This window comes from Enhydra lutris, unplaced genomic scaffold, assembly GCF_002288905.1.
Source record: "Enhydra lutris kenyoni isolate GAN:26980312 unplaced genomic scaffold, ASM228890v2 scaffoldscaffold144, whole genome shotgun sequence".
Lineage (NCBI taxonomy): Eukaryota > Metazoa > Chordata > Mammalia > Carnivora > Mustelidae > Enhydra > Enhydra lutris.
The window spans coordinates 31,725-171,496 of NW_019154228.1; the positions used below are offsets into that span (position 1 = coordinate 31,725).

Sequence of the window (139,772 nt, forward strand, 5' to 3'; positions counted from 1 at the left end):
CGGGGTCCTTCTCGGCTCCCCTCCCACCAAGCTCTGTTGTGCGGAAGAGAAGAAACGTGCTGCCCAGACCTCGCCACAAGCCGCGAGTCGCAGATGGGGGCTGTTGGCAGTGCAGGGTGTATGGAACGCGTTGTGCGGCCCTAGAGACTGAGCCGCCTCTGGGGAGAAAAGAGGGGCCCCTGGGAACAGTCCCTCCATAGCTCACAACCCATTGGCCAGAGCGGGTCACGTGGCACTGCCACCTGCTGGACCGCGAAGTCCATGGTCCTGGCCTAAGGACTGGCGCCTCGGGCGGACCCAGCAGTTTGCTGTGGTCAATGCTCAGCCACGCCCTGCCTCCCGACCCTCCTGTAGAGGGTCCAGTTCAGAACAGGACACCAGCCTGCATCCCCCAAATGGTCAGGACCGGGCCCTTCCTGCCCTACTGCCCCCCACTGCTGCAGCCTGGTTCTGGGTCCTGCATCCCTGCCCATCATGGCTTTCCATCCCAGCACAGTTAGAACCCTGGGGCCATGACGTTCTGCTTTCCCCTAAGTGGCAGATGAAATCTCACGATGACCCTAGGAGTGCTCCCTGCAGTCTACCTGCGCTCTCCGAGGGAGTTCCAGACTGTGCTCAGCTGGGCCGCCATCGGTGTCGCAGCTCCAGCCGGGCTCCGAACACCTGGGAGATTACCAGAGCGCAGGGAGGGATAGGCTCTGCTGGCGCCCAGGAGCAGGAGACCGGAAGGGAGTGGGGAGAGCCCTGGGAGACCTCAGAGATTCTCTGGGATGGATGCAGGGAGCCCCTGGGAGGCCACCTGGTGGGGAACAATCCCCCACTCTCCTCAGGAGATGTGAGTTCATGCCCCAGCATCCACAGCCCTCATTCTGCAAGTAAGGACACTGAGGCACAGAGGGTAAGTATCCCTCCTGCCCCCAGCAGATGGGCAGAGTCAGGACGTGAGCACTGGACATCGGCTTCAGGGCTCCCACCCTCCCACTCACCGCGTGCAGAGCTCACAGACTAAGTGGGGGGCTGCTCAGAATGGAGGGGGCAGGGTGCAATCCAGAGGACCGGGGTGGGGGGGTGGGAAGGGGGAGCAACAGAGCTGTCACCTTGCAGATTGTCTGTCCTCTTCCAGGGGGCTGCACAACTCCCTTCCTCATTCTTCAGACATTCCTCCTGAGGGTGTGGGAGGGTCACATGGAGTTGCTGAGGCCCAGAGGGGCGGTGATGTGTTTGGTGCTTGGGATGGGCAGAAAGATGGACAGGGCCTAGATCTCCACTCTGCAACACTATGTACGATGAAATTACGCACACAGAACGGTCCTCAGTAGCACACGCACCTGTGCCTACATTTTGGACAGCATGTTACACAGCGCAGGTGGAGGCTCCTGGGGTCTGAGCGGGGAGGGCTCAGGGTGACAGATGCTGGGAAGGGACCCCAGGCTGCTGCGTGGGGAGCTGTGGGCATCTGTGTGAACGCAGGAGCCTGTGGACCTCATGCAGGATCCAAGATAGGGCGTGAGAGAACTCCAAGGTAAGATTATTATTATCTTAATTGGGTGAGTGATCAAATTTAATTTCTTATTTTAATGATGGATTAATTGATGAATCATCTAGGACAGTAAATAGATCTCCCTGATGGAGACTTCCGTAATGATCCGTAACCACCTGTGACGGAGCAGCCAGCAGCAGGGATGGGAGGGACATCGGAAGGCATCATGTAATCCCATCTCCGTGTAAGTAATTCAGGGACTGGGGCAGAGTTACCTTTGCCCGGTGGGGTGCCTATTTGCTGTCTCTGCAGGAGACAGAGATGAAGCAGAAAAGCAGGAGGCAGAAGGAGAGGTGCAGGAAATTTATCATCCTGCTGTCTGAGCTCTGTCTACACAGGCTGAACCACAGCCCTCTTACCATCCAGGGAGGACTGGGTGATCTATTTTTTTTTTTTTTTAATTTATATGCCAGAGAGGGAGAGAGCACACAAGTAGGGGGACTGCAGGCAGAGGGAGAAATAGGCTCCCCACTGAGCAAGGAGCCTGACATGGGACTCAACTGCAGGACCCTAGGATCACAACCCGAGCCGAAGGCAGCAGCCTAACCCACTGAGCCACTCAGGTGTCCCTATCCTCTATTTCTTAATCCTTTTTCAGAATTTTTCTTTTTTTCTTTTTTAAAAGATTTTATTTATTATTTATTTATTTATTTATTTATTTATTTATTTATTTATTTATTTGACAGAGAGAGCACACGTAGGCAGAGAGGCAGGCAGAGACAGAGGGAGAAGCAGGCTCCCTGCTCAGGGAGCCCCTGGGAGGCCACCTGGGGGGGAGCGATCCCAAGACCCTGGAATCATGAGCCTGCAGGGCTCTATCCCAAAACCCTGGAATCATGACCTAAGCCGAAGGCAGATGCTTCACCGACTGAGCCACCCAGGCGCCCCAGGGGTGATCTTTTTAGGCAGTTGGGCTCACACAGAGCTGGGAATGCATTCACTGCGCGTCCCCCGTGCTGATCTGGGTGGATACAATCAAGGCGTCTCACTCTTCTTGCTATTACACAAATCTTGGCCGATTAATTAGCTATGGGGGATTCTAGGTGGTTTTGTTTTCAAAAGTAGTCAAACAAAATAAGTATATATTATGCTTGGCCCATGGTGAACTTCCTAATTAAAGTAGACTGCAGTGATATCATCAAACGAAAGCAAATAAACCGATCAATAAATACGCATGTGCACATGTGTTCGTAGAGGGAAAGCAGGAGCTGAGACGGGACCCAGCAGAGTGATTGCCAGCCAGGAAATGAGCCCAGGGCCGAGGGTGCAGGCCCCAGCAGCCAGGAGGACGCAGGAAGTGGGGCTACACTAATACTCCTGCCATGGCCCCCAGAAGGGCAGTGAACAGGGAAAGACGCCTTGAGTCTTATAAAGAGGCAAGTGTATGTTTGTCTTGGGAATTCTCCACCCTACGTTGAGAGGTAATGTTTCCTTCTCCTCTGTCCTTTTCAGGTCCAGCGCTCAGTGCATAGTTACATGCCTGTGCTGGGCCCGATAGAGCCTGTCTAGGAGACGGCCAGCCGGGGAGGGGCAGCGACGCTGGAGTAGTCTGCCCACACGACCTCAGCGAGGGTGTGCCCTGGGTAATCGGGCATGAGCCACCCAGAGGTTCCCCAGGTGGTGGCCTTCAGCCGCTCCTCCCCCAGAAGCCTCTCTGTCCTCACAGCTTTTTCAAAAGTTCCTGTCAGTCGCCTGCAGACATCATTCCTGGGTTAGGGTCTCCCGATGGAATCTTCCTCAGCACCTCCCTCCAAGACGGAGTAGCTTCTGGGTCCAACCTGGGCATTTGGTCTTGTCCAGGGTGCTGACAGCCGGCTGACCAGGATGGGGGTGGGGCTGCCGACCCACGGGGAACACACGTGGGGGTACCCTGGCAGAAGCAGGTGTCATTTTAGGGATTCCTCCATGGCCTAAATCCAACAGGAAGGAGCTTGAAAGTACACGATGGAGGGGCGTCTTGGTGGCTCAGGTCACAATCCCGGGGTCCTGGATTGAGTCCCGCACCCAGGCTCCCTGCCCAGTGAGGAGTCTGCTTCTCCCTCTGCCTGCTGCTCCTCCTGCTTGTGCTCTCTCTCTTTCTTTGTCAAATACATAAAATCCTTTTTTATCTTAAAAAAAAAAAGTATGCGATGCAAGAGATTTTCTGACTAAAAAGATGCTTCTGAGCTGAAGCCCGGGGAGATGATGCCTTTCTCCTGAATGTCCTCCGAGACAGTGCATACACTGAGACGCAGAGCATTTCCAGATTCGTTCACTCGTCTGCAGATTCTAAGATCGATGGGGGTGGAAATAATGTTAATGCGATTATCCACCAGCTCAGCAAATGTTTATCAGGCCCTCCCCTTCATAACACTGTGCTGGGCCTTCAGGGGCTGGTAAAGACACGTGAGGTGAGGTGTTTGGGTCTGGGGGGTTATAGGTAATAAGGCATCAACATTCAATACAGAGTGTGAAAGATGAGGGAACATGTATTTCAGTGCTGTTACCATCTAGCTGGTAAATTTAGGAAGTCACAGGTCTTGTCAGGAGCTGGCTTCCTGAGAGCTCACTGCCGTCCCTTGTCTAGGCAGAATTTGAGGCTGACAAGTGTGTTAGGCATCGTTTCCTATCACAATCCCACATCTCCGTGCAGTTGACTCTAAGACTTACTTTTGCTGCTGGAGCTTTGGAAGAGGGTCCTCTGTGAGCGGTGTAAACCTCAAGGAAATGAGGAAATTGTGTCAGTACTCAGTAGCAACCATGATTCTCTGTGTGTGTGTCTCTGACTCTGACTGTCTCTGTCTCTCTGTCTCTGTCCCTCTCTCTCACCGTTTCTGTCATATGCATGCAATCTTCTCTTTCTTTCTGTGTGCAAATTTTATTTTTATTTTTTTTAAGATTTTATTTATTTATTTGACAGACAGAGATCACAAGTAGGCAGAGAGGCAGGCAGAGAGAGAGAGAGAGGAAGGGAAGCAGGCTCCCTGCCGAGCAGAGAGCCCAACGCGGGGCTCGATCCCAAGACCCTGAGATCATGACCTGAGCTGAAGGCAGAGGCTCAACCCACTGAGCCACCCAGGCGCCCCTCTGTGTGCAAATTTTAATATCCTCTACCTCACACTGGCTCTTTCCCATGGACCCCAGCCACTGACTTCCGTAGAGACTCATTCTTCTAACATAACGCATAAACATCTAACAGGTAACATCCTTCCCTCTGGATTCGAGTTCGGAGCTCCGCGTGTAGTCTAGTGGTGCCGGCAGCCCTGTTCTAGCCAATTACCATGGTGAGGAAAAGGGCTCTACTGAGAAGGCTGAAATTACGTGGGAAGGAGAAGCATCTTCCAGAATGAAATGATGTGGTGTCTTACGGCTCCAGGGACACAGGATGATGAGCAGCAGCTGCATGAGTGAGACATTTCAGAGCGCCTACACGAGGCTCTGTCCCAGCAGTTCTGCGTGAGATGCTGCTTTGTTCTTAAAACATCACTGCAAAGTGCTTCAGTTTTACAAGCGATTCATACTCAGAGAGGAAGAGCTAATTTGCCACGCTGACTCACCTGCTAGGCGGTGGGACAAAGACTCTCATCCAGATCCTAGTCTTCGAGCCACCTGCCTGCTATGCCACCAGTGACAACAGGCCGGTTATTAAACTTCTGCTTTTAATGGTCTTCCTAGGACACTTGCAAGTTGTTCCTCTCCATAATGGCACTTCCTAATCGCACTCAAAGGTCTCCCTTCACATTTGTCTTCTGCTCTCGCATGCGCATTGATGGCTTGCTTGAAATCCTGTCCCGTGTTTTCATGGGCTCCACCGCCTCTAATGAACAGTGTGTGTTTCTGTCGGTGTGTGACTCCTGACTGTCAGGAGGAAAGACGAACAAACACACACACGCAAAAACACACACGTACACACACAGAATCACACACACTTACACACAAACACACACGAACACTCACGCCGGTGTGTGAGCACACGCATACACCCCCATGCACACACCCCCATGCACACTCAGACACGCACGCCCATACACATATGCGTGCACATGTGCACACATACGCAGCCACATGCACGCACACCCACACACTCATGCACGAGCACCCATACTAGACGTGCATTCACATGCACCCTCACGGATACACACCCACACTCATGCCTGCCTGCTTATATACATGTGTGCACTCACATGCACACTCACACATACACCGTCAGCTTTGAGGAGTCACCTCAGAATCTAGTTCCCCTTCTTTCTGAACATACGCCTTCCTCTCCCCATGTCCCGTGCAGCCTGAGCTCAGGCACTGTGTCACATTTCTTCCTGGAGGAGAGGAGCCAGTACACTCCCGCACACGGAGCTGCACATGCTGCATGCTTCCTTACGGAGCTGGAACAAGTCAATGTTTAGCTCAAAGCAATATGCTCTGATAGCCGAAGGCTACTAGATATGTGAAAACTAGATAATACTGGTCAGGAACCAGGTCTTCCTCTGGCCAGCACCACCTACAAGGGTGCTGCCTGTGTGTCCTGTCGAGGGTTGGTCCTGTGTAAGGTGACACCTGCAAAGCAGCATGACCTCATGGGCATAATGCGAGTGAGGAGGGACTCCAAGTCCTGCTAGCCCCCAGCTTTCCAGGACCAAGCGGTGGCCACTGCTGGGCTGAGGGCTACGGCACCGTCACACCATCCATCCGTCCATCCTGCCATCCTTATTGACCAAGCTCCCACTACGCGCAAGGAAATGCTCCACACTGGTGTGCAAACGGGGAAAAGAACTGGAGGTGTGGTGGTCAGAAGAGGCCGGGCTGCTACCGGAACAACGGATGTTTGAGGTCTCCTCTGGTCCTGTGACATGTCATCCAGGTCACGCACGGGGAGCAGCCACCATGGCGAATGCCACCAGCCGGTGTGGCAGAAGGAAAGAGGGTCCCTGGGAGTCCCGCGCTGGCAATTAAATGCTTTCATTAGCTATGACATGTGTCATGTCTATTCAAAACTCAGTGACCAGGACCAGTCACTGTCCCCACCCGACCCCAGGAGACCTGAAAGTGCAGTCCTTCCATGCCTACAGAAGGTAAGAACCAGGCACAGCTGGCGAATATCACTACGCTGCCATGGGGGGACGTGGGCTCCTTTACCATGGTGTCTCCCCCGTGCTTTCCAAGACTTGCACATCACCGAGACCTGGAGCATGGAAGATCTTTCTTAGCCAATCACTTGGTCCCAGAGCCCTCTCCATGGAGAACGGGACCTGAATCGCTACTTCCTTGTACACACAGTCCTCTAAGGACCAGACATGAGTCCTTATTGATGATCTACACCGACAGGCACTCACTGTGCTGAAGGCTTTGGCCACGCCCCGCCCCGCAGTCCTGCGCTGTGCAACTTGCCATGTCACCCATGAGTGACGTTCTTCCTGGGGGACGTAGGTGGTATCAGATGAGTCGGATGAACCTACGAGAAGGTCTTCTATGACTGCAGACTTGCCTGAGGCAGGCAGCTCATCTGCAGCGAGAGATTCGAATGTGTAAACCTGAAGACTTTGCAGGATTTACCTTTAATTCAAGTGCTTGCTTTCTTGTTTCTCTGGAACGCTAGGTTGAAATGCGTCACTCGCGGCTCCACAAAAGAGGAGGCAGCTTGTGACTGAATATCACAGGACCACCTTCTGTCCTAATTCTCTTCACTGGTTTGGTGGAGGTCTTTGGTCCTCAGGTTCAGTGTGGAGTCTCCTCCTGGGGGGGGACAGCAAAGGGGCTGCTAAGCCCATTCCCTCTAGAAGATGTCCTTCTCCTCTTGGCTGCACAGTGGCCTCAGTCAATCTTGTCCAGGTTTGGGTATGTGAAAAGCACGAACCACCTCAGTGAACTCTGTTTAGGGTTAATTATTTCATTTTACTCATAATATCTGGTACTTCTATCAATGCTATCCGTGGTTCACACTCCTCACCTCCTTCTGCACTGTGGTGGGAAGAAGCATGGTCCTGACAGGTGTGTGCCCCATCTCCAAATCTCACGGACCACAAGCCTTGGCCAAACTGTCTCACACGTCTTGAGACTCAGGGACCTCCTCTGCTCAGTGACATCATAACACCGGCTCTCGGGGCTGAGATGAGGGTCAGAGAGGGTGTCAGCTGATCAGTGGTGGGCGGATTTGCCTTGCATTGATCTTCCCTGTGGCTCTGGCCTGAGCACTGTGAGGGCTGTGGAAGCTCAGCGGTCACCCAGGGCTTCTCCCCTCTTAGCTTCCCCCAGAGGTGAGCTGTTCTTCACTTGCCCAGAGTTAGGAACATAGGTGGGATGCTTGGGTAGTGGCTCTGGTTGACTTTAACAACATCCTTTCAATCTGCTCAGGAATTGGATATATCATTTTTCAAACCTTTCGAGACCTTGACCAGGAACCAAGGTCTTAATAAACCTGAAACATTTGGACAACTTATAGAAGCTCATTTTTTGTCATAGTCATGAGAAGGATCAGAAGTGTCCCACTGGGGGTACCTGGGTGACTCATTCAGTTAAGTGTCTGGCTCAGATCATGACCGCAGGGTCATAAGATCGAGTCCTACATGGGGCTCCAAGTTCAGCACATAATCTGCTTGAGATTCTCTCCCTTACCTCCCTCTCCCTTCTCCTCTGCCCCTTCCCTACCTGATGCGCTCTCTCTCTCTGTCTCTGTCTCTCTCTCTCTCTCCCTCTGAAATAAATAGGTAAATAAATAAATAAATAAATAAATAAAATACTTCTTTAAAAAAAAGAAGCATGGGGCACCTGGGTGGCTCAGTTGTTAAGCCTCTGCCTTCGGCTCAGGTCATCATCCCGGGGTCCTGGGATCGAGCTCCCCATTGGGTTCCCTGCTCGGCGGGAAGCCTGCTTCTCCCTCTCCCACTCCTCCTGCTTGTGTTCCCTCTCTCGCTGTGTCTCTCTGTCAAATAAATAAATATAATCTTAAAAAATAAAAAATAAATAAAATAAATTTTTAAAAAAGAAGCTGTTCCACTGAAGTCAAGCAGCTAGTAAACAGGTCTGATATCCCTATTACAAAGGATATTGGATGGAGATTGTGGAGAACACATGAGACAAGGAAAAATGTGTAGTTGTTGAAAAAAGAGACATAATCATCCATATTTACAGAATGTGATTATGTACACAGAAAAGGCAATTACTCAACATCACAAATCATTAGGACTTAGAGGAAAATTCAAAATACAAAAATAAAAGCTGTCTTCATGATGAGCAATAACTAGAAGATTCCACAGAAAAAGTAAGTTTCCCCAAACTGAGGGTTGCTGGAGGGGAGGAGAGTGGGAGTGATGGGGTGGCTGGTGATGGACATGGGGGAGGGTATGTGCTATGGTGAGTGCTGTGAATTGTATAAGACTGATGATTCACAGACCTGTACCCCTGAAGCAGATAATACATGATATGTTAATATAAAAAAAATTAAAATTAAGGGGCGCCTGGGTGGCTCAGTGGGTTAAAGCCTCTGCCTTCGGCTCAGGTCATGATCCCAGGGTCGTGGGATCGAGCCCCGCATCGGGCTCTCTGCTCAGCAGGGAGCCTGCTTCCTCCTCTCTCTCTCTCTGCCTGCCTCTCCACTTACTTGTGATCTCTGTCTGTCGAATAAATAAATAAATAAAAATACTAAAAAAAAATAAAAACTAAAAAAGTAAATTTCCCTTTACTATAGCAGCAAGACCTTTAACATAAGTGAGCAAGTCTGGTGAAAATGGGAGATTTTTACAAAGGTGCCTATAAAACAGCCCTGACAAAAGGAAGCAGACATTTGCTGTGTTTGTAAACAGAAAGCCTCAAAATCGTATCGCTGACATTCTTCCCGTTTTAATGCGTGTCTCCACTGCTACACCAATCAAAGCCTCAATGCAAAATTTCAGGGACATTGACAAATCAATTCTAAATTCATCTCGAAAACATGCAAGAACTGTAAAGACAAGAAAGAAAGGCAAGAAGGAAAGAGGCAATTCTCTCCCAACATTATATATATAACAAATGCATTGTGTATAAAGCAGGCGCAGACATATCAATAGACAGACAGATCAATAGAATATCAAGAAAAGTCCGGAAACAGAGACATTAACCTACATGAGTTTAACAGACCAGAAAGGAAGTACTTTGAATCCATAGGGGAGTGATGGCAATAAACAATATGGTCATAGTTGTCTATTATTGTGGGAAAATAAAATTAATCTTCAACCTCACCTCATTTCCCAAAGTAATTTAAAATGGATTTAAGGCCTAAATATAAAACAAAACTATAAAAACAATTGGACAAAAGTATAAGAAAATGTAACCTGGAGTGACAAAAGACCTTGAACAACAACAACAACAAAAATGTAGAAAGAGACTCTTAACTCTAGGAAACAAACTGAGGGTTGCTGGAGGGGTGTGGGGTGGGGGGCTGGGGTAGCTGGTGATGGACATTAAGGGGAGCATGTGATGGAGTGAGCGCTGGGTGTGATATGCAACGGAAGAACCACTGAACTCTACCTCCGAAACTAATAATACACTAAATGTCAATTACATTGAAATTAAATTTTAAAAACATTTTAAATGCAGCAAGGTAAAATAAAGAACACATAAGCTTGACTACACCAACATTTCTTACTTCTACATGACTGAAGATACAGCTGGGAGATTACCCACAAACTGGGAGAAAACATTCACACAACTTGTAAAGAGGGGCTCGCATGTACAACGTGTAATCGCCTTCACACGATAATCCGAGAAAGATAAGCAGCGCGCAGAAACTCAGAGGGTAGAAGCACACAATTTACAGGACGGAGATTACAGACAGCCAGCAAACATTCAAAATGGTTGTCTGGCTGTGAATGTGGAACCAGGGTTCTTGTATCGTGGTGGTGAGAACTTCAAGGTTGAATAACCTTTTGTGGAGAGCCCTCCGGGCGCGCCTATTAGAACAGAAACCACAGACGCCCTGTCGCTCACCAATTCCTCTTCTCAGAATTGACCCTGGGGGAATGTTCACATGGGGTAGGGGGGTGTGCAGAGACAGTGAGATGTAGGGAACCCGCAACACTGTTGACAGAACTAACGATAGCCTGGAGGGAAAAAATGGAATTAAATATCTCCAGGGGTTAACTGCAAGATTTGGTTAAATGATGACCTGTCTGGGTAGTTCTGGTTCACCCTATGGGACTGGATGGTCCTGACGGCTGTGGGTTGACCCCACCACGCGTGGAACAGTGTGATCATAGGAGGAGGGGCACGGCAGGAGCTGCCCCACCGCACTGGGATGCCCGGAAGCTGGATCCGGGTCAGTGAGTCCTTCCAAGTGGTTACTGCCATGTGTGGACGGCTGACGCCCAGGAAAGTATCCCACTTCCTCCCCTGGCTGGGCCCGAGCAGCGCGGAGGACAGCAACCTGACATCATTGTGTTTGCAGAGCCCTGAGTCCTGTGGAATTAACATTTAGGGTGCTCTGTCACACTCCACTGGGGAGTGACCAACATCTGGGCATGCACGGAGAAAGGCAGGGCATCCCGTTCAATGAGGTCCCATCCTTCCCGGTACCGTCTGCACCCTGAAGGCATACGAGTCTCTGCCCACAGTGCCACAGGGGTCCTCTGCCCTCCTGCAAAGGCTCAGCATTTTCACGTGCCCCTGCTGGAACCCAGATTCTTGCCCCTCTGAAGTTTGAGGCAGAGATTGGGGAGGATTATAGGTTCCTCTCTCTGAGCACATTCGAAATTATAATGAGCAGGCTTGGTGATGCATGGAGTGTGTTTGATACCAACAGGAAAAATTACCCCTTTCTAAGCCAGCTCTCTGCTTTCATAACACACATCAAATCAATGTCTGGAAAACAAACAGCCACCAGGTGACTCAGCAACCATCCAGGGGTGGAGGGCACCACGGGAAGCGCTACAGTAATTAGCTGAAGGAACTGTGCAGCTCTGTCCTCAGGGGTCAACCGAAAGCTCTTCAGCATGGCCCCTGGATGCTGATGAGTCACAGGGTCAAACAGAAACCTCCCACGCGAGCCTCAGCAGGTGCCCCCTGCAGGGAAAGAACACAGGAATGTCTGAGCCCCTAAAGTTTTGCACGTGAGCCTGGGGTCTGTGGACCAGCAGCATGAGCTCACCAGGAACTTAGAAATGCAGGCTCCAGGCTCTTCCCTCGACATCTTCCCCTTCTGGGTATTAGAAGCCCACTAGGATCAGGGCACCTGGTTGACCAGAAGAAAGACTTCATTTCCCAGCTGAACTTCATTGCTAGTGACCATGTGACCAGTCCTGGCCAACGCACTGTGAGCAGAGGTGGGAGGAACTTCCAGGTCATGGCCTGAAAAGATGGAGGTGAACCCTCACTCCCATTCCTCCCTTCTGCTGGGCACGTGAGGCTGGGTCAGTCTAGGGTCACCACGGCTCATGTTGGTCCAGGAAAACCAAAGGGAAAGGGGGATTTTGTGAGCTTTGGAGCAATTTAATTGCTTTATCATGTGGTGATCACTGAGCTCCCTGTGGCTGGGCTTCTTCAGCTGTGAAGTAGGAATGATGATGGTGATGATGGTGGTGATGGTGGTGATGATGGTGGTGATGATGGTGACGATGGTGGTGATGGTGATGGTGGTGACGGTGATGATGGTGACGATGGTGGTGATGATGGTCGTGATGGTGGTGATGGTGGTGATGATGGTGACGATGATGGTGGTGATGGTGGTGATGATGGTGGTGATGATGGTGACGATGATGGTGGTGGCAATGATGGTGCTGGTGATCATGATGGGGATGATGGGATCTCTTGACAGGGAGAGGAGGAGATGTGATGGTGACATGGGAGGGCATGGAGCATAAGGTGTGCCTACTATTACTACCATCATTGTTATTATCTCACACTCTTGGTGGTGTGGAGCTTTCCCTCACCCAGCAGCTGTCCCTCTTGTCCTGGACACCTCTATATAAGACAGGAGCTGAGCCCCACCTCTTCTCCCAGTGTCTCCTTAACAGAAGTCCACCACAGGGAGCATGAACATCCCTGGGACAAGGTGGGGACACTGGTGTGTCCCTTGACCCAGAACTGAGATCCCAACTGGCCCAGCATCCTGAGAAGACTCACTGATCTACAATCTCTGTTTCCTGGAATAGATGATGATTAGTGTATTCACATCATGCTTGAATAAGGGCAGTCAGGAATCGACATCAGAAGAGAGGTGTTGGATCACTTTGAAATAAGCCACTGATGTGCTCACCTCCTAGGACATTTCTGTGGGGGTCACAGGAGTTGCCACTGCCCAGGGAGGCAAAAGGACCTGAGGATGGGGTCATTGGGGACTCTTGGGACATGGGTTAGGGACATCTGGACCCTTCCAGGACCCACTCTTTGTGTCAAGGCCTTTCTGGGGCCCCAGGACTACAGGCCACAAACAGGGTTCCTGCAGGAGGCTGAGGAAGCTCCAGGGGTCCCCTGACCAGGCTGTCCCGCCCTCTGCCAGCTACTCCTCCTCCCCGACAGCCCTTTAAGTCAAGGGTAATGCTGAGCCCAGGTCTGTGGACGCAGGTGAGCAGAGCAGCTGGGAGGCTCTCTGTCCAGGATGGCCCCTTCCTGCCCCATGCTCCATCCTGGCTCTCCTGTCCCCACGATGGCCCCTCAAGGACAAATCGGAATCATCCCCAAGGTTATTCTCAGGAAAGGGCATCCTCCTCTGTATTCGTGCTAATCACATACTTTTTTGAAAACATCCATGAGTTAAAACATTTTGAAAAGCTGGAGTAATGCACATGGTGCCTAGCGAATTAAAAGAGAAACAAGAAAAATGGATGCCTTATTTCATTCTGTGTCACAAAAATGAATGTGCTGTTCAGGCTCATAAATTTGGGGAAGGAATTTTTCTGGAAATATTGCGAGCTTCAGAAACATTCTCTGCCCACACAGCTGGACACAAAATCCCAGCCCTCCTCAGACCCGGACATGCCCACTCAGTCCCCAGACGCAGGGACCTGCACCCTATGCACTGAGTGTCCCAATGGTCCCGGTGCTGGGACACATGGAATCTGAGGTTTCCTGGAATCCCATGATGCCGGGAAGAGCTCGCCCCTTCTGGGAGAAGCCAGAGCAGAAACGGCAGGAAGGGTTATTGATGGATGGCAGAGAAGTATCACGTTCCAGAGGAGCCGTCCAGAGAGGGACGGAGGTGGGGGCCGTGCCAGTCTTCCTTGTGAGTCCTTCCCACCCACACACACATTCCAGGCCATCCCCTGATTGGGTGAGGCCCACCCACCATGGAAGCAACCTGCTTTACTGATTCTCACTGATGTCACAACCAACCTCATCCAGAAACGCCCTCACGGAAACATTGACCACATACCTGCGACCCACAGCCCAGCTGGGCTGACATGTGAATTACTCACCAAGACCCACACTGGGGGTTGCATGGAGCACCATGTCCCATCTCTCTGATGGGGAGCCCACTCCTGATGTGAAGCACAGGACCGGGAGTCCGGAGGGTACAGGGGGCAGAGCTGTTGCTGGCTCAGGGTGTGGGCAAAGCAAGGTCCTGGCAGAGTCCTGTTCGTGGGCATCCAGGGGAGGGGCAGAGGTGAAACCACACCCTTGGGACCTCCACCCAGTGTAGACACAGGCTGGAGCTCTTGGTGGGGAGCCATGTGGACGTCTGCTCCTCCAACACCCCAGCAAGGGGTCCCTGTTCCAGTGCTGTTCTCTGGGCCCTGTTCTCAGCTCAGGGTGGGCTTGGGTCCTTCGTGTCCACGCAAGCCCACGGGGCTCAGGTGTGAGCCGTGGGGGAGCTCATCCTCCTGCCACCAGGGTGGCTTCTGGCATGGCCAGGTGGCCCATCAGAGCCCATCGGACTCAGGCACCCTCCACGTGGACCTGGGGTCCCCGGCCAGGTCTTGTCCCCGCCCAGGTACCTGGGAGGCTGTGGGCATCGCTGCCGGCCACCGCCTCCTCACCTCCAGGATTTCCCAAACTCACAACTTTAGGACAAGCCAATCCTGTTTTCTTTTATGATGAGAATAAATATGAACTCAATAAAGCCCATTACTAGGGTGTAGACACAATGCCCTGTTGTGGGGGGAAAGATGACAGCTGAGCATTTTCTAGAATAAGCAAGCTTGTGTACAAGCAAACATCACCGTGATTTACGCACCACAACACACAGAGACCATTTCCCGCTCTTGCTGTTCACAGAACAGGGAAAACACCCCAGAAACCGGCTGTGGACGGGACCCCTACAGACTCTGCCTGAGAATTTACAATGTCATTATCACAACGGCTACCCCACACCGTGGTGCACACCGCGTGAGAACGGCAGCTTTGATGCCGCCCTCATTCCCGTGCGATGTGCCCACGAAATATAATCAGCTAGCTTGGCATTGCTCGCCTCGGAGAAAGTTTAATCATGTTTAAGTAGGTGTAATTAGGAAGAAATGAGAAATCCCTTCTACCCAATCCCCCTTGCCCTGGTTCAGCCCCACAGCAGCACTGAGCCTAACAATTAAGTCAGTAGCTCCCAGATACACTGAGAATAAAATCCAAACTCCTCCCCGTGACCTGTGGGTCAGGACACGCCTCCTCTCCCAGCTGCGGACATCCTCCTCCTCCATCCCTCCCACCACAATGGCCACTGGTGTCCCTGAGACACCTGTCTCCCTGCCTCGGGGCCTTCACACAAGCTGTTCCCTCCCTCTGGAGTGCTCTTCCTATGTGGGGACTGAGGACATTGAGTTGATGGCTCATCCTGAGCCTGCTGGGGGCTGGGACAGGCAGTGACTCGACAGAAGCTGCCTGAGGGCAGCAGAGCTGCCTGGAAGTGACATTCCCAACTCTGTGTCATCCTGACAGGACCCCCACTCCTCCCACCTCTGTGAGCCCAGGACATAGCTCTGGGCAAACTACAAGTAGGCCTTCCTCACACATGTTACTGCCATCTGCCGGGAAACTGCCCTGTGAGGGCATAACTCCAGGATGACTGATGGGAACTATACTGGCAGACTTGGGCAGTGCACAACCTGGCCAACAGCACCTGGCAGCCCTGCCTCCTCCTCCTTTGCACTCCCTGACTCTTCCTTCTGACCCAGACCTCTAGTCGCCAGCTGACACTGTGTGTTCTGTGAAATAAATGTCGGTCTCACCTCCTGACTAGAAAGTCTAGGAGGGCTGGGGTTTGGTTGTTTTATTCAAGGCTGTGCTTCCAGGGCAGGAAACGGTGCCTGGTACAAGGTAGGGACTCAACCAACACATGTTGAAGAAACAAATGAATGACTGAAGGAATGAGTTCTCCTTCCTCCCTTCCCCTGTGCCCGCCCGAGGGTGGGGTCCCTGGATTGTGAGCTGTCCCCACCAGACCCAGGGCCCTTGGGCGCCAACCAGGGGAGCCGCCGGGCAGGCTCTTGAGTTGGCTGCTCTGTGCACTGGGAGCCCCGTCTGGGCTGGGCTGGGCCGCCAGGTGCCCAGGGACCTCAAGCGCAGCCCGGAGGAAAGGAGCCAGATTCTCTCATCACGGAAGCGTTTGAACAACCGCTCAGGCACGGAGCAGCCGCCAGTGAAAACGCAAGCTCAGAAAACAGCGGCGGCTTCGGCAAATTAGAGGTTTGCGTTGTGCCCTGGACTTCCAAGCAGGCGTGGCCAGCAAGGACGGCGGGGTCGCAGGCGGGTTCTCCAGGAGCTGCAAGGGCACGGGTCCCACGTGCCGGGAGCAGGTCCTGAGCTGGATCCACAGCGGCCCCCCTGGTGACTCAGAGCCTCTGGGAGCCGCACGAGCGCGTCCTCGTAAAGTTTGTGCCACTGCCAGTCAGGCCGGAGCCCCAGAAGAGCAAAGGAAGGGACTGAGGCCCCAGGACTTCGGGGCCATGGGACTGGCAGGTGCAGGGGGGAGGGGTGCCGCCTCCAGTTTGCGGGCCCACGGGGAGCACCGGGCACCTCTGCTGGTCTGTCTCCGTGTCCCATTCTCTCTGCCCTCCTGTGCTGTCCTTCCCCTCCCGGTGCCAATGTCCCTTCCTGTCCAGGACGCACCTGCCCTCCTCGCCCACCTTCCCAAGTCCCAGATCCTGGAATCTCATCTGCCAGGCCTACTTGGGTGGGTGCCCATCCCGAGCCCATCCTGTGACCAGGACATGGAGCTCAGGGACTCCCCGGGTCTGGGGTCCCCTCGGATCCTGGCTGCAGGCCTGGGGGTGCAGAGTCTGCCTCCTGCCCACAAGTCTGAAATTAGGGGGGTTCTCCCAGGGATAGCGGTGGGGGTTGCATGAGGTGGGTGGAGGATGGAGGGGGTCAGCACATCAGGGGACGCCCCCTGCCCCAGCTCCCAAGACAACAAACAGGGCTCTGCATGAGGACTGAGCTGCTCCCGGCCCCACGGCTGGCAGAAAGCCCAGCAAGTGTTCACCAGGGCTGTCTGTCTGCCTGTCTGTCTGCCAGTCTGTCTGCAGGGCTCCTGTCCTCACCCCCTGGCTGTGTGGGCAGCAGGCGCTTCCCGCGGGGGCATCGAGGTCCTGCTTACTGACGTGGAGGTGAGAGTCACGTACCACTGTGTGTGCCCATGATGGTGAGAACATCACAGTCAGGAGGAGCCGCGGTCTGCTGCTCAGAGATGGCGACTCCACCTCTGGCGCCAGGGGAGTGGACGCCTGGTGCCTGGGATGGTGTAGGGACAGCGGGGGCCCATCCCTCTGTCCCAGCTGGGCCCCCACCCCGTCCTCTGGGGAGCATGTCTCTGAGGGTGAAGGGTAATGGTCATTCATTCGCACCAACCAGATGCAGGAAACTGGGCGGGCGCTTAGCCTCCCGCACTTTCTAGAGCAGCATCACCTGCCCTTCCCCGTGGCGGCGGCTGGGGAAAAGCCAAACTATGCTTCCAGTCCAGGAAGGACCAGGAGAAAGCAGGGGCAGGGGCAGGGGCAAGGGCAGTGCCTCGGGGCACAGAAGCTCAGGAAGGCGGGTGCAGGAAGAGGATAAGGTCGCTCTACTTTCTGTGACCACCCTAGACTCCCTCTGTGGGGTGACGAGGGGAGGGAGCAGGTCCCCGTGGGGACAGACACAGAAGTGAGCTCCCATGTCCCAGGGAGAAGGAGCGAGTAGGGTGTGGCCCTGCCGTGGGCACCTGGCCCTGAGCCCTGGGTGCAGGCAGAGAGGAGGTTAGGAGCCTGGATGCCCCAGGACGGGGATCAGGGACAAACGTAGCCTGAGTCCAGCTCTGCTGACGCCCCTCAGGGGCACCTCACGTTCAGTTGCTGGGCGCCGGCTCCATGGCAACAGAGCCTTAGCAACGCCCACACATGTCCCCGTGGCACAGGCGGCATTCAGGAATTCAGCTTAGTTTAGGAAAGGAGTCTCCTGCAGAGTCAGAGTCTAAAGCCACATTGGACGCTGGGGCCTGAGGGTCCAGAATGGGTCACGACAAAGCAAAGTGAGTGAAATCGTGCGTGGGACGGGCCAGGAGCACAGGCCCTGAGCTCCGGCCTCCCCTGTGTGGTCACGGCGGCCTCTGTGGCAGTGGGCAGCAGCCGGGACAGAGGCGCCCTGAGCCACAATGCGGGTTACACTCACACAGTCCCAGACCGTGGCTACATGGGGCCCTGGGGTTCAACCGCAGGGGCCCCTCCCGCCTACGGGTCAGGGTCCTCAGTGCGTGCCTCTCTCCCCCTGGCTTATTTGTGCTGTAGCCCCGGCCTTCCTCTCAGACACATGGTCTGTCATGGACGGTGTGTTGCCCACTTCCATGATGACCCCGGGGCCTGAGGCCTTCTGGGATGGACTCACCATGTGTAAGTTGTGCTTCTGAGTGTTCGCTGCTATACGCGAGTCACATGCACTACACTATCATCTCTCCTATGAGGTTGTTGGCTTATCTGGCTGAGAACAGTGCTTCTACAAACACGTGGGTTCTAGAGATCATTAAGTGGACGTGTTGTCTCTCTGTCCATCTGTCCTCAGTCCGGGGTCCAGCAAGATCAACGGCAGTGCTCAAACAGGGTTGTTCTCGCTCAGCTGTGGGTGCACGTGTGCGTGCACGCACACACACACACACTCACACTCACGCGCACATATGCACACTGTCCATGGCTGGATTCCACCCAAAGGCAAGACAGAATGACACGAGAGTGAGGCCTCACCTGTGCCATGGCTCTGACCCGTTTCAGGCCCCTCCAGGACGCGGGTCCCAGACCTGTGCAGCCCGGCCCTCTGGGCCAAAGCAGGTGTAGGCTCTGGGGTCCACCGGGGGGATGCCAGGGAGGAGGGGCCATGGAGGGGCGTCTAGCCTGGACCAGAGTGCTCAGGCCCACAGGTGTGACAATGTCACGGACCTGAGCTGTCCCCTTTGGGTGGACCTGAGGGTTCCAGGGAGACATATTGGCACCTGTCACTCCACAGGGACTCAGGGTGAGCTGTGAACCTCAGAGCATGGCCACAGACACATTCCCACCAGGCTGGAGAGCCCAGCTGGATGATCCCACACCCTCTAAGAACCCTCTTGCTCTGTGAGGCAAACCCACAGATCCAAACGCACGGCTCCAGAAAGAAGCTGGCCCCCAGCTGTATCTTCTGACACTCTTATTCCAGCTCTAGGAGGCTGGTCTTTCCCCCGCGCCCCAGTAGGTGCAGAGGAGAGATGGGGCTGGTGGATATGCTCTCTGCCCCCAGGATTCACAACGCTGCAGGGGCAGTCTGGGTGTGACCCGATGCTGGGCATATTGCTGGGTGGGGCTGTCCTGTGTCCTCACTGGCGTGTGCCCTCCACTTCAGCCGTCTTGGCACATAGCGCACACTCAGTAAACATGTGTCAGGGACAAGCCAAGTGTGGCTCCCTCCACTTAGGGTGTGCAAAGCCCAGCAGGGGTGGGGCCTACAGGCCTGATCCAGGTTGACCAGATGACTGGAGTAGGAACCTCCAGAGTTCTGGAATGAGCTCAGGACCTCAGGAGTTCTGAAATGAGCTCAGGATTTGGACTGGAGAAGCCAATGCTGAACCACCACAAAGCGGGAAGGAGAGGCCCCGAGGAGGGGCAAGATTCTGGAGGTGAGGTCAGATGAACACCCACCACCTAGGGAGCTCAGAGCGCCCATGTGTCCGTGCCGTCCCCACCCACTCTACCCATGTCATCAGCACTGCCAGGCTGAGACACAGGGCAGGTAAACTGAGAGCCCGGTGGTGGCCTCATTGCCCCAGTGGTGGACTCCAGGTCCCAGGGCCGCTGAATTCTGAGCCTCGCCCTTCCCCTCCTCCTGCCCCAGAGCCAGGGTCCAGCCACCTCTCCTGGAGCCCCGGCCTTTGGGGAGCTCCGGTTCCAGCAGGGATCCTGGCTTTTCCTCTGCCTGCCCCCAGCGCACAGGCACAGACTCTGGGCCACAACTGGTGATGTGGGCACGAGGCTGCCCGGGGGTGTCAGCGGAGCCCCCGTCCGCTTGCCGTCTGCAGGCTCAGGGTCACGTGGGAACCAGCTGCAGCCTCATCCCAGGGCAGGAAATGGCAGCAGGCCCAGGGCAGGAAAAGGAGGGCCTGCCTCGTCTGCCGCCCCAGGGGTTTGGGCCCGAGTGATGGGACAGACAGAACCTCTATCAGGAATCCCCCCACCCCGGAGTCTCCCTGCACGGAAAGCCTTCCTGTGTCACTTGGGTCCCACGTAGACCAGGGCTCTCTGCCTTCTTCCAGCGCCTGCCCTTGATGGATGCAGTGCCGGGGCTCGCTAGACAGACTCTCCTGAGGAAACAGAGAGCTGGTGCAGGGAGGGGGCGCAGCTGTGGGCACTAAGCGCCGGGCGGCCTTCAGTAAAGGTCACTCTCCACAGTTGGCACCTGCGGTTTTCCTTTCCCTATCCCTTCTAGTGTTGGGGGCTGACACTCTCTGCCGCCAGCGGCTCTGGTGTATATAGGGCCCTTGCCTTTTCCTACACGTGAATGCTGTGACCTGGGTCACCCAACAATGCCCAGCATCCCCGGCCACTGTGTTATTTGGGGTTTGGGCATGCAACCTGATGTGGACCAATCAGAGTCCTATTCGGGCAGTTGCAGGAGCTATTGGACAAGTCAGGGGTCTTTCTGGAGAGCATTCGAGGTTGGAGGGCCTGCAGGGCTGGTGAGGTCACGGCGGGAGGGGACCTTGGGCTGTCGGGGGACCCGTGCAGGGCCTGAGGTTGAGGCCCACAGGTGACAAGAGGGAGGGAGGGGAAGCTTCCTGATGGCGCACGGCGGGCCGGCCGCAACACGTAGATTCCTTCCTTCTGCGCCGCAAATGCCCCGCAAATGCCCCTCACACGCCCACGGGGAGCCAGCTGGGCTGTTCCCCAAGCACAGACCGTCAGCCTCCGGATGGCCGCGCTCCGCACTCCGGCCGTGCTTCCTGCCCCCACGAGGCGCCGCGGGAGTGGGGTCACCGAGCTCAACTCCCCCGGCATGCGTCGTGTGTCAAAAACCCAAAACCTTGGCGATTGATAAGTAATGGTTGGGGAGACCCCACTTGGGTTGGAGCAGCGGGCGGAGGCCGGTCCGTGTGGGCGCGGCTCCGCAGACGCCCCGCCCCTTCCCGGCCCCGCCCACCCGTCGGAGGCGGCCGTGCCCCTCCCCCACCCCCCACGCCCCTGGGAAAGAGCTGGCCAAGCTCTGGGTGGGGCTGTAAGTGACAAGTTTCTGTCCTGAAGGGGGTGGGGAGGGTCTTCCCTGGGACGGTCCGGTGCCGCCCCCCCCCCCCCCCCCCCCCCCCCCCCCCCGCCCGGGGGGGGGGGCGCCCCCCCCCCCCCCCCCCCCCCGGTCCTGCTCGTGCTGATGAGAACGGAACCCTCCGCCGCGCGCTCCTCGGGGGGAAGGGCGGTGACGACCTAGCGACACGCAGCCGGGACTGGGGTCCCGCGCCCTCCCTGCAGGTGGATGCTCGCCTGCTGGAGTGGGCCGTGCCGGGTTCTGGGGCTCCCCCGCGAGGAGCCGGGACCCGCGCACCCGGGCTTCGCCACCGGGCGCCGAGCCGCGTGGACCGCCGGAGGGTCGCTCGTGAGAACATCAGCAGCAGCCGGAGTCCTCTGGTTTAACCAAACCCGGCGAGCCCCAGCCCTTGAAGACGGGCATCCGGAAGGGGGTCTCCTCGCTCCTGGAAGGGAGCACTGGAACGGGGGCGCCCTCCAGGTCCTTGCTGCCTGGTGAGCACGGAAGCCACGTCCACCTCCAGCACACTTCAAATAGAGCTTGAAATGTCCCCAATTGGGGAAATATTTATTTGCACATGATCAAGGAAATGTCACAGAAAAATCTGTTCAGTTGCAGAAAATGGCCCGGTCCTTGGCGCTGACCCCAGACGGCAGGAGGAGGGCCAGCCCTGAGCAACGAAGCTGCTGGAGTCTCCATCCTGCTCGCTGGACGGGCAGCGCTTCCTCCCCTGCCTCTCAAGTCCTGTCCTCCGGGGGGCTTCCTCCGGGCTTCCAGGAGTCCCTGCCAAGTGATGGCAGAGAGACGTGGTTTTGGAAGATGGGCCGCCACGCTGCTGTGCCCTGTCCTGCCTCAGGAGAGACAGACCACAGACTAGGTGGTGTTCTCAGAGTGACCTGCCAGGTTAGGCTGAAGGGGGGATCTGGGGACAGGCAAGGGATTTGGGGATGGGGAAGAGACACACTTCTAGCTGTCTTGCTCTGCCTGTGCCCAGAGAAGGACCCAGTGAGGAAAAGGGCCTAGGTCCTTCCCAAGACAGCTCCTCTCTGGACATGCTGGTGACACCCAGGGCCTGCTTTTTGCCCGTGGAATCGTCCACCCTCATGGTGAGCTAGCCCATCCCAGGCCCTGTGTCTAGGGACCGTGAGGCAGCTCTCATTAGGAGCCCACAGTTAGAGGAGGCCCCTGCGGGAGGAGTGGGTACTGTGGATTTCCCAGGACCCCAGGGTGCCCCGGAGGGCTGACAGGACCGGAGGGCATAAAGGAAAGGTGGGAGGTGGAGCCGGGACCCAGGAGGGGACCGGCAGGGAAGACAAACCAGCCGTGCAGGGAACTCCCGGGAGGGAGAGGTCCCAGCCCCAAATTCAGAGTGTGAGACCTAAGCCACATTGCATTTTCCATAAACTGATCTAACTTCTACTTCAGCCCATGCAGCACGCGGTATCCATGGGCCAGAGTCCTCTGTGACCCTCCTCCCCCCGCATTGTCGTGGGGCCTCACCCCCACAAACGGCTCTCTGATCCTAACAGCACTGACGTGCCAATTCCCTCGAAGGACAGGAAGGAGGGACTCCTGGGCATGTGTGTCCATCATTCCAGGAGGAAGAGCTAATTCCAGGGCTGGGGCAGGAAAAGGGTGAGTGGGGAGGATCCCGTGGGGCCAGAGAAGGAGCCCCAGTCCTGGCAGGGCTGGACGCATCCCCAAGCTGACAAGATGCCCTCGCCCGGTTATTTTTGCATATTAGGGTATGTTTTGTTTACTTCCTCCCCAAATTAAATCCCATGGTTAAATAGAGTGCGGGGGGACCCAGGGCAGGGATGTGAGCCAGAGTGAGCTGCTGGCCTCAGCAGAGAGAGTCTGAGCACCAACGCGCTTACACACCTACATCTATAACCGCACGTCTTTTTCTACTGATGGTAGCATGCCTCTGGACATTTCGTAAACATCTCGATGATCCTTCCGCGTCCTGAGGCTACAGCGCCCTCGCCACGGGGAGACGGCAGAGCCCCGCTGCGCAGACGCCCCACAGTTCAGGTGGGTCCCTAACAGCAGACGTTTACTTCAGCCTTTTGTTCCGACAAATAAGCCCACAATGCATGTCCTTGCACAGACGTCCTTGCGCACATTAGCGCATTATTTGTAATGCATGCTTGGAATGCTCGGAGAATATTGCACAATAATTTACTTAATGGAGCCCTATTTTTAAACATTTAGATTGTCTCCAATTTTTCCACCATTATAAACAACACTGCTATGATCATAAGTCTTGGCACACACTCCTGATTACTTCCCTGGGATGAATTTCTAGAAGGAAGGCCTGGAGTGCTTTCAGCCTTCAAGCTGCTTCAAGCTCATTTTGCAAGGGCTGAGTCAGGGCCGCCCAGGCTGGTGGAGCAGGCTGTGCACTGCTCAGAATGACCAGGAGGGGGCACGAGGGGGCTGAGGAGGAGCCCATGGTGCACGGGCCAGGTAGCTAGGTGTCCCCTGGAGCAGGGGCCTTTTCCTGGTCTGCACAAGGGTGCTGTGGTGCCAGCAGGGCCCTGGCCGAGTTGTCAGAGGCAGAGTCTGGGTCACAGAAGCCCTGACTGAGACCACCCACCTCGGGCACCAGACAGGGTGTGGAGTCAACTCCAAGGACTGTCCAGTCTCATTCAGGTGACTCTGCATCGTCCCTGGTGAGAGGCTGTGTCATTGCTCCTGTCATGGTCCCCTGGGACTGTTCACCACCCGCAGAAATGGAGTTGCCCACCTGTCACCAGCTGACTGATGCCTGTCTGGTCCTCAGTGGACGCTGTCCCCTAGATGCTCTGGTTCCTGGGCTCGGGAGCAGCCCTGTCCCTCAGGAGCCAGGCCCAGGCTTGTGCAGAGAGGCCCCCCAACCCCGGCTGACCCCATGGCTCTGGTGCCTCTGCCCCGGAGGTGAGTGAGCCAGCCACATGGTCTGGGGTCCCCGCACTTCATCATTTCACGGCAAAGCTGGGCCCTCAGTAATGACTGTGGTCATCGCAGAGCAAGGCCTGGCAGATGGAGACGGGCTTTGGGCAGGGTATCTTCGCAGACGATGCTCCACACCCAGGGGCCGCCCAGTCAGTAGAGACAGAGAGACAGAGACAGACAGAGAGACATAGACTGAGGGATAGAGAGAGAAATACACACAGGGACAGAGAGAGAGGAAAGGAGGAACAGAGACAGAGAGAGACACTTTGAGAGAGAGAGAGAGAGAGACTTTGACCAATCCCCAACTGAACACAAAATTCAAGGAGAGAATTTACAGGTAGACATCTCTACTCCAAAACCCACCTGTGTCCGGGCCCACAAAATCCTGCAGACCCACCTCAGGCTTGTCAGATCCCTGAGTCCACTAATTCTCACTTCCGTATGCGTGGGGCACGGGGCGGGGGGGGGGTGGTCTTGGTTGGCCGGGTGGAGCCCGGGCATTCAGGGACATTGACCAGGGAGTGCTGGGGTGGGTTTTGTCCCAGTAAAACCCCACTCGCCCAGCCGACCCTAAGGACCCTATGGCAGGGCCCTCAGAGAGATGGACAGAGCCCCACCAGCCAGCATTTCTATGCTAATCAGCCTCAGGCCTTGCGCCTGGACTGCCCCCTGCTCTTCTGCGTCTGGGTCTCGTACTGGAACCCCGCGGGCCCTCACCAGCTGAATTTTCCCGACGCAGCCCACCCCACACCGCCCCCACAGGCGCCCTGGCTGAGTGCCATCACACCGCCTCTCCATCCCTTCAGCGGGAGGACAATGGTCCTCAGTCACATCGGCCTGTGGGTGGGCCACCCCTCTTCCGGGGGAGTGCATCCTGGCGAGGGTGCCCTTCTCAGTGCATGCCCAGAGACAGGGAGAAGGGCCAGTGGCACTCGGGCTCTCCTTGGGGTCTCTCCACTGGAGCCTCCGCTTTGAAACGCTATTCTGCAGGTTCAACCCCCTTCAAAAGCATTCAGAACAGAGACTGCAAAGTGCTGGCCTGAGGGAAAGTGCTTTATTGGGTCTGCTTTTTCCGACTTAAAAAAGGGGGGGGGCACATAAAGACCAGACTTTCAGCTTCTCCCTGAGCCCCCGGGCATGGGGGCAAGGGTCCTCAATTCTAGAGAGAGGTGCTCCCAACCCCCCATTCTAGCACTGAGTGACCTCATGAGCATCACCTGTAAGCACCTGAGTTTAATACCCATGGTTGAGAGGAAAAGATCATTTTCAGGACTCAAAACACTCAGGTTGGGGCACCTGGGTGGCTCAGCGGGTTAAGCCGCTGCCTTCGGCTCGGGTCATGATCTCAGGGTCCTGGGATCGAATCTCGCATCGGGCGCTCTGCTCAGCAGGGAGCCTGCTTCCCTCTCTCTCTCTCTCTCTGCCTGCCTCTCTGCCTACTTGTGATCTGTCCCTGTCAAATAAATAAATAAAATCTTTAAAAAAAAAACAAACAAACAACAACAACAAAAAAAAAACACTCAGGTTGTTTCAGGAAGATGGAAGGACAAGGAACTGGTCCACAGCCGGGTTGCCAAAACCGTATCTGCCCCTGGTGGAAGCAAATCATGAAGTGTTGGGCTCAGGGTTTCAGGGAAAGACAGCATGTCACTGCTTTGCTTCCGTCCCTGATCTGGAGAAGAGGTTTGGCTGTGGTGTGGGCTTGGCTGAGGATGTCCCTGAAAGAGCCCTTTGAGGCCACCATTGCCACCTGGTCCTTTGCAGGTTCACCTGACAGACAGCAAAGGTAACCTGGCAATAGCAGGAACGCCTCGGTGCTGTCACACCTGTCTACCAGTTACAGGTGGAGTCCCCCCCGCCCCCCCAACCCCCCAGAGAAATGGTCGTGGCTCTAAATAAATTCCCCGGCCACAGCTGAGGCCACATGCTTTCTGCAGTGGTGCAGAGCAGAGCCGCCCCGAGCAGACGTTCGCCGAGTCATCTGCACGCCGGCGGACCCTCGGTCTCACCCCATCCCCGGTCCAGGTTTCCAACCTCGACACTCGCCTGTGCCACGACGACTAGAGGATGACCGTGGCGGCTGCCCTGATCGGAAACAGGGTCACCTGGGAAATGCCCGATGACAGAACCATCTGGTCCAATCCCCGCCATGGGCAAATGCCAGGGTAAGTGCTCCCCGAAAGGCAGGCGTGAGCAGGCTCACAGCAGCGCTGTCTTTAAGACCGCCCAAATGCAAACCGGTCCGATGCCCCGAAACAGCACAGCGGATAAATGAATGATGCTGTTACCACAACCGGATGCTATTCAGCCCAGAGAAGAGCCCGAGAGGAATGACTCACAGACATTATCAGGACCAAGACGCCAGACGCTACAGCATTCCGTTTATCTACAGAGTAAAGACAGGCAAAACTCAGCTACTGTGATATAAAACGGGACTAGTTCATTTCAAGAAGGAAGCCAATCAGTATATCCTGATATATGGAAAAATACCATAATTTTTAAGAGATTTGAGGGGATACTTCACCAGAGAATATACCTGCATGGCTGATAAGTACATGGGAAGATGCTCAGGGGGTGCGGTTGGTGAAGCGTCTGCCTTCGGCTCAGGTCATGATCCCAGGGTCCCAGCTCAAGCCCCGTGTCCTCTGCTCAGCGGGGAGTCTGCTTCTCTGTCTGCCCCTCCCTCTACTCGCTCTCTCTCCTGCTCTCAAGTAAGTAAATAAAATTTTTAAAAAATAGATGCTCAACCTCATTAGTCACTAGGGAAGTACAAATCCAAACCACAGCGGGGTTCACACCCGCTAAAATGGCTCAGACGGACGGGACGGACCACACCGCGGGCTGTAGGCATGCACGTGGCACAGCGTTTGTGCAAGACTTCGGCGGTTCCTCGAACAGTTACATATGGGGCTACCACCATATGCATTGATTTCCTGAGGCTGCCGTAACGAACAACCACATATTCAGTGGCTTTAATGCAACACAAATTTATCGTCTTGTAGTTCTGGAGACTGGAAGTCCAGAATGAGCCTTCAAGGGGCTCCAATCCGGGTGTGGGCGGGGCTGGTTCTGTGGGAGCCTTGGAGGGGGGCAGAATGCTTTCTGCCGCTCCCTTCTCGAGGTCGCCACAGCGCCCAGCCTGCCTGCATGCTCCCGTGGTCTGCTCCCCCGATGTGCCCATGGCCACCTCCTGGTTATAAAGACCCCGGCAATCACACTGCGCACCCCCCCCAATAATCCAGGCTCCCCATCTCTAGACCTTCAACTTCATCACGCCTGCAAAGCCCCTCGGCCGTCTGAGGCCTCTTCACAGTGCACGTGCGTGGGTTGCTGCCCTCCATGTCTAACGGAACGACTTGGTCGGGGTTCAAGGCAACGGAAGACACGGGACAGCCGCGATCAGGGGACCATAGTCCACACAAAGGTAACCACACTCCTGTTTCTGAAGTCCCCCAGGGGACCCCAGGCCCGGGTAATGTCTGACCCAAATTTAGCCTGATGGCTCAACTGAAATGCCGGTTCAGGAATGGTGCCCGGAGTCCAGCCCGAATACCACACCAACCAGTGAATGAAAGTATGACTGGGAAGAATTTGGTGAGGAGTAAAACAGTCTCCTATCTAGTCAGCGAATCGGTGCCATCGGTAAATGAAGGTGACCAAAGCCTGAGGCATGACACGGCAGAGCTACATGAGGCTGGCACGCCTCGGAGCTGAGCGCACGCCCCAGCGGGAACAAAGATGCTTCCCAAAGGGCTGCCCCACGGCGGCCCGGAGACTCTCACGCAGAAGGGACAGACTGGGGATGACGTGGGCCAGAGCAGGGGGGGTCAGACTGGGCTGCTTATTTGGGGGGGTTGTCTTGTGGTGGTTTCTGAGCCTAGCAAACAGCACGGGCTGGGAGGGGGTATAGATCTGTGCATTTGGAGTTCGGTGTGTTGCTACTGCCCTCATTTTGTAAGAGTGCTTTTTTCTCCCGGAGCTTTCGAAGCCTCTGGAAATGACACGGTGGGAAGACAGAGAACTGGTCACTAAGGGCAGAGCATGTGCTCTTTACCATAAAACCTCCCCAGCCATGCACAGGCTACTGTCTTCAGCACAACCCAGCTTCCTCTTCAGACTCGGCGGTTACAACGCCGGCTTGAGGGGTGCCTGGGGGCTCAGTCAGTTAAGCACCTGCCTTCGGCTCAGGTCATGACTCCAGGGTTCTGGGATCGAGCTCCACATTGGGCTCCCTACTTGTTGGGAAGTCTGCTTCTCCCTCTCCCACTCCCCCTGCTTGTGTTCCCTCTCTCGCTGTTTCTGTCAAATAAAAAAAAAAAAAATCTTAAAAACAAAACCAAAACCACACTGGCTTGAAGGAGGTGAGTCTGGGTTACACGGCAACCGAGTCACCTGCTATCACGGACAGGACGGCAGAGTTGGGCGGACAGAGACTGAATGAGAAAACGTCCTAAGAACCCTCCCTCCGCTGTGTCCCAGCTGCCCAGGCGTTTCAGATGTGCACTCCCAGCTCTGAGCCTCTCAGTGACGGGCTGTGCGCGCCTCGCAGCCAGCGCAGAGCGCCACCTCCACCTCGGGCAGGAGCACCGGCTCTAGGAGGCCCCTGCCCGTCCGCGGCCTTGGACGGGCCCACGAGCTCAGCACGGCACCTTCTTCAGGAAGAGGCTGTGAGTAAACAAAATTCAACTCGCCAAACCGTAAAGGTCTTTCTGACTTGATTCAAGGGTTTGAGACTCAGGCGGCATCCAGCCAGCAGAGAGACAGGAGCTCCGAGGAGCTGAGTGGACTTTCATAGGCAGAGGGAGCAGGAACGAGGCCATCACTACACAGATCAGTGGGTTTCTTGGGGCACCCAGGAGTCTCAGCCAGTAAAGCGTCCAACTCTCGGTTTCCGCTTAGGTCACGACCTCAGGGTCGCAGGGTCGAGCCCCACGTAGGGCTCTGTGCTCCAGGCTGAGTCAGCTTGGGATTCTCTGCCTCTTTCCTTCCCGCTCATCCTCTCACTCTCTCCAAAATAAATTTTTAAAAGTAAAAATAAAAATAAAAGCGGTCTGGTTACGGCGACGTTACTCCCTTCGGGGGAAGGCAGGGGTCTAAGAGGACCCAACCAGCGCTGACCAGGCGGTCCTGACAGACCAGCTGAAGAGTTCGTTTCTGGGAGGTCTGAAACTGTCATTGTCCTGGTTTGGGGACGTGAAGCTCAGCACACACGACTCCCCCAAGGCCCACTGCCTTCTTTGTAGCACAGCCTTGTGGGGACTGAGTGGGTGACACAGTGCTCCGGGGTGAGGCAGCCTTCAGTCCTCTCATCAACCACTGCCTTGGGCCCAGTGTCCCAGAGGGCTCAGCCCTGGCTTCCGCCTGGCTCCAGCCAATGGTGGCACTGCGTGGCTGTCGGAGGGCAAGAGGAGGGGGGCAGGCCGTGGGCTTTCTCCATCGTCAGGTGCGGTTTCTTCCTCAGTTCCTGCCTCCAGCTCCCGCAGGGGCCCCGTCTGGGCTCCAGTGGGGGTCACTGCTGACCTATCCTCCCTCGGAGCGTGGCGGGGGTCTTGGGGCTGCCTGGCCCAGCTGTTTGCACCTCTCCTTGGGACTTTACTATGTGCTCACTAACTTCCCTCCATCGAACCGCCTGTTTTCCAGACTGAAACCTGACTGACGAAGCGCTCGGGAACACGCGCTCCTGTTTTCCAGCCAAGCACTTGCAGATTCACAGGCCGGACACCCCTTTGCAGTAATTATGTGTTTACGTGGCTTCCCCCTCACACTTGATTACACTTTGAGTGGGAATAATGTAAAACGCAGCTGCTGGGGCTGGCTGGGCCTCCCAGCACCCATTCTTTGTTAGCAAGAGAATCTTCCTTTTATTCAAGGAGACAAAGCACCTCGCTGGAAACACAGCTCTCCGCTCCGTCCGGCTCCTGGAGGCCGCCGTGTCATCTGTCACGGAACAAAATTCCCAACCGAGGCGGAGTCATGGATTTTTGTTGCCGTTGGGATACAAATCCGTGTTTTCTGACACACAGTGGGTATGCGGGCAAGATGGCACGACTGGTTCACTTTTCATCACCCCGAACCCAAACTGGGACCCAGGGCCCATCCCTCTGACTTACCGCCTTCCTCACAGGAGCCCTTCCACGTGTATAAAGATCAGATCCCATTCAGCTGAACAGAACATAAATGCAAGACAATGGACTGTCACGAAAATCTAGACATACGGACCCATTTCCTGTGACTGTTGACTTCCGGCCTCTGCCTGTCACCGTGGGTGATCCTAGGACAGGCATTCCCTCTGCCTCCCCCAGACCAGCCATGACTAGTTAGCATGCAGGGGGGACCCCGCCCCGATAGGTTCTTAGTCCCACAGATGAGGAACCTCTGCAGGGAGGGAAGGGGCTGCCATCCTGCCCAAAACCCACCCTCCCCGTGAGACGCCGGCTGCGTCCCCCGACAACGCACTCCCCTGTGGGAACGAAGCTCACGTAAGCTGGCGACAACGCCCCATCACAGAACAGGAAGGCGCCTTCCAGAGAGCACAAGCAGCTTCCAAATGTGTACAGCAAGCCCCCGTAAGAAGTACGGTCGTGTGTGCGTGGGTGCAGCTGAGATTAAAATATAGAAAGTAGTAACAACTTACAGCTGGGATGTCCTTTTTCCTTTTTAAAGGCATTGGAGAAAACGGCACTTGAGTTTTGGTCACCCACACAGTGACCCCCCAGCTCGGCAACGCAAACGGGCATCCTAGGGTGACCGTCTGCCTCCCCTCCCCCGCTGTAACACCTGTAACACCACTTTGCTTCTTTTTAACCTCACCAGCCACATATGCGCCCCTAAACACTACGGGGGGATTCCGCCTGTTTGCCTTTTATGCGTGGAATCGTGCGTGTACTGCAACACTGTCTGCACTTCTCTATCTTGCCTCCTTTGCTCAAAATCATTTGCAGGGCCCATCAATGCTCTTGCCGACCCCGGCGGCCCGTCTCCCTGCGTTATATCCCATCACGTATCTCCACACCCCGCAATTTACTCATCCCTTCTACTCCTGACGGACACGTGCTCTTCCCAGTGTGTGGCCACTCAACGAACAGCACCAGAAACATCTGTCTCCAGGTCTCCTGCTGTGGCTGTAGCAATAAACAAACTAAGGAAACAAATAAACAGAATAAAAATTGAATAAACCAAACAGAGGTTTTACCCACTTATACCCACGAGGGGCTGATGAAGGTGCGCGTTGCCGTCCGTCCCTACCCCTCTTACTCACGTTGGGGCTTACATTTCTGGGGTCCAAATGGTATCCCATTTGCATTTCCCTGAGAGATTAAGCTCCTTTCCATGTGTTTATTGTCATTTACATGTCCTTTTTAAAAAAGCCTCTGTTAATCTTTCACCATTATTATTATTATTATTTAGAGAAACACTGCACGCACCAGTGCGCGGGAGGCAGAGGGAGAGAGGGCATCTCAAGGAGATGCCCCGCCAACCGTGGAGCCCAGTGCAGGGCTCGATCTCATGGCCCTGAAATCATGACCTGAGCTGAAACAAAGACTCGGATGCTTAACAGACTGAGCCACCCAGGTGTCCTCACCCATTTTTTATTTTATTTTTTTTTAAAGATTTTATTTAATTATTTGTCAGAGAGAGAGAGGGAGAGAGAGCAAGCACAGGCAGACAGAATGGCAGGCAGAGGCAGAGGGAGAAGCAGGCTCCCTGATGAGCAAGGAGCCCGATGTGGGACTTGATCCCAGGGCGCTGGGATCATGACCTAAGCCGAAGGCAGCTGCTTAACCAACTGAGCCACACAGGCGTCCCCTCACCCATTTTTTAATTAATTTTCTTACTGATTCATACAAGCTCCTTACATATTCTGCACTTCTGTCAACTTAGGTCTTCTCCCCTCTCAACAACAAAAAGTCCTAAACAAAACATTGGCAAATCAAACCCAGCAATGTATATATATAGAATAAAATATCATGACCAAGTTGAGATGATCTGAAAAACTCAGGGTTACTTTAACATTAGAAAATCAATGCGGGGTGCCTGGGTGGTTCAGTGGGTTGGGCCTCTGCCTTCGGCTCAGGTCATGGTCTCGGGGTCCTGGGATGGGGCCCTGCATTGGGCTCTCTGCTCTACAAGGAGCTTCCTTCCTCCTCTCTCTGCCTGCCTCTCTGCCTACTTGTGATCTCTGTCTGTCAAATAAATAAGTAAATAAAATCTTTAAAAAAAAAAAAAAGAAAGAAAATCAGTGTAATTCACTTATTAGATTAAAAGAGAAAAATCAAATAATCATCTCACTGCAAAAAGGGCATTTGATAAAATTCTACCATCTTTCATTAAAATACACACACATGCAACCTAATGAACTAGGAATACAAGGGAATGTTCTGATAAAGGGTGGTCTCCAAGAACCCCCACCCTGAGCCACACTCAACAGTGGAGCTGGTAAAACCTTCGCACTGAGATCAGGAACAGTGAGCATGTGCACGACGTCCGCGTGTCCTCCGTCAGAGCAGAGGCGCTCTTGCTACGAGGGGGGGACAGAGAGAATGGAGGAATGACTGGACGGCAAAGAGAGGGTGGGACCGGGAAGAAGCAAAGTGGGCATCAGTCACAGACCATATGATTGCAGGTCAGGAATCCAAACCAAGCTACAGATAAAGAACAAGAAATAATGGAGCTGGATGAGGCAGCCACACACACACTCAGTGTTTTAAGACCATCTTCTCTGCGACAAGCTATTTGCAAGTGGGACTTAAAAGGCATCACGAGTTTGGGAGTAAACACTGACGGAATTTTCAACAGATGCATGCCTAGTAGATTGCAGGAGCAAACATCAAGGTGTCAGCCCTCCCTGGGCAATCTCAGCAGCAACATGTGGAGGCTTCTGGGAAGAACTGGGCAACCTAATTCTAAGATTCACTTGGAAATGCAGAGAACCAATGTAGGGACTTTTTCTTTGTGTTTTCATGCTGGTTACGAGCCTCTAAATGGATTCCACAGGCAGCAACGGAGCAGCCCACAGTTCAAACACCACTGAACCGGTTCAACAGCTAACCTCCCATGTCCCCAACACACACATGCTTCAGCACTTTTGTCTGCAAACACACGTGGGGCAGAATGGACATCCTCGACTATCAGCGCTAAGACCTCCAGCAGCTTTCCGAAGGACAGAGTCCTGTCCTGTCCCCTCTTTAGAGAGAAGAGAGGCTCAGAAAGAACGGAACTCAAAATTCCAGTGGAACTGAAATCAGGGTTAGGAGTGCAACCCAGGTCTTCAAAATCCCATGCCAGGCTGAAAAGGCCATCTGGACAGGGTCTGAAGGCTTCCAGAATCCCTACAGGTCAAAGGACCAGAGGAATTTTGGCTGGGAGCGTTGGGCCTCACCCAGCTCCCTGAACTCCAGGAAAAGCTCGAAGCAGAGCCAGCATCCCACCAGACCTGCAGGCGCCTAGAGCATCCAGTGGGACTTACCGAGCAACTGAGAAAGCTACGGTATGCTCCCTCAGTGGTAGCAAGGCAGCCTTGTGGAGCCAGACAGGACCGTGGCTCTGTCATGTTCATTCTATAGATAGAAATCCATGCTTGGCCAACTGTGTGCCAGGCCCTAGCCCAGGAACTGGGATGCTCAGCAGAACCCACAAGACTCCTGCTCTCCTGGAGCGAATATGGAGGGGAGCTATATGTAGGATGTAATGTAAGACAGTGGTTGGTGCTCCGAGGGCAGATCAACCCCAAGAAGGGAGGACCAGTGCAGGAAATTCTACTTAGTGTGCACACCTACAGCCAGGCTGAAAAGGGGACAGAGTTGGGACCTGGATGGGAAGCCTGGCCCAGAAAAAGCCAGAAGAGTGACACAGCCAAAGAAATCACAAAAGCAAAGGCCCTGAGGTAGAAACTGCTCGTGGCTCAATTTTTAAAACCCTATTACCGTTTATATGCATTACCTTATCTCAACCTTATTAGCGAAAAGAGCTGTATTTCACGGACAAGAGATGTGGGCTGGCGGAAAGAACATCTACTTCACTGCCAGTTGAGGCGCAGCTTGGAGAGTGCTCGGGGCCCCAAGAAGTGCTTCTGCACTCCAGCCGCTGGGCAGTCTGCCCTGAAGGTCTAGGCTGGACTGGAAGGTGCCACTCTCCTTCAGAACACACAGGTGGGAAAACCGAGGCCCAGGAGGAACGCACTCGAGTAGCAGTCACTCCACATCCAGGTGGCTGGTCTCCCAGAACCAGGCCCTCTGTACCAACCTCGACTACTTTTTTCCCCACATGAGTCCCCAGACCCTGAAGCCGGGTTACCGGGAGGGCCTTCACGGCTTGCTAAGCCCTTCGGTTTCTGCTACGGAAATATTCCCAGATGGACGGGATAAGGGTCCCGATCCCCAGGACCCAGAAGTTACCAGGGCCTCAGAAACCTGGAGTGACTGCCCTGGACAGGGCAGGGCCTGGCCCCCCACCCCCCAACTCCCCCCCCCCCCCCCCCCCAGCCCCCCGGCTCAGAGCTCCCTGGCCCCCATGCCCTTGGCCTCAGGGCTCCCCGGTCCCCCGCAGCCTCTAGCCTCAGAGCTCCCCGGGATCCCCCAGCCCCCAGCCTCTACCTTCAGAGCTCCACGGCCCCCCAGCCCCAGCGCTCCCCGAGTTTCCTGCCCCTCGGACCCTGGGCTCCCAGCCCTCCAGCCCAAGAGCTCCCCAGCCCCAGAATCTCTCGGTCCCCCAGGGCCCAGCCCCTGAACCCCAGCCCTCAGCCCGAACCCATGCCCCAGTAGCGGGTACCAGGTGACCTCGCCCCGGCACAGGGAGGGGCCGCCACAGAGAGCCGCGCACTCTGCCTGCGCAGCCCCCGCCCTCCTTCCGCCCAGCGCCCGGCAGGCCCGATGAAGGTAGCGCGTAATCCGGCGCCGCGCTTTCGCCACTGCTCTGGACAACGGTCTGAGAAAACGAACACCACACATGCGCTATCCTTTGATCACATCAGCTCCTACCGTGGCGACGCCTCCGAATGCAAAAGGCTAGAACCAAAACACTTTCTGGCGCCTCAAACGGCTCCAAGGAGTAGCGAATCTGCGGAATCCGCTCGCCGGAAGTAGGGCTGCCCCTCGCCGGAAGTTGCGCTTCCTCCATTTTGTTGCCCGCTATGGCGGCGGTGTCGAGTTTGGGGCCGGGATGCGGCGCTTTTGACTGAGGGGGTAGGCCAGGCGGAGGCATTGGGGACATCTGCGCGGCGCAGAAGAGGACCAGCCTGGACGCCGGGGACGCTGTCATGTACGGCGCGAGCGGAGGCCGTGCCAAAACCGAGAGGAAAAGCGGCGCGAAGGAGGAGGCCGGACCCGGCGGTGCCGGCGGTGGGGGGAACCGAGTGGAGCTGCTGGTCTTCGGCTATGCCTGCAAGCTGTTCCGGGATGACGAGCGGGCGCTGGCCCAGGAGCAGGGACAGCACCTCATCCCCTGGATGGGGGACCACAAGATCCTCATCGACAGGTCGGTTCCTCCCCCCACCCGCCGGTCCTCCCCTTCCCTCGCCCGCTTGATTTCGTCTGATGTTGACTTGATGGCCAGGACTAAAAAGGGGTTTTGTGGAGCCAGCGGGGATCTGGGGGACCCCTCCTCTGTCCTTACATCCCCCAGGTTTTGGAGGGAGGGGGACGGTGAAACCTGCCCTAAGACACTGGCTGGAGTTGAGCGCCGCGTGTGTCGCCGGAGGGATCGTCTGTGCTCCTGCAGCCCCTCGCGACCCCTCACCCCAGTCGCTGGTTCCGGTTGGCCACTCCACGCGGTGGAAGCGGCCGGTGCCCTGGCCTCTCCCGATCGGCGTTCTCGTGGGGGTAGTGCGCTGCCTCCCTACTCGCGGCGCTCCCACAGCTCCGTGTGGTGACAGGGCAACCCCGAAATGCGCACACGGAGGCCGCGCGGTTAGAAAACCTTTTGGATCCCGAGAGTTAGCCTTGAAGCTCGTGTGCCGCCTCCGCCCTCCTTGTGGAGCGCCGGCATTTTGCCGGCATGGCATTTGACTCCGCCAGCCCCCTCCTCCCCACTGGGACAATCTGGCGGAGCTGACTTGGTTCAGACCGAGGGTGAAGGTGCCAGTCAGTTGGAAGCCGGTTGACTTGGGGCAGACACTGGCTTTGTTGTTAGAGATAGTGTTCTTAGGGCTGGTTTCATGGTCTCTTAAAACCGAGGGGTGGAACTGGGACGCAGATGTGTTTCTTTTCAAATCAAACCTGCTTTAGGTAATCGCCCTGGAGGATGTTTAGCCACTTTGGGCAGAGGGGTCCCGGGACTGGGGATTTCTAAAGATGTTTGGTTTGAAAAGGATGGCATTACATGGTGTAGGTTGTTTGCTCCCCGCCCCCCCTCCCATATTTTCAGTCCCACTTTCCTTCTCCTCCTTGGAGTTTTGGCTTGTTGGTTTGGTTTTTTGCCGGTTTGGCAACTCTACGTCTGGGGCCCGGACTGAAAAGCTAACGATGACCAGCCATTTAACTGTGGAATAGTGTCTCCGAGTGAAGGAAGCCCGTCGTTTGATTAAAGCTGGATTCTGCAAAGCCCTGGGACATGACTGTAGGGATGACCTGTGAGCTGGCCAGAATGGACACATTCATGACCAAATAGGCCTTTTTCCATCCCTGACATTGCCGTTTGGAGTTAGATCTAGACAACAGTGACTCTGGAAGGGAGGGTTGCCGGAGCAGGTCTGGACCTGATGCTCCATACTCTGCTCAAACATGCTGTGCCTTTAAACCTTAGTTTCTGTGATCAGTGTTGCCTGAGTTGTCGGGCAGCTTGCTTTTCCAAAGTGTTACAAAGTGTTACTTGTGATATTTATTATTAAAGCTTGGTAAGCAACAAGTCTGAGCTCCTTATGCAGTTTTCGGTATCATTCTGTACACGATTGGAGTAAGGTCTTCCAAAACTAATGGGGAGCAAACGCTACACATGTACATGTATAATATTTTCAAATAATGATCTACATTTGTAAGTTAAGGAGGTTTACAGCAAAGTAAAAATAATTTTGAAATTTAATAAAGTGCAATAACTTGGCTACTCTGGAATTTTGGCCTTTTTTCTTGTAAATGTCTTTTTTTTTTTTTTAATACTTTTTGGTCCGCATTACAAAAGTCAGCATTAAAAAATCAGGCAGACTTTTGTTTGTCTCTCTCTGTTTGTTTTTGCAAGCCTAAATCTGAGTGTTTCTAACTCACTCGTTTATTATCTGATTCTGCACATCAACAGCAGCTTCCCTGAATCTTTATGTTAAAAGCGTAACAAAAAGTGCCCTTCTTATTCCTAATTTGGCTACAGTGCCTGTTGGTCCATGCACATAAACATGGATGCGTCTTAACGTCTGTGATTCCCTGGGGGTGTAAAGTTTAGAAGAAGATATTTATACTGCATCTGCTAATAGTTTTGCTCTGTTTCCAGTGAACCTCCTTAAACTGCACGTATATGTCACTGTTCCTATGTATGTGTGTCTCTCTATCACGTAACCCAGCACTTATTTCCTCAGCCAAGTGGCTAGGGGGCGAGCCTAGCCAAGATTTTACCTCCAATGGACGCAAGTTTCTTTGGTGAAGATCTCTCCTGAGAGTTCGGGACTAGCAGAAAGAAGCGAGGAAATTTCGACCGTTGGGTTCTTACGGATAGGTATTTATGTATTCGGTTTGTGTGAATGTAAGCTATGATATTTCACTTCTCAGAAAAAAAAAATTTCTAGTTTTTATTTTTTTGCCAATGGCATTGAATGGTTGACCAAACCATAAACGGTAAGCACTGCCAGTGAAATGGGCACCATTTATGCTGTTAAAGGATTGTTTACCTTTAATTATAAGCCTTATCATATTATGCAAAGGAAATTAGACTTTGTTAAGATAACTTGAGTTTTAAAAGTAGGCGAGATGTGACTAGCCAAATTAAATATAAATCAGAGAAGATTTTTTTATGTTTGTTTTAATATTCTTATTTCTTTGTTTTAATCGGTAAGTATATATGTGAAACAGCCCACACGAACCAACCTAGACGTTAACTTCTTCCCAGTGACCAGCGTGTTCATATTACAGATATGATGGGCGCGGTCACCTGCATGACCTTTCTGAGTACGATGCTGAGTATTCCACGTGGAACCGCGATTACCAGCTCTCTGAAGAGGAGGCACGAATAGATGCCCTGTGTGATGAGGAGAGGTATTTAGCCTTGCATACGGACTTGCTTGAGGAGGAGGCAAGGCAAGGTACTGCTCAAGAAAAACTTACTTAAGCAACAAACTTTTTAAAATTTTTTAAGTATTTAAAATTTACTCCCATTCATTTTTTTATACTCACTCTTTCTGATATTATCTTGACAGTACCCAGTGGATTGGAAAAACAGGAGTCTTTGCGTTCTGAGAGGACCTCAGGATAGTTTATATATAGAGAGCCACAAAGAATTTTCCCAGCTTTTGAGGGCAGACTGGGATTTGAAAAAACAAAAACCAAACTCTTTAACTGTTCTTCTTTAACAGTATCGTATAAACTAAAATTGATGTTCTTGTCTTTGCCTTAACAATCTTTAATACAGTTCTTAATCCCCAAATTTCTCAGCAGGAAGAAATTTTCCACAAAAGACGTGTATTCTGCTATCTGTGGTAAACGTGTACTGGCAAAAGTACATATTAATAGATGTGAGGTGTGAATTTGTAAAAACGTTTTTGCCTCCAAAAGAGGCTGAAAAAAGTGTGTTGTATGCTTTACTGATAGCCACAACTTTAGAAATATGTAAAATTTTTCTCAGTAAGTTTCCATTTTTGTTAATAAAATTCTCATTTTTATTCAAGAGGAAGAATACAAGCGATTGAGTGAAGCCCTGGCAGAGGATGGGAGCTATAACGCGGTGGGCTTCACCTACGGTAGTGACTACTATGACCCGTCAGAGCCCACAGAAGAGGAGGAACCTTCTAAACAGAGAGGTGAGGGGAGAACACTGCACCGGGTGACGTAGTGTTGGCGGCTACGGCATACGCAGTGGGCAAGTCTTCAAGGTATGGGTGCGGCTGCTGAGTACTTGTCACCTCATGGCGACGCAGGCACCATTAGCAGACTCCTTCTCAGGGTAGAACAGAGCTTAGAAGCCAGAAAATTAAGTGTTCTTGGAGGTGGAAACTGATTGCAGACTCGGGTCTGCATTAGACCTCATTGCCTTTCGCAGATTTCGCTTGGACTCCAGTAACTGGAAATGACTTACTCTGGAGTCTTTGTTCCTTAACTGATGAGACCCGGTGATTTGCCCTCGGGGTGTTGAGAAAGTAGAGTAGGCGTTAACTGCCCTCGAGTGAACCCCGTTCCCTGTGCCCTCCACACCTGAAGTGACAGCAGGGCTCAGCAGAAGGCTGGCTGTGGAGTTGCTTGCTGCTCAGCAGGGAAGAGCCGGAGGACCCTGCCCCCTGCCCCCCGCCAGTTGGACTCAGTAGGACCCGCAGCACGCGCGCCCATGTGGTGGCGCACAGTCATAGTGATGTGAAATGGGACACTTTAAAATCCTACTCTGCTGCTTTAACTCTAGGAACTTTGGATATAAAAAAAGAGTGCCCCAAAGTAGCTGGACTGTGAGCGCAGGAACAGATACCCTGCCACTTTGGTAGACTCTGAGAGCACCATTGTCATAGCCTTGTGCAACGATCAGACACTAACGTCGATAATGACAACGTGAGCCGAAAACTGTAAGGCTGGGTCACTGTGTGCAGGACACTCTGTTTAAGGGGAAGAAGAACCGTGTGGGGCACCGGCTGGCTCTGTCCATAGAGCACGTGACTCTTGATCTCAGGGCCAAGAGTTCCAGCTCCACGTTGGGTGTGGAGCTTAAAATAAACAGATAAAAACGTTAAAGGGAAGGAGAACTTTAACTTTTCGAATGTTTAACTTTATTTGAATGTTTAAAATAATGAACTAGAATCACATCAACCAGGGCATTCGTTTTAGGGCTAACACTCGGTTATTTGGGACTTAATTGGTTTCTCCTTCAGTTGCAAACCTCCTCACAGGCCTAAAGTGGTTACAACCGCTCCGTGATGCACCGTGGTCTGCCCGGCCTGGTGCGGCCACCTGGGGGTTCCTGGGGCCTTCACTGGATGGGCCGGAGGGCGGTCTTGCACAGGTGCTTCCTTGTTGCCCTTCCCCTCCTCCTGCTCTCTGTGTCGTGGGCAGCGGTCACGGCTGTGTGGCTGTGTCCTAGGAGCTTGTGATAAGACTTTCCAGCTGTCTTTGGGACTGTGATCAGTTAAGCCTCGTTAAGGCATTTCACGCCTTCAGGAGTGAGGACACAGTGGGAATGTTCTTACAGGTTTGGAAGTAAGCGCTCGCTTCTCTGTCCACACTTACCTCTGCTAGAGTTCCGGATAGTAGATTGCATTGTTTTGTTCCCGAATCATGTGCGTTACGTATGCTTTAAACACATAGTGTTTTTGATCAGAAGGAAGGAATACGCACTATATAACTTTGTACCTGAAGAACGGAAATTTATAAAAGCCAAATGTCATTTGCAAGGTCAAGTGACAATCTTTGGAAAAATCCATAATACTCATTTCTTAACGTTCTCTATTAGAGCTGTGCACACTGCCACCATCACCCCAGCCGGCAGGTTTTGTCAGAGAAATGTCGTGAGGTCACAGCCACACTGGTTTGTGCGCGCAGCGTCTGGGCAGCCTCTGTGTCTCAACCGCAGAGTCGAGTAGCTGGCCCACAGGGCGCGTGTGGCCGGAAGTGAGCTTACCATCTAGCATTGTCCCGAAAGTTGCCAACCCCTGTTACACATGTCGGATATTGTCTTGGTATAATTAAACTTCTCTATAATTACTGAAATTTAAGAATTTCAGTGTGATTTAGTTTGCCCTCGAAGTTACAGTATGCTTTCTCTTAAACATAAAGTTCTCTTTAGTATTTGATAATTTGTTTTCTTTTCTGTAGTCGTCCTCAGGACTTTGCGTTATATGCTGATTAAATTTTTTTTTTAAGATTTTATTTATTTATTTGACAGACAGAGATCACAAGTAGGCAGAGAGGCAGGTAGAGAGAGAGAGGAGAAAGCAGGCTCCCTGCAGAGTCCAATGTGGGGCTCAATCCCAGGACCCTGGGATCATGACCTGAGCTGAAGGCAGAGGCCTCAACCCACTGAGCCACCCAGGCGCCCCTGATTAAATTTTTTTGAAGATAGATTTGAGAGAGAGCACTACAGAGCATGTGCCTGAGCAGGGCAGGGTGGGCGGGGGGCACAGGGAGAAGGAGAATCTGGAGCAGACTCTGCCGAGTGCAGAGCCCAACGCGGGGCCAGATCCCAGGAGCCGAGATCTGGCCTAAGCCAAAATGAAGAGCCAGTGCTCAGCGGACAGAGCCACCCAGGCACCCTGCTGATCAGTTATTCCAGTGAGAGTCGCCTATGTGAAACTCACCTCTCGGCCTTTTGTGCTTCACTTATGCTAATGCAGGGAAACGCCGCACATACCTGCACACAGTAGAATTCAGGTTGGTGCCCAGTACCACTGACAAGGAAGTTCTACTTCAGTGCTGCATTATTAAAAAAATATATATATATATAGTTGGTTTTGGTTTTGGTTTTGGTTTTGGGTTTTGGGTTTTTCGGTGCCATCAGCAGGTCTAAATATTCCTTGATTTTCAGAGTTACTCTGTCATCCTGGCATTCTGGGGACAGTTGGAGCTTCCTGCTGCCAGCCAGCGGCGGTCAGCTGTGTGTCTGTGCACCATCCCCTCTTCCTCCTGCATGGCAGATTCTCTTTTGCCTGTTTTTTCCTATCATTATCAAAGATCTTTTTTGTGAAAAAAGGGGATTTGAATTTATTTGAATCTGAGTGTTGTAACGGCTATGTTTTGTTCTGTGCTACTAAAGCCATTTTTCTGTAAAGTAAGGTATGTGTAAGGACAGAGCAGCCCCGTGTAACCTCGTGTCCCACACAGCTCTTGATTGGGGCTCCGCTACTCGGGAGCAGCAACCCCAGGCTCAGGGAGACTGTGAGATTTGGAGTTGCTCCATGATGCGTTGCAAATCAGGGTGTCCGGTGTCCTACAGCCACACCGGGCCATTTGGGCCCTGCTGCCGGGCTGCGGGGCTGCCGATCGCACGAAACGATCAGGTCTGAGTGTGTCTCTAGTTGTTAGGGGAGAAAAAGGCTGCCTAAGCAGAAACAGACGGGACGGACGGTGTTCATCTGCCCGTATCTCATCCGACTAGAATTCCCAGGTGTTTAGGTACAGTGAAACCTGCTTATAAGCCCTCCTTGGCTTCGTAGAAGAATTAGATTTGATAGAAAACCTTCAAAATTGTTCATCTCATCAAGAAACCACATGTGGTGGAAACGTTGTTTTTTTTTTTTTTTTTTAAGATTATTTATTTATTTATTTATCTGAGAGAGAGACACAGTGAGAGAGAGCGTGAGAGGCGAGAGAAGGTCAGAGGGAGAAGCAGACTCCCCATGGAGCTGGGAGCCTGATGCGAGACTCGATCCCGGGACTCCGGGACTGTGACCTGAGCTGAAGGCAGTTGCTTAACTAACTGAGCCACCCACGCACCCCGGAAACGTTGATTTTGATGAAGATTTCGTGTTTAATGTTTTTGGGGGGGGTGCAGGAAAACCTAAGTGTGTCTTGAAATCCTTTATAATGTTAGCTTTGATAAGTTTTCTCTTCGGTTTTTGTACATTTCACTATGTCTTTTCAGTAGGTGATCCCCTGAGAGATTGCGAGATATGCACGTCCCCTCTGATTCGGGAGGCTCTGACAAGCAGTGTCCTCTGTGAGCCACAGCGGACAGAGCTGTTTGTAGATGGAAATGGGAAAGAGGCGTCTGGTTATTGATGGTAGGGAGGTGGTTTGCGTGTGTCGAGAAGTCTTGCCCGTTGCTCTTAAGGGCTTTACAGCTCGATGGTGAAATCAGCCTGCCATCTGGAGGTTGGGCACCCGTGCTGTGCTGTCTCCCTGGGGATCCTGCAGAAACAACTCAGAGGAGGTCTTAGTGCCAGTTAAACACACACACAGATCACAGAGCTAGGAGCGGGGAGAACTGACCGCAGGCTGAGCCCCCGCTAAGCAGGGCATGTTGTGGGGAGATGCCTGGAGCTGGGTCTCTGGGAGAGCTCCGTGCCTCAGCGGCCTCATCCAGAGGGGGTTGGTAATGCCCGACGGGCACGTGCTGGGCCGGGAGAGGCGACGGGCAAGTGTCTCTAGAGGTGATGATGTGAAGGTGAAGATCCAGGGAGCGCCACTCGCTCTGGTCCCTCTGTTGTTGCTTACTGTTGGTGGCCGCCTTCCTTTCTGGTCATTGTTCTAAAGTTTTATATTTTCTTTTTATACAGAAAAAAATGAGGCTGAAAACATAGAGGAAAACGAGGAGCCTTTCGTTGCCCCCGTGGGGCTGAACGTGCCGCCTGACGTGGAGCTGGTACGTGTGCCTCCTGTCCCGGTGTTGCCCATCATTCCTGCTGTGGGTCAGGAGCGCCGGGCGCATGGAGCCCGGCCGCAGCCCTGACGGCTCTGTAAGGTCGTGGTGCTGTCAGATGATCTGTGAGTCATGGACACCAGACCACACCCTGCCTGTCCTCGAAAGGGAGGAATTCTAGCCCAGAGCATCAGGGACTCAAGGAGCTGCCCTCGGGGGCGTAGGGCTAAGCCCGCACATTTACCAACATGGAGGAAGCGTCAGGGTGAGCGGCGAGGAAGCCGTCAGCCACATTCAGGCCCAAGAACAGTCTCGATCACGGCAGTGTGGCTTGTGGGGAAGTGGCTTTGTCCCGGCTTTTCCCAGGGTGGCTTTGGCGGGGTCTTAAGGGAAATGCCTTTACCTTACCTTGCTGCTCTCGCGCCCAGGCTTCCCGTCCCTGGGGACGAAGGCCCGGTGGCATCTCCAGGCCACCTGGCACTCCGGAGGAAGCTTGGGCGGAACTCGTCTTGGCCTGAGTGCTCTGCAGGTTGAGCCCGGCCGAGCGGCGCGGTTCACGCTCCCCTCACGACACTCTTCCAGCTGCATCCTGAGGGGTTCAGACTGGGTTACGGTGGGCGTCCCTGGGGGTCTCCTACACTCCCAGCCCTGCGCTGGCTGCTATGTATCTTCTGTGTCATGTAATGCTAACGGCCTGTATGCTAGCTGCCGTGCCTGGCCCCCTTCCGCAGGAGAGGACTGTGGCCATGCGGGTGGGGGGCCAGGAGTGTTGCCTGGGCGTACTCAGCAGAGGCCGGGGTGGGGGATGATGTAGGTGTTTGGGGTGGTTTTTCCCGTGACATTTTTGTGACTGAATTTCTAGTGGCATGGACGCAGGCCTGCCCTGGTTCTGAGCCTCTGGGTGCATGGGGGCGCCAAACTCTTGGTGGAAGGTTCTAGCCCCTGTTTTCACGTGACCATGGCAAGTGGCAGAGCCTCCACCCCGTCCCTTCCTGCATTTACACACTCACACCCTCTCCCTCCTTCTCTCAGTCTTTGTGCAAGTAGGAGTGAAAATGTCTGTGGATTTTTTTTTTTTTAAGATTTTATTTATTGGGGCGCCTGGGTGGCTCAGTGGGTTAAGCCTCTGCCTTCGGCTCAGGTCATGATCTCAGGGTCCTGGGATCGAGTCCCACATTGGTCTCTGCTCTGCGGGGAGCCTCCTTCCCCCTCTCTCTGCCTGTCTTTCTGCCTCTTTGTGATCTCTCTCTCTCTCTGTGTCAAATAAATAAAATCTTTAAAAAAAAATAAAAGATTTTATTAATTTATTTGACAGACAGATCACAAGTAGGCAGAGAGGCAGGCAGAGAGAGAAGGGGAAGCAGGCTTCCCGCAGAGCAGAGAGCCCGATGCGGGGCTCAATCCCAGGACCCTGGGATCATGACCTGAGCCGAAGGCAGAGGCTTTAACCCACTGAGCCACCCAGGCGCCCCATGTCTGTGGATTTTGCTGGGTGGAATTATCGTATTTGTTTCCCCATTTCCAGCGTTCAGTTAAAGCTGAACGTGCCAGTTGAACGAATGTCGGTTATCCTGAGACTTGTGTTACTGGGCTTCATGTATGTGGTTCTGGGTTATATTCCTTCTTGTTCTGGAATGTGCTATTTATTTTACATGAGAGACCCATTAAAAACAAGTTGCTCCCTTACCTATATTTAATGTTGAGAGCTTTTATTTAAGGTTGACTATATGGAATTTTATTTATTTTTATGTGAAAGTTTATTTTTAAACTTTTATGCAGATGTAAACGTGGAAGTATAATGGATTTTATTGCATTGTTTACTTTCTATTAAAGTATTTAATGGCTCTGCATTCTTAGCCAGAGTAAGCGTCACTAAGCTCTTTAATGGTCTCCTGGAGCTAAAAATAGTCGCTACCCTTTGGAAACCAGAATAGTAATTTGCCTTCTTGATGTTAAAGAGTTTCTTGTGATAGTATCGCAGAGCGGCCTCTCAAGTGGGACATTGTTTGATTCTGTGGAAACCATGTCTGAGCACTGTCGGGGCACTGCTGGAGGGTCATTCCCTTTGTGCCGGTTTCAGGGCTTGGGGGCAGTGGTTGGTGGCCTGTGACTCACACTGTGATGTTCGGGGGCGGGGGGTCGCGGCGTGGAACACGGGTGCTTGCAGTGGGAGCTTCTGGCCTGTGGGGGGGGGGGGGGCGGTGCTGCCTCTGTGCGCGGGGGCCCCTCTCTCAGTAAAGAAAGCAGGTACTTGAGTGTTCTTGATGTTGAAATTGGGCTTTTGGAGGAGAGCCTAGTGACGGGATCCGTGGGGCTGTGTGAAGATGAGTAGTTAGAAATCGTGGCACTCGGGAGACAGATGTCGGTGGGTGTTCGAGACAGGCCGTGGCTGGTGGTGTCCTCCATGAAACCCCAGCAGCCCTCCCAGCTCCACATCCTACCGGGCCTCTAAAGTGACCTCACAGCTTTGTTTTAGCTTTTCCTAGTGAGTCTGTGTGTTTTCTTGTGTTTCTCCCTTGGTATATAGGCTGGCATCGTTTGTCCCAGGGTTGTGTTTTCAGCCCTTTGTCCCCTTCTCAGGGACCCGGATGCCCATCTTGGTCACCTCCTGAGCTCTCCGTGTGCCTGGTCCTGATTCAGGTTGTACTCTGCCCCCACCTGCTCGTGTTCAGTTGTGTGCCCCACACCTGGCGCACACCTAGAGCTCTGCTGGGAGTGGGGAGGGAGGGTTGTTCTGATCAGCCGTGGGGGCTGGAAGTGCTGCTGCCCCACAGATCTGGTTAGAAGTTCTTTCTGGGGGAAACACGCTCATCTGAACACACTTTATGAACTAGAGGAAGAACAGGGCAGGACTCAATGTGTAATTGCCATCATGCTCAACATTTCCCCCTCTGGGGTTAAGGCCGTGCGGTGACAGTAGCCAGCCGCGTGCTCTGTGCTTTGCTCCTGTCCTCAGTCCTCGCAGCACGGGCGCCTGGGGAGTAGATGTGCTTGGCCGCCGCGCGCTGGAGACACGTTGAGGTCTAGATGGCTCAGAGCTCTGGCTGGTGGGTGTTGAGATTAGAGTGTTGTTGTCATCATGATTCAGCCGTTCTGTCACCCCAGGATAGGGGCGGGAAGCATCCTGTGGAGTTCTTGCCTTTTCTTTGGGATCCGTAAGGACTGTTCACGTATGATGAGCGTGCCCCGTGTGCCCCGTGCATGCGTGTTCTCCGAGCACCTTGTCTTCCAACATCTATCTCCTCGCAGAATGTAGATGTGTTTATGGAGTCACACACGTCACTAGGTCCCATTGTAGCCCCAGGATTCTGAATTTTGTTCTGAAAGTCCCTTCCCAGTCCTCAAAGATTTTAAAAATATTTTCCTGTTTCCTGCTGTTGCATTTATAGTTCTGTGTTTGTTTGTTTTTTAACAATTGAATTGTGACTTGATGTAATACTTATTTTGGGCTGTGAATGAAGTGGGCATTTGATTCTTCCTTCCCTGATCACAGCAGAGGAGAGGGCCAGCCCAACCGCTCCAGGGGCCCGTCACTGTTCACCCTGCCTTCCGTTCCTGTGCCACCCCATCCTGGTCCCTCTGCTTTTCCAGAGCTATTAGGAGACCTGACACTGGCGTGGGCTTTCTCACCTTCTTCCATTTCCCACCGCCTAACCCACAGTTTTTAGAGCTCTGTTTGTAATCTGGGAAGAGTGAGGAGGCATGAGCCTATCTTCTTGGGCTCGGGCACCTTCTTACACCAAAGGCCTCCCTATATAAGACAAGCATTTCCCCTTTTTTTTTTTTTTTTTTTTTTTTTTTTTTTTAAGATTTTATTTATTTATTTGTCAGAGAGAGAGGGAGAGAGAGCAAGCACAGGCAGACAGAATGGCAGGCAGAGGCAGAGGGAGAAACAGGCTCCCTGATGAGCAAGGAGCCCGATGTGGGACTCGATCCCAGGACGCTGGGATCATGACCTGAGCCAAAGGCAGCTGCTTAACCAACTGAGCCACCCAGGTGTCCCCCCATTTCCCCTTTTATCATTAGTTTTTGTAACATAACGTATACGCGTGTATGTCCTTGAAATCCCACTCTGTGGTAGGGATACTCGTGGTATAAATAGGAAAAGACCTGCATAAGGATAGTGTGATGAGGAGAGCAAAGACTTTTCCCACCAGGTGCGGGCATGTTACCCACTTGGTCTGGGAGCAGGCCCAGAAGTGCGCTCAGCACGCCTCTCTCTATAGTCACCAGTGCTGTGGCCGCGTCTTTTCACCACACTGTTGTGTCATGAATAGGCCTCCTTTTAGGGATTTTAAACCAGCAGCTTAGTGTGGTTGGTGGAGAGCGCCTCTCCACAGAGGCCATTGTGGTTTCCTTTCAAGGTCACTGTTCTGAATTCACTGTTAGTGATCGACGTGTGCGTGGAACACAGATCCAAAGATTAATCCTGCTGTTAGCACAAGCCGTTGAAAGTCTGCCTCAGGATCCGTACTCCAGGCACAGTGGGCCTGTGACGTGGAATCTAGTTTATTTTGGGAACAGTAAATAACTTTAATTGTAGGTACTTATCTTATTTAAGTGTGAAGGACTGTTATCACTTCAAGCATTAAATTTGAGAATTAAGGCGTTTAAATTTTATGAAGGATGTGGTTCTGGAATTATGGAAAGCATCTTGAATACTTAACTGCCCATTTTTAATGAATAATTTCCCACTTTATTTGCATGTAATTTCTAAGTGTTAATCTCTTCCTTATTATTAAAAGTATTTTTGGAGTATGGCTTTCAGCGTCTGGTCTGACGAGCTCCGTTGGTGGATGGGAAATGCCAAGCGTGTTATGTGGTAGAAGGAACTTCGCAGCTTGGTCAGGAAACTGGTTGGCGGGGTCTGATTCCTGGTAGTGACCTCACTTATAGGCAGCAAGGTGGTGCCCTCTGTTCCCGCAGGTGATACAGACCCTCCCTGTTGTGGCCAGACAGTGCCCACGTGGTGTGGGGGTGAGTTAGGTGTAGGAGCAGGTGAGCGCATGGGGCTTTCCTCAGGTGCCCAAAAAGGCTGCTTCCCAAGCTAGGAAATCTAGTCCCAGCTCAGAAGGCAAGAGGAGTGCTGTGTAGACCCTTGAGAAACTGGGGGAATGTGTACACCCTCCCTAGAAACATGCACATGCACATAATTTGCATACAGCTTCTGAGAGTTCACAGCCTCCAACCCCATCGCGGAACCTGTTGAATGTGGAGGTACAGTGAGTTGGTATAAAAAAGGTTGCCTTGGGGCACCTGGGTGGCTCAGTGGGTTAAAGCCTCTGCCTTCGGCTCAGGTCATGATCTCAGGGTCCTGGGATCGAGCCCCGCATCGGGCTCTCTGCTCAGCAGGGAGCCTGCTTCCCTTCCTCTCTCTCTGCCTGCCTCTCTGCCTATTTGGGATCTCTGTCTGTCAAATAAATAAATAAAATCTTTAAAAAAAAAAAAAAAAAGGTTGCCTCGAGTCAGTTCTGCTCAAAGCTGGAGTGGCCTGCCTTGGCCTGTGAGTTTTCTCCCTGTGAGATACTGCAGAATCCAGAAACAGACCAAAGTGGAACCAACCAGGGGCTGTTCAAATGGGGCTCTTCTGACCGAAATGGGTCTCTCTCTCTTTTTTTTAATTTAAAGATTTTATTTATCTGAGAGAGAAAATGCAAGTTGGGGGAGGAACTGAGGGGGAGGGACGAGCAAACTCCCCGCTGAGTGCAGAGCCTTACATGGGGCTCAATCCCAGGACCCTGAGATCATAACCTGAGCCAAAGTCAAGAGTCGGCCGCTTAGCTGAGCCATCCAGGCGCCCCTTGAAATGTCTCTTACTTCATGTATTTGACAGTAAAACGAGGTTTTTCTTCTGTTTTAAGTCATGTGGCCAGTGAAAAAGAGGAAAAATTGATCATGTGAATATGTATGTTTTTCCATAGCCACCAACAGCCAAGATGCACGCTATCATTGAGCGCACAGCGAATTTCGTGTGTAAACAGGGAGCACAGTTTGAAATAATGCTGAAAGCCAAGCAGGCCCGAAACTCTCAATTCGACTTTCTACGCTTTGATCACTACCTCAACCCCTACTACAAATTCATTCAGAAAGCCATGAAAGAAGGACGCTATACGGTGCTGGCAGAAAACAGAAGCGAAGAGAAAAAGAGTATGTGAGACTGCGTGTCCTGTGTGGACATGGGGCCTGTGCTGGGGATAAGCCCGCGCTGCAGGGCTTCCAGAATGTTCGTGTGGCCCACCACTGTGGCGTTCATCAGACCCACTGCTGGGGCTTAGGGTGGGGTGAAGCTCTCCTTGAGGAAATCTTGACAACACACTAGATTCTTAATTATTTCCAGAGACAGTGAAATATAATTAAATATTGGTGCTATCAGAACACAGTCATCTGGGTTGGAAATTTTTCCTCTCATTTTGGCTGTTTCACGTTTCCCGGAGAAAAGAGTAAATCTGCCTCCTGGGATGGTTCCCGCCATCCACGCACACGCGGCTTCAGGGCCTGAGGTTAAGTTACGTGTGCACAAAAATGGAAGTTAGTTCTACTCTCCCTTTTTTATTCGTGTCTACCTTAAGCTGTTGTTTTTATCAAATATCTAAATTGGGAATTCTTACCACAAAGGCCAAGTAACTTTTGCATAACGTTCAGGGACAGCAGTCTATCTGTACGTGTCTGCCATGGAAACAGGATTTTCAGATTCATTTGTACAGACCTTGGTTACAGATCTCATTTTCTCACATCTGTTAGTTTTCTGAAGTGTCTGTTGCCTTGTTCTACCTTTCATCCATCAGCACGTTTTGCCATTTCTCTAAAAAGTTAAAACACAAAGGCCCCAGACTAGGGGACGCTGGATGGCTATGCTGGGTGGGCCCACAGTGCACGCCTGTCTTCGTCCCGCGCTTTCCATGAGTGCGTCGGGCGTAGTGCTGTGGGGGCTGCTCCCCAGGGGTGCTTTCTGGGTGGAGAACGGCCGCACGGTTGCCTGCAGCCCCGCCTCTGTCTGCTTCTGAGTGTTCCTGTCGCGTATCTGTGCCCTGTCTCTCCCCACACACCAGAATCTTGAAACACGCTTTTGCTTTCCAGAATCGGGGGTCAGCTCTGATGATGACGATGATGAAGGAGATGGGAGTTACCTGCACCCGTCTCTCTTCGCTTCCAAGAAGTGTAACCGCCTGGAGGAGCTGATGAAGGTTTCTATCTTCTGTGTTTTTTATGCCATAACAGAACTGGTGTTAGTCTAGTTTTGGGAAATCACGAAGCGGCCATTTTTTTTGTATCTTACTTTATCATCATCAAAGTCTGTTTTGCATTTTTGTTGTTTGCTTGGTGGCTCGCACTTTTATGGGTGGCAGTACAGTCCTGGCCATCCCGCCTTTCTTTCCCGAGTGGTTACTAGAAGGTGGAAGCCATGTGTTCCCTCGCTTCCCCTGGGACTCACGAGCAGCCACATAGAGCATGGCCACGGTCATTCGGGCTCTCTCCGTGTCCTGAAGCGCGTCCACCATGCTCCGAAACACAGTGTTCTGTGGTTGAGTTGAGCCTTCTTGGCCACAAAAGGGTTCCCCTTGACTCCAGGTATGGGAATGATCTGACCACACATCCTCTCTGTCTGCAGCCTTTGAAGGTGGTGGACCCGGATCACCCCCTTGCCGCGCTGGTCCGTAAAGCCCAGGCCGACAGCCCCGCTCCCACCCCCCCCTCGGCAGACGGCAGTGCGCAGCCCTCCCAGGCGGAGTACACCGCTGACTGTGAGTACCTCGCTGTGCGCCTCCCGGCCCGCGGCCTGCTGCACAGCCAACCCAGCCGGGCCGCACGACAGCCGTGCATGCAGCACGGGGCCGGTGGAGATGCTGGGAGGACTTGGTCCCTTGGGTCTTCGTGGGTAGCTGTCCTCGGTATGTGGCCTCATCCTGTCGTGCGTCCCCTAATGGTGACAGATGGCTGCTCTGTATCCAGTGTCAGCCCTGCCTTCCAGGAAGGGTAAAGAAGAAGGGTGAGGACAGAAAGCAGGTGTTTGGGGGCTTTGCCCTTCTTTGAAGGGCGCCCCGCCCCTCCCACCCAAGAAGCCATGCCTCGTGCCTCCCTTTGACCCTCGCAGACAGGACGGTGTCGTGTGGTCTCCTGGCCTGCAGTGGGGGCTGGAGTCCAACATGCCATGGCCCTAACTGAAGTTGAAGCTCTATTACAAAGCCCAAGGAGCGTGGACACTGGCGGGCTGTGGCGCTGTCCGCATGGTTGCTTTCCTGCAAAAGACACAGCTCGAGCTAGCGTGCGATGTGCGCCTCAGCATTCTGGCTCGTACGTTCCCTCCTGTCCAGCCTGCTTGTTGGCCTTTTATCTTCTTAATTACCGGAAGATTATTAATAGAAGGCAAATCTTGAGGTTCTGTTCAAGTAATCATTTGAAAGTATTGGAGCTCGGTCTCTTTATCCGATCTTTTTAAAGTTACTCAGAAGTTAACGACGAACGCGGGGAGAGGCTTCAGGATGGCTGTGGGGGTTCGTGGTCTTGCACCGACAGATCCGATTGGGTGATCTATCCGTAAAGCTCGTCACAGTCAGAGGGCGAGAGGTCATCCAGAGAGTAATTCTCTTTTAAGACATAGGCCGCTCATTCTCTGAGTGTCTGTCCAAAAGAGTAGCCAGAGACCCCTGTGCTGGCGCAGCCCATGGCCGTGTGTGACTGATGGGCTGAAGTGACATCTGCAGGCTTTATAGGCAGTGACTTGAGGGAACTTAATGTGCGTATCCTGAAAGAGCCTTGTGAAGGACTGGGGGTTTGCAGTGCTCACGGCGGGGAGTGCTGTGTGGACGACAGGGCCCCACAGGTGAGTGGGAGCCAGGAGTGACCGTAGAAGTTGGCTGAGTGGAACATCCCTCGGCTTCCTCGTTCTCCTGTTTCACACCCGTTATTGAACTTCTGCAAGTCAAACACTTTGTCCGTGTGCATCCACTAGGTCTGTGGGGCTGTTGAACTGTCTGGCACAGAAGAGAAGAAATTCGGGGGCAGGGTGACCATCACCAGCTCGTCACTCTGTGTCATGGAGCACGTGCTGTTCAGTAGCGAGGGTGGTGGCGGGCAGCATGTTGTGCTGCCCCCATGGCACTGGGTTGGGAGACCCCGCCACACAGCTGGTCCGGTGGCTGCTCTGTGACTTAGGCTCCCTGTGGGCTCACAGAGCCCCACTGATGCCAGTCCCTCCTCAGACAAATGGCAGGTGCACCAGGTGCAACTCCCTGCCGGGACCCCAGCCCCCCTCTCCCAGGAAGTGCTCCAGCAGGGGCGCCCGTTAGCGCCCGCCTCCACTGACAGGCGGGTGCAGGCGGGGTGTCTGGGACTTGTGCCTGGTGCTCAGCCTCACAGCTCAGCTGTCTAGCCCAAGAGCTGAAAGAACAGCGCTGACAGGACCCAGGGCAGCTCACACGTGGATCGCGGCTGTGCCAGAGTCAGGGACCGGGTGCCAGAGTTTGCAGAGAGGCAAGAAATCTAAAACGTCAGGTGAACTTCCTCGATTTGCAGGTGTTGGCAGTGAGATCATATTTTGTAAAAATGCAAGGCAGGTCAAGAAAACACGTGGCCCAGTGGGTGCTGCTTGTAGACATCCCGTTATGGGCCGCAGGCGTGAGGGCAACAGGCTGTCCCAGAGCTGCTCTAGAGCCTGTGCTCAGCAGAGGTCAGGGCTGCCTAGAGGCTAGGGAGGCAGACTGTGAGGTGTCCACACTTCAGCCAGACACCTTGTTACCGAAGCGAGAGCCGTCCCATCGACGTGGGGAGGCCAGAAACTGGACAGCAGACAGTGTAGAACTGCACGCCTGAGCACGGGCCCTCTGAAGCTGGGCTGTGCAGAGGGAAAGGGGCCGTGCCTAGTGGGGACTACGAGAGCATCAGCCCCAGGGTGGCCGCAGTGGCCACGGTCCAGGGTCCAGTGCTCGTGGGGTGAGGCAGGAGGCCTGGATGGTTGGACATACTGATCCAGTTTCCAGGAGGAGCCCTGGCACAAGTACGTGTGAGCACCTGTATTCAGGTTTTCAAAGATGTTTGTTTTCGTCTGTAGATTCTATGATTATTTAAAAAAAAAAAAACAAAACAAGAATATGAAAGGTTTGAGAAGGAGGCGCGGTGAAGGGAAAGGAGTCCCATCTGGTAGTCCGTGAAATGTTACAGGGAAGACCTCTTGGGGCCTGACGAGGTGCTGGTTCAAACCAGCTCTGTGCTAAGAACCGGTCTAGAAGTGGTGCCTGCAGACCTGAACCATCTCGTGACGAGGACACGAGCTGGGCTGTTGGCCAGTCGCCTGGGACGGTGTGCCAAGCTCTCCTCTCTGCGCTGGACGCCGTGTGGTGAGGGGTGCCGGCACCCAGAGCAGAGTTTGGGTGGCATCTGTGATGTGACGGCTCTCACGCCCCGTTCTCTTCCTGGTTCTGCGCAGTCTTGTAAGCAGTTGTCCTTTCATCCATTTGCATAAATTTTAATTAAATATGTCATCACGGTAGCTTCTGTGGAAGAAATCACTTCACAGGAGAGCTCTGTTGGGAAAACAGGCCCGGGCTGCTGGAGAGGAGCCTCCTGGCCCTAGGGTGCAGCATGTCCCGTTGCCGGCTCGCCCCACACGCAAACCAGGGGCGCCTTCCGAGTGTTCGTGAGCCAGAGCCCTGAGACCCACGCTCGGAAGTGGGTGGGGAAGGAGACTCAGGCAGCCTGGAAGGAAGGGGGTCCCCGGGGAAGAGCCCCGCCTTTTACCCAGCAGCCTGGCGGCTTCCAGACAGAGGTGCTGCGTGGACAGCTCCCTGCAAAGTCAGGAGACTTTAACCAGTGAAGGATTCTGTTCTTTAAGCCAACGGATGACTAGATTCTGCTAAGAGAAAAACACTGATTGAGGAAACAGAAGGGTCTAACACACCAACAGCTTTTGTAGTCAAATGGGAGAGAAAAATGTGCAGCAGAAACGCAGACTGCCGTGTGAGTAATTCAGAGAGGTAACATGGCCATGCAGTTTTTTCCAAGGTTTCCCCTCGCAGCTCCCCCGAATGGCATCGTTCCTGCGGGCTCTAGAGCTCGGCCCGCGGGGAGTGCGAGCCAGGGTCGCCGTCGCACCAGACCGCAGCGCACGTGTGCAGGATGCAAGACGGTCGTGGGCCCTGGGCGGCGTACGCGAACACGCGAAGTGTAAGCCTTGGGGTGCAGTTTCTGTGCCGTTGAACGTGTTATTTGACATTAGTGAGCTTGAAGTCCTTCGTGATGGGAGAAGTTACAGAGAAGCCATGCTGGTGGGACCTGCGCCGCGGCGGGCGCGAGTGCTGGTGGGCTGACGGCCTCTGTCCGCCTGGGACCTGCACGGGAGGAAGGGGTCACGGGAGTGTCCTCGCAAGCCAGATTTCTAGTGCTGGTGGGAGACTGACATGCCCTGTGTGCCCTCGGGAGAGGATGCCCTCTTGAGAGGACGAAGGGGACCCAGTCCGTGCACAGGGACGGGGCCAGGGGTGGAGCAGGTGTAGAAGAGAAGCTCCTCCAGCAGGTCAGCTGACCTGTAGGAGTGGGGCTCCATGGGGACCCGCTGCATCACCCGCCGGGCTGTGCCTCTTGGACTGTGTTGGTGACTGTCCCCTTCCCAGAAAAAGCACAAGGATGGGTGGGATGATTCTGTGAGACTACCCCAGCACCCCGAGGGGCTCTTGCAGGCCTGTGTTGTTAACACACAGTCTGAGCACTGTCAGCTCTTCCCGCAGGAGCCTGGGGCCCACGGGGCCCATCAGAGCCGGAGTCACCAAGCTTTTCCCATTCTTTCTATTAGCCCAGGACTAAGAATCCCCTCAGGCCATTACTTGGGATTGACTTCTTTCCAGTGAGAGATTTTCCTGGTTAGAGGCATCCTCAGAAGAAAATCGTCTGTTTTTATTTGGAAAGAATTTTTTTAAAAGAACCTTAAATAGAGACGTGTAAAACTAACAATTTGCTTGTGTTAGCTTGACAGTCATTTTCTGTTATTTGGTTCTCCTGCTGTTTAGCTGTAAATCTTTGCTGAAGAGGGTCGTAAGTACAGTTAATTATGCAGGAAACAGGGATACTGAAATACTGCCCACTGATGTGGCATGCAGTTTTTAAATAAAAAATAAAATGCCAACCCATTTTTTTTTCACGTTTCATTCTATAAATAACTGAAGTGAAATTAAACTGTATAGACTAGATATTTTCTTGTTTCTGCTGTTTTTTTAAAGTGTGATTTTGCTGGAGCTGTTCATAGCATTTCTTTTTTCCTGCAAAATCATGACCTTGAAGTGCTTTGTTTACCTTCGAAACCCTTTTTTTAAAAAACACCTTTATTGTAAGTGAAGGGAAATGGAAGGAAGAAAGTAAAGATATTACCCAGGATTCCACCACCCAGAAATAGACATTTTCACCATGAGGGAGCATCCCTGACACAGCGGGAAACACTGACGTGAGTGTGGTGAGGCGAGGGAGAGTGGGAAGCTCCCAACCGGGAGCACAAAGATGAGCTTTGTGCCAAGCAGGGATGAGAAGGTTGGGCGTACAGAGAGAAATATTTGTGTTAAAGTAGAAGTAAGCTTTTTTAATTTTACTCGAATTTAGCAGAAGACTCTATAATCAAAAATCAAAGGGAAGTGGTTGCTGATTTTCAGATAAAAGTTTCTTCCGTAGGGACGCCTGGGTGGCTCAGTCAGTTAAGCGGCTGACTTTGGCTCGGGTCATGATCCCAGCATCCTGGGATCGAGTCCCACATCGGGCTGCTTGCTCGGCAGGGAACCTGCTTCTCCCTCTGCCTCTGCTTGTGCTCTCTCTCTCTGACAAATAAATAAATGAAATCTTAAAAAAAAAAAAAGTTTCTTCCGTACATCAAGAATTAAAGAGATTGAGATTGTAGATTTTTTTAAAAGCTCTGTTCTTATCTTAGATGTCCTTAATCAATTGTGAAACTGGAGGGAATTAAAATACTCCTAAATCCCTTCCCTTTCCATCCCCCAGCTCCGGATTTGGATTTTCAGGAAGCTGTGTTTGTGTTGTGTTGTGAGAGTGTGAGCCCGCTGCTCGCTCTGCGGCCCGCCCCACCCCGGCCGGCTGGCCTCCCTCCTGAGGGTTGGGCTTCCGCCGGGGCGCCTCTGTGCATTCAGGCCTCGGGGACCTGTGTCATGAGGGTCTTGTCCATGCGTTCTCATGTGCCCAAGAAGTGCCTCCTGCCCTGGTGCAGACAGGAAAGCTGGTTTGGGTGTACAGTTCTCGGGGAGCGCCTCCCTTCCCCAACTTTGTTAGCTAGCATCCAGCCTGGTCTTTCCTGGCCCAGCCGGCTGCCGCCACCGACCAGTCGTGCGGAGTTGTTAGCTGCTTGGCTGTCACTCGTTGCCCCCAGCCGCCATTCTCGGAGCTTGGTCACGTCGCTGAGCGCCGTGGCGGAGAGAACCGAACGCAGTCCCATTGCCTGGAGCCCAGGAGCGCTGCCAAGAGGGCTCTGGACATGGACGTTGCTGGGGAGAGGAAGGAGCCGGCCGCTCCCCCACCTCGCCACCGGGGGCCTGGCGCGCTCTGGCTGGATGCCTGGTGACCTGGCGCACACTTCCCCGTTGTCCTGGAGACAGATTCGGAGATTCGGTTCTGGGTCCTGGAGGCTGTTTTCCGTTGAGTCTCTCTCGTGGGTCCGTCCATCTCTGTCCGTCTTCTTCCGTGCTGGTGACCAGTTTTCTCGCTCACACCTCTTCTTTCTGTTGCAGTTTAAAATGTGTTGGTTCCAGAAAGGTGTGGTTTGGGGCCTCCATTCTCGCAGTGCGACAGTGCGGTCTGCAGACTTGCTGGGAAGGTCCCCATGTCACGTTTTGGGTCCTGCAGGTCCCCAGTCTCTGTGGGCCGAGCACCGGAGGAGGGCGAAGGGACGTGGCTGGGCCGCAGCAGACCGGGGCCACGGGTGCCCGGACTTAAATTCCAGAGGACATTTGTGTCTTGAAACGTTCCGTTTTGTTTTCAGCGGCTGAAATGCAGAGCCGTCGTGAGTTCTCCCGGGCTGCGCGGAAGCAGGCCGCAAGCCCAGTTACCCAGCCCCACTCAGGCCCTGTCCGGCTCGGGCGGCTCACTTTCCTTTCCTTTGTGCTCTGTGGAATGCTCTCTCACCAGACTCGTCTGCGGCTCCGAAAACTCCGAGCGTGCTTGCGTTCTGTCTTCGTCCAGACTGTGGTGGTCGCTGCCAGGCTGTGGGGGCCACACAGCTCTGCGCCCATTCCTGGTCGTGTCCTGCCCACGCCGGCAGCTCTGTCTGAGCCTTTTTCCCGACGCTGCGGCGCTTCCTTGACACCGTTCCCGTCGCCTCCGAGACCCTTTGTCTTCCTTTCCAAGTGCGGCCTTGTCCGGAAAGCCTGTCTTGGGCTCTCCTGTGAGAGCCCAGAAATGACCCCAAGTGGGTGTGGAGCGGCTGCGCCCGAGTCGGCAGGCGGTCCCCGCGCGTCTGCAGGCGCCTCCGCCCGCGGTTCAGGTCCCGCACTTGGGCTGCTCTTCTCTTCGCCCACAACACTGTAGAGCCTGTTTCGATGTAACAGGCTGCAAACCCAATACAGTATTGAAAACTCAAAACTTGCTGTGTGAGGGTCCCTGATGAAGGCTTTACGTAGTGGGTGGAGACAAGAAGCTTTCTAGAAGAAGGTGTTATTTGCCAAAAAGAGAGCGATTGCTTTCAAGCACTGGCGGAACATCCCTGAGTCCTGTATTCATAGGGCGAAACTGACGGGTTTGGGTGGTTTCCCAGCTGAACGGATGACATTCGTCACTGCAGCAGCCCTGCAGATTCTCATAGTCTAAGGCTTTGGTGACTGAGACAAGTCTCCTTTTGTTTGGGGAATTTTTTTTAAACATTTTATTTATTTGACAGAACACAAGCAGGCAGAGCAGCAGGCAGAGAGAGTGAGGGAAAAGCAGGCTCCCCACTGAGCCAGGAGCCTCATGCAGGACTCGATCCCAGGACCCCGGGATCATGACCTGAGCCAAAGGCAGACACTTAACCCACTGAGCCACCCAGGCACCTGTTAAAGACTTTTTTCTTTAGATTTTATTTATTTATTTGACAGAGATCCCAAGTAGGCAGAGAGGCAGGCAGAGAGAGAGAAGGAAGCAGGCTCCTGCTGAGCAGAGAGCCCGATGTGGGGCTCGATCCCAGGACCCTGGGATCATGACCTGAGCCGAAGGCAGAGGCTTTAACCCACTGAGCCACCCAGGCGCCCGAAGAAGAGGTAGTGTTGTAGAGTTTTATGTTACATGGTGAGATCACCATGAAAATTACTTATTCTGACTCTGGTCTGTCAGCTCTTAACTACCAGGGAGGGCCAGGGAGGGCTGTGATCCTGCTGTGCCTGCCCCCAGGGCCTGTGCAGTCACTTCTTTTACCCAGTGGCTCCCCCCTCACCTCCCTGCCCTGCGCCCTGCAGTCTAGCTTTAGCTTGAATGTGAAGGTAGGGTAAAGGCACCTCATTTGTGATCTGGAAATTGTCTGCAGTGTTGGACGTTTGTGTGTTTACCAGATGACTGTGAACCCAGCTTGGATATCAGACCCCAAGTGTTTGGGAATATGCCTCCCATCCTCTCCCCAGAATCCACCCATGTCTCAGGAACCCCTGAACATGTGGTCACAGAAGGGAAGGGAATACAGGGAAACCCAGATAATGGTGGGCCTGAGGACAGTCGTTACTCCTGTGTCTTTGCCATATGTCTGAATATACTTTTGAAGTTATTAACCGCTGAGATTAGAAGAGTCCGAAAGTGTGACTTTTGGAAAACAGAAACAAATATTCCAGTTTGTGGAGGGGTGGGAGGTGTAGCTAGCGTGAACGAAGCTGCCAGGTGGGAGGCCTGTAGGCCGGGTCCGGCACTGCCTGGGCATGTGTGACCCACCTTTACAGCCTGCTTTGAACCCCAGTTAAGTGAAATGTCATTCTTTGCAAAAAGACTGTCATTCTTCCCATTTGTACACCTGTATCCCCCAAAAAACCACTCAGGTATTTTTATTATATTTGGAATTTCATCAGTTAAAAGATGTGTGGGACTTTTTCTTATTCTCTGAGTATATCATGCCCCCAGTTTTGCCTCTTGGTCCACGAGGAGTAATATATTTACTGTCTGGCTCTTTGTAGGAAACATTTGCCAACTCCTGCTCTATCCCAGAATTAGTGAGAGACCTTACTTGAATATAAATGTCTTCATTTTATTGACTTCTTTTTATATGAAAATCCTACACAGCAAAGACCAGTTTTGGTAAAATTCAGCTCTCAAGTATGTTGTTTGTGTTCTTGGGAAACGTTCTCACATCCTGTTGATACAGATCTGTGTTTGTAGCCCCTACTTCCCTGCCTTTTTGCCATCGCCCCTGGGCTGGGCAGCAGACGTCTGGAATCCACAGCTTCTGTAGCAGGACCCCCAACTTGCCCTCACACCCCCAGTTTAGGCCAGAGCAGCGGGCGCCTGCGAGTCTTCTAGTCCCTCACACCCACGTGTAATCACATTATACACCCTTGGGGACCTCCTTCAGGATCTTCCCGCCAAGTCTGGCACTCCTCACCAGGTCCACTCGTGGTCTCAGCCACTGACCGTCAGCAGCCTCATCTGCCGCAGCCCCCGGTCCTCGTGCTGCCTTCCTGGAGACCATGCAGCCAGTGTGATCCTGAAGGTGAACCCCGTGTCATTATCTCTCTACTGAGATCCTCCTTGTGGTTTCCCATCCCAATTAGATTCCAGAAGCTCACCTCCACTGCCCCCCAGTCTGCTCTTCCTGTTCCTGAGATGTGCTAAGTGGGATCTGACCACAGGGCCTTTGCATGGGCTCCTCCTTGGCCTGAAACACTGTCCCCTCAGGTCAGACCTCCCTGGCTGTGCTGATGGTCTTCCTCAATTCATGTCCTTCTCACAGGGTTTCATGTTGTCTTGGCCATTCTCAGAGTCTGAGCTTACTTTGTTTCTCATCTGGTTTCCTTTATAGCCTCACTTGAAGCAGCAGGAGGGCAGGACTGGTCTGTCATGGATACTGCGGGGCCTCCAGCCCCTAGACTCCTCTGTCCTGTGAGGACGTATTTAGTAATGGTGGCTGGATGGACACATGCAGTAATTCCTTGAAGAGGAGCGGGAATAAGGCTGTTTCTGGGCCTCCTCCCTGGCGTTGAGAGGGCTGCGGAAAGTCAGACGCTCGTTATTTCTCTGATTGTAATTAAGATTTTTTTTTTTTTTTTCAAATTATTTGAGTCAAAGTAATACACTTTGAAGTCATGTAACAAATGCTTTTTATGAGAAGTATTTGTCGAACCCCGCCCCCGACTTGTTTCACAGTATTTACTTTCAACCATTTGTCTTTGCGTTCTTAGTGGTTACCCTGCGCCTCTAAGTCACGGGTCCGTACTGCTATTTCAGGGTTTATCCTCCCTGGGTTAGATTTTCTCTGTTATCTTCCTGTTGTTATGGGTGGTAATTGAGTTCATTTGTGCTCCTCTCACACCCCAAATTTTACTTACCTTAAGTGTTTCGTTTCTGGTTACTTGTGACTTGAACTGATAGATTAAATCTCTACTTTATAACTGAAATTCACAGAAGGATCCCGAAATGGCTTACTCATCAGTCTCCTCCCCTGACTCCTCTGTAAGTTTGGGGCCTGTCTTTACGGCCTGCATTCGCAGAGCCCCAGCTGTCAGGTGCTGGAGGCCGTCGCCCAGACAGAGCCACTGTGACTGCCCAGCCCGGCATCCGCGGGGCTGCTGGGTGGTGGGCTGCCTCTCCCGGCACATCGTCATTTCGGACGCGGCGGGTGACCTGTGGGCGCTCTTGGAGCGGTGCGCACTCCGGTCTGTTGCGGGTCGTGCTTGGCGTTCCAGCGACACGCACGGCTGTTTGCTGAGCCCCTTCACCCCAGCGCCCATGTGAAGGGGCTGTGCTCGCAGCCTGCAGCCCACTGTTCTCTGGCTTCTCGCCGATGGCCCGGGTCACTGCCTGCATTTCCTGGGGCATGGGAATGCCTTACTCCTGCACTCTTGGAGCTCGTGCTCCAGTGGCGTACACGGGAAGGGGTACGCGGGAGCACAGATATTTTAGTCCTCAAGTGTCTGAAGGTGCCCTCATTCTGCTCTCGCATGTGGTAGTTTGGACAGGCCTAGAACCGTGGTTGGATACCGTCCCTCCGGCTTTGGAAGATTTGGGCCTCCGTGTCCTAGGGGCCCTTGCTGCTGCCAGGAAGCCTCCTGCCGCCCCACGTCTCATCCTTGTGCACATAACTCATGGTCACTGAGCAGATGGGCATTGTGCTCGCGCCCTGCTGGAGTTGGCAGTGAGTAAGGTTCCTTCCACCATGGAAAATCGTGGAGATGGAGTGCCCGAGAGCAGGTCACCGTGCCGGTGGATGTCGTTGGGGAGGCCCTCCAAGCCAGAGGCCTGAGGAGAGTGGAATGGGAGAGCAGTGGGACAGGAGGCAGGGAATGTGGCTTAGGCCCGGGTGGGAGAGAGGGGAGGGTTTCGGGGTTGGGGGGGCCGCTCTGTCTGGTGCAGGCAGTGCTCCTGGAGCTTTAGAGCAGGGGTCTGGTGGGGCAGGGAGCGAGTGGTGCAGCTGACCCTCCAGCAGGACGCACTGCCTGAGAGAGTGGCTGTGCCGGGAGGAGGCAGGGATCCAGATCTGGACCCGAGCGAATTGTTTATCAGACGTCCCAGTGCGGGTGTGGAGTGGGCGGTTAATGTGCAAGGCAGCCCAGAGCTGGAGGTAGGGATTCTGGAATCCTCAAGCACACAGAGGGTTTAAAGCCATCAAACTCACTAGGAACGTCCCCGGGGGGCATGGGGAGGACCGTCTGTAGGACCTGGATTTGGACGGTGAGACGGTTCAGTCCAGGCCCCAGGGCCGCCGGGCATGCTCCAGCCTCCCGGCTTCTTGTGTGAGTCAGGTGGGTTGGTTCCACGGCTCTCGGTGAAGCCGTTTCCGTGCTCAGGGCACACGCACGCTGTTGGTCTTCCCCGGACTGGCTCTCAGACTGGCTCATGTGGAAGGGCTTGCTCACCAGCCCTGTCCCCCAAACCCTTTCAACGCCAGGGTTCTCTCCTGGGAGTCAAATGTATATGAGATGAAGAGCATGTAAAGTATCAGTAAATTGACTCTGATTTTTGCGGGAAACCCGTTGAATGGAAGGGCTTTGGGAGGGAATTAGGTGTGTTGCTCTGCCCCCCTGCCCCCCGTTAGGATGCCCCGTCCCATCTCTGAGCAGCTGCGGTCTGGGAAGGAGGGGCTCCCGCATGTGCCTTATGCGCTGAAGCAGCTGGATTTCTTTTCTGCCAGCTGTGTCTGCCCTTAGGAGATGTAGGTGCCCGTGGAAACTTCTCTCTTGGATTCATGGAGTGGGCATTTGTGGCACCCCGGATGCTGACCAGGCCGTCCACATCCAACTTCCTGTAACGCCCACCTGCCTCCCAGAAATTCAGCCTAGAGTGTGGAGAGCAGCGAGCCTGGTGAGGTGTGTGATGTCCCTGAAGCCCGGTGCAGGAGAGCGGCTGCGGCGGTTTGGGACTCCACGCCCCGCCATGACGACACGACCGGGAGCCTAAGGGAGCGTGGTCTTGGAGCGCTAGGCCTCTGGCTGCCCTGCCTGTGGTGTGGTCCAGCGATTCTCAAAACTGGGTGTTGGTGACTGTCTCTGAGTTGTGGGGGAAGGCACGTGTACAAAAAAACCACGTGCTCTGACGGCCGTTTTCAGGGGTCTGTAGCGTCGTCAAGCCCTGGTCTTCCAAAAGCCTCTGTATCATCTAGTGAGGCCGCGTGTGCCGTAAACAGAGCATCTGGGAAGGCTCCCGGCCCGGCTGTCAGTTGGCCGCGCTCATGAAATGCCGGGCGAGTGCCTGCCATGCGCCGGGGCTGTGCCTGCTGCCTGCTGCTAAGCTTCAGATGTGGAGCCCTTGCATCTCTCAGTGCCCCCTGGAGTTGGCCTGGGGGCGTGGGAGGGGGCCGTGTCCCGTGGAGGACACTGTGGGATGTCCCAGTGTCCGAGGGGAGGGAGCGAGGCACTCTTCTCGGGAGTGGGATCCAGCGGTGGTAGGACAGGTGAGGCTCGTGTGTCAGGCTGCGGGTCACCATCACCGTCACACCCCAGCCCCCGGAGCTGGGGGAAAAGGACAGAAAGGACCCTCTCCCTGAGGTGTTTCATCCCTTATAATCCTCAAAGTGAGGATCCAGCTGAAAGGGGACCTGTTACACCCGTGTGGTACCTGCATCCCGCGCCGGAAGGCCTGCTGACCAGCGAGCCACCCCGCGTCTCACTAGGCGGTGGTGTGGGCTGGCTGGCAGCATTACTTTTAGGTAAACAGAGATCGTCAAGCTCCTGTCTGCCTTTGCCATGATGAAGACTCTGCTGGAAGGCTCACTGCACAGCTCTTGAGAGGGTAGAGACTGGCTGCGTGGGTGGCTGGGGACACCAGCTCAGCGGGACCCCCGGTTCTGGTCCCCTGCGGACCAGGCCAGGGCACGGCAGGTTTGGGCGTGCTCTCATCTTCCCACCTCTTTGTGAGCTCAGAGGTGCTCTTAGAGCTTCCGCTCTATCTCAGCCAGCATCTTCCCGGGTTCTGAGCATGGGTCCCTGAGCGAGTCTGCCGGCTTGCCAGGCGCAGTTTTTAACCCTGGTTAAATTTAATGTGATGGATGGTTCAGGAAAGTCCTATGGACTGATGGCTAGCCTGCGTGTAAGTACCTCCAAAGGCCTGATGCTCAGTTCTGAAAACCATTTGCTGATTTCTATTAACACGAAGAATGCCTAACCTACACCGGTTGTCAGAACTGGTAAACTCTTCTGTTTTTATGCGTTCACATGGCTCACTGGTTGTGGCTGTGACTTAAAACGTACTTTGGCTTGCTTTCGGGCCGGAGGCTGACTGTCCCAGACAAGAACAGAGTGTCTGTCCTTCCACTGAGATGTGACACTCTGGACTCATTGGTAACAGGGGTCCCGTCCCCTCTCCCGGAGACCTTGGGCTGCATACGGGTGTTCTCCGAGGCAGGTCAGGGTTATGCTCTGTTCTCGCCGATGCCATGTTGTCTCCTCTGTGGGGTGGCTCTGTCTGGGGGCTGAGAAGAAGGACCCCGGTAGCATGACTGCCTGAAGGCGAGTGGGTAGGAGCTCTAATTGCATTCTTGTAAGGACAGCGTATCTGACAGAGGCGTAAGCTTGTGTGCAAACGCCTGGCTTGGTTAGGAAAAGCTTCCACTGGAACCGCTGTGTCCGTCTGTCCATCTGACGAACACCACGTGCTCCGTGCTGGGTTACAGAGTGACGGTGCCTTTCCAGCCATCCCTGTTGCCCCTGCCTCCAGCTGGCAGTCTTGGATGGGCCCCACCCTCCCGCAGGGATCACGCCCACTGGATCCGGGGCCACATGTCTGACTGTGAAAGCTCAGGGTTTCGTTGTAAATGTGTAACCATGGTTGGTGTGTGACATCGAGAGAGGACAGCAAGCCCAGAACTCACGCACAGCTAACAGAGTGCATCGCTGTGGGTGGCCCTGCAGCCCGATCACCTGTGCATCGTTCCGGCCTTGGGGGGGTGGGGAGGCAGGGGCCGAGCTGTCCAAGGTGCGGTCTGCTGCTGTTTCCCTGCAGAGTACCCGTCACTGGGAACGGGGGTCGAAGCATCTGCTGTTGATAAATGCTCTTATTAAAAGTGAATTCATTGAAAATCAAAATAAAATTACTTTTAAGGGGTTTTTTTGTTTGTTTTTTTGTTTTTTTGGAGAGGGATTGGGAGTATGAGAGAACACAAGCAGGGGTAGCGGCAGGCAGAGGGAGAAGCAGACTTGCCACTGAGCAGGGAGCCCGATGTGGGACTTGATCTCAGGACCCTGGGATCATGACTTGAATCGACGGCAGATGTTAAACAACTGAGCCACCCGGGCGCCCTCAAAAGGAAATCTCTAATTGGAAAGATCTTTTCACCGTTGTGCAATGAAAAGGAAATTAAATCTTGGTGTAGTTGGAACCATTTGCATGTCTGTAACAGGATTAGAAATAAAATTATTAATTAGATCATTGAATCTTCTGTGATTTAGTTCGATTTTGAAAAAAAATTTTCCAAAAAAAAGATGAATAAGCTGATAGGACTTTTAATTATTGAAACAATAGGCTGCTTTCCTACAGATATTTGCACATGTGCCCGGAATACATAGGAAACTGTTATGCATCACTGTCTGTGATGGCAGGTGCCCAGCGACCTGTGTCCATGGGCTGTGGTAGGCCCACTGCTGTGCATCGGGGGCGGGGGGCATGTATGGTCACGAGCACAGACGGCGTCACAGACATGGGAGGGAAGCACGGCTCCCCCGGAATAACCAAGAAAGGAGCCCAGCGCTTAGCCGCATGAGCTCATTGGCCTGGTCGGCACCTGCTGCTGGAGGGGTGCTTCTCGTCGGCACGTTCCCTGCCCCTTCGCTGTCTCGTGTCCCCGGGCATGTGTCCCAGCGTTGCCTGCTTCCTCCAAATCGCGTGTTCCCTGGGCTGCCTGCCTTGTATTAGAATAAACTCTAGAAAACCGTGCGGTTGCTGACGGCTGGAGTGACGCGGCACCTGTCTTCCCGCAGCGACCGTGGCTGCCATGTACTACAGCTACTACATGCTGCCCGACGGTACCTACTGCCTGGCGCCACCCCCGCCGGGGGTCGACGTGGCCACTTACTACAGCACCCTGCCTGCCGGGGTGGCCGTGCCCAGCTCCACCGGGGTGACGACCGCCGCCCCGCCGCCCCCCGGGACCACGCCCCCGCCCCCCCCAACCACAGCAGAGACGAGTAGCGGGGTGACCTCCACCATCACCACAAGGTAGGCCCACTTCTGCCCGTCGCCTAGCACTTCTGGGCTCTCGGTTTGGGGTCTTCAATCTGGGTCTCTTGTAGGGTCTCTGTTGCCTGAGGGTTTAAGTGTCCAAATACCAGAGTTACGGAGTTGATAGTGCAGCGGAAATCATCGTGACGTAAACACTTAGAAAATTGACTCCCAGTGACCCCACATCACCCCCAACTCTCACATCCTCAGCACCCCACCGCCCCCCATAACTTCTGGGTCCTTACCACCCATGCCGCCCTGACCCCCCGCAGCTGGCCTTTTTGATGTTACCATCTCAACTGGGCAGAACTTCATAAAGTCAGGCGGAAGGGACACTGCGGTTATGTGCGAAAAATACAGGATTTTATAAAGTTGACGGAAGTGACTCCCACATGCCATAGGCAGGTGGGTGCTGGCGGCCGGGCCAGCTGGGCATTGAACAGAAGCAGAGTGGACCAGGGACTGGGCCCCCGCACCTGTCTTACGCCAGCGTCCAGGGTCTGCAGAATGGGGGAGCGCGCTGTGGGCGCTGTGTCAGGGGCCCGGGTGCCTGTGGTTGAAATTGGACCAAACACTCGGGTGTTTCTGCAAGGACTTCCCTTCTGACCGTGCTGAGAAAGGGGGCACCAACGGGCGTGTTGAAGTGCGTGTCCTCTTTTTTAACGTGAAAAAGACTCCATGCGTCGCTTATTCTTGGTTGCTTCTAAGAGTTGGCTTCTCACTGCCCGGAAATGTTAGGGGCAAAAAGGAACCTGTTTTCGTGATTTTAAGTCTTATTTTCCACAAAACCCCATTTTATCATTGGCAAATGATGCTTCGGTCTCTTTTCAAGGAACTGACTTGGTGGTTGAAGTTGTGCTCAGATCCTCCATGTGTGTGTGTGTGTGTGTGCGTGCATGTGTCCCCGGACGCTGAGAGCCCCCCACACCGCACTGGTTGGCCAGCTGGTGGTCTCGGGGGGGGTCCCTGCATATGAGTGTGACGAAGCTCTTCTTTGCAGTGCACTTGCCCCCGTGGCGGCCATCATCCCCCCGCCCCCCGACATTCAGCCTGTGATCGACAAGCTGGCAGAGTATGTGGCTCGCAACGGCCTCAAGTTCGAGACCAGCGTTCGTGCCAAGAACGACCAGAGGTGAGGGGCGGAGCGTGGGGGCGGATGCGGGCGCACGGCATCTCACGTAGCTTGTTTTTAGTCTAGCTACGTGAATCCTTTCTTTAATGTTTTAATCCTCACGTGTTTACATAAATACGTCTTTTTTTTTTTTTAAAGATTTTATTTATTTATGTGACAGAGATCACAAGCAGGCAGAGAGGCAGGCAGAGAGAGAGGAAGGGAAGCAGGCTCCCTACTGAGCAGAGAGCCCGACACGGGGCTCGATCCCAGGACCCTGAGATCATGACCTGAGCCGAAGGCAGAGGCTTTAACCCACTGAGCCACCCAGGTGCCCACATAAATACGTCTTAAAATTACCCTGCTGAATTACTTATAGCTGTGTGGTGGGGTTTTGTTTTGTTTTGTTTAAGTTTTTTAAGTTAAGATTGTTGAAGCTACCTAAAACAGGCTGGAGTTCCTGCTTTTCGAGAATCTGCCATTTAGGGGGTGGGGACTGGTGAAGTAGGTGTTGGGGAGGAAGGAGGGCACCTGTCGTGATGAGTGCCGGGTGGGTATGGAAGTGTTCGGTCACTACTCCATGCACCTGAAACGAACGTCACAGTGTACGGTAACCAAGTGAAGGAAAATGAAGACTGGAAAAGTACATACACAAGGTAGAAAAATACCAGTTTAAAAAAGACGTGTATTTATAAAGAAACACAGAACAAAGAACCAGGGAAAAGAGTCTGCCATTTAATCAAATAACGTTCCATGCCTCGGGTAGAAGCCATCAGCACAGGGTTGCACTTACATGTGATCCCGTGACCACAGATAAGTGTTGGACCTCCTGTGCGTCTGTCTCCCATGTCCAAGAAGTGAGTAGGATCCGGCCATCCTACTGCGCACGGCTGTTGCCGTAACTGGCTTGAGTTAGTCGTTGGAGAGTATGTGGGACCGCGTCTGCTCACAGCGAGCCATTGGTAGGTGCCCTGCATGTCCGCGTAGCTGACCTGTCCTTGTCTCTGCTCCTAGGTTCGAGTTCCTGCAGCCATGGCACCAGTATAACGCCTACTACGAGTTCAAGAAGCAATTCTTCCTCCAGAAGGAAGGGGGCGACAGCGCACAGGTACCCATCTGTGGGGGTGGGGGGGTGGTGCAGGTTCCCATCTGCGGGGACCGAGAAGGCCAGGGGCGCGCAGGTTCCCGTCCGCAGGGGCCGGGGAGACCGGAAGCCGCTGTGTCGCTGCCGCACAGATGCGGGAATAGTTGTACTTGTTCTCAGGAGGTAGCGAAGGGCTCTCTGGCCGCACTCTGTCTGGGAGGGTCGTGCTCAGCATGCGCAGTCTGACTTTTCCTGCCTCTCAGATGGGAGCCTGTGTTGGGCATCCCCAGAAAACTTTGACCCCGGCAGCCCGTGGGTGATCAGCATGTTCTGCACAAAGAATCCTGCCTCTTGAAGCACGTAGTGTTCTGGCCGGCCATTACTTTTAACAGCTCTTGGTGGAGGCCATGTTCCCTATTTCTTCTGTGTTAAGCAACCTGTCCATAGGTAAACTATAAGCATGTGGGCTCCTGGCCGAGTGCTATGGCGCTGTCCATGGTGGGGCCTTTATCCTGGGGGTAGCTGGCTATGCCGCTGCGTCCCCCCGTGGGACCCTGAGGCCCGCTGGGTGCCGTTCCCCCATCCTTGTGTGCTCTCTCCTGCTCTGCTCCCCCAGTTCCATGGGTGCCCTCACGTTTTGCTCAGACCTGTTTGGGTAGCTGATGTAGGCCTTGCTTCTTATCAGTGGCTTTCTTCGGGCTTTTTTTTTATAATTGCTCCGACTGAGCAAAAACGACTTGTGTGCAGCCGACGCGCACCGCCTGGGGTCTGAAAGCCTTCTCGGACACCTGTCTCCAAGGAAGAGGCCGTGCACCTTGGCCCCCCAGCACGGCATTAGAGCTTTGAGAGGAAGTCTGTCCTTCCACAGGGAAAACCTCCTCGCGCTCCCCTCTGTTGTGTTGTAGCAGAAGGTGGCAAGTCTGAGTTTCAGAATAGAGTCTGTCTGTCTGTCTGTCTGTGACCAACCCCGGGCGTCTCTGACGGCGCCGTTGATCGCCACGTTTCATCTCTAGGCTGCGACCGTACCGGAAGAGGCTCCTGCGGAATCTGCTCCTGAGAAGCCGAGCGACGGTGGGGAGGAGGGTGTGTGTGAGGACTCGGCCGATGCAGGAAGAGGCGGCCCCCCAGGGAAGAAGGAGGTGTCGTCCAGTAAGACGGTGGCGGATGGGAAGCTGGTCAAAGGTAGGCCGCTGCCAGTCCCGCCCTCGCAGACGAGAGGTCGCGGCAGGGGCCAGGAGAGGGGGTGAGGGGGTCGCCACTCCTGGGAGGTCGCTGTCGTAGATACCCCGCCTCGCGGCGCCTTCCCCGGCTGGGGCGTGGGCCATGCGGATGGGGCTCAGCCGAGGCGCAGCTGTCCTCGGTCTGTTCTGGCGAGTTTAATGGAAAGGTTCAGCACAGTTCCCGGATGTTTGGCTCCTGCTCGGACTCCCGCAGCCACACGCACGTGCAGACTCTGGTACCAGTGCGATTAGTTGACTCTGCGTCCTGAGGCCGCTCCCAGGCACCCTCCACAACGGCTCTTAAGTTCTCAGCAGGAGTTTTCCACCTGCTCAGACAGACGAGCACAGAAGGAGCCAGTGCACTAGGACGGGGTTGGGGAAGCCACGCACGTGCACCAGCAGGAGGCTCAGTTTGGGTCAAACGTAGGACACTGCAGTGAGTCCCGCCTGGCGGGGACGAGAGAGGCTGCAGAGTACCAGACACCCCAGGGCAGGGCCAAGGTCCCCAGCAGAGGCTGCGCGGCCGGAGCTGCGGGCAGGCGCGCACAGGAGGCGAGGTCGGAGTGGCAGGTGGGTCCTGGGGGAGCGGCTTCCATAGCAGCCACAGCCAGCTCGTGGGGACCCGGGACTTGGGTCGTCTCAAATGCCACGTCAGAGGAGTGAGTGCAAGTGGGTGGCTGAGGGTACCCTGGGGAGGGGATCACCTGGAGTGCCAATGGGGCTGGGGCCGGCTACAGAGTGTAGGAGAAGGTGGGGTGGGGGAAGGGGCGAGCTGCAGGGGCAGAGAGTCGCAGGACTGCAGGAAGGCCGGTGCTTTGCCTCCGGCTGCCGTGTTGGGTGGGGGCCGGGGGTGATCTGGAGTAGCCAGCCCGGCCCGCACGGACGACTGACTGGGGAAACTCAGTATATCTGAGCCTCTCCTCGCACAAGTTAGCTAAGCACACGTGTTGAGTTGCTCACCCTTCCCGGCCACCTGCAGAATCCCGCTGAAATAACAAAGGAACGTAATAGAGAAGAAAATCAGTTCTTGCCTCAGAAGTGGGGAGAGGTATTCACTGGCCAGCGTACCTGGAATTTACTTCACAGAGAAGAACACCTTGGTACTCTGTGGTGGTGACCCCCAGGCTGTCGCAGCCTCTGCCAGCCAGAGAGGCGGTGGGTGGGAGGCCAGAGCAGCAGGGAACACAGTGGCAGGTGGCTTGCCCCTCAGCCACGGCTGCCCCCACACCACCACGACCACACGGCCCACGCGTGGGACAGTGTGGCTTGGAGCCGCAGAGCCCATGGGTGCCAGGGAGGCAGCGGGACTGAGCGCCAGGGCTGGCGCTGCCGGTAGCCTCACACCTGTGGGAATGGCCTGGAAACAGCCTCCGGATGGTACAATGTGGTGAAAGCCTCAGGAGCACGGTGGATGCAAAGACAGGCTGAAGATGTTCTCAGATTCACAGGGGAGGAGACCGAGGTGGCAGAGAAGAATCCAGAGGGAGAAAGGGGCAGGTTGTCCCCAGACAGAGAAAAGGATGAGAAGAATCCAGAGGGAGAAAGGGGCAGGCTGTCCCCAGGCAGAGAAAAGGACGATTGGCCCATCACACCCACGTCTGCGGCAAGAAGAGCCGATAAGGGGGTGTCTGGAATTCTGAACGGAAAGTCTTCCGGGTGCTCCCGAGCTCAGAGACTCTTAACAGATGCGTCAGCATTTCCAGAATAGTGAGTCAGAGTCAGTGCTGCTGCTGAGAATGATGAGAATGTTTCTTTTTCTTTTTCTCTTTTTTTTTTTTTTTAAGATACTTTTAAGTCCTCTGTACACCCAATGTGAGGCTTGAATTCAGGAACCAGGGATCGAGTCGCACGCTCCACTAACTGAGCTGGCCGGGCACCCCCGATGAGAATGTTTATCAAAAAAATATCAAATGCAGCAAAAATGTCAAACAAAAATTTACATAGCTTTGTATGCTTATGTTGGTAAAGAAAACCTGTGACAGCCCTTCAGCTCAAACCTAGAAAAACTGGGTGACTCAGTCAGCTAACCGTCTGCCTTCAGCTCGGGTCATGATCTCAGGGTCCTGGGATCGAGCCCCACTTTGGGCTCCCTGCTCATGGGGGAGCCTGCCTCTCCTTCTGCCTCTGCCCTTCCCCCTGTTTGTGTGCTTGCTTTGACAAATAAATGAAGTCTTAAAAAAACAACCCAGAAGGAAAGCATTAAATGCATCTGAGGAACGCGGGGGTGGGGGTGGGGGGCAATGCATGTCAGCAGGGACCGGCGAGGATGTAGGGAAAGGCCGGTGAAGCATGCCATTTTGCCGGCGGATACACAGCAGACAACGGGTGAAGAAAAGCACATTTTCGAAGTGCACGCGAATCATACACGTAACCCTAAATTTGAATGAATTTGAAAATAGCTGAAAAAATGGTCTAGGGAAGTGTTAATCGCTGCTGTCGTGTCAAGAAGAGGCAGGTGTGATGGACGCACGGTCTGGAAGAATTTCGGGGACAGCACCGGTCCGTGACGTCCCGGAACACAGGCCGCTGGCAGGACCGCATCAGGTCAAGTTTGCTCCCGCAAGAAAGAGGAGCCTGGCCTCCCAAGGAGTGGGAATGCAGGGTGGCCTGGGGCCAGGTGGGGCCTGGGAGCAGTCCATGGGCGTCGCCCTGGGTGGGAGCCCACAAGCCTGGCCACGGCAGCAGATCCCGGGTCGGCGTAGGTGTGTCCTGGGGTGTGGCTGGCGCGCTTCCGTGCGACTGACTGATGGCTGGAAGTCCGGCCTCCCGTTACAGAAAACAAGTAAATACAACTGCTTCTCCATATCTCACAACAATAGTTCCAGATAGATTAGGTTGTTTTTTTTTTTTAAAGATTTTTTATTTATTTATTTGAGAGAGAGTGAGAGAGAACATGAGCTAGGAGAGGGTCAGAGAGAGAAGCAGACTCCCTGTGGAGCTGGGAGCCCGATGCAGGACTCGATCCTGGGACTCCGGGATCATGACCTGAGCCAAAGGCAGTCGTCCAACCAACTGAGCCACCCAGATTATGTATTTAAATGTAAAAAACAAATCATGAAGGGGCTCCTGGTTGGCATAGTTGCCAACTTGGTTTTGGCTCAGGCCATGATCTCACGGGTCAGGGTCTGTGCTGCGGGCACAGTCTGCTTGTCCCTCTGCCTCTGTTTCTCCCACTGCTCCTGCACACACTGTCTCTCTCTAATATAAAATATTTTTAAAAATAGAAACACGAAGATAGAAGAAAATAAAGGCAGTTTCTTTTTCATAATCTAAGAGTTGGAATAGACTTTCTAGAAATTGAAGCCATAAATCCTAAGGAAGGTAAGGAGGTCTGATGGGGGCAGGACCTGGAAGAAATTAAATGACAAATGTCAAAATGTTGGTGACGGTTCACATGGCCGGAGAAGGGGCATTGTGCACACTGTTGGAAGAGCTCAGTGACCAGTGAGGAAAGACAGCGTGGCAAAGAAGTAGTAGACCAAGGACATGGCAGATCGCTCACCAAAGAAGAAAAAACGATGGTCAGAAGATAAATTTTTTAATTTTTAAAGTGTATCTGTATTAACAAAATGCTCTCAAATCAATCAAGTTATGCATAATGCTCCGATGGGGAGAGGCTCAGGGCAACAGGAGCCCGCACCGTCTGTAAGCGCTCATGGGCGCAGCTCCTAGGACCGCCACGTGCTCATGCCTGACGACGCCCCAACCGAGTGCTCCCTGCGGGGCTCGTGGGCTCTTAGAGGTAAACCCTCGGACATAGTCCTGGGAAACTGTGAAATACATTGCAACGTCCAGACCAAGAAATGAAACTCCAGTTTTTAAAGATGATCTCTGCTGACACGGGAACATGGCACAGTGTGGCTCCCCGAGTGGAGCGGGCTGGAACGCTCGAGTGTGGCCCCATGCACGCCTGCGTGTCTGTGCCACAGCTGATCTTTCGTTTTGTCCACCTGTGGTGTCAGTTCCGTAGAGAACGCAGTCCATTCGAAGGCTGACATTCGTAACCAGGCTTGGTTCCTCACCTGCGGGGGCACACGTGTGCAGGATGGAGGCCTGGGGACTGTGTGCGCCGCACACGCACTGACCAAGCTCCCCGGCCCGGCTCCCAGCCACCCTGGCCCCACGCCCTGCAGCCCAGGCTGAGCAGGCTGTGGATACATGATGCGAAACCCGAAGAGTTGTGGAGGAGAGAGGCCCGGCGGGCATCTGTGAGCTGAGGCTGGAGGAGGAAGCAGCAGCCCCGTGCAGGCGGGGGAAGGGAGGCTATGCTAGCGGAGGCGGGGCCAGAGCTGCCGCATCCTTGCAGCAGGGGGAACCGGGCTAGGTTCCTTACGTGAAGGAAGGGTTTCCAGTCCCCTGCTCCCTGGCTCAGCTCCTTGGGAAAGTTACTTGGCCTTTGTAGCCTTGGTTCCCCGTCTATAAGCAGGAAGCCCAGCAGCATCCCGGACGGGGCTGCACGTTCGTTAGGTGAGGCCCAGGGTTGGCCCCTTGCCCCATGCTGTTGCCGACTTGTTTCAGCGTCTCTGCGTCAGTAACAGGGCTCTTTGGCCTTGCGTTTCACACGCATACGTGCCAGGGTCCGTACACGTGTTGTTAGCATAGGAAGTGTAAAATGCGGCGTTTGTTGAGGGCTGGTTTATTCAGTCTGGAGGAAGAGATGTTTTGAGAATCGTTAAAGTTATCCTGGGATGTGCTGCTGTAGCCCCAAGTCCGTGAGCAATTTTGATTGACATTTAAGTGACTATTTTTTGCCTTTTAAGGTCTCTAGTCCGTATGTTGTTAAGGAGATCGTGTTACTATAGGTGGTAAAGGGTAATACTAAACTTGTTTTCTCACAGAAAATGTCAGGGTGTAGAAGCGCAGCATGCCGTGACGAGCACGGCGCCCCACTCCGCCCGCTGCCCTCCCGGGTCCCCGACATCGTGGCCCTCACCCATAGACGATTTAGCATGTCTGTGGAAGAGGGGACTGTGTAAGAGTCCTGCACTTAATGTGGGCTCCCCTAACGAACCTTCGTCTTCATGGCCCCTGTGTGGGTTGTGTTTGTTGTGCATGGGGACAGGCAGTGCGCCGCGGATTTTCCGGGGGACTCACCAGCTGTGCCTTTCGCAGCACGTGGCATGTGACTGTGCTCTAGCCCGAGGTAGTTGTGGACAAAAGGTGGTTATGTGGCAGACGTAGCGTGCTTATGTGCTGCAAGGCTTCCGCGGTGTGGAGCCGCAGAGTGCAGATGGTGGGGCCTTCGGGGGCCAGCTGGGCCCCGTCCCTGCCGACCCACAGACACAGCCCTTCTGGAGCCTGCCGGGTTTCATAATGGAGAGTTTCAGGCGCATCCAGAAGACGAGCATACCTTCCCGGATCCGCTTCCTGCGTTCTCCGAGTCAGCGGTGTGTGCTGCACTTTAAAGTTTGCCTTTGCAGGGGTTCCTGGGTGGCTCAGTGGGTTAAGCCTCTGCCTTCAGCAAAGGTCATGATCTCGGGGTCCTGGGATCGAGCCCGCATCGGGCTCTCTGCTCAGCAGGGAGTCTGCTTCCCCCCCCTCTCTCTGCCTGCCTGTCTGCCTACTTGTGATCTCTGTCGAATGAATAAATAAAATCTTTTTTTTTTTTTTTTATTTTCCTTTGCTGTGGTTTACTTGAATTAGGTAATGATTCATGGTTTTTAAGAGTGAAGTAGCGCAGTAGTCAGGCAGGTGTCGTTCAGAATCACCTTCACCGTATTGTCCGAAGGAGCCAGGGACTCTCGAGGGAGTGTTGCGTGGATGGGGACAGGGAAGATTATTTCCTTTCGGGCCTTTGTATTTCTCTTAGTAAAATTCGTAGATATTCTTGGGGAGAACATGGCACCACCTGACATTTTGTGGCGGCCGTAGAGTAATCAGCACGTCTTCCACGAAGCAGGGGTGTGTTGAAGTGTTTGCTGAATGAGGCACCGGGCCCAGTAACTTTTGCTTTGTAACAAGAGGCTACGTTATAGAGTGGTGTTTTTTAGAAATACCTTTCCATAGTCGAGTCGCATCATGTGCCTGTTTGTCCTGTACAGATTCAGCCATATGCTGAGTCTGGGACAGGAAGGAAAACCCCGAGAGCAACTGACCCTTTATAGATGCAGTGACTCTGACTCACCCTCGGTGCCCGCATCCCAGCAAGGCGTGCATGGGGCCCCCCACGGGCCAGCCCAGCCCCCCTGCATGCAGCGTGCATCTAAGCGGCCCTCTCTGACCACGCAGGCGCTGCCCGCAGCCCTAGAACCTCCCTCCGTGTGAGAAGTGGCTCCACTCGCGACGCTACCCCGCCGGCCGATGTGCTTGTGGACGGTGGGGCCCCTGCGGGTTTCTGCTCTGTGCTTCCAGATACCTAAAAGTCTATCACCGTTTTCGCTTTTCTCAATAGCTTCATTTGCTCCGATAAGCTTTGCAATCAAGGCCAAAGAAAATGATCTACTTCCCCTGGAAAAAAATCGTGTTAAGCTAGATGATGACAGTGATGAAGATGAAGAAGGCAAAGAAGGCCCGGAAAGTTCTAGTAGTGCTACGAACACTAACCCGGCAGTTACCCCGCCCTGTGTAGTGGTTGAGGAGAAGCGGCCTCAGCTGACCCAGGAGGAGCTAGAAGCGAAGCAAGGTTTGTCCATATGTTTTCAACTTCTTGAAGGAAAAAGTACGTAAACACAAGCTTAACCCGCTCAGCCCGCAGGACGGAGACTGCCAGCCGGGACCTCCAGCCTTCAGACCCCAGAACCGCGGGGGTCCAGTGGGGGTGTTGTACACGAGGAAAGTTCTTGGTTAGAGCAGTGAGCACTGCTCTTCACTAAGCGGCAGACACAGCGCCCTGGCAGCGTGTTTCCAGAGTCTGCCCAGAGTGCCGTCGTCGGGGCAGGGGCCTGTGCGCTCTGACCACAGCCCTGGGCCGAACGCTCGGCCTGTGCTCCCGGCTCGGACCCCACACCAGACAAGGAGATGCCCTGCCGTGAGCCCATCCGACCCTTCAAGGTGACTCGGGCCCCGGCCAGGCTACCAGCTGTTCCGGCACCACCAGTGGCGTCAGCTTCTGCCTCTGCTCCCCGGGGCGTACGCTGTGCTTTCTGTACACACGCGCACAGGTGAAGCCACATTCGTAGGAGGATGCCTCACTCAGACCTGGCCAGGTGCAAGTCACCGTCCCTTGGCAGGCTCGGCTCTGTGCGCGTGTGTCTGCATTCGCACCAACTGCCGTAAACCGAGCCGTGCGTGTTGGGAGTAAACCTTGTAACGCGGCATCCCTGGCCGGGGTGAGTGGCATTCTGAGGTTTCCCCGATCCCCGCTGGCCCTGCTGTGCAGTCCCATCAACTTTGTGGCTTTGATTCTGAAGGTGAAATGTTAGAAATACTAATAATAAGCGTTTTGAACTAAGTCTCTCAGAATTCAATTTGCCTGATACGTCTGTCCCAAAATTTGGGTCGTGTTAATCTTGTAGAAAACCGCATTGTATTTCGTGGCCCTTTCACTGCCTGCAAAAATCAAAATAGCGAGGTGTTCGTAGAAGACCACGTGTTGTAAACGTTTGCTTTCTTCTGTGTTTATTCCTTAAGCAAAGCAAAAGCTGGAGGACCGACTCGCGGCTGCGGCCAGAGAGAAGCTGGCCCAGGCGTCTAAGGAGTCAAAGGAGAAGCAGCTTCAAGCAGAACGTAAAAGGAAAGCAGCTTTATTTTTACAGACCTTAAAAAATCCTCTGCCAGAAGCAGAAGTCGGAAAAGTTGAGGAAAATCCTTTTAGTGTGGAGGTGAGTTGAAGTCCACATCAGCATTCTGGGTAGAAGTGGGTGAGTGTGGGCCTCCTGCCCCGGGGGGCCCGGAGCTCGTGGCCAAAGCTCCCACCAGAGCCCCCACAGCAGGTGCCCAGCGCGGTCACAGAGACTCGGGCCTCTCTCCCCAGCTGGGAACCTTTGCTCCCACGAGCACATGAGGCCGCAGGGGGCTTCCCTGGGAGGGACGCACGTCCGCCTGGGGACACTCTTGGCCAGAACAGTGACTGCTCGGGTCCGTGTCAACATCAGCACTTGAATTCGAAAGCAAACTCAGACGTGGTCATGGCCATGACCGGCCCTCCACGCTTCCTCCCCCCGACCCCGGGCTCGGGCCAGCGCTTCCCATGGTCCGCAGCCTGTCTTGGAGCGGCCTTTCCCGGTGACGGAGAAGGTGCCCTGTGCTCTTGATCACCCGGATGTCTCTGAGAGTCTAGGGCCATGACTCCAGATGGATTTGGGCTGCATGTAGCCGCTGGGTGTGTTTGTTTTCCGAGGAGAGCCTCACGGTGAGTTCCCGGCTCCTGCCTCCTGCTGCCAGCCAAGCCCGTTGTCTCTGTCAGGAGTTGGTCTGGGGCTCGGTCAGGGAGGGACAGAGGCCGACATGCCTCCGCTGGGACAGTTGCGGCTCGCGGGGGCCGGGGAGGTGGAACTCTCCCGGCGGGGGGCTCGGAGCGGGCCGTGCGCACGTCCTGCGGTCCGCTGCCGTGTGTGTGCGGAGTGGATGGCGGAGTTCGTGGACATCTGCGTGTGGGGCTGTTGGAGCCGACTCTGTCACGTGGCCGCGGCTGTGCTTCCTGACAGCGCTGTGCTTGAGCGAAAACTCGGTCACGGCCAGAATTGCTCCGCGTCCGTGCGCCGCGTTCCCCAGTCTGCCTTGTGGCCTCCTCCCGGCAGCAGAATTCCTCCCTGTAAACGCGAGATAGGCTTCAGCTCGGGGTTTTTCCTGGTTATCCACGCACGGCGAGTCCCACCTCTCTTGTTTTCGAGCGTGTGTTCTGGATCGTAATACGTGGAAATGAGTGTTGATGGTTTTTGTTTAAATCACTGGGTCATTCCCCTTGCAGACCTAGTGGGAGAGATTGTAGCTCCTACGCTGTTTTCGACAGAAGTGTAACAGTAGTAGCAGATGGTAGTAAACGCCTTTAATTGCTTTGAAACAAAAATAATTATGTTGGCAATTGTCACAAGTGAGAGTCAACGTGAGCGTGTAGCCGGAAGCAGCTTCTGGAGACGGGTCAGCCTGCCTTCGTGGGCTGCGATGTGCACACGTCACTCGCCGCTGCTGGCACAACGGTCCCCTGCCGGCCCGGGTACGGCCCTCTGGAGTGCGGCCCCCAGGTCGGTGTGAGCCGCCACGTGCAGGGCAGCTGGGGATGTCCTCCGGGGGGTTGGCTCGAGACCCCGCAGGGCTTTACGGCAGCTCGTCTGCTTCGACTTCCACTACAGCACCGCGTGCACGTGACACAGACCGTTCACGTGCAAGGGCAAGGCGCCAAGGGGAACACACGCTTCCCTTCCCAGGTGTTCCTGTTTCATAATTCCTAGGGAAGTACCAAGTTCTTATTCATTGTAGTTTTTATCGTGTAAAATTACCATACCTACAACTGGTCATCTTAACCTTTGCCGAGCACACCATTCAGCGGCACTGAGTATACTTCTGTCGCATGCCGCCGTCCCTAACCTCCACTCTCAGGACCCTGGTACCTTCCCGAATGAGACTGCCACTGGCGCCCATGCCGTCCGTCTCCGTCAGCCTGAATGCCCTCGGGGCCTCGTGGAGGCAGGGTGTTGGTGCTTCCCGGACCAGCTTGGGTCACCTGCCACGATGTTGGTTTTTAAGCCGAATCGTAACCCATTTTATGTGAATGCTGTGTTTTAGTGCTTGTGTATTCTCAAGGGAGAACGATCTGTTTCTACATGTAGATTTAAATGTCACAGTCCGGGGTGCCCTGGTGGCTCAGTCGTTAAGCATCAGCCTTAGGCTTAGGTCATGATCCCAGGGTCCTAGGATCAAGCCCTGCATCAGGCTCCCTGCCTAGTGGGAAGTCTGCTGCTCTCTCTGCCACTCCCCATGCTGTTCTTCCCTCCCTTGCTGTGTTTCTCTTTCTGTCTCTGTTAAATAAATTAATAACGATTTTTTAAAATTTAAATAAATCAGTGTCACAGTCCTAGAACCGCACCCTGTGCGTTACTGTGCGTGCCGGGCTTTTCACCCCACAGAGCTCTTCCATGTGTCCGTCGGGCTCGTGCTTGTGGTGTTTATCGAGTGAGCACCTGCTGCCAGCCCATAAGCTGCCCCAGCCTTGGGCGGATGTGCAGCTGGCCCGGTCTTAGGGCTGTGACCATGCTCCCGTGTCCCACGCACTCACTCCAGTGAGTGGAGCCATAGCACGGGCCCCTGACCATGGAAATGGCCCCTGAATCTCAGGCACTACTACGTGAGCCCCTGACACGATTGTGGCGGGTTTTGTCTCTCTCTGGGGCTGTGAAAACCCGCGTGGGAGCCGGCTGTCAGCAGGCTCTGGTGGCTGTTGGTCTCGGCCGGTGGAAAGACGGCACCTGTTCCGTTAGCTCGTGTACGTTAGCTGTCGTGACACGAGTGACTTCCTAGGGGCTCCTGGTGTCCTGGCCCTTGCCGCCCGAGGGCCGCCTCCATAGCCTCTCCACATGTTCTCCTGGCTGCCAGCCTCTCGCTGGGCATGGCTTTTTGTGACAGTTTCCCTGGTGGTTTTCCTCTTTGTCCGCCGTGGCCTGGCTGCCTTGGAATTTAGCTTGAAGAGCATATAGCTAGACACGGTGCATGTCGCCGGGTCCCTCACCTTCCCGCTCGCTGTAGAGGCCTCCTGGAGTACACGCCCGCTCCGCCCCCGCTGACCTGCGCGTCAAGAGGGGGGTCTTCCGTGACCGGGTACAACCTCACGTCGTAGAGCGGGATTACCGCCGCGGACAGATGGGGCAGTGCGTTGTGGAGCAGTCTGTAAGGCACAGAAAAGCACGTATATGAGTCCTCGGAAATTCATGTACGTGGCTCGTTTTGGGGTTTGCACTTGGTTCAGAATGAAGAGAAACCAGTGATCCTAAATCTGAGCCCCTTTGCATTGTCCCGTGATCATTTGCGCGATAACAGCCCATTTCAGGACACCTTCAGATGCTAGCACTTTGCTCAAGGTAATGGTCCGGCCGAGTTTATGGGGCCAGCAAGCGATTGCAGGGACGCGAGGACAAAAATCAGCCTCTGTTGGTTGAGCCTCTGTTGTAGTCAAGGCGCCAGCGCACCTCGGAAGATGAACGGGGAGCCTGCTTCTAACCCGGTGACGGCACAGTCGCATCTGTCCCCCAGGGTCGTCCTGCAGGGCAGCCGAGCAGATGAGCGTGTGGATGTGCCTGGGCCTCCGGGAGGCGGAGATGGCGTCTCGGCCGGGCTTGAGGAGCCTTGGTCCTTTGAGAGGTGACCCCGTAGGGAGGGCCGTCCGGGGCCAGGGACGCGCACGGGCGGGAGGTGGGTGCCGCCGCCTCAGGCAGCAGCGATCAGCACCGCCCCGGGTCTGCAGGAGCAGGTGCGGGCGGGGTGGCCGCGCGGCTGCTGTCTGCCGGAGTCAGAGGGACGCGGACGAGGGAGAGCGCTTCCACGGGAGGAGTGTGCGCTGGCCGCTGTGTCGGCGGGAGGGCCGGCGGGAGCCTCGTGCAGGCCCGTGAGTGACTGGGTGACCAGCGGCGCCCACGCAGAGAACAGCGTGGGCGCTCAGCTCCGGCTGTCGGATTGCGTGGGCGGGGGCCGCGCGGGACATGTGACAGGCGGGAAGGAAATGGAGATTCAAACGTGCAGGTTTATTTATTTATTTATTTATTTATTAGGATTTTATTTATCTGGCAGAGAGTGCGTGCACGAGCTGGGGGAGCAGCAGGCAGAGAGGGCAGAGGGAGAAGTAGACTCCCCCTGAGCAAGGGGCCTGAAGCGGGGCTCGATGCCAGGACCCGGGGATCATGACCTGAGCTGAAGGCAGGGGCTTCGCCGAAAGCCCCCAGGCATCCCCAGACGGGCAGCTGCAGAGGACATGTTTCAGTCTGCAGCGTCAGACTCACCGTCGCGCCTTGCGACGTGTGCGGGGTTCCCCCACTCTGACAGCTGACGCGGCCTCCCTTCCCAGGGGAGGTCATGTCTTCAAGTACCTGCTCGTCTGCTTCTGGGCAGTTCGTTTCCCCGCGGCAGGACGTGATGGTTGTTGGGTTCGTGCCAGCCTGTTGGCGAGTTCTTCTTTGTGATCAAAGGACGGGCTAGTGTCATTTCCCAGTGTCCTAAACTGGGGGCACTAAGATTTCCCAGAGTCCCTCCTTGAATTCTCCCAGTGCCACTCAGACCTGCCTGTGCGCTCCCCTCCCCCCTTCCGGTTTGTGCTTCGCTCGTTGTTGCCAGAATAGGACATTCCAGCCCAGGAAGGCAGCTCTGCTCGTTCGCTGCCTTCCCATCGGCCTGTCCTTGATTGTGGCCGCAGAGGGCTCGGCCAGACGCCGTCGGAACCCAGAGTGGGGCGTGGGGAGCTGCGGGAGTCTGTCTTCCAGGCTGCTGGTACATGACATTCAAGCGGGTGAGGTGGTGGAGACTCTGGTTAAGGCAGAAACAGCATTTGTGTGCAGGGGTGTTTTCAAGGCATGCACTGTCCTGCATGGTAGCCACTAGCTGCCCAGAGTCATTGAAGTTTAACTTGATAAAGATTAAATGGGGGTGCCTGGATGGCCCAGTCACTGAAGCACCCACCTTCGGCTCAGGTCACTATTTGGGCCCTGTACCGGACTCCCCGCTCCAGAGGGGCTGGTGCTCCCTCTGCCCCTGCCGTTCTCCCCCACTCGCACTTGTCTCTGCCTCTCTTTCTCTCGGTCTCTTTCAAATAAATGGATAAAACCTTTTTAAAAAATTAAGTCAAATTCTGGAGCGCCTGGGTGGCTCAGTGGGTTAAAGCCTCTGCCTTCGGCTCAGGTCATGATCCCAGGGTCCTGGGATCGAGCCCCACATCGGGCTCTCTGCTCAGCAGAGAGCCTGCTTCCTCCTCTCTCTCTGCCTGCCTTTCTGCTACTTGTGATCTCTGTTTGTCAAATAAATAAATAAAATCTTAAAAAAAAAAGAAGAAGTAAAATTAAAAAAAAAAAAAAAACTAAATGAAATTCAAAATCCAGGTCCCTAGCCGCACTGGCCGCACGTGGCCAATAGCTGACCACCGTGCACGGGCCATGGCTTCCGTTGTTGCGGCCAAGCGCAGAGGATACGGCTGGCTGGCTGTTGAGTCTATCTTCTAGTGGTTTGAAAGTCCGGCTTGCTGCGCAGTTAGGCTCTGATGGCACGGGGTCAGGAACCGACCCCACTGCCCCCACGTGGCTCAACAAAACCAGTAGAGAGTGGCGCTCGTGTTCTGAGGTGGGAGCATGGTGCAGCCCCCTTGGAGATCAAGGATTCACCTCCAGGCACAGCGTCCCCTGGCCAGCTGCGTTCTCGGCCCTGACTCACCTCATCGCCCACTCAGACCTGAATCCTGGACAGCTTGACGAGGCTCTTGTGCTTCTCCCTCCGCATGGCACAGCGACCAGGGAGTTGGAATGTTCTGGTCTGTCCCCTGCTCAGGTAGAGTGTGTGTCCTCTGGAATTCATGGATCGAGGGGGCAGGAAGGGCCATTGCCCACACAGGCAGGATTTGCTCATGTAGGGGAGCAGGTGTCTACTGCACTTGTCCAAACATTTTGCTTACATTTTCTGAAAGAGTTTTATGGCCCAAGTCGTTACTGTGTGTCCTCGAAAAACTTCCCTCGGTGTCCCTTGAATTTCCCTGGCCTGTCTCGCTGTGTAGCAGGAATCCCTCCAGGGTAGCTGAGAGGCCAGTGATGCACACCTGTCCCTTAGCGAGTGATGGGACACCCCTGAGAGGCCTTCGGGTATCCCACCCTTGTGTTTGTGCAGCCAGAGCCTCGGGCCTGTGCCTGGGGCGCCAGAAACACGTCCCCCCACCCCCGCCATCCTGTTGGTGCAGAACTGGCTCGGCCTGAAAACCTCCAGGTGGCGTGTCTCTGAGCTTGGTGCCGGCACCTGCTCGCGGGTGGGGGTGGGGTGGGGGGGTACAGCCTGCATGAGACTATGACCGAGCCTGCCCATCTCCTGCCCTGGTGTGTCCACCGGGCTGTGGGCGGGTCTGGGCATCTCCGCCTCCCGAGTGTGCGGGCGGCTCGGCTTCAGAAGCGACAGCTCAGGCCCCAGCAGCAGGTGGGGATGTGGCTGGGGTGGGGGGGGTGTGGCTTTAGCAGGAAGCGTTGTCCCCTTATCCAGTGGGCCTTGTCCACGTGGACCACAAGGACCCAAGGAGAGGACAGGAGCAGTTGCGGGATTCTGCGGGCCCTGCCCCGCAGGCGCACCCCTCCCTCAGGCTCAGCACCCACCTCGCGCTGTCCCCGGAGCGTCCCAGCTGGGTCCTCAGATGCCCCCGGTGTTCAGATGCAGAGCCGCAGGGCGTCCCCCAGTCTGCGCGGTGTTCAGTTAGAGCGCATCGAGGACCTTTCTTGGGGATGGGGGCAGGCGGCACGCGAGCTGGGGTTCAGGTTCGGGTTTGGGTGGGTTTGGGGTTTGTTCTGTTTTGTGCCTGTGAACTTGGATATTTTACACTATGATGCGGACCGTCAGTGGACGTAGGATTACCACCTTATTTTTAAAGGCTGAGCACTATTTCCTGTCCGGCTGCACCACATGCGACCAGTGCCCTCGAGGGTCGTTTGCATGGTTTGCACATCGTGGTCGTGCCAGAGTGCTGTGGCATGGGACCTTGGGCGTGCAGCGTGCACACTTGGCTCTTCAGAAGGAATTGCTAGAACTGGCATTGCCCTGATGACGGTCGCAGCTGACGGGCTCCCCCGTCTTCGTCCACCTGTGGGCCTTCCCGCCGTGGGGCCTCGGGGTGCATCACCTCTGTGTGTTTCGCGTGGATGCAGGGGTTCATGGTGAACAGTGTGTTGAGTGCAGGACCGCACTGGATCAGCACATGCCGACCGGCTTGTGCCCGTGGGGCTGCCTGGGTGAGGACTGCCGTGAGAACCGTGTTTTCCCGCTGGTCCTGAGGCATGACTGGTGCACGCACCGTGCGTGTGAGGTCCGCGGCGGGATCACCAAGGTGTGTGTGACATGACGGCCACGAGGGTTCAGTTAACATCCTCCAACTCAGGCACAGGAAGGAAAGAAGGAAGGTTCTTAAAATCAAAGAGGAACCTCTTAGTTCAGGTCTTCTTTCAAAAGTTACTTTCAGATTGATGTAGAGATTCATAAAAGCCCGATGCAGGAGGTCTGAGAATCTCTCGGTCAGTGGAAGGTCGTGGTGATTTATGAAAGCACAAGCACGGCTCTTTTTTCCGGCCTCGGTGTCCTTGCTGCCACGTTCCCTTGATGAGGTCGAGTGCCGCTGGCTGGGGCTGGTGAACGAGCACAGGCTGGGGAAACTGTCGCGTATACTCCTGGCGTCTGCCACTTCCCCGGAGACCAGGGCGATGTTTTAGAGCCGTAGAAAAAGATGTGCTCCTTTCCGAGAGGTGTTGATGCGTTAAATGGTATGAGGCCCCCAACGTTGAAATTTTATGTGTGCGTGTTTTGAAATGCCCTACTTTTCCTCTTAACATCCCGATGTTTGCTTCTGTCCCCAGGAAGCCAGTTCTGTGTCCTGTCAGCTACTGGCTGGAGGCAGAGCTCTGCCCACTTCAGACGTTAAGCCCCCGGAAGGGCCCTCCAGCAAAAGTAAGGACCCGCCGAGGGAAGAGGAGAAGGAGAGGAAGAAGAAAAAGCACAAAAAGCGGTCTCGCACAAGGTCGCGCTCCCCCAAGTACCACTCGTCCTCCAAATCCAGGCCCAGGTCCCACTCGAAAGCAAAGCACTGTCTCCCCAGTGCCTATCGGACGGCGCGCCGTTCCAGGTGGGTGTGCAGGGCGCCCATGGTGCGGGACTGCCGTGGGTGCTGGGTCCTCCTTCCCCAGAGCGGCAGGGCCAGCAGGGGCGAGCACAGACCTCCTGACAGCTCACCTGCGGGTCCAGCTTGCAAACCCCCGTGACATCTTTCCAGGTTGTCTCAGAGTTTGATTTCTAAAGCTACAGCCAGGTTTTTTAAGAACAGATCTATGTAAGTTTTAGCGGGTTTGTTCAGTATGTAAAACTCACGGGTGGGGTGTCTTGTTTTGTCCGTGTGGCCTTTCCCATGCTAATTGCCCGCGTGCGTGCTGTGACAGGGGCTCGGCGCAGCTCCTGCCCGACGTCCACGCGGGCGGCACCCGTCTTTTCCCTCCGTCCATTTGCCCTTCTGCCCGCCTACAAGAGGCGCCCTTAACCGCCGGGTGTGAGAGTAGGTGAAGACTTGAGGCCACAGGAACAACCGCGGCCCTTAAAGGGTCACAGAGTTCACTGCCCAGTGAAGCAGTTTTGTCTGAAACAACTGCAGCAGGTTTAAAACCTCTGCCTTTAAACCCTGCCTCCCGGCCTGCAGCCTGTTGCTCGGCGTTGAGTGGGGTCCGCCGGCTTCCTCTCCGGCGCGGCGCGCGGCCTGCAGGGACCGCGTCTGTCCTCGGCAGCTGATGCGCGCCCGCCTCCTTTCCTGGGAAAGCGCGCACCCGGCGCGCCCTGTCTCAGACGCACCCGCCTCTCTGAGTACGTCCCTGTTTCTAGCCACACCAGACCTCAAAGCCCGACAAGTGTGGCAGCAGTGAAATTGGATTTTCTCCACGTAAACACGTTTGCTCCTCGGCTGTGTGCAATTCTGGTCGTTCTTCAGAAGTTCTGTCTTGACACACACACCCCCCGCACAGACACACACGTGCACACCCAGACACACACCAACACACCTTGTTGTTCTTTCATTAAATGAACAACTTTGCTGATAGCATTTAAATTTTTGGAAGCTCCCTGAAATTTGTAGGTAAATATCAAAATGTTTTAAAGTTTCTTTTTGACAGAGTTTCTTAAATGGTACTGTGTAGTGGACATAAGTCCCGTCGGCCCACACCAGCCCTCTGAGCAGTAGCGTGCCCGGTAAATTCTGGCCCATTGTCCTTCACCGCACGGCTTTAACAAGGGCGACCGTGAGGCGCCCCTGAGCTCTCGTCTGGGGGACTGGCAACGATGAAACTCGTCCCATCCACAGTGCGAGCCACGAGCTGTGCTGGAGCTGTGCTCTGATCCCGAGTGTTCTGCACATAAAGCACCAAGTGTAGCCCATCCCCAGCTGTGGTGGCGGGGAGGGGGTGGCCACCAGCGTCTCCCCAGCTTGTTCTCATCACAGCTGCAGTGCTCATCTGACTCTGAGTTGTGAGTTCTAGGTTTTATGTGCTTTTTAATTGACTATAATAGAGTAAGGCATTTTATATGTCATTTAATACTTTTTTTAAGGTTTTATTTATTTGAGAGAGAAAGAGCACACGAGAGGGAGCATGAGGAGGGGAGGGGCAGAGGGAGAGGGAGAAGCAGGCTCCCCACTGAGCAGGGAGCCAGATGCGGGACTCAATCCCAGGACCTTGGAATCATGACCTGAGCCGAAGGTAGACACTTAACTGACTGAGCCACCCAGGTGCCCCTATTTTAATACTTTTTAAATAATTGTCTTTGGTTTTTATTTTTTGAGAGAGGGAAAGGAGGAGCAGAAGGAGAGGGAAAGAGAATCCCATGCAGGCTCCACACCCAGCGCAGAGCCCAACACGGGGCTCCGTCTCGCAGCCCCCAGACCGTGAGCTGAGCTGACGGAGCCACACAGGCGCCCCTAAATCATTGTTTTAGAAAAGATTCAGAGTTACATACTTTGTATCTGAATATATTTTATATTTTTCTGTATGTTCAATGCTGAGAAGTGCAAAAAGCAAAATCCTAATTCTTAGTGTGTAACCTTGAGTTATAAGAAAAAAGTTAAAAATTTTCTGCTTTTGAGTTCTGTGATGGCAGACTGCCAGCTTCACCTTAATTTGACCTACAGTTAAAATTACCTGTCCCCAGAGCTGATTTTTTCATGACTCAGGCTGTTCTAGTTGTGGAGGCTGAGTGTCTCCATGCTCCTTCCGGTGGACTGTGTGTACGTGGGCTGACTTCTCCGTCCACTGAGGCAGCCAGACCCTCTGGCCTCTCACTGGCAGTTCATAGGATATCAGGGCAAAGTGCACTTCGTTATAAAATCATAAAAATTATATCGTGACACAATTGGTAATCGTGATGTTTTGCCTTGAAAAATCACGTGTGACAACGATGCTTTTTGAAGCCGGACCCCGCCAGGCTCGGGGCTACGGGGCTGAGAGGAGAGACCAGCTGTCCCTCAGCCCCGGGGCCGCTCAGAGGAGATGGCGGCTCACGCCAGTCTCCAGGGGTGTCCTGCCTGGGCTCGCAGCTGATAGCCGCGCGTCTGCTTCGTTTGGGAACGCGGCATGTGTCCCTGGGCGGTCGCCCCTGCTCTCTCAGTCCAGGCTCTGCCAGCTTGGATGACCCCAGTGGGTTTACACTGCAGCAGATTTAAACCAGGAGACACTGGTGTTCTCAGTAATTGAATCTGGATGTGTGAAAAATACTTCAGTTTTTAAGCAAATCTTGAAGTTGCTAAAGACAATGTCATCATCGTCAACTATGTTTTCAGGTGGCGCTACCTTTACAGCAGGGCCTGGCAGACTGTTCCGGGCCTGACGCATGACTTGATGATTATTTTCTTAATAAACTTTTTTTTTTTAATTTATCTGACAGAGAGAGATCACAAGTAGGCAGAGAGGCAGGCAGAGGGGGAGGGGAAGCAGGCTCCCCGCTGAGCAGAGAGCCCGATGCGGGGCTCGATCTCTGGACCCCAAGACCACAACCCGAGCCGAAGGCAGAGGCTCAACCCACTGAGCCACCCAGGCGCCCCACGACTTATTTCAGAAAGACTCCTGCCACCAAGTAAAAGGCACATTCATTTGTCAGTATTTGTACTTGCAGAGTTCTGTGGTTGAAATGTATTTTCTTTTACATACTGAATTACTGAAGTGCTTTGTAAGGCGTAGAAGGCTAGGGTTAGACAGGCCCTTTCCTAGCAGCCGTGATCTCCGTGTGAAGGTAAGTGGCGTTCGCATGCCTGCGGTCCGAGTGCTCAGCTCGTCGAAGCTGTAGGGCCCTGGGTCTCCAGAGGCAGCCGGGCCATTTCCGAAATCAGTACGTTGCTTCTTAGAAAGTGCAGTGATTACCGCATAGTGCTTCGTGTGTTTTAAATCAGCATTAATTGAAATGTAAGACTTTTTTCCTCCTCTTTTTTTTGTGAGGATTTATTTATTAGAGAGAAAGCACATGCAGGTGGGGAGGAGCAGAGGGGAGGGAGCGACACCAGCAAGCTGCATGCTCGGCCAGAGCCCAACGCGGGGCTCAATCCCACGACCCTGAGACCAGGACCTGAGCCAAAATCAAGAGTCAGAGGCTCCACCGACCGAGGCACCCAGATGCCCCTCTCTGTGCTTTCCGCTTCTGTCTCACCAGGTTCTCTGCTGTAAATGGAACAAAGGAGTAGTACTCAGGCCATTAGTGTATCGCCTAAAAATTGAGCTTTAATCGTTAGATGTTGTCAAAATCTTGTAAGACTCTAAAGCTTAAAGTGAAGCTACTTGAAGAGCGCTAGAGAAGATCACCTTCGGCCTCTGTTCCATCGGCTCATCAGTATTTAAGTGGCGGCCGAATGGGGGCAGGTTCCGGGTAGAACTCTGTGTCCCCAGTATTGGGGGCAGCGTCCACACAGTCCCCAGCTCCTTCCAGACTTATGCTTGGGGACGAGCTAGGGATTAGAATGACGTTTTCTTTTCTTTTCTTTTTAAGATTTTTTTTAAAATTTATTTGACACAGAGAGAGATCATAATTAGGCAGAGGCAGGCAGGGAGAGAGGGGGAGGCAGGCTTCCCGCTGAGCAGAGAGCCCGATGCGGGGCTCGATCCCAGGACACTGGGATCATGACCTGAGCCGAAGGCAGAAGCTTAACCATCTGAGCCACCCAAGTGTCCCTAGAAACACGTATTCTAAGTCAGAGTTAATATTTGGAAACAGCTTACGCCAGCAAAATTGGGGTAATGATGGTCATTCATACAATCTCCTCATTCTGCACAGGGTTCCCAAGAGGTGACGCTCAGTGCTTAGCGTGCGGGTGAGGGCCAGGGGTTCCCCATTCTGTGGAGCGGACCCTAACCCAGCAGATGCCTGCGGGCTCTCTGCATCCACAGTGATGCAGGGACAGCTGGCCCCTTGGGAGCTGCCTGGGCGGAGGGTGGAGTGTGGTCAGCTGTGGGAGCTCTTGGCTGCTCAGGCCGGTGAGCACTGGACCCTGCTACCCCATGCCCGCCAGGAGCTGCTCCAGAGCGGTGGAGGGACGGGGCGGGGGTGCTTTCAGTGGTAAACGCAGGAGGAAGAAGCTTTTTGCACACAGCGCTGTCATTCAGGTGAAGAGGTGCGCTCTGCTGCTACCTGAAAGCAGACCGCTGTTTATGAGCCGCAAGAAAAAGTGTCTGAGCCCCGTCGTGCGGGTTATTTACTTATAAAACAGAGCTCCTGTTTCTGGCTTTGTTGCGATACCAGTATTAACGGCCTCATTAACAGAATTAAAACATCAGTGCTTCTTTCATTAACATAAAACCTAAGGGGGGCCTAGGGGGCTCCGTGGGTTAAAGCCTCTGCCTTCCGCTCACGTCGTGGTCCCGGAGTCCTGGGATCGAGCCCTTCATCGGGCTCTGCTCAGTGGGGAGCCTGCTCCCCCCTCCCCTCTGTCTGCCTCTCTGCCTACTTGTGATCGCTGTCAAATAAATAAATAAAACCTAAAAATAAAGAAAACGTAAGTATCATGTGACGAAGCTTACTGCCCTTGGTACTGAGTGGGCTACTTTCCCAGAGGACTCCACATCTACTGGGGACAGCCACATCCCCTCAGAGACCTGCAACAGTCACTGCAGAGTGGTATTGTGTGATAGTTAGGAATCCGCAGGCACTAAAAACTAATGCACGTTTCCTGATTATCGAGTGTATCGTTCTCTGTGTGAGCATTCCACGGGTGTAGAGGTCTGATTACGCAGAGCTTTCTCTGGGGCTCTGGTCCCACCCCAGCCGGCACCCTGAATTCTCAGCGCAAAGTGTGCACCTTCATGTCGCAGGCCCCAGCCTCCTCGGGGCCCCCGAGCCCAGAGCGCGGCAGGGCCCCTCGCCCAGCGGGAGCACCGACCGGAGCAGCTGTCAGCAGCTCCTCTCCCCGACTCCCGGAGTTCTTTGGAGGGGAAACCCGGTAAAACATCGAGGTGTCTGATGGACCTCACCCTCGTAGTTGGTAAATATTGGGAAAGGTCTGGAAGAAAAACCGTCAACACCATTTTGTAAGCCAGAACATGGTGCTGGAGAAGACGAAGCCAATGATGGTTTACCTGGGGCCGTTCACGGCCGATCTTTCTCAGGAGTGACGCAGGGTTCTCTGTGACACAGGAGCCGGGACCGTGATGATAAGCTGATGTTCGGAACAACGGTGTGTGTTATTTGGGGGGGGGTTGTAATTAAAATGATTCCGTGTGGAATCCTTTATGGCAAAATCAAACTGCTCTTTTTACTATTTTTGAATGGGTTGTCATAGAAACAGAATGAAAAGAAATTGGTTTTTTGTCCAGATTTCTGCTTACTCTTTGTCTTCTTAAAACAGTAATTTCACTGAATGAACAAAAAAGGAGAATCCTAAACATTTCATTACAGGACCCTCCTCGGAGGGCCTTGACCCCTGGTGGGTGAGGGTCTGGAGTCGGTGCTCTGAGCACCGGTTGCCATGAGTGGACAAGGTCACTACCCAGATAGAGTGAGTGTCTCTCCAGGAACCTGAGAAGGAAAAAGGAGATATTTTAAAGGATGGTTTTAATCCGGGGCATCTCCCAAACGTAAATTATCTTGAGAGGCGCATGCTGGGAGTTGAACTGCTGTGGCCGGCTCAGCATCCACACCGCGAGGCTGTGCGGAGGGTGTGAACGAGAGAGGGTTCGAAGTAGTGGCTCTGGTTCGTCTGCTCTCTTCTGCTGCCAGTGTTCAGAACGAATAGAAACAGCTCGCCTGAATATCAGCGCTTTTCCTTGTGTCATTTGGATCGAGGGGTCTGTGAGCTGAAAATGGTTGAGGGCAGTAAAACGCAGAGGCGGAAGGAGGACGCGAAACCGCAGGCCTGAGTTGGCTGTCAGTCACCCGGTCAGCCCTGGAATCGGGCAGCATTGGTGCCGCGGGCCGTTCGGACCAGCCTCGTGCATGCTGTGCCCTGATTATGTTGGGCAGCAGTGTGCTGAGTGTCCTGGACTGGGAGCAGAGTCACTGTCTGCCTCTGTGCCTGGACTCAGTTCCATGTCAGTGGAGTAGTGAGGCCGGGGAGGGGGCCACTACTGTGCCCCCCCCAGCCGCACAGAGGCGGCATCTGTCAGGCACCTGCAGACCCAGATGAGGCCCATCACTGCCTCGGCATGGACATTATCGCCTGCCGGCCGCACGGACTAAAACTCCTCTGTTCCTCTGCCCAGGTCACGATCCCGGTCCCCTCGGAGAAGAGCACACTCTCCCGAGAGACGGAGGGAAGAAAGGAGTGTCCCCACTGCCTACCGGATGAGTAACAGCCCAGGCGTCAGCAGGAAGCGGACCCGGTCCAGGTAGGCGACTGAGTCCATAGACACGGTCTGTGGTGCTGGGCATGTGAACGTGTGTCCGCAGGGCTGGCACGAGCCGGGGAGGCGGCCCTCGGCAGACACTCAGCCCCTGGCAGCTCCTCTGTTCCTTCTGGAGCTGACTGCAGAGGGACCTCTGTGTCCCTGGGGTTGGGGTGGCATCGGGCAGTGCCCAGCACCAGCCCCCGGGGTCTAGCTACCCCGCCGGACCCGCACACACAGATGGAAGGAGAGAAGTTTGAGTCCCAAGTGAGTCCCTGCCACTCCCGGGCTAGCGGGTGCTGTGGGCAGGACCACAGAGTCGTCCCGGGCTGAGAGCAGAGGGAGCTCCTCCCATTGACAGCTGTCATGGTCTCGGGATGCTAGAGAGACCGGCTGCCGCGTCCTCTACGGTAGGCCTCTCAGCCAGGATGCCTGGCCCCCAGCCTCCGACTCCCGGCCCACCGGCGTCCCCAGCCCCTCCAGTGAGAGAGCAGCACCAAGTCACAGCACAGGAGGTCCTGGCACCCCGCCCCCGTGACGGGACACGTCTGGGCCGTGTGGGCCTGTCTGGGGCCTGCTGGCGCTCCTGCCAAGCATGGTGGTGGATGGGGCCGCCCTCAGGGGTTTCCATCTCAGCAATAGGGTACTGCGAGGGCATCATCTCGCATGGGGGCTGCCACCCCACGGCCTCCCATCACTCGCTGTTCCTTTCTCCACGAAGGGAGGAGCTCTCGTTTCTCGTGTCATTGCATGGGAGCGTTGCCCGAGCCCCGGCTCAGGTAGCTGGGCGAGGAGCATCGTCCCTGTGACATACTGGCCCAGAGAAGGCGGGGGCAGGGGGTTGTGTGTGTCTTTGCTCCAGTTTCGTGACTGCTTCCGCATGTATGTGAGTTGGGACACTTGGGGTTCCCGAGCCTCCCAGACGACATACCTGAATGACAGGTGTCAGGGGCCCTGCCCTCCCCAGGTCCTGCCTGTCTGCAGAGGACACAGGTCGAGCAGCCTCAGGGGCCCCTTTGCAGCGGGGCTTATCGTGGCCGCAGCTCTAGAAAGACATTCCTAACGGGGAAGCGGGCCTGCAGTCTGCTTGCTGGCGAAATGTGATCTTTCTCTGGAAGCCGCGAGGTCCACGCGGGGGTGCAGGCGGCAGAGCCGGCAGATGGGCTCGCCGCGCAGGCTGAGTGCGCTCCGCCCGGGGCCCTGCTCCCACGGGAGGCGCCCGCCCTGGCCCGGACCCCGTGATGGGCTCCAGGTCCACCTCCCGTTGTACTCCTTGCCCTTGTCACTGTTGAACATTTCAAATTCATGGTCACCCCCAGTGTATGTAAAGGGCATGGTCTAAAATTAATTCTTGCAACAGAAGATCTCTCCCCACAGAAGCATTCTGGCTTTGGCCTCAAATTAACCTTTGCGTTCAAGGAGCCGCCTCAGGAGAAGGCGGCGGTTCTGTCAGGAATGTGAGAACGTGTGTGATCGCTGGAGCTTTAACGAGTTGTGCGAAGCGAGTGAAGGCTCCCGCCGACCGCAGAGCCGCGCTCCCTGCCCGATCGGGTGGGATTCCCCCAAGCGCCTGACTCTGGGCAGTGGGAGGATGCGCCGGGTCCAGTGGGGCCAGGAGAGGGCACATGTGCTGCCGCGGGTCCAAACCCGTGAACCCAGCAGTCACCACTCCCCTGCAGCCTTCCACGCAGAGCAGGGGTGAGGCCGCTCCTTTCCCGTGGCAGCGGGGGGCCCGTTCAGCCCCCGAGTTGAAGGATCATCTCTACAAGCTGATCTCTGAGTGCCCCTTTCACTGACTTCCTGTTTCAAAATTTTTTTGGTTTACTAGATAATTTTACACTCACCGTTGAAAACAGTGCAGGGAGCGTGCACGTGCGCGCGTCAGCCTGACTGAGCAGGGTCAGAGTGCTTCCGTCGGCTGCCTCTCCTTCCCTCCCGACCTCTCCTGCCCCTGCCTTTGTGTCCCATGACCTGGACTTGTCTTACTGCGTGACCGTGGCTGGGTTCGTGGGAAACATTTTGGCAGGAGCACCACGAAAGTGACATGTCACTTCCTTTGTGTCACACCAGCTGCCTGTCCCATTGTCAGTGACGCTGCACGCCCCACACAGGTCGTCAGGCGATGGCACCGAGATGCCACGCGAACACCCCACTGGCCTTAGCGTTCACTGACGCAAAACTGGTTCACGCAGTGGTCACGGCCAAGTGGTGCCTTTCAGATTCTGTCTTCTTCTCTATAGAAGACACACACCCCTCGCTTTTGTGTCACCGTGGACTTCGGGTTTGGGGTTTTGTGTTTTTGTTGGTGCCGCACGAATCCATCGCCAGTGTAGCTCTGACGGCAACATCCACCCCACATGTGGCCCCGTGGTTCTTGAAGCACTTTGTTGCTTTTTGGCCCCAAATATTCCAGGCCTTGCCAGTGCTTTCCCTGCCCCAGCACGGGGGTCTGCTCTTTGTCCAAGGATCCTTGGTTCCTTGTACTGAGCTTTTGAAGATCAAGATGTGGTTATAGTGAACTTTTTTAAAGAGTAGAATCCGTGCGAATGGCCACATCGTACCACGGCACACTTCACAGGGCCCCTGTCCTCTTATTAGAGTGAGTAGTATGTGGTTGCTCGGGCTGGCTGGCCACAGACCGCTTTCGCTTAGCGCCGCACCGGGCACGTCCGTGAGCATCGAGTGACACCCGCCGCGGCAGGCTCTTACACGCTACGTGTTGCGCATCCACAGTAGACCTCGTCAGTGAAGCCCACGCGTCTTCGTTCCCTGGGGCAGCCGCTGCAAAGGAAAAGGAGTTAAAAGCCAGGAGAGGACATAAGGCAGAACCTTAAAATTGCTTGAAGAGGGACGCCTGGGTGGCTCAGTGGGTTGAGCCTCTGCCTTCGGCTCAGGTCATGATCTCAGGATCTTGGGGTCGAACCCCGCATTGGGCTCCCTGCTCCACGGGGGTTCTGCTTCCTCCTCTCCCTCTGCCCCTCCCCCTGCTCATCCTCTCTCTCTCTCTGTCTCTCTCTCTCAGGTAAATAAATGAAATCTTTATAAAAAAAAAAAAAAAGTGGGGAAGGAGAGGGAAAAGTGAATGGACAACAGAAAACAAGAGGAACGTAGGCTCAGCACAGCCCTTGCAAACCCGTGTGTTGAGTGCCGGCAGACGAAGAATAATGACAGGGCAGAGGGTTTAGACTGCGCTACAACAAAACGAATGCTAAGCTGCTTGCAGAGAGGTTTTCAGCGTGCGAGTAGGTTAAAATGAAAAGACGGGGAGAGAGAAGCATGGCGTGCTCTGAGCAGAAGGGCAGGGTGGCCGCGCCAACGGGAGGTGCTGCAGAGGGGGCCAGCCTCATGCCTACGGGCTCCTCGGGGCGGGCTCCCCGCAGAAGCACTTTCAGATGCTTGCAGCAGGGTGCCTGGATGGTCCAGTCCGCCGAGCTTCCGACTCTTGATTTCAGCTCAGGTCCTCATCTCTCAGGGTTGTGAGATGGAGCCCCACGGCGGTCTCCGTGCCGGGCGTGGAGTCTGCTTAAGATTCTCTCTCTCGGGGCGCCTGGGTGGCTCAGAGGGTTAAGCCTCTGCCTTTGGCTCAGGTCATGATCCCAGGGTCCTGGGATGGAGCCCCACATCGGGCTCTCTGCTCAGCGGGGAGCCTGCTTCCCTCTCTCTGCCTGTCTCTCCACCTACTTGTGATCTCTGTCTGTCAAATAAGTAAATAAATAAATAAAATCTTTAAAAAAAAAAAGATTCTCTCTTTCCCTCTGCCCTGCCCCGACTCGTATGTGCGCACTCTCTCGCGCTCTCTTTCTCTTTCTCTCAAAAAAACTAAGTAGAAGGGGCGCCTGGGTGGCTCAGTTAAGCCTCTGCCTTCAACTCAGGTCATGATCTCAGGGTCCTGGGGTCCAGTCTCTAATCGGGCTCCTTGCTCCACGGGGAGCCTGCTTCTCCCCCTGCCTGCTCTGCCCGCCGCTCCCCCACCTTGTGCTCGCTCGCTCGCTCGCTCTGACACACGAATAAGACAAAATAGTAAGAAGAAGAAATAAAATACTTGAAGCAACACTGAGAGAATTGGGGACAGGCAGACAACCGGACCGTGCGGATATGGAAACCGTACACAGCCGCACACTAGCTCGTCCACCGTGCTGTTGCAGAAGGCTCTGTAAGTCCCTGGAGACTTGGGATGTGCAGACTGTGTTCCCTTACCATGTGGCAGCAAGTCTAAAAATCTATAAAAAGATACCTGGAAAATCCCCAAATATTGGGAAGTTAGTACATTTTTAAATTACCCGTAGGTCAAAGACAAAATCACGAGGAAAAGAGAAAATATTTTTAAATGATAGTGAAAATGTTACAGCCAAATCTGTGGGCTCATTTGGCTAGAAGGAAGTTAGTAGCTTTACATGTTTGTATCAGGGAAGAAAAAAGGTCTAAGAATAGGGGCGCCTGGGTGGCTCAGTGGTTAAAGCCTCTGCCTTCGGCTCAGGTCATGATCCCAGGGTCCTGGGATTGAGCCCTACATCGGGCTCTCTGCTCAGCGGGGCGCCTGCTTCCTCCTCTCTCTCTGCCTGCCTCTCTGCGTGCTTGTGATCTCTGCCTGCCAAATACATAAATAAAAACTTAAAAAAAAAAAAAAGAAAGAAATCAGGAAAATAGAAAAATACATATCTTAAAATTTGTGTGGAACAAAAGATCCCGATTGTCAAAGCAATCAGAAAAAAACAGAAAACAAAGTTGGGGGCATCACAATTCCAGACTTCAAGCTCTATTACAAAGCTGTCATCATCAAGACAGTATGGTACTGGCCCAAAAACAGACACATAGATCCACGGAACAGAACAGAGAGCCCAGAAGTGGACCCTCAACTCTGTGGTCAACTAATCTCCGACAAAGCAGGAAAGAACGTCCCATGGAAGAGGGACAGTCTCTTCAATAAATGGTGCTGAACACGGGACAGCTACGTGCAGAAGAATGAAACTGGACCATTTGCTTACACCACACACAAGAACAGACTCAAAATGGATGAAAGACCTCAGTGTGAGACAGGAAGCCTTCCAAATCCCAGAGGAGAACACAGGCAGCAACCTCTGTGACCTCAGCCTTAGCAACATCTTCCTAGAAACATCACCAAAAGCAAGGGAAACAAAGGCAAAAATGAGCTATTGGGACTTCATCAAGATCAAAAGCTTTTGCACAGCAAAGGAAAAAGTCAACAAAACCAAAAGACAAACGACAGAATGGGAGAAGATATTTGCAAATGACGTATCAGATAAAGGGCTAGTATCCAAAATCTGTCAAGAACTGATACAATTCAACACCTCCCCCCCCAAAAAATAATCCAATTTAAAACTGGGCAGAAGGGTACCATGGTGGCTTGGTTAAGCATCTGTCTCTCTCTCCTTTTTTTTTTTTTTTTTAAAGCATCTGACTCTTGATCTCAGTTCAGGTCTTGATGTCTTGACCTCAAGGTCATGAGTTCAAGCCAGATCAGAAGCACAGTGAGATCGCACCTCACACCTGTCACAATGGCCAAAACTAACAAGACAGGAAACGAATGGCGAGGATGCAGAGAAAGGGGAACCGTCCTGCACTGCTGGTGGGAACGCGTGCTGGTGCAGCCACTCTGGAAACCAGCATGGAGGGTCCTCAAGATGTTAAAAATAGAAAAAATTACAATCGGGCCATCTCATTATTGGGTATTTACCCAGAGAAAATGCAAATCCTGACTGGAGACGACGTGTGCGCCTGTATTTATCGTATCAGTATTTGCAACAGCTGAACTAGAAGAAGCTGCTCCCGCTGGCCGATGAGCGGATGGAGGAGGCGCGGTCTGTACCGGGGAATGTTGCACGGCCGCCGAAGAGGAATGAACTCTTGCCATTTGCAGTGACATGGATGGGGCTAGAGGGTGTTGTGCTGAGCGACGTAAGTCAGAGCAAGACGACTGCCGCAGGATTTTACTCGTCTGTGGAATTGCAGAAGCGAGCAGACCCACAGTGCAGAGAACAAGCGGGATGCCGCCGCCGGGGCCCAGGAGGTCGTGGGCTGAAGGCCCAGCACAGGGAGTCTGGTCAGAGTTGTTGGTGACAGAGGGTGGCAGCACTTGTGAGCACAGTGTCACGCACTCGCGTGGGGGCTGGAAACTAGCGTAACACTGTGTGTCGTCTGTACGTGACCTCTTTTAAAGAGAGGAGGGGAGAGAGTAGGAAACAGACTAATGGTAAAACTGAATAATGGTTCTTTGAAAATGGTCAAGGGGCGCCTGGGTGGCTCAGTGGGTTAAGCCTCTGCCTTCAGCTCAGGTCATGATCCCAGGGTTCCTGGATCGAGTCCCGTGTCGGGCTCTCTGCTCAGCAGGGAGCCTGCTTCCCCCTCTCTCTGCCTGCCTCTCTGCCTACTTGTGATCTGTCAAATAAATAAATAAATAAATCTTTTAAAAAGAAAATGGTCAAAAACCAGTGTCTTCCTTTAGGCTGATCAAGAGTGAAGGAGCCTACAGACATTAAAAGGAGAATATGGAAATTTGTTTCTAGTTAGTTTGGCAACGTGGGTGAAGTGGACGAGTTCCTGAAAGATACAAGTGACCACGCTGTCACCAGAAGAAATAAAAAATCTGAATAACCGTGTCTGCCAAAGAATGTATGTACCGTTTAAAACCACCGGACTCCAGGCCCAGATGGCTTCCGTCACTAAATTCTGACAAGTGTTCAAGGGCGAGGAGAGACTAGTTTACAGACCATCTTGAAAGAACACGGGGAGCACTTGGCAGCTCACGGTGTGAGGCTCCGTGGCGGGGGCTCCTGCAGACCTAGGCCGGCGGGCGTGGCGGGGGCATGCACTGTGCAGACGGGCGTGTGTGTTCACAGACCAAAATGCTCAGGGACAGAGGTGGAGAGACCTCCGGGCTCTTTGCAGTCCGCGCCCGGCAGCGTAGCGCAAGGAGACGCGTCCCAGCCAAGTGGGTCTGTCTGAGGACTGCGAGGTCCGTTACCATCCACCGGCGACCCTGGTAAGTCACTGTTCAGAGTCAGGGAGGAAAGTCCCAGGACGTCCCAGCAGAGGCAGGAGAGCTGTCGGACACACGCTTCACCGTTCACTAAAAAGAAAACAAGGAGGGGCGCCTGGGTGGCTCAGATGGTTAAGCATCTGCCTTCAGCTCAGGTCATGATCCCGGAGGCCTGAGATCTAGCCCTGCTTCGGGCTCCCTGCTCAGTGGGAGCCTGCTTCTCCCTCCCTGCTTGTGCTCTCTCCTGCTATCTATGTCACTGTTTTTCTCTCAAATAAATAAATAAAATCTATTTTAAAAAAAAGAAAGAAAGAAAACAAGGAGACACAGCCCTGAGCAAAGGGAGTCGGAGGAAGCGTCCGGCGGGGATGGGGGCGCACTGGCCGCCGAGACAGCGGGGCAAGAACAGGGCGGAAAGGCAGGAGGACTGGAAAGGAAGTGTTTCCTTCCACGATCCAGCCTGGAATAGGGGGGCAGGTGACCATAGCCATACCCACGTCGACTTCTCTATACTGAAAGCCGCCAACATTTTCGAGAAATCTAAGAACCGGAAGTACACGGAGAGCCCGTGTTTGTGGATGGAAGGTCGGCGTCCCTCAGGTTTCTTCTCCCTGAACTGACCTGTCCATGCCGTGCCGCCCCGGCAGGACTGCGCGGGCGGACGGGACGCTCATGTGTGCGCAGGGGGCCTGGAGTGGGCGCCACGGTCTCACAGAAGGGCAGGCTTGGGGGGCACTCCCTGCCCGCTCCCCACTCAAGCCTCCTGGGGAGGCCACGAGCTGACGCCCTGAAGCAGCAGGGACGCCAGCAGGTCGGGACGAGCTCTGTGCCCTGGACCTCGCTCCCGCGGCCGGCTGTCCCAGCTGTCCCGGCTGTCCCGGCTGTCCGAAGGGAGGACGGCGCGGTCCGCAGGCACACAGCTGAGCTCGGGGAGGGTCCCGCACTCCTGGAAGTCCCCGCCAGCCGAGAAGCCCACCCGGAGGGAGGAGAGCGCTGGCGGTCTGTGTCTCTGCCAAGGGCCCGTGTCCGTTAGAAGCAACCCATCCGAGGAGCCGGTGGTGACCAGAGTTGACGAAACAATCCACGGACGCGGCCTCCGGACTTGGCCTCTGAAGAGCGGCCGAGCGCGCTGGCCTCTTTCAGGTTCGGCGCAGGGTGGCCGCAGCGGGGACCGGCGATGGGGTCATGGGGCTCCGGGAGCAGCGGGACGCTTCCTGGGACACCAAGCACTGGCCGCACTGCCCCGCGGTCCTTCCCGCTGCTCACCCGCCGGGAACATTCGTCCTCGGGAGGACCTGATCTGTCATTGCCACAGCGGGCCGCAGAGCACACGTCTGCGCCCGGGAGAGAGCACGGTCGTGGTAGCAGGTCACGCGCTCCTCGGCGCGCCCGAGTGTCCGACAGCTTCCTCGGTGTGCACGCATGCCTCTGTGCGAGAGCACCGTGGGGAACCTGGGGGCAGCGCGGACGGGCATGTGGACAGGCCGTGGGGTCGCCAGGTGGGGAAGGGTCCGGGAGCCGCTCTGCCTTTCAGAGGCGCCGAGCAGAGTGGGCCATATGGGCTGGCCCTGGACGTCGAGCTCGTGAAGACACACAGGTGCCTGCCGTCGTGAGTCCCATCACCCACAGGACCCACGTGGGCACATGGGAGGGTCTCACGACGGCACTGACCGCACATAGACTCTCCAGCAAGTACTCAGTCGCCTCTCGGTCACTTGTCTGTCACGTGTGATGGGGCACAGTTTCCAAACAGCAGTGACCATCGTTTCCGGAGGAAGCAGGGAGGCCCGGTACCCATCTGGACCTCCCATATATGTTCTTTCTCCTCCTGAAATGTTCTCTGGGGAGTCACAGGAGGGTCACAGGGCAGTGTGTGCACTGGAGCTTTGCCGGCCGGAGTGTGGGGAGCAGGCTGTGTCTGCAAGGGGACAAGGGATGGAGGGCCCTGGAGGGGGCACGTGGGCTGAGTCAGCTGCTGGGCGAGCAGGGACGGGCCCTGCAGTCCCGGGGAGCACAGGTCAGGGAGCAAGAGCGGCTATACGCACGGCCCCGGCTGTGATCCTCCCCATGTCGCACGAGGAGTCATCCTCGTGTGTGTAGACAGCCAGCGTGAACGGCACTTGGTGACTCTTCTTCAGTTTTTTATTTATTTTTTTAAAAGATTTTTATTTATTTATTTGACAGAGAGATCACAAGTAGGCAGAGAGGCAGGGAGAGAGAGAGAGGAGGAAGCAGGCTCGCCGCCAAGCAGAGAGCCCAATGCGGGGCTCAATCCCAGGACCCTGAGATCATGACCTGAGCCGAAGGCAGAGGCTTAACCCACTGAGCCACCCAGGCGCCCCTCTTCTTCAGTTTTTTAAATGCAGATAAAGTGCTGACCGTGTTTCAAACCCCATGGGCCTCTTGACATGGGGGCAGACCTCCTGCTGGGGAGGGAGGGGGGCTTCCTTCCGTGCGCGTGACTCGCTGCGTCTCTCAGTTGCGAGCTCAGGAAAGCGTGCGCAGCTTTCAAAAGGAGTTAGCCGGCCCCACCAGCTGGCCCTGGGAAGACGCTCGAAACCGCTCGAAACCGCTCCTCCGGAGTCTGCTGTGTCTTAGTCTGAAGCCACTTTCCTTGCAGAAGCCCCCACGAGAAGAAGAAGAAGAGGCGCTCGCGGTCCCGGACCGAGTCCAAGGCTGGGTCCCAGTCGGCATCCCCGAGTAAGCAGGCCACACGCCGGCACACGGCCCACTCGGCCAGCATCTCTCCCGTGGAGAGTCGGGGCTCCAGCCAGGAGCGCTCCAGGTAAGCCCGTCCTGAGCCCGGCCTGGGCTCTCCGCATGCGGCTGCTCGGAACTGGGCTCAGGCCTCGGGAGCACCGGTCTGGAAGCTGCCCCCGTGCCCTGGCTCTAGCAGAGGGAGTCCCCGCCCAGCGGCCCTCTCAGTGGCGGTCCCCGGGGTGGGCCGGCCACCCCCCCAGGTGCTGGCTAGAGGACTCCCCACTGTCTGATCCACTGGGACATGGTGCCTGGTGTGACCACAGCTGTTCTGAAACCACCAACAATGGTGCCTTTGTCCTCAGCAAGGGCCGCCTGGGGCGGGCGTGGCCCCAGCTGCAGAGCCCGGCCTGATCCCGGAGACGGCCGGCGTGGGGGTCGGTGGTGAGTGGGACCCAGCCCAGTCACCCCACTGCCCCAGGCCACAGGAGTCGGGGGTTGAACACCAGAGTTCACAGCTGACATCACGTGAGCAGCCTGCCAGTGGCACGGGTGTACGTGTCCTTGATGCCTGTGGCCGTCAGGAAGCATTTGCTAGATGCCCCTGCCATCCGCCCACCCAGAGCTGGGCAGGGGCTCCGGAGCCGGTGGTTCGGGAGCGAGGCTCCGTCATTGTTGGTTACGGACCCGCTGCCTTCATCCATGTGGGTCGCGGGCCCCGAAACTAGAGGACGGGTTCATAGGTAGCAGGCGTACAGCCAGCTCCCAGGGTGGGTCGCGGCCTGAGACGCAGCTCTGCAGGTGCAGGTCGAGGAGTGTGTGTGGCGGCCGCCGAGGCCAGAGTCGGGCGCGCGACCTGGAGTGCCCGTAGCCACGGGGTTGCCAGTCCGAGCATCTGCAGCTTCCGCCACTTCTGTCCTCTTCTCGTCGTCACCACCTGTGGCTCACAGGCTGTTCGCGGGAAATGCTCTCGGAATTAGGCTGCAGTTTACAAAAAGTTTCAAACGTCTGTAACGAGAAACGTGAACGCAAAATGCGTATTCGTAACACTGGCGTCTTGAAACGCGCCAGTAACAGTTAACCACAGCACGTCTAAGTGTTTCTCAAGTCTGTGACCTCTCTCTGTTCACATTAGGGGAGTTTCTCAGGAAAAAGATGGCCAGATCTCCTCGGCAATTGTCTCCTCCGTGCAGAGCAAAATAACTCAGGTAAAGTGGCATCCCCTTCTGCGGGAGGCTGGCTTTCCCTCGGCGTCCCCAACCAGGCCGTCCCACCGACGTGTTTGTACCCGCCGTCCGCATGTCGGGTCTGAGCGGGAAGCCACAGGGACCCCGTGCATTTCTCCGTGCAGGATCTCATGGCCAAAGTGAGGGCAATGCTCGCTGCTTCCAAGAACATGCAGACCAGTGCCTCCTGAGACGCGGGCATCGCGCCGGCCCAGCGCCGGGCTGCGGGGCTGGAGAGCCAGGACGCTTCCGCACGCACAGACCCGTCCCACGCCGTCCGCATTCTCCCCCAGGACTCCCCTGGGCAGTTGGTGGTTTTTGTAAATTAATTTTTGATGACATTTTCAGTTTAAGATTTTTGACCAGCAGTCTCTTACCTGTATATTTGTAAATAATATCATGTTTCTGTGAAAATGTATTATCAAATAAAATGGGAGGAAAACACCTTTTCTAGCTAGCGACTGTGGGGCAGTTTCTTCCTTGTTTGGCTGTGAGTGCGTTTTCACCATTTGTCATCTGTCCTGGGTCTCCCATCGCGTCCTGACAGAGGCGGCGGCCTGGCGGCGAAGGGCAGACACGTCCCAGCCCGGGCAGCAGGAGGAGCAGGCGCCCGCGGTCCCTCCTGAGCCGCCCCCACATCCTCTGCGGAGACCACGCGTCTCCACCTGAGCCCTGCGCAGCTCAGCCCCCCAGTTCCTGGCGCTGGGCAGGCATCCCCCTCGGGCAGGAAAGTGCGGACTCGCTGCCTCGACCAGGGTCTCGGGCACTGTGGGTGCCAGCAGGCCGGGTCGCGCGGGAGACACTGTTCCTGGTCCGATTTTAGTTAAAACACCAAACACGAGGGCTTACCGGCAGTGGCCCGAGGTTCGGAACGGCGTTGCAGTGGTCTGCTGCCCGTGCGCACGCCCCACCTGTCCATGGCCCAGTCCCCAGGGTTCTGCCTGCTTCCCCGAAGCTCCTTCTGCCCCAGATGGGAGGGGCCGGCAGCGGGTCTTTGGGGGCCCCCAGCCCGGGGGACGGGTGCAGAGCAGAGGAGGAAGCCCCCGTCCACTGCCAGGTGTCCGTCCAGATGTGTGTGCCCACTGGCCAGCGTCTGGACACGCACCACCCAGCCTCACGTACTGCTCTGGGCTCCGTCCTCTGAGCCTTCCAGACCCACTGCGGTGGCTCGCAGGGACTGGCCCTGCCCCATCTCGGTTCACCAGTCCTGCTGCTGTCCCCCACTGGAGTGCGCCAGGAGTCAGCCCGTGGCCTGCTGGCGGCTTTACCTGCAGAGCGGGTCCCTGGCTGTGCGAGGACGGTCGCAGCTTTGAGTTTGTGGGAACACGTGTTGTCCTGAAGGCTCTTCCCCAACCTGTCTGCGTGCCCTTGTGCTCCCTCCCCAGGGCGGTGTGACCTCAGACGCTGTCTCTGATGCGTCATTTCTTCATCGGGTGACGTGGAGCAGCTTCTCTCAGAAACATCCACTTGTGTTTTCTTCTGCCAAGCAGACCCTGTGGCTGGGCCGCCCGTCACTCAGCATCTGCCTGCGTCCCAGCGCTCCAAGTGTCCCGCTGAGTCCTTCCTGCACCGTTTGTTTTCAAATAATTTTTTTCTAATTTGTCCCTTGTTTTCGGTTGCAGGTCCCGTGTTTCTGTGCGGACATTGCTTATATGGTACCTGTTCTTCTCGGGGCCTCGGGCAGGCCCTCGCTTTGTCCCTCGTTCCTTGTCCACAGGCGCCGTTCCGCGGTGTCGTTTCCCCTTGAAGGAGCGGGAAGCGAGTGTGGGTGGGGAGGGAGTTGCTGGGGCTGACTCAGCAGGACAGCCGCGGCGCTCAGCGTGGGCCCTGTGTCCCCACGGCGCCCGCGGTCGGACCCCGTCTGACTCGGCTTCTGGGAGCACGCCGGGGATACCCCAGCTTTGCATAGACGCTAGCAGCATGCCCCGGAGAGCCCACCAGACAGGCACCAGCCATGGGGATTGTGCTTGGGGGCCACCACACAAGGGGACATGCGGAGGGCCCCACACACAGGCTTCCTGGCCCCTCCCAGGTCCCCTGCTGAGCCTCCGCGGTGTGCTGGCTGCGCAGGGGGGTGCCGGGACACGGGTCGTGTGGTGGGACGCATCTGTCATTCTGCCCCACCGTCGCTGAGCCCACGTGCCAGCCCCAGGCTGTCGTGCTCTGTGGGACGGGAGAGGTAGCCACAAGCACCCCTGCCCTCCCGGTCTGTGCCCCCCGCCCGACACGCTGCCCTCCTGCTCCACATGGGACGGCTTCCACGCAGTCCGCCACAGAGGACAGTGCCATCGGCGTTGGGTCAAGAGTTTTCCCTGTTTAGAAAGATTCTCTCATGATGAATTTGCCATATTTTTACTGGATTTTTTTTTTTAATATTTTATTTATTTATTTGATAGAGAGGCAGGCAGAAGAGAGGAGGAAGCAGAGAGCCCGCTGAGCAGAGAGCCTGATGCGGGGCTCCATCCCAGGACCCCGAGATCGTGACCCGAGCCGAAGGCAGAGGCTTAACCCACTGAGCCCCCCAGGCGCCCTTTACTGGGTTTATTTTTAAGGCTCTTAAAAATGGGCCAGTAAAATGGTTCTCCAAAACCTCTTGCTGCCTGTTTGCGGCGCAGCCCGATGTTCCGGCAGATTCCCGGAACATTCCGGAGCTGCTGGGAGGGCCCCTGACAGAGCCGCGCCGAGCCGGCGGGCGGTGGGAAGGACCCAGAACACGGGCGCTCCAGCAGGCGCTTTCCAGCAACACTGGGGGGTTGGCGTGAGCGACCCGTTCACCCTGGTGCACCCTCCCCGCGCCCCTGCACAGACACAGGCAGACCTGCGCTTGGCTGTCCGGCCTCTCCTGCGGCCGTCCTCACACCCGAGGGGGCACGTCACCGGCCAGCGTCCTCTCCGGCTGGGGTGACCGTTGCCTTGGAACAATTTTGTATCTGACCGTGAACCTCTCCCGTGGTGTCTTCTTAATGAACGTTGCGGCACAGCTGTCAACGCGCGTGAGAGTGAGGGCCACCCAACACAGTGCTCTGCGGTGGGGCCTGACCCAGCGTGGCCCATGCGTCGCGATGTGGGGGCTGGAGTGGGCCGCAGCCTGCAGATCACCTTCCCTTCTGCTCGCCCCCACCCGCGGCATCTTCAGTCCTGTGGGCTCGAGCCCGGTGCCGCAGGACCTCCCGCAAGGGACCCCGAGCGCCCCAGTGGCTCCCTAGGGCCCAGGGGACAGGCAGCTGTGCGAGCCCACGGAGCCCAGGAGCAGCAGCCCTTCTCGGGCTTTTCCAAGGGTCGGGATCCAAGCTCTAGCCCAGGCTTTCGGGGGGCATGGCACAGCATGGACCCCAGGCGGGAGCGGACGAAGCCCGTGGGAACAGGCCAGCCCCCCCAGGACATCGGGCGCTGCTGTCCAAAGAAGGTGGGAAGGACTCAGGCTTCCAAGAACCAACGGTTCACCGCATCATCCAAGAAACCAGAAGGTCTCCACAAGCTGCTCAGCCTTCACAGGACTTGCCGGGCGGACGGCCGACACCATCTTTCTGTCTTAAGCAGTGCGTGAGGTCGGCATCGAGTGGGCTGTACAGAGAAGGCAAGCAAGGGGGCGTCTCTGAGGCGCTGACACAGGGACAGCGACCTGCTAGAGGTAACATGGTCCGCAGGGGTCCGGGGGCACTGCGGGGTTCTGGGCTGCTGGTGCAAAGGTCCTGAGGTAGGAATGCACCTGAGTGACAGGGAGAAGCAGAAGGGTGGGGGCTCCAGCCAGTTTAGGGGAGAGGGTGGGCATGAGGAGCCTGGGCAAGACCCGCAGACCAGACCAGGAGCTGCGATCTGTCTCCTGAATGCAAGGGGACGCCCCTGACGGGTGAGGCAGAGGGCCCCACCCCTGCTCACGTAGGGAAGGCGGCCCTGACTGCGACTAGCAGGGCAGGGTGTGTGCAGGGGCAGGTAGGAGGTGTGACAGTGTCCAGGCCGCCGTCCCAAACCACAGGACCCCACTGTCTCAGGTCTGGGATTTGAGGTCCTCATGCGGGCTACACGGTGGCTCCCACTGGATGCTCTGGGGGAGGTGCCCCCGCGGCTGCTCCCTCCGCTCCCCCTTCTCAGGACACAGTCCCGGACTCAGGACTTCTCCCTGCCCCCCAGCGCCAGGGAAGCCGGATGGTCTCCTCTTGGGATCCTTAAGTGTGCTTCCATCTGCAGCGCCCTTTTCCCAGATCAGCTCACGTTCTCAGGTTGGGGCGGAATAAATCTGGGGGAACACCATTTGCCACACTTCAGGGGCTCTAAAGGAAACCCCGAGACCCCAGAGTAGTTGCTGTAGCTCCCAGGAGCACTGGGCTGAGCAGGGTGTAGGGAGAGAGTCGCCCCACGCCACGGCCTTCCCGCCCTGGCCTGCTCCTCCAGGCACCAGTTAGGAAGCGCCTGTCGCGTGGGCCTTGTCTCCCCGCCCCGGGACGACACCCCCAGACCCGTCTCCCTGGTGCCAAGACGACACCCCCCGAGCCTGTCTCCCCACCAGCACGGTGTTCACTGGACGCTCGTCCTGTCGCGTGCCCTCAGTGGAACAGTGGTGATCTGTGTCACCCACAAGCTGGAAACCAAAGGCGTACCCTAGAGCAGCGCATCCTGGTTTGCCCGCAGCACTCTTGCTTCTGGAAGCCATTTGACATCCCCGCGCCGCTCCGACCTGGCGGCCCACGGAAACTTGGCTTTTTGCAGCTCCCCAAGGTGCCGCTCATGCAGCGGGGTCCTGAGTGCAGGGGTCACGACACAGGGACATGCAGCTCTGGGGCCTGGAGCCGCCCTGACTACTCCTTCCCTGGGGGCGAGCGCACCTGCATGGCTTCAGCGTCTGTCCCCCTCTGTTGGATTCCAGAACATCCCACCTCCCCCAGAAGAGCAGTCGCTCCCCACCCCTCCCCCAACCTCTGGTGACCCATCTGTCGGCTGTGGACATGTCACATTGGCCCCACCCACGGTGGGTGCACCCCTCCCCCGGGGGTCCATCCACAGGCCGGTGGTGTTTGTGCTCTGCGGCCCTGAACGACCCTGCAGAGACCCTCCCGCTCTGTAGCTCCGTGGTTCTTTTTATAATTTCTTTTTTATAATTTTTTATTTTATTTTGTTAAGATTTTATTTATTTATTTGACAGAGATCACAAGTAGGCAGAGAGGCAGGCAGAGAGAGAGGGGGAAGCAGGCTCCTGCTGAGCAGAGAGCCCGATGTGGGGCTCGATCCCAGGACCCTGGGATCATGACCTGAGCCGAAGGCAAGGCTTTAACCACTGAGCCACCCAGGTGCCCCCGTGGTTCTTTTTAAATTGGGGGACGTCTCGGGTCCCTCAAGGACCCACCCAGCGAGGTCTAGGCCGTGGGGAGGAGAGGTCGGCCAGGTGCAAAGAGGGACTGCGGAGCTCCTGGGGGACACGGCCTGGGCACGGGGACCAGCCCCGGGACAGAGGTGTGGCAGGGCGTGAGGAGCGGGCTGTGTCTCCAAGCGCAGGGAGACACCAACGGGGACCCTGACTCCCACGGCCACCTCACCCGGGCCCTCCATGCAGGACCCCACTCCCTGACCTCACACCCTCCCTCTGGAATGAACTGGCCCCCACTCTGACCCCTGTACCACGTGCGCAGGGGGACAGGTGACGTGCTGTCCCCCAGGCCGGCCCACAGGACTGAGTACCCGCGGAGAGCAGAGCAGGACGCAGACATGCAGGGGGCAGGATCCCTGAGGACGGGGAGCGATGACCGTGCCTGCAGCCCCGGGGGGTGCCAGGGAGAGGCCAGCCCGCCACTGGGGACCGGAGCTGTGCCACGCCTGGCAGGGGCCCTGCGCCTCCGGACAGTGAGAAGCACACACGACAAATAGTGGGCTGGTACAGCTAGAGGCCGGTGAGGTCATCCCCACAGGGTCGACGCGGAGCTGCTCTCACCGGCCCTGAAGGCGCCCTTGCCCCTCGCCCCCTGGCTCAGCGCCCGGAGCCCAGAGCAAAGATGTGGGTTGGGGGGGGGTTGGGACCGCCCTGGTCCTGGCCAATCTCTGTCCACTCCCCCTGCCCCTTCCCCGTCCCTCCCCCCTTGCCCTCTCTTTTTCCTTCCCTCCCCTCTCCCTTCCTTCTCCCCACTCCTCTCCTCTTTCTTCGCTCTTTTCCCCCTCTGCCTCCCCCTTCCTCCTTCTCCCTCCTCCTCCTCCTCTCCCCTCCTCCCCATCCCCTTTCTCCCTCCCCCCAACCCCTGCCAGGAAATGTCTTGCTTGAATGAGCAGAGGGACCCAGCAAAGCCAGCTCCGAAGTCATCACATGAGTCTTCAGGCCCATCTGCTCGTGAAAGCGGTCACAAAGGCATGCTCTGTCTAGAGCGGAGGGCAGTGCCTCCCTGGGACAAGAGTCACAGTTTCAGGACATATTTTAATTTTTTTTTTAAGGTCTATTTATTGGGACGCCTGGGTGGCTCAATGAGTTGGGCGTCTGCCTTTGGCTCAGGTCATGATCCCTGGGATTCTGGGGTAAGCCCCGCGCAGCCCCGTGTTGAGTTTCCCACTTGGTTTCCTGCCCCTCCCCCACTCGCTCCTTCCCTCCTTCTCTCTCCCTCCCTCCCTCTCTCTCTCCTGTGCTGTCTCTCTCTCAAATAAATAAATGAAATCTTTAAAAGAAAAAAAAGATCTATTGAATAGAGAGAAGGTGCATGCCAGCGCAGGCTTGTGCGAGAGCGGCTGGGCTGGGGGTGCAGAGGGAGAGCGGAAATCAGGGGTCCACGCCTAACCGACGGAGCCCCCCAAGCGCCCCTTAAGGACACGTTTTAACATCGCCTCACCCTCTGATCCCGCCGCCCGGCCTCCTCCTCCTTGGCTCCTCTGACACACAGAGGCTGCCCCAGGGATGGGGCACGGGCTGTCCTGCCCCAGCTGAGCTGACCATCCATGTTCTGTCACTGTCCTGCCCGGCCCCACTGCCACCCTGTCCGACAAGTAAGGGTTCGCGTGGCCACCATGACACCGAGCACACGCTCGCTGGCATAGACTCAGTCGGGCTCTCACGGCCCCGAGGCCAACGGACGGAGCTCAGCTTTGCTGGGATGAAAGCCGGTGCCCGCGGGGCTCCGGGGCTACTGGCCGTCAGGGACGCCCGCATCCGCAGCTGCTGGCTCACTCTGGCCACTGCTTCCTTTGTCCCGTGACCGCTGCCTCCTGTAAGGCCCCTGTGATGACACTGGGCCACCAGACCCTCCAGGACAGTCGCATCCCAAGATCTTTGACTGGATCACGGGGCTTTGCAGCCGGTTTGGCCACATGAGGGACCGCGCTCTGGGATCCTGGGGGTTGGGACGGGGCATCCGTGTTCTGCACTTTGCCTGCGTGATTCGTGTCCCCACACAAGGCCAGGGCCTCAAGGCCCAAGCCCCAGCGCCCTGCTAGAGTGAAGGCAGTGGCCCGGCCTAAGGGCGCCACCTCCCCTTGAAACCCCGGTCTTGGAGGAGGGCCCCCCCTTGAGTAAGTCTGCCTTTTGCATCCAACACACGTAGTTAACACTTCTCTTGTTCTCACTTTACTGATTTTCAGTTACACAAGCAAACCAGAAATAGCTGCTCCCGGTAGGAGGGTAAAGCAGGCTGAGAAGCTGAAGGCCTTGCCCCGCCCCCAGCTGTGTGCCCGGGGTCCTCCCCTGTCCCTCCAGCAGCAGACCCCAGGCGGTGGATCCCAGGGACAGAGAACCTGCCCAGGGTGTTAGGAACGGGAAGGGCAAAAGGAGCCCCCGAGAGGCGGTGTCCCTGGAGGGGGCAGGTCACATGCGAGGGCCTGGAGCATCCCCTGGCGCCACTCCTGGGCCTGACACTCAGGGCCCGGGACAGAGAGTGGCAGGGGCAGCGCCCAGTGGAGGACATGGGTAGAACTCAGGCCTGAGGCTGCTCCCTGCCCTCCTGCCTGGAGTCCTCACCACACGCTGGAGTGGGTTCTCTCCAGAACTTTCCCTCTCACACACACAGAGCCCAGGAAAGCTGCAGCCCCCAACCGTCCAGCTCAGCAAGCCCAAGCCACCATCCCAGGGCTGTCCCTCCTTGCAGGATGTGGGCTGTGGGGGCAGCCCTGAACCAGTCGTGTGGCCCTGAGATGGTAAGGAGGGATGGGCCCATCCTGGCTTCTATGCTCCAGGCGGCTGGGGTCTGCGTCCCAAACCCCTGGGCGGACAGGGGCCAAAGGGAATTTTCTAAAGGAAATTGGAGATGCTGACAGCAGAGAAAGGGAGATGGATGGCAGACAAGGCTGGATCTAGAGCTTGGAAGGATTATATCATTATATGTTCTTGTTGTTGTGTGGGTTTTTTCTGACTTCTTTTCCCAACTTTGTTTTTTTCACTCAACAAGGTATGTGGGTGGCTCCACTGGGGCACCCCCATCTAGTCCTTGCTTTCTGACTTCCAGGTAGTTCTGTCTTCTGGGTGTGTCTGTCCGTGGCACCTCCTGGGTCTTAGAAGAGGCGCCTGCTTCTCTTGCGGGACACACCCCCACGCCAGCGATCACACATCAGAGGGCAACGCCCTCAGCCAAGTCCTGGGCCACAGCTGGCACAAGCGACCCAACACGCTGTCCTGCTTTAGTGGGTCAGCCCTGCCTGGACACGCGGGCAGCTTCTGACGGCGGACTAGTACGTCCTGCCTTCGCCTTCTTGTGCGAAGATGGGAGTGTTTCTCTAGGGCAGACACCAAGAATGCTAGCCATAGAAAATGTACTTTTTAAATTTTAATAGCTGTTCCCTGATGGCCTTCCAGCAAGTCTGTACCCCACCCCCACCCCATGGCCCCAAAGTCTCCACATCCCACACCCTGGGTGCACAATGATATATCACTCTTCCAACATTACCCATCTGACAGTGAAAAGTGGCTGTTCATCGGTGCTTGGATTCTGTCCATGTTCAAACGCCAGAATTCAGCGGCAGGTTCAAAGAGGGAGCAGCAGCTGGGGTGGCGTGGCCCCCGCCATGAAGTGACACCCCGCAAGTGTGTCTTAGCCCAGCTTCCTCAGATCTCGCCGAGGTCGCCAGCCACCGTCTAGACCCACCTAAGGTCCACACTTATGTTTATGCTCCTGAGGCCACAGTCACAGCTACCTCTCCTCGCACCAACTGGAATGAGCCCCCCCACCCCGCCCCAGCATCCTGCTCCAGACCCTCAAATGCAGGAAGAACCCTTACACAAGGGTGGACGGCTCCGGCCTCCCTTTCTGAGCTCCTTGATCCAGCCCTGCCTGCCATCCTTCTTCCGTAATCTGACTGCAGCACCTCCAGTTTCCTTTAGAAAACCCCGTCCTTCCCATGGGCTACACAGGCAGGTCAGCTTATTTCCGTCCCCGGGCCACATGGTTGACTCAGGGACAAACACACAATCCACATCATCCACGAGAGATGGCCCTGGGTCTGTGGCTTGTGGGTCTGTGCGGCTGGGCTTGCACCATGGCAAGGCTGTTGGCTGAAGCTGCCCGGCATCATCTTGCCTGCCGTTCAGAGAAACCTTGCCCGAGAATGAAGCCAATGCAGAAATGGAGGGAGGAGCTGAGTTCTGGTCTGGTCCTTGTGCAACCTGATTCAGCCTTGCCTGCCCTCAGTGTGCTTGGGCTGTCCCAGCCAAATAAAACCCTAAATTTTCTTTCCTTGACTAGAACCAGTTTGAGCTGGTCTCTGCCACTGGCAACCAGGTTGTCCTGATGCACATGAGCAGAATTTGGGGATGTGCCGGTGAAGGGTCAGTGTGTGCGGGGCTGCGTGTCTGCAAGGGGTCTCAGTCCGTCAGTACAGAGCTGTTCCGAAGCAGGTGCAGAGTCTCCTCGCTCCGAAAGGGGCCACTGAGGCTCTAAGAGTAACAGGGAAGGATGGTGAGGGGGGGTTCTGCCTGGAAACCAGCCTTCGCGACACCCTCCCAGACTGGGGGATGGGGATCCAGCGGAGGTGTCTGGGCCTCAGTTTCCCTGACCTAGGGCCTCAATTTGACAGCAGCAGCAGGGACCAGAGGGTGAAGGGGCCATGGCTGGGAACCTGTTGTAGACCAGCAGGATGAGAAATCTCACTCAGGTGTGGGGACCTTTGCATCTGAACTCTGAACCTCGCAGCATCCCCCCCCCCCGCCCTGCAAATTACTTAATTTCTCTAGACCTCAGTTTCCTTGTCTGAAACATGGGAATAACCATTCCCATCACACGAGATGCTGTGAGAAGCCAATGAGATGATAAATGCGCCAGGCTGGACATGTGCCCCACGCAGTCTGAGCTCCAGTAAACGTCAGCATTCCCATCCTCCTCCCCAGCCCAGACCCCAGGAGACTCGCGCTCCGACAGCGCCCCTCCCCGCCCCCATGGTCGCCCCCTCCCAGCAGTCACCCCTTTCTTTCGCGGCTCAAGGGCTCCACCAAGCGTCTGCAGGGCGTGCTGCGACTGCCGCTTGGGGTCCCCAACCATGACCGAGAATCCGGGCTCCGGGTCTGAGTCCGGGTCCGCGGAGCGGGCGGGTGGTCTGGGGGACCGGGTCAGCCCCCCGCGGGGGGGGGGGGCTCCCCGTCCGCGTACCGCCCGCCGCTCCGGGACCGTCTAGGGACATTCGGAAATCTCCTGCCTTCCGGCCGCCGCAGCCCCAGTCCACAGTGCACGCGCGAGGCATGGGGCGCGGGTGGGGTCCGAGCACCCGCGCGGGACGCGGGGCCTTTAAGGCGGTGGGCGGGGGCGAACGCTACTGGTGGTAATTAGCATATATTAGCATGCCCCGCCCCGCCACTGGGAGGCGGTGCACCGGGCTTGGGCGGGCCGGGAGCGGCGCGCAGCAGAGCCGGGCGCACGGGCGCGGGGTGCAGGGGCGCAGAGCAGCGGAGCGGGGCGCAGTGGCGCGGGGAGCCGGGCGTAGCGGGGCGCAGGAGCGCGGGGACCTGCACTGCCGCGCCGACGGCCCCGCGAGCGGGATGGGGCGCCGCGCTGCCCCCGGGCCCGGCCCGTCGCCCCCACGGCCCCGGCTCCCGCCGCTGCCGTTGCTGCTGCTCGCGCTGGCGGCCCGCGGGACCTGGGGCGCGCCCGCGCCCCGCGCGGAGGACCTCAGCTTCGGAATGGTGAGTGCGCGGCTGGCGTACGGGGGGTTCCCGCGGTTGGGGAAGACCCCGCCCGTGCCCCTCGGCGCCTGCCGGAGCTCGGGGAGCCCTTGACCCATTTCCTAGACGGAAAACTGAGGCCGGGGCGCAGGCTGAGCGGCTGACGCGCGCGCACCCGGGGCTGGGAAAGGGGCGCCGCGTGCCTTCCCGGCTCCTTGCGCTCGCCGCGCGCCGCAGCCGCGGGAGGCAGCGGAGGTTGAGGCTCCTGGCCCGAGCCTTTGTGCGCGGCTTGGAGCGGCCCCGAAGGGGGACCCCAGGCGAGTGGGACAGCCGTCGCAGCCGCCGGAGGCAGTGCTCCCCGCGTGCGTTCCCAGTGGGAGTGGCGGGGGGAGGGGCGCGCACCCACCACCCAGGAAAGGTCGGGGCTGCGGAGTGTGGGCGCCCTGGAAAGCCGGGGGCTCTCGATTTTGCTCGGTGTAGGGTGTTGGGGAGCAAGAGAAGCGGCCCCCTGCCCCCGCTGGGCATGAATCTTGGCCCTGTTCCCTGTCCCCTTCCGCCTCCAGGGCGGCCAGCCTTGCTCGGCCGCCCCCTTGGCCCTGTCTGAGCTTGATGGGGTCCCCCTTCCATTCCCAGGCTCTGATGCGGCCCCACCGCCGTCCCCAGCGCCCCCTCCCGTAACACCGGCTGTCTCCCTGCCTTGGGAACCGTCCTGGGGGCGGCGGCAGTGGCCTCTTCCCGCACCCCACCTCCAGCCAGACTCCTCTGGACCCAGAGGATTGAGCTCAGACTTTATGGGTCGCCGTCCCCAGGTTGGAGAGGCCAGGGAGGGCGCGAGAGGCCGCTGGATCCGAACGATTTCTTCTGGGGCTCCCGTCCCTGCTGCTGCCCTCGCTCTGCTGAGTCGCGGGGATGCGACCGGTGCCACGGCCTCCCCACCCCCGCACACGGCCCGCAGCGGTGTCCTGAGGGGTGCAGGCCGGACCCCTCTCCCAGCGCCGTGGGAGCTTGCAGGCTGCAGACGGGGTTCAGGCAGGCGGGGGCTTTTGGATGGGGGCTGTTGGGAGTCATCCGCAGCTCCGTAGACTTGGCAGGACTTGGCCACAGGTTCTGGCTGAGAAGCAGGCTGGGGCCACCCCCGCCCAGCTGGCCAAGTGCTCCAAGCCATCTGGGAGGGCACAGCCATGGTCCCTGCAGACGGCATCCAGATGCCTGAGGGACCCCATACTGGGCTTCCTCCCAGCCAAACTGCCCTGAAGTTGGGGTGCCTCAGTTCATGCTCTCTGGGCTCCTTTGTAGCTGGGGGCTTCCAGGACCTGCTCCTGGAGCGCTTGATCAGGGGGGCAGTGGGTCTCAGGGTCCTCTCTCCCGCCCAGAAAGGCCCTGCTCCAGAGGCTAAGGAGGACCCAACTCCATCCCCCGTCAGTCAGGGGATGCGGCCAAGTTCATTTCTCAGATCCCCTGCAGTTCTCAAGTTTTTCTCTGCCTGCCCGGAGACAGCGGGTGGGCACACTCCTCCCAGCCCTGCCTGGGCACCTCCTCGTCTCCCTCCCTGGGTTCCCCAGAGCTTCCAGGGGGGTGGGGGGCAGGCAGTCCTGGGCCAAACTCTGGGGGGTGCACTGAGGGGTGGGGGGATAGGGCTCCTCAGCCTGGAGCCCCAGAAACAGCAGGGCCCCGGCATCTGGCCCTGTGGGGAAACAGCGGAGGGAAACAGCGGAGGCCCTCCACCCAGGGAAGGCAGGACTGTCCCTCCTGGTGTGGCCTTGCCTGCCCACCTCCTGCCCACGTTTGTGGGTGGAGGGCGGCCTCTGGCGGCCTTCTGGGGAATGACAGCTCAGAGCCGAAGACCGGGAGGTGCAGGAAGTCTCAGAGGCAGGATTTATGGGGAGGGGGCTCCTTTCCATCCCCTCCGTAGACCAGCCCCCCCACCCCCTGCCCCGGGCTCACTGACTCTGCACATTCAGATCTGGGGCTGCCAGGGAGAAGGGCCCCTTTGTCAGTGTGACCAGCTTCTGCCCGAGGTGAGCCCAGCGGGTCTGGAGCCCTGGCTGGTGTCCGGGAGAGGCCGGCCTGCCCAGCAAACCCCCGGCTTTAGTGGGAGGACAAAGACCCGGATTGAGTACTGCTGCGCCCAGCCGGGGCCTTCGGGCGCAGGACAGAGGAGTGCGCTGTGCTCCCCAGGGCTGTCCACTTGGAGTCCTGCTGGGTCCCAGCTTTTCGCTGTTTAATTTCTGGGTAGGTCGTAGCGTAGCACAATATTTGGGCCACACAGAAGGGCGCGCGGGAGAAATCCCATCTTCCCCGCCCTCCCTCTCTTCCTGAGAATCCTTCTGGAGGTGGACTGGGCACTCAAAAGGACGTGGGGACCTGGGCCCCTAATCTTTGTGGGTGACGGGCCGCTGCCCGCTGCTCCGCGCTGGCTGTATTCCCTTGGAAGCCCGTTCGGTGCTGGGATGTCTGGGGCTGCCCGTGCTCGGGGCTCAGCCCCGCTCGCTTCATCCGGACGTTCACATCCTGCAGCCAGCCCTGGGCACAGACGTGCAGGCCGCTGCTACTCTGCCAGGCCGGCAGCAGTGCTGGGAGCACTTGGCACCTGCAACCTGCCGATGAGGGGGACCCGGGCCTGGCGGGGTGCGCGGGGGGCAGTGTGAAAGGGGACGCCCTGCGTGTTGGCAGTCCCCTGGAGTTTCTCTCAGCTTTCTTCTTGTAGCCACAAAGTTCCCAGGGCCCCGAACCACGCGGCATCTTGGCAGAGCTTGTGGTCGCTGACTTCCGGGGCAGGTGGCCGGTGTGTGGCTGAGAATGGCCAGGAAGGGGCAAGACCCTCCCATGGCCCAGGAGGCCCCAGGAGGCCCCGCGGTGATGGGCGGGATGAGGCTGGACAGTGGCGACGCTGGTCGCCAGCCAGGACCTCAGAGCGAGTGTGAGCCCCGTGTCCCCCTCCTGGCCCAGGGGCTGATTGCAGCAGGGGTGACAGTCACCCTCACCAGTGGCCTCTGGGTCCCTACTCCTCAGTTTCAGCACCCAGGGGTGCCTGTGGGCCCTGCGCCCTCTGGACTGAGGTCACAGACCTGGCTTGGGACCGGGACTGTCCCTCGCACACCTCAGCGACAGACACCTGGGCCTGGGCCAGACTGCACTCACCCCCAGGGCAGAGAGCTAGCCTGCTTTTGTCCTGAGCCTTGGAGAGGGAAAGCTCCTGCCAGCACCTCTGTGGGAGGTTGAATTTATTTTTTATTTTTTTTTAAAGATTTTATCTATTTATTTGACAGAGAGAGATCACAAGCAGGCAGAGAGAGAGGAGGAAGCAGGCTCCCCACTGAGCAGAGAGCCCGATGCGGGGCTCGATCCCAGAACCCTGAGATCACGACCTGAGCCGAAGGCAGAGGCCCCAACCCACTGAGCCACCCAGGCGCCCCATGGGAGGTTGAATTTAAATGTCAAGGACCGGGTTGCCTGGGTGGCTCAGTGGGTCGGGGCCTCTGCCTTCGGCTCGGGTCATGATCCCAGGATCCTGGGATTGAGCCCCACATCGGGCTCTCTGCTCAGTGGGGAGCCTGCCTCCTCCTCTCTCTCTCTCTTTCTCTGCCTGCTTGTGATCTTTGTCTGTCAAATAAATAAATAAAATCTTTAAAAAAATAAAAATAAAAATAAATGTGAAGGACCTAAGACCCCCACCCCAGCCCTCCCAAGCACCGCCCCCCCCAGGCATGCTGTCTGCAGGGAGTCCTTGCCCCCCAGCACCCACTGTCTTTGGGGCTTCAGGCCAGTCCGAAAGAAGTCTTTGTAGGGCTTTTGTCCTTCAAGCCAGTATCCTATGGGCAGGGCTGTGCCCTGGGGGTGTGGACCAGCTGGCCTGGGGACTTAGGACGTGTTTCCTCTCATGCGGGCCCTTGACACAGGGGGGTCCAGACCCAGCCCAGGGGCCCCAGGCTCCTGTCTGTGAGCCAGGGCTGCTGGGACGTTCTGGTGAGGCCTCTGCAGTCCTCTCCACGGCGCTGGCAGGGAGTAAGCGGCCTGCGTGTTGGGGATGGGGGTGGTGGAGTGAAGGCTGCACAGGATTTGGGGCTTGGCAGGGGGTTTGACACAGTGTCTTCTAGGAGTGTGTGCTTCTTGCCTGTCGGTGGTGGTCTGAGTTTCTAGTGAGATGCTCTGGGTGTAGGGTTTGTGCTTTGCTCATGGAGGATGAGGCATCTGCTCCCCATAAACTGAGAGCAGTGTCCCCCGAGCGCTGTCCAGCTCTCAGGAGGGGCAGAACAGAGTGGTCTGGCAGGACTCACAGCCCAACTTCCCCACTCGCACAGACTCAGGTCCCACTCCTTCCTGGTGGCCAGCTTCTGTAATCCGCCTCCCTCCTATAATCCACAGAACTCCTTTCTCTGTGGAACTTCCCAGGTTGCTTCCTGCCTCAGGGCCTTTGCATCTGCCATGCCCACCTCCCTGAACTTTTGTAGGGTTTGTCACCTGACCAGCTTCTCATCTTCCAGGTCTCAGCCTGCTGTCAGGCTGCCAGACACATCTTCCCTGACCGCCATTTAATTAGTGCCTGCACCCTGCCACGTCCCCTCCTAGCACAGAGGTTATGGGAATAGGCTCTGAGGCCAGACCCCCCACCGCCGGCTCCAGTCCCAGCCCTGCCCCGTGCTGCTAGGTGACTGTGGGTACATGTCCTAATCTCTCTAGACTCTGTGTCCCCATCTGTGAAATGGGGATAATGGTGCCCACCTCAGCAGATTCATTTAGCAAGTCCTTACTTAGTGTCTGCTGTGCGCCAGGCATGGACTGGACATTGCAGGCGATGCGCCCCAGCCTCACGGAGCTCTGCCCTGAGGGGTGTCACGAGCACGGAGCGGTTAGCGAACGGAGGAGGTCTCAGTGACTGCTGGCTGTTGGGATCACTTCTGCTAAAGATGGTCACGCACGACACAGTCACAGTCCAGTGTCACTGTTGCTATGTTTGCTTGCTCCCCGTTATTGTGTCCTAGGACACTGTCTGGGCCTGGAGCCCTGTCTGCAGGGTGGGCTCTCCAAGGCCCTCGCTGTCCCCAGGGTGCCCGGCCCAGCCAGCGCCCAGCCTGAGAGAGACAGGTGGCTAGACAGGGAATGGGGGGCTGTCCAGGGGGGTACCTAGGAGCATCCCCACGGGGAAGACACTGGGATTGACACTGGGGCTTGGGTCCCCGGCAGCCTCCCGCCATCAGCTCCCAGAGGAGGACAAGCACCAGGGTTCCCGTCCTGAGGACCTCTCGGGTCATTCCCCTTCAGGATCTATAACGGCCCCCCTGGCAAAACAAGCCAGACAGGGACAGCGCCAGACCACCGCTCCGGGCTCCACTGCTGGCTGGACATGTGACGGGGGTGGGGGGGCACGCATCTCGGGGGCTGAGTGGAGGTGGTGGGCACGCTGCCCCCCCAATGGGTGCCAATTGGAGGTGCTCCGGGCGGGCAGTGAGCTGGCACCGTGTGGGTTCCAGCCGGGCTCTGCTCTGCATCCTCTGAGTGTTGGGGGCCTGAGGGTGCTCCGAAGCCACTGCCTGGCAGCCCCACGGCTCCTGAGCCACACTGCTGTGGGGTGGGGGGGTTGGCGTCTGCACACAGCGCGGCCCCACAGCAGCCTCTGAGCCTGGGCTCCATCATCTGAGCAGAGCCGTGAATGCTAAGGACACCTGCTCTCTGTGCCCCGCCCCCCAGAGGCGGGGGGTCCAGCTGGAGATGGGCCGTGCAGGGGAAGGGCCCACGGGTCAGCCATCCACAGCCATGGTCCCTGGCACACCTACAGGCACCCAGGCCCGGCTCCAGGGGATCATGTTCACCACAGGCTTTATAAAGGCCCCCACCTGCGATCTGTATGTGGGGACGACAGCGGCCACATGGTGGGACAGTGGGGGGGACCACATGAGACCTTGCACACAGTAAGCACTTCGTGTTTGTGGGCTTGGTGAGTCACAGGACAGCGCAGCCCAGTGCCATCCCTCTCCGGCAGCCTCTGGGCTGCTTTCCCTTTACCCACCTGCTGGGGCTGCCCTGGGGCCGGGACGGCGCTTCCCTGAGACTCTGAAGAGTGGGGAGGGCAGTTAGACCTGTTGGCGATGTAGCTGGACACCCCGGTATTAAATGTGATGAGCACACAGGGAAAGATTAAAGCGCAGAGGCCTCGGGCCGCGTGGGCGAACCGGGAAAGGCCAGCCTGATGTACTGCCCCGTGTCCTGCCAGGGCCTGGCACCAGGCACCATGACCCCAGCCTCAGTTTCCCCATCTGGGTAATGGCTCAGCTCAGGGGTCCCTAGGAGGAGGCAGAGCTCATCTCCTCGGCTGTTGGGGATCCTCCCGGCTGGGGCAGCAGCTGCGGGGTAGGGGCACCCCTGCTTCTCTCCTCCCCTCCTCTTTCCCTCCCGTCCCCACGGCCTTCTGGAAGGTTCACCTCCGCTGCTGCAGCCTGGTTGCCCTGGAGACGCGGTCGCCGTGGCGACGGCGCAGGGAGGGCGGGGTGGGCGCAGAGGGAGTGGCGCCTGGGCGTGCACCCCGCGGGCTCCGTAGCGACTGCGGGGTGCCGGGACCCCCGGGGGTGGGGTGGGGACGGGATCCTGCGGTGGGTACCCACGAAGAGGAGGCAGGAGCAGCGTCTGGCCCCTGCGGCGACCCCCGCCACTCCCACCCGAGAACCGGTGCAGCGCTGGCCCAGCGTCAGCGTCCCGGATTAAAGCCCCCGCCGCTCGCACCCATTAGTCTCCCTGGCCTCAAAATGTAGCGCTGCCTGGGGAGAAAAAGGAAGCCGGGCCATTTGGGAATTTGCCAGTCTCCTCCCCAGACGGAGGTGAGCTGGCAGGTGGAGGAAGCCCGGTCTTAGCCGCCCCCTCTCCCCGAGGACCCCTTATTGCCTCTGCCAGGGCCACTGAGCCTCCCCGCCAAATAGGGCTTTTGGATTCCAGACACTTGGGCCTCCACCGATGACTGGCCTGGGCAGGTACCCCACGGGCTGGCAGGCCCAATGCCATCCCCCTGGCCACCCGAGGGCCAACAGCCACCATCGTCCCCCCACACCCACCAGGGGCTTATCCTGCTGTCAGATTCCTCCTTAGGATCTCCCCTGGCCAGCTGGTGGGTGCTCCCACCCTCCCACCCTGCACTGTCCAGGAATGGACCCAGAAGCCTCCCCCACAGGACTGCAGGGGCCTCTGGGGGCCCCAGGGAGGAGACAGCTGGGGCTTCAGACGGGACTGCTCTGTGATGCTGATGTCGTCAGGAGGACCCACACTGGGGGGAGGTGGGAAGTGTGATTGAGGACACAGACACCCCCAGCCCTTGCCTGCAGGTGGGGGCTCCCTGGCCAGCCCCTCAGGTTTGGCCCCATCTCGGGGTCCTGCACTACGGGGATGCCACAGGCTGCAGTGTTCCCAGGACCAGGGCAAGTGGGGGTGGCCACTGACCTTGGGGGCTGCCATCCCTGTCCGGGGCCGTGCCTGCACTCAGCTGCCCCTTCTTCTGCAAGTTAACCCGGGCTGGCCACTCGGACTGGCGGCTAAAACCTGCTTTTCGGTGTTGACAAATGTTTCAAAACTGCCTGAAGTGCTCTTGGCTTCTCTAAGCCCGAAAATGGGAGTATCCTGCCAGACTTCCCTGGAGACCCCAGGAATGGGGTGCCAGGACTCCTTCCTGAGCCCCACAGAACCCTGTGCGGGGGGACGTGGAGCCTCTCAGTGCAGAGACCCAGCTCTTACCTTGACCCACAGGCCAGCCAGCTGGGGCAGGGCGGTGCGGGGGCGGTCCTTCTCTCTCACGCCTCAGCCCCAGCCTGTCAGAAGCAGCTGGGCAGGGGAAGGCACCCGCTGGGATGGACCCTTCCCCAGTGAGGAGGGTGGGGGCTGGCACCCTTGCTTGGCATCCAGTACAGCAGGAGACTCCTGAGGGCTTCCTGGAGGGGGCAGCCTTGTGGTGTTGAGCAGCAGGGCTTTGAAGTGTGTGTGTGTGTTTGTGTGTGTGTGTGTGTGTGTGCTGACATTCAGAAAGAAAACTGCAAAATCACAAGTTTCAAATATTTGTGAAATTTTTCCCAAAAACGTGTGTAGCCTCAAATATACATGTTTTGTGTTGAGTATCTCTAATGCCTAGCCGGGTGCTTGTCACGGGACACATCCCGTCTTGGAACCTGAGATAGACACGCTTTCATGTGTTCCAAGTGATGCGAAGGGGATCCTCCCAAAGGAAGAGGGGTGTTCAGGGACAGCAAAGATTTAACCCTGAGGAGGGTTAGATCTTTGGGCGGGGTGGGGAGGTGGGCTTGTCTCAGCCGATGCCCACCTCATCTGAGCATAGGGCATCACTCCTCGGGCCCCTCTAATCAGGAGCGTCTCCTGATTTCTGTCCAAGGACCAAGTCACTGTCACCACTACCCAGTCATGTCCGACAGCTTCCGAGGGCCCCAGGTCCACACAGCCTCTAAGGGGTCTTCTATCAGGACTGGCGGTTCTGGGCCAATAAGGGTTTGAGGGGTTAAAGGAACAGAGAAACCCAGGAAAGACTGTGTTTCCTGGAAAGAGAGGAATCTGGCTGGTTCTCTGCAGGTGTATGCAAATTGTATGCAAATCATGGAGGTGGCTCCTCCTGGTCCACTGAAGCTCCTGAGAATTCTAGGAGTGTGGACTCCCTCCCACGGAGCACCTGCTGGGCCCCCTGTGGGGGCAGAGCCTCTGGGCAGGGGTCCTACTGGCAGGGGCCGCAGACTCAGAAGCTTCTGGGGACCCTGCAGGTAGCATATGTGAGCCACGAAAAAACAAAGAGGCGTGCAGGTTGCTTCCTTTCTTGGAGCCAAACCTGGGGGGGGAGGGGCTCAGGGAATTCCTGCAACCTCACCCCCCACCCACCTACGGGTCCTCACCCACTGGGGAGCCCACCGCTGTCCACCTGGCCTGAGGCTTTCATGTCACCTAGGCAAGGAAATGGGTGTGACACCATTTGGGGGTTGAAGCTGAGGCTCCCCCAATGAATGGTGTCAGCGCCGCCCTTTGTCCCTATCCCCCCACAGGGGTGAAGGTGCTGGGGCTTGGGGAGGGGACTCTATTTGTGTCCATGGGGAAGGGTCACCTGCCATTCCTGCTTCCTGTTTGGCTCAGGGGACCCCAGTGCCAGGGCGCTTTTTGGCAGAGCTGTCCCCTGGCAACGCCATGTATGTGGCTTAGAGCACCTGCACCAGGTGCCACTGTGAGCACTTTCTGTGTTCTAACTCATGGTACCCTCGCAAGGAGACCGCCCAGAGGGGTTGAGGGACTTGTCCCAGGTGCCCAAGAAACTGGTGGCCCAGTGGGATTTGCCCCCAGACAGCCTGGCTTCAGAGTCGGGCGGCTCATGACCAGATTCTTAAAGCCAAAGTCTGAGCCTACTACCCTCCTCAGTATAGATTTCAGACCTCAGGTCCTAGATTGTTGCCTCCCAAGGTGGCTCCGGGCCTAAATTTGGCAATTGCCACGTGTAATAACCTTTTTATAATTTCACTTTCTCAAGTGTGCCCTGGGTATGTCCTGGCTCAGGAGAAGTGAGGTGGGATGGGCTGCCATGGACAGTCGTACAGGTGGTGCACTGCATAAGCTCACCCCTTCTAAGGGGCATTAAGTTTATTAAGATGTTTCTCCAGCATCTGTCCATAAAGTAACTTAAAGAGGGGGCACGAGGTGCCCTGTGGGCTAATGGGGGGCCGGGGCCGGTGGTGATCAGGGCTGGAAGAGGCCTGCCCCTCACCTCAAGGGCAGGCAGCTCTTCTTGTAGGGCTGAGCCCGCCACCTCCACGCCTCACTCTGCTCTCTGCTCTCAGGAGTGGCTGAGCAGGTTCGGCTACCTGCCCCCTGCAGACCCCACAACAGGGCAGCTGCAGACACAGGAGGAGCTGACCAAGGCCATTGTGGCCATGCAGCGGTTCGGAGGTCTGGAGGCCACCGGCATCCTGGGTCAGTCCCCCAGTGGTGGTGGGAGATGGGGTTCCCCTGACTGCCCCCCCTTCCCCCCCGGCTGCCCCTTGGGTCCCTTGACCCTCTCCAGCCTGCCTGTGGGGAGTGGGGTTAGGGCTGGGCCTGCTGTCCCTGGGGACATGGGATCCCCAGCATGCTCACCACCCCCAGATGTGGGTGCAGTGTGGGGAGAGTGTGAGCCAGCTGTGCCCAGACCCATCTGCGTGCCGTCCAGCGGGGTCTCACACTCTTGAGCCCATGGGGGCCTAGGGGGCCAGCTGTCGGGGCAGGATCTGCCCAACCACAGTCCCAGTTGGTTCTTGTCCCGTGCGAGTGGCAGATCCATGCGGCCAAAACTTGCAGCTTCCCACGGGAAACCAGAAATCTGGGGTGTCTACGTGAGCGCGCCCGCGTTTGCATGTTGGCAGCAAACCCCTGGCTTGGAGAGCCCCTTCCATGGGCGGAGGGAGTGCCTCTGTGCCCAGGCCTCAGAGGAGGCGTGAATGTCCGTGTCACAGCAGAGCTGGCCAGGTGCGTGTGCTCTGAACCGCCGGGAGCATCGGCCTGTGGGATGCAGGTCGGGGCCGAGCTGCCTCCCACGGCCAGGGCCCTGCGGTGACCCCTCCGATGGGTCCAGGCACTGCCGTGGTTAGTAAATGCTTTGCGTGGCCCCTGTCCTGGTCGTGGACATTCCCCCGACGGTGAGGCCTGGCACACTGGAGTCCCGGGTAGGGAATGGGGAGGAGGGCCTGAGCCTGGTGCCAGCTCCAGGGGACCTGACCCCCAGCTGCCCCCGCAGACGAGGCTACCCTGGCGCTGATGAAGACCCCGCGGTGTTCCCTCCCCGACCTCCCGGCCGCAGCCCCAGCGCGAAGGAGGCGCCAGGTTCCAGCTCCGACCACGTGGAACAGACGGAGTTTGTCCTGGAGGTGGGTGGGCTGCGCCTGCCGGACCCTCTGGGGCCCAGTGTCGGGGGCTGCTGAAGCAAGCGCCCGCAAGCCAGGCTTCGTGGATGGGGAGTGTGTCCTCAGTTCCGGAGGCTGGAAGCCGGAGGTCCGGGGGTCGCGGGGCTGGCTCCTTCCAAGGCTCCATGGTGAGCCGGTGGGGGAACCACCCCCAGCCTCTCTGCTGGGTGCTGCTGGCCGCGTCCGACCCACCGAGGCCTTCTGCCCGGTCCCTGCATCCCCCACCATGTCCTCTGACTCACCCCATGCAGGAGGCCTCGTCTCACTCTTAACTCCATCCGCAAAAGCCTGTTTCCCAACAAGGCCTGGAAGGGCAGCCCTGGGGAAGGATGTGGGAGCCCCCATTGGCCCGGGGTGGGGACAGGGCCTGCACCTGGTGGACAGACCTCGGTCCCTGACCCCACCCCCCAGGGTCCGCACATTCCCACGGGACTCGCCCCTGGGCCGCGACACAGTGCGGGCGCTCATGCACTATGCCCTCAAAGTCTGGAGCGACATCACGCCCCTCAACTTCCACGAGGTGGCGGGCAGCGCAGCAGACATCCAGATCGACTTCTCCACGGCTGACCACAACGACGCCTACCCCTTCGACGGCCCTGGCGGCACAGTGGCCCACGCCTTCTTCCCCGGAGACCACCACGCCGCGGGGGACGCCCACTTCGACGATGACGAACCCTGGGCCTTCCGCTCCTCAGGTGTGTCAGGCTGAGGCTGAGTCCCAGGGACCCCCCGGGTTAGAGGCCCAGGGGAGGAAGAGCCCCCGCGGCCCAGAGCAGCGTGTGTCTGTCCGGCGCAGGGAGGCTGGCCTCCCCCCGCCGTCCGGATGTCTGGCTGATGTTGGGCTCACAGGCGCGGCTCGAGGTGTCTCCCCCCTGATGGGCTGAGCGGGCTGGTCCTTATCCTGGTCCCAGCTTCCAAGAGGTGGCAGAAGCTTGCAGGCCTCTGTGGGCCTTCACGCGCTCGTCCCCTCGCTCCCTGAGCCCCACCGGCCCTGGAACAGGCCCCCAGGCCCAAGGTGGGCAAAGGGGCGGAGCCATGTGGCCCAGGGCACGGATATGCGCCCAGAGATGGGGGCCACTGTGGGGTCACTCTGGCCTGGGGGGAGCTGGTCCCAGCCTGAGGAACCCGCAAGGACCCCTTAGCGCCTGTGGGCCCTTTGCATGGCAGGAACTCAGGCCCAAGAAGCCCTTGTAGACCCCTGGAGGGCCTCGGCAGGAACCAGGACAGCGAACCCCTCACATCACACCCCTCCCCATGGGTGCCCCCCAGCCTCTGCTCGAGCTTGTCCCATCCTTGTGGCCCAGCCCAGCTGGCCGTCCCTCCGCTAACCCACTGCTCCCCGTGTTCCCAGATACCCACGAGATGGATCTGTTTGCGGTGGCTGTCCACGAGTTTGGCCATGCCATCGGGCTGAGCCACGTGGCGGCCACAAGCTCCATCATGCAGCCCTACTACCAGGGCCCGGTGGGCGACCCTCTGCACTACCGGCTCCCCTACGAGGACAGGGTGCGGGTCTGGCAACTGTACGGTGAGTCCTCTCCCAGAGTCAGCCACAAGAGTCCCCAGAGATGGGGACGGAAAGGCAGGGGACCCCCAGCGCACAGAACGCCCTAGGAGGAGGGCTTTTTCCGTCTTGTCCGTCCGCGCGAGCTCAGCGTCTAAGGGTGCACCTTAGCTGCACCCCCCATGCACGTGGGGTGAGGAAACAGCCATCGCCGGGCTCCCTGGATGCGGCGCCTGCAGGCCTGCTAACAGAGCTCGCCCCGGAGCCTCTGAGCCCTGGCCGAGATCCCGGGCCGGCCCCCAGACTGCTGTCGGCGGCGACCACGGCGGGCAGGGACGGCGCCCCAGGCCTAAGCAGACCACACATGTGCCTGGCGGCGCCCCGTCTTCACACCTATGAGGGAGCACCAGCCATCCCCACTTAGAGATGGGAGGCTGGGTGGCCTGTGGCAGCCGACAGAGCCTGCCTTGGGGACCTGCTCTGCTGCGGACGCGTCAGGAACTGGCACAGGAGGAGGCCCCAGCCTGCCAGCCTGGGCCAGAGACGGTCGTCCCATCCCCGTGTGTGGCTTTGGTCTCCCTGCCCCGACCCCAGTGTGCCCCCCGCACCGTGGCCAGACCCTGCTCCCCTTCCTGCCCGTGGCAGCCCCTCCCCCACTGCCGCGAGGTCCTCAGTGCCCTCCGCCCTCCGTAGCCTCTGGGCTTCTTCTACGAGAGTAAAATGTGCCCCATTAACCACTCAGGGCATACAGGTCAGTGGCCTTTACCACGTTCACAGTGTTGCCCATTTGCCACTTCTGCCTGGTTCCGGAACATTCCTCATCACCCCGTTCCCCCCTCCCCCACCCGGCAGCACCGACCTCCTTTCTGTGTGTGTGCACGGCCATGGACTTCTCACACAAATGGAAGGCACCTGCGTGGCCTTTTGTGTCGGCTTCTCTCCCTGAGCACCCTGTTCCCGAGGCTGCCCGCCGCCCGCCCACGTCCCACGCCACCGCTTCCTTCCCTCGGTGGCCAAGCGTTCTCTGTCCACTCGAGCTGGTGGACACGCGGGGCGTTTCCCGCGTTTTGGCTGCTGTGCTCGTTCACAGACGAGTTTCGGTTGGAACCCCTGTGTTTGGTTCTTTGGGTTCTCTCCCCACGAAGGGGTCGGGGCGACAACCTCATTCTGCACCCACGAAGGGGCCTGGGGGGATAGAGGTCAAGGAGCATACCTGGGGACCCGTATGTCTCCTACTCGTGCCACGATGCTCTGGGCCCTGCGCACGTGTAGGGCCTGCCTCCCAGTGGCCGCAGTTCCGTATGGGGGTCCTGGGGAGCAGGGAGGGTTTTCAGGGAGGCGGACTCACAGGTTTAATGCATCCTCCTGTCCCCACAGGCGTGCGGGAGTCTGTGTCCCCCACGGCACAGCCAGACGCCCTGGAGCCCGAGGAGCCTCCGCTCCTGCCAGAGCCCCCCGACAATCGGTCCAACTCCCCGTAAGCCGTGGGCCCCTGGTCTGCACACCATGGCCGGCACCACCCCTGACTGTGGCTCAGACCCTCCTGGCTCTTCTGAGAAAGCCACAGCTCTGGGGGCCACATCCCTTTCCTTAAACCCCAGACAGCAGAGGGGCACCTGTTCACCCCGACCCTGGGCAACAGAGGTGGTGAACCTCTCACCTTTATCCCAGATATGCTCCCCGTTATGCTCCCCGATGCCCCGCTCCCGCACTCTGGACCCTAGAAAAGGGGTGCAGGCTGTGGGTTTTTGGTTATTAAGTGTAGTTGACACACAAAACTCCCTTTAATTCCCTTTTCTGTCTTGACACACTCCATCGTCCCGCATCTCCGAGCCGCAGACAGTGATGTGGGGGCTCCTTCCAGGGTTTTGTAAAGCCCAGCTCCTCAGAGCGGCTCAGGAAGGCAGTTCCTGCCAACCCGCCTGGGTCTGTGCCCCCAGCTCCCACTCCTTCACCCCCACCCCCAGCCCCAGCATCCCCTCTCCCCCGCCCACCCCCCTCTGCCCTCGCCGCAGTACCCCGTTTCCCCTACCCATACCCCTTCTCTCTTTCCAGCCCTTATCCACCTCCCTCTTCCCTAGCCAACCCCTACTCTTGTCCCAGCCCTCCCCTCTCTCTGCCCCACCCCCTCCCCTCTCCCCTACTCTGCCCCAGCCCCCACCTCTCTCTCCCTCACACCCTCCCCCTTCCCTCTCCCCTTCTCTGCCCCCAGCCCCAGCATCCCCTTCTCCCCCACCCAGGCACCCCTCCCGCTGCCCCTCCCCCAAGCCCCTTCCCCAGGCCTCCTGGCGTTCTCTGCCCCCAGGCCCAGGAAGGACGTGCCCCACCGCTGCAGTACGGACTTCGATGCTGTGGCCCAGATCCGCGGGGAGGCCTTTTTCTTTAAAGGTAACCACCACCAGGTCAGGCGCCCAGTGAGTGGCTGACCGATGGAAGGGTGGCCCCCTCTGGTGCAGATGTGGGGGTGGGGGTCTGCAGCCCCACACCCTTCCTGTCCCCCCAGGAAAGTACTTCTGGCGACTGACGCGGGATGGGCACCTGGTGTCACTGCGGCCCGCGCAGATGCACCGGTTCTGGCGGGGTCTGCCGCCGCGCCTGGACAGCGTGGACGCCGTGTACGAGCGCACCAGCGACCACAAGATCGTCTTCTTCAAAGGTGGGCGGACCCCCACCCGGCGCTCTGCCCGCGGGGCAGCTGGGGCCTGGGCCGTGCCCCAGGAGCCCTGCGGTTTGCTCGGGGCAGGGACAGCTCACTCACGGGCACAAGGTCTGAGTGTATTTACTGAGCACCTACTGTGTCCTCACACCCTGGTGGCCATGGCCGCTGCTGGGTGTGCAACACAGGTAGGGATCCCCCTCATTCCCACAGGAGACGATTGGCACCTGCACGTGATGAGGGAGTTAGGGTCAGGGAGAGTTGACGGAACAGCATTCAGGTAGAGGGAATGGCCAGTGCAAAGGCAAGAACCATCCTGCTGGGCACCCAGATTCCCAAGGAGGGGGTGAGGCCAGAGTGGGGTGCGGGAGCCCAGAAGTGCAGGTGTGTGCCCACGGGGAGGGAGCTGGCTTTGCTCTCTGCACCGTGGGAGCCCTGCCCAGGTCCCACCTCTTCCACGGCTCCCCGTGGTTGTGGACGACAATGACGGGTCTGCTGCCAGCTGGGTGTTGTACCCCCCCACGCCCCACTCCCTGGGCAGGGTTCCCTGGGCTGAACTGGGGAGGCACTGCCTGCTCTTGGGGCGCGGGCTGGATGCCGGGCCTGCGGCAGGAGTCCCACAGGTGTGCGGGCACCTCGGGCAGGGCGCCTCGCCGTCACACATGCACTGCCCTGTGTGCTGTGTTCTGGGGTGAGCCACCCCACTTCCCCGGGCTGAAGCCACGCTCCTGCCCTGACCCAGGCTGTCCAGCCCAGCTTTATGCAGGCTCCAGAGGCTGACCCCTCCCCACCAGAGGGGACCCCCAGAGCCACATACCGTGGGCCCCCTGATGGCAGAATCACTGCCTCCTGGTCCTGCCCCCCAAGGCCACGGCAGGGAGGTGGGACCTGCAGGGGATGGTCTCCTAGACTGGGGTTATTTCTCAACATTTGAACATCGGGAGACCCCTGCGGCACCAGCATCCAGCTCTCGGACGGTGTGGCCGCCTGGGGCCTGAGCTGAGTGCAGGCCAGCGGGCCGGATGGAGCTGGTCAGCCTCGCGCCCCCCGCCCTTCCCGTGTCCACGTCCCACTGAGCGGGTAGAGGAGCCGCGGAGGCCCGAGTCCCCAGGCCCGGTGCTGGCAGGACTGGTTCCCTCTGAGGCTGCGTGGGAGACTGTCCCCCGCCACCTGGCCCTGCCTGTGTCCCCCCGGGCTCTGTCCGTGTGTCTCACTGCGTCCTCTCTGTCGCGTGCGTCCTCTCTGACAAGGACACCAGTCAGCGGATGTGAGGACCCCTTGACTCCGGCGTGACTTCACTCCTAACTAATTTCACCTGCAAAGACCCCGTTCCTCCGTGAGTCTGATGCTGAGGTCCAAGTGGGCGTGCGTTTGGGGGAGCACTGTCAACCCGCCACAGCAGCTCTTCGCGCCTGAACGGGGGACCTGTCTCTTTGAGGAGGTAGCAGATACTCTGCACATTTCTCGTGCTCCTGCCTGTCACCTGCCAACGCCTGGTTGGGGCTGGGCAGCTGTCAGCTGTGAGCTGTCGGGGTGGCCGGTCCATCCCCACCGGCTCCCGTGGGTCCGGTCCCCGTGCGCGGGGCGAGTCGGCAGCCAGGCTCCGGGGGGCTCCCTGTCGATGGCCCCTGTTATTTCAACCTTCAGGAAGAGCAAAGCCAGACAAATGGGACACGCCGCCTGCAGTGCCGTGGGCGCTGCCTGTTGGCCTCCCTGGATGGGGCCCCGCCTCTCAGAGAGAGCGTGTGGCGCGCATGGCGCACGTGGGGGGCCGCGGGGCGCGCCTGCTGCCTCCTTCCTCCGCGCGGACAGCAGCCGCTGCGTGCTCGGCTGTCCCCCGGCTCACGGCACCCGCGGGAGCTGGGAGGTGGCTCCACGGCGCCACACGGTGATCTCGGACTTCCAGGAACGTTGCAGAAACAGCCCGTGAGGCCGCGTGCCCGTCATCCAGCTTCGCCCCCCTGCTCACATTTTACTCTGTTTGCTTCCTTTCCTTCTGCGGACGGTTCTGGGCCTGTGTTTTCCTGAATCGGTGGGAGGGAGCGGCCAACACCGGGACCCTTTACCCAGCGTCTGCTTGCCCCCGGCGCGTCCGCCGCGTCCAGACCAGTGCCCCCCGGGCAGGTCACCCTGCAGTTTCTCCTGAGCGACTTCTGCTCTTGCACGTTTTCTTCCACAGGAGCCACGAGGACGGATGTGTCCTAGGCCGCCCCGTCCGCAGCGGGGGCTGTTCGGCGGCGTCCACGGCGCCCACCCGGGCAAGCGCACCCTCCAGGCTCAGCCCTCCCTCGCCCCGTGTCTCCTGCCCTTTGCGTTGTGGGCACAGCTGCCCTCCGTCCCCCTCAGCTGTAGGGGGCCCGTGTGTGGGGGGGTCTGCATCAGGCGCCCCCTCCCCACTCAGGCAGTCCAGTTGTCTCCTGTCTCTGGCTAAGGATTTTTTTAAATTATGCTTTTAATTGTGGTCAAAAAGAAAAGAAGCACCTAAAACTTTATCATCTTAACCATGTCCACGTGCCCCTTCCCACGGTGTGCAGCCACCACCATCCACCTCCAGGACTTCCGTCTTCCCAGGAAACACCGACCCCCCCCTCCCCGGCGTCCATCCTTTTCAAGGTGATCTATCGTGTGGTCGGCCCACCTGGTGTGTGTCCACCGCCCACCCGTGGACACCTGGGGTGCTGCCCCCTCTTGGCACCTGTGAGTGATGCTGCTGGGAACGCAGGTGCGCACGGACCCCTCTGAGACCTGCCTCGGACTCTTCCCGTATCTACTGGGAAGCGGGATTGCTGGAGGCTCTGTGTGGAATATTTTGGGGACCGTCCAGACCGTTTTCCCAGCGGAGTTACATTCCAGCAGGGCACCGTTTCTCCACATCCTCACCAACACTCTGTCTTTTCAGGTTTTCTGCTCGAGGCCATTCTCATGGGTGTGAGATGGTATATCCCCTGCTGGTTTTGATTTGCGTTTCTCTAATTAGTTACCTCAGGCATCGACCTATGTTGCCTTTTGACCATTTCAGCATCTTCCTTGGGGAAATGTCTATTCTAATCCTTTGTCTGGCAAAACGTTTTTACCTGTTCTCTTCCCCGCCCTCCCCCTGCTCCCCGCTCCTCTCCTGCGTATTAAAGAGCCGCTCATCGCCAGGCCAGAGGGCAGAACTTGACTGGCAGAACAACGTAGTGATATTTCCTGAGCACAGTCAAGGATGTGCCCCCCCAAATACCCTAAACCGTTTCTTTTTTTTTTTTTTTTTAAGATTTTATTTATTTATTTGACAGACAGAGATCACAAGTAGGGAGAGAGGAAGAGAGGGGGAAGCAGGCTCCCCGCCGAGCAGAGAGCCCGATGCGGGGCTCGATCCCAGGACCCTGAGATCATGACCTGAGCTGAAGGCAGAGGCTTAACCCACTGAGCCACCCAGGTGCCCCTAAACCATTTCTTTTTAATTTGACATATGGAATGCAAGTACTTGGTGATTTCTAAACGTCTCGCTTCTGTGAACGCTGACAGAGGTGCACCGCGTGTCCGCGTCAGGCCCTGACCAGTGGCCTTCCTGTCTCTGCCCGCGACGATGACAACGCCCCGCCCGGTCAGAGCCCCCCGGCCTCCAGGGGTCGGGCCATCTGTCCCCTGTCTGTGGAGTGGGTGCCTCATCAGCACCCGGGTCCTCAGGCTGCCGGCAGGTGGGCCAACCCCGTGCTGGGTGCAGAGCAGGTGCTCAGTAAATACACGAGAGGCCCCCGGGGCGTGGTGGGGCCGGCGATGGCACGGGGCTGGCGACAGGGAGAGGGACGGCTGGAGCCTGCGCCCCACGGGGTGGGCCGAGCTCTGGCCCACGGCGCTCTCTCTCACCCCCAGGAGACAGATACTGGGTATTTAAGGACAATAACGTAGAGGAAGGATACCCACGGCCCGTCTCAGACTTCGGCCTCCCGCCGGGCGGCGTCGACGCTGCCTTCGCCTGGGCCCACAATGACAAGACTTATTTCTTTAAGGACGAGCTGTACTGGCGCTTCGATGAGCACATGCGGCGCATGGACCCCGGCCACCCCGCCCGGAGCCCCCCGTGGAGGGGCATCCCCCGCACACTCGACGATGCCATGCGCTGGTCTGATGGTGAGCCCCACGCAGCCTCTGTCTCCCTGCTGGCGGAACGGGGATCAGGGCGGGCTCGTTGGAAGCCGGCTCGTGCACCTGTGTGCCCCAGGGCCTTTGCACCTGCCCCATACCCCGCAGACACAGCCCGGTCACCTGCTTCAGGCCCGTGTGGTACAGCCCCGCCTGGCAGAGGGGAGAACACATCCCCACACAGGCTGCTGATGGGGCCAGATGCTTCCTTTCTGTTTTCAACGCTCTGTCCCCAACACCTAGAGCGGCCTGGCACGTAGTAGGCCCTCAATAAACATCCCATAAGAGAGCGAGCGATCCTCTCGTCTATCCCCCTGCCTCCTGGCGGGTGCCCCAGGCTCTCCCTGGGAGGCCCCGGCTGCCTGCAGACGGCCACCAGGGCTGAGACAGACCACCATGGAAGACGCCGCTCCCCCATCTCCCCGCTGGCCTGCGCTCTGCTCCCTCGGCCTCACCCCTGCGTGCCACGGGGCCACAGCTCACAGTCTCTTCTCCCCCAGGTGCTGCTTACTTCTTCCGCGGCAAGGAATACTGGAAGGTGCTGGATGGTGAGCTGGAGGCAGCCCCCGGGTACCCGCAGTCCACGGCGCGGGACTGGCTGGTCTGCAGAGACCCGCAGGCGGACCCGGAGGCGGCGGGTGGAGAGGCCAGGGCCCATGCCCAGCCAGGACAGCATGGCCAGAGCCGCGCCGAGGACGCCTTCGAGGTCTGCTCCTGCACCTCGGCCGCCTCTCCTCCCGCAGGGGCCTCGGGCCCGCTGCTGGCCGCCTTGCTGCTGCTGCCCCCGAGCGCCCTGTGGACGGTGGCCTGGGCCCTGGCGCTCTGACCACCGACGGCCTGCGAGAGGGCAGAGGGGGCGCGGCTGGGGTCTCTCCGAACATGGGCGATGCCCCCACCCCTCCAGTGCCCGGACCAAGTTCCTGCAGTGCCACACGTGGCCTTGGGGCCCCAGCCTGGTGGAGAAGGACGCACTGCCGACTCCCAGCAGAGGCCACCGGGTCGCACCCCCCACGCCCTGCGGCGAAGAGGCCAGCAGAGGGCGCTGTCCCTCAGGCGCTCGGCCGACGCGGGGGCGCTGACTGCCCGCTGCAGAGCTGGGGAGACTCCGCAAGGCCAGGCCGGCCAGGCTAGGGGGGACGGGAGCCTGCCGCTGCACCATCAGGACGCAGTGATGAGCCCGGGGACGCGGGGCGGGGACGGGCATTGGGCGGCCTGGGGACCTCAGCCTGCGTGGAGCCAAGCTGCAGCCGTCGCCGGCACCAACCAACCCGGTCTGGCGCCCCGACTGCGGCTGCTGGTGCTTCCGCCCACCCCTGGGGGCTCCTGTCCACCCCTGACTCCTGCTCCTGTCCACCCCCGACTCCCCATCCCGCAGCTGCCTCCAACCCACACATGAGCCCCCAGGATGGGGCTGAGGCCGCCGCTTCCTGACACCTTTCAGACACACACGAACTCTCCCTGCTTCCTCCTGGCTCAGCCTCCGCTCCCTGATGCCCTGCAGGCCGGAGCTGCAGGGTCAATGCCCTCGGTGCCGGAGGGGCCGTGCAGACTTGGCCCCAGACCCTTCTGCCCTTGGGAGGGGCCGGGGCTTCCAGGAAGAGGCCTGTGTCATGCCCATTTCCTCGCTGGGGCTCACTGACCCCTTCCCGTCCAGCACCTCCCGATCCCCATCCCTCGGTCCTCACACCCATTTCCCAGGCAGGGGAGTTGCGGCTCGGTCCCGGGACAGGGGCCTGCTTCCTGCAGGTGGATCTCAGAACTGGGGCTTGGGCGTGTGTGCCCCGGGCTCGCTGACAAGGCCCCTCCCTGTGCGCTTGCTGCTCTGAGGGGACGTGCAGAACGAGACAGTGCCTGTTCTCGGGGAGGCAATGGGACACCAGCGGCCAAAACCAGGGAGCCACCCAGCAGGATGTGCAGGGAGACGGCTGGGCAGCTAGTCTGGGGACCGCCCTCTCACCTGGAGAGGCACTGAGAGGTGCACCTCACAGTCAGGAGAGATGGCGTGTGACGGGTGTGGCTGGCCTACTCCCAGCCAATCCTCCCTTCCTAGCCCAGGCCCGCCCCCACCTCTTCCCCAGGTGTTGGGCCTTGCCCCTTCCCCAGCGAGGGGTGATGACCCCTCTGATTCCAGAGGCGCCCACAGGCCTGAGGGTGGGTGCACAAAGGGCCTGCCAGGCCCCGTTAGAGCGAGCACCCCAGGCACTGGCATGACCGGGACCTGGTAGAATGCAGATTCTCAGCCCTGCCCCCCGCAATCGGAGCACAGTGGGTGCACCGGCCACATGTGTTAACCCCCAGCTCTGTGTGACACTCTGCTCTCCTGGGCTTCCGGAAAGCCTGAGCAGGATGGGCAGAAGCAAAGGGAGGAGCTGGTTATGTGGTCAGATGGAAGAGGCTGGCCAGGGAAGGAAGGTGCAGATGTCTAGGGTGTAGGGGGACCCAGAGGGCAGGGCCAGCCCATGGGGGTTCCCTCCCTGCAAAGGTGGGGGCTCGTCCAGTCCCGCCCCCCCCTTGCAGCCACTGACTGCAGGGAGGGGCAGAAACGTTCATACTTACCTGCCTGCCGCCCCACACCCCACCCCTACCTGACACCCAGATAGCAGAGGCAGGTCCACAGCCCACCCTGGACGCGGAGGCGCGGCTGCCTCTGCCCAGTGGGGGGGGGGGCGCTCCAGCGGGGTCCCACTTTCCTCCTGCAGCTTTGTGGGGGCCCACCTTGGGCCCTTGTGCAGTTGAGGCAACAGCCCAGAGAGGGTCCCCAAGTCCCCAGGGTGCACAGCCAGCACGGAGCAGGGTTCTTAATGCAGGCTGTGCTCCTAGCCCTGGGTTGAAGACAACTGCTCTTAAAACTTCCCGGCCCCTTCCGTACTGCGTGAAGAAGTAAACAGCAGGAATGTCCCAGAATGATGCTGCCCACACAGTCTTTCAATTTTAGGTGAGTCACCATTTAGGCACCCAGACATTTTGTGTGGAATTAGGAATTTTTCAGCCAGTCTTTACCCCAGCTGTGCTGGTTCTGTGCGGGGAAGCCGTGGCTTCCCAGGGGACCAGCAGCCCTGTGACAGGCCCGAGACCCCTCTGAGAAAGGCCAGAGGGCGGGCACCACAGCGGCAAGGACAAAGACCCCCCTCGTCCCACACGCCAGGCCCAGGTGCTGGCCGGCCTCCGTGTGCGTGGGTGGCAAGTTTATAAAACACACCTGCACAGGTGACTTCAGGGTCCAGAACACAGCGGTTCTGGCCGCACAACCCCCCACCCCCGGCAGGTGGGGAAATGGAGGCACAGGCACAGCTTGGCTCGGGCGGTGCGGCAAGTGCCACAGACAGGCCCAAATAGCCAACACCTCTCTAGAGGCGGGAATCGGGCGGCGACAGGTGCTGGTGGCTTCTGTCCTGCGCATCCTGGCTCACAAACAGCATATTCTCGCTGTGTCTGCGGGGAAAGAGCAGGTCCTGAGCTCTGCGCGGGGACACTGGTCCACGGGGGGTCCACCTCTGGGACCTCATCTAATCTCACCACCCTGGGGATCCTGCCTCCAAATGCCATTCCTCTGGGGGCGGGGTGCCCACCGGAAGACTCCGGGGGGGACACAGACATTCTGTGGACACACGTGGGAGCGTGGGCCACAAGGCCAGACTCCGACCTCGGCCACGCTGTGCCCTCTCTTGCCACCTCCCTGGGAGCAGGCTGTGGGGCTTGGGGGGCTCCTCACCCCAAAGAAGAGTACAATGGTACTGTCCTGGTCCTGTTCTGCACTTTACAAATACACACTCATCTGGATCCTCTTCATGTCATGCAGGGAGGGCATGTGGTTGCGTCTCCCTTGGAGAGGGGCTGTGAGCCGCCGCGGCTGGGCTCGGGGCTCGGGGCCTGGGAGTGGCACCCAGGGGACCATGCTCGGAGCTAATCCCCGAGGCTCTATGTCTGGTGGGTGAATGTGGGGGCGGCCATCGGATGTGCTTGGGCAGTCCTCCCCATCTTGGGGACCGGACCAGCAGCCCCAGCCCGCCATGTGCCTGCAGCTGGGAATCAAGCCCTTGCCGGCTCTGCTGTCCCTCCCTGAGCAGATGAAGGGCGACAGGAACCTGGTGCATCTGCGGGGATGAGAGGAAGGCACGGCACTGGCACCCACTGCCCTCTCTCCACGGGCATCTGCCAGATGCCGTGACCGGTCACCAAATCTTGGGGCTTATAGTAGCAACAGGACTCCTGTCCTGTGTCCGGACGTCTCTGGGCTCGGCAGGACATTCCGCCGTGGCAGCTGTCCAGACTTGCAGTGGCTGAGCCCAGGGGGCAGTGGTGCCAGCTGCCCAGGGGCCTCATATGGCGGCAGGTGGGGGGACCGCATCACTTCTGTGACCTTGTCTCCGAGGTCAGGTGGGCTCACTCCTGCCGAGGTCTTGGGCCGCCCTGAGCCACAGGATGGGGACAGATCCCACCTCTCTAGGTGACTGAGTGTCCGTCCACATTCCACAAAAAGCACAGGAGACTCGAGGTCTTGTGGTGGGCAGCTTGGAAAATCCGGCAGCTCCCACTGCATAAGGGAGACCCCAGGGCCCCGAGCTGCCGTGAACGTGGACTTCCAAACACATTTTTGCTGAGAGCCCAGTTTCAGGTGTCTGGGGTGAGGACGCAGGAGGAGTCAGAGGGGACTTGTCACGGGGTGACCCCCGTACCCACCCCCAGGCTGGGGCAGAGAGCCCCACCCCTCAACCTCCGGGACGCATCTGTCACTCAAAAGCATGAACCCATCTCAGGCCTCTGCCTTTGCTTCTGCAGCTCCCCGGGCTCTCCCTGGTCCTATAGAGGCCCCTGCAGGCCTGTCTTGGTCCGGGAACAAGGCGGGGGGCTCCCACCAGACGGGTCCTGGAGGGTGAGGACCCGTGACCCTGTCCCAGGTGTGGACTTGGTGGGGAGGCCCGGCTGAGCCCAGGGTCTCGGGGTGTGAGAGCCGCGTGCGGGGGGGCAGCCTCGGCTGTGGAAGCCGCAGTTGTGGAAGCCACATCTCCGCACAGTGATCGGGAGCATGTGCCCAAGCTAGCCTCTGCCCGTGTGGATGGGAAGGGTGCTTCTGGGGTTCAGAGCTGGGAAAGCAGGGCGCCTTCTCAGGCAGACGCTTGACTGACCTCATGTGGCCCTACAGCAACGGGCAGGTGAGACGGTGCGGGGGCAGCCCAGGACCCTCTTCCCCAGAGTCACCAGGCCGAGGAGCAGCCCCAGCAAGGAGGCAGGACCCACGGGCACTCTCAGCACACCCCCAAGCAGGAGAGCTGTTCTCCAGGTTCCCTAGCCACAGCTGCAGCCCGTGGGTGACTCATGGCCTCCGCCTCTGGGCATGACAAAGGACCAGGAGAGGGTAGGACAGACCTCCATCCGTGCATCCCACCCCACACTGGAGACGTGTGGCGGCCCAGGCTCCCTCAGCTTTCCTGTCCTACCTGCCCAGGGCAGAGCCAAGGTCCTGTGGCCTCACGCAGAGCTGGCTGCACGCCTTGGGCACACACACCTTCCCACGTCCATCCACTGTACAGGCGCTCACGGAGCACCCACTCCATTCCAGGTGCTGTTCCAGGCAGTCCCCGTGGGCAGCTCCTCCTCCATTCGGACCTGGCCTGCTACCAGGTGGGGCTCTTTGAAATGAGCACCTGTCCGGCGTGCCAAGGGTTGTCCCAGGCCCATGGGGGGAGGGGTGAATCAAGGGGAGCTCTGAGGGGTGCGTCCCCCTTTGCGTCTCCTCAGGAACGTGGGTTGGCATATTTTGTAATGTCCCTCCGATTCCACCCCCAGATGCGTCCCAGAGAGACTCATGTGAGGAAACAGGAGTGAGACATTAATGGTACAAGTCTGGACCCAGCTGTCGGGCCATGGTCAGAGCAAAGCAGGTTCCAGGATGGAGCTGGCGGGGGGTGGGGGGCAGCCTGGGCAGCAGGGGAGGCAGCCGCCCCGCACGCGGCCCGGAACGGAGCTCGTCCACACCACGGTGAATGAGAAAAGCATGTGCGACACCCTTCCCGTGCTATTGTTAAAAGACGGTCAAAACAGGGAAAATCATGACTCACAGAGCTATAAAAACCAAGAGTGTTAAAGATTTTGCTCAAGGAGGGAACCAGGCAGATGTTAGGAAGTTGAGAGAAAAATTGAAAGACACCATTATGGAGGAGAAGTACTGAGACGGATAAGTGAATGGAAGAAAATCTGGGTTTCCCCGTGCGATGGAGGGGAGAGTGCGGGAGCCTGGTGGACAAGGAAGAATTTGCTCGTTTGTCCGTTACGTAGCTTGCGGAGTATTTTCTAAGACAGCTCGCTGGCTCAGGAGGTGGGGGTGGGTACCGGCACGGGTGCGCCGTGAGAACCCCCAGGGCAGCCCCCGGACTCCCTGGAGTGCTCCTCTCCTGGGCGGGCCACGGCAGGCCTCAAGTCTCAGGAGGGTTCTAGCTGTCAGCTAGTTGGGTCTGGGTCTCTCATCCACCAACCTC

The 139,772-nt window shown here is 56.8% G+C and overlaps 2 protein-coding genes across 2 annotated transcripts; both read left to right on the top strand.

Moving 5' to 3' along the window:
* The first annotated feature begins 35,217 nt into the window (after positions 1 to 35,217).
* LOC111140004 (splicing factor SWAP) lies at positions 35,218 to 103,498 on the top strand. The gene is made up of 18 exons (XM_022492395.1): positions 35,218 to 35,551; positions 38,128 to 38,297; positions 38,880 to 39,011; positions 43,404 to 43,489; positions 49,408 to 49,633; positions 50,564 to 50,670; positions 51,096 to 51,228; positions 66,052 to 66,289; positions 67,293 to 67,424; positions 68,418 to 68,511; positions 69,501 to 69,669; positions 76,099 to 76,329; positions 77,277 to 77,467; positions 85,160 to 85,425; positions 92,015 to 92,140; positions 101,755 to 101,919; positions 102,967 to 103,039; positions 103,183 to 103,498. Exons 1-18 carry the CDS (start codon positions 35,334 to 35,336, stop codon positions 103,246 to 103,248), a joined length of 2,823 nt encoding a protein of 940 aa, XP_022348103.1. The 5' UTR covers positions 35,218 to 35,333; the 3' UTR covers positions 103,249 to 103,498.
* Positions 103,499 to 113,984: 10,486 nt separating this feature from the next.
* Positions 113,985 to 134,122, top strand: LOC111140008 (matrix metallopeptidase 17). The gene is made up of 10 exons (XM_022492405.1): positions 113,985 to 114,128; positions 123,911 to 124,043; positions 124,843 to 124,972; positions 125,420 to 125,703; positions 126,360 to 126,536; positions 127,890 to 127,989; positions 128,818 to 128,900; positions 129,016 to 129,168; positions 133,027 to 133,284; positions 133,797 to 134,122. The coding sequence occupies exons 1-10, from the start codon at positions 113,985 to 113,987 to the stop codon at positions 134,120 to 134,122; spliced, it is 1,788 nt and encodes a 595-aa protein (XP_022348113.1).
* The last annotated feature ends 5,650 nt before the right edge of the window (positions 134,123 to 139,772 follow it).

Bases quoted from the DNA above. Each gene is read 5' to 3' on its own strand.
- LOC111140008 (XM_022492405.1), top strand. From the start codon at position 113,985: ATGGGGCGCCGCGCTGCCCCCGGGCCCGGCCCGTCGCCCCCACGGCCC. The intron at 124,044-124,842 runs GTCAGTCCCCCA...CTGCCCCCGCAG, and splicing joins GGAGGCCACCGGCATCCTGG to ACGAGGCTACCCTGGCGCTG. The intron at 128,901-129,015 runs GTAACCACCACC...CTGTCCCCCCAG, and splicing joins GGAGGCCTTTTTCTTTAAAG to GAAAGTACTTCTGGCGACTG.
- LOC111140004 (XM_022492395.1), top strand. From the start codon at position 35,334: ATGTACGGCGCGAGCGGAGGCCGTGCCAAAACCGAGAGGAAAAGCGGC. The intron at 35,552-38,127 runs GTCGGTTCCTCC...TTCATATTACAG, and splicing joins CACAAGATCCTCATCGACAG to ATATGATGGGCGCGGTCACC. The intron at 67,425-68,417 runs GTGAGGGGCGGA...CTCTGCTCCTAG, and splicing joins CGTGCCAAGAACGACCAGAG to GTTCGAGTTCCTGCAGCCAT.